The sequence below is a fragment of the Galleria mellonella genome, unplaced genomic scaffold, assembly GCF_026898425.1.
Source record: "Galleria mellonella isolate WM207_F2 unplaced genomic scaffold, CSIRO_AGI_GalMel_v1 utg65, whole genome shotgun sequence".
Lineage (NCBI taxonomy): Eukaryota > Metazoa > Arthropoda > Insecta > Lepidoptera > Pyralidae > Galleria > Galleria mellonella.
Genome location: NW_026442138.1, coordinates 2571026 through 2715204, shown reverse-complemented (window position 1 = coordinate 2715204; position 144179 = coordinate 2571026). Strand labels below are relative to the sequence as shown.

The window sequence follows — 144179 nt, the reverse complement described above, 5'->3', positions numbered from 1 at the left end:
ACAGTTCTGCGATTGTATCTACTATTTGTCATTTTCAATTACAAAGTTATATAGCAACATAACAGTAAATTGACTTTAAGTATCATATCGAAAATTATCATAGATACTTTATTTTATATACTTTTAATAGTTAACCGGGCAAGTGTTGTTTTACCCTACCGCCATCTACCGGATCCATTTTTTCTTATCGGGATAATAACCATCCTATCTCTCAAATTGTATCAAATAATACATATTTATAAAATTTGTTTAAAATCTATTGAACGAGTTCGTAGATTAGCGTAAATGCACATCTGGACACATGGTTTTTATATAATAATATTTCTGTTCCGCTCATCTCTCGTGCCTTGTACCAACTCACTTACATAAACCCAGTCTTTCAACAGTTGAGTTAATCTGCGCGTGCGTCATGTTACTCGCATGTTTGTGAAACTTTACCCGCGCGAGGTGACGATATTTCGGAATTAGCATGCTCAGGAATGGAGCATGTGTTCCAGATATGCTGTGTCAACAATACTTGACAATTTGTTGGAAACTTCTGTTGCTTCGTGAGCAAGAACAAGAGGCGTCAGATGGATGCCTGGGGCATCGTTGTACTTTGTTACAATTGTGTTAGTTCTAGAAATACATGCCACTGATTGGTTTCGGATTCGATTTTCGCATAATACAAATAGTTGTATTCATAAGTACATCTGCTTGTATTGGTATGACTGTATTCTGGCCTTACTAATATTATAACCGCGAAAATGAGTTTGTTTATTACCTCATAGCTCCTTAATGGTTTAACCAATCACTTGATAAAGTTTAGTATAGACGTACTATATGTATTTATATCACGTAATACATATATATATATATATCTGACTGTTATTTTGTTCACGCACGTTTTGCAACACGTGTTTCATCTCTAAATGTGACATCTTCAGGCAAATTGTTAGATTGCTGCTCAGAGTCGTTTGGGGTTTTTGCAATTTGTGTGCCGATTGAATGACATGAAATTGATGGCTAATATGGTAAGTTGTGAAATTTCTAGTAGCAATAATTATAGTAAATCTTAGAGTGTTGGCAGTCGCACACATACTAATAGTAGCGGAATTAAACAAAATAATACTAATCAAATAGCCACAGGGAGACTTTGTACAAAAGTCGATTGCTTGGATACCTCTGTCCTATTCGTGTTTCAACCGTGAAGCAGTTGTGTCTGAATGGTGGGATATGGCGTGAATTTACAGGGTACAGAGAAATAACACCTGAGTCTTCAGGAATGGAAACACATGGGGGGTATCATGAGCGAAACAGTATAATCTGTTATGTCCATGGTACTGCTCATGTCTATAAGCGACGGTTACCATTTTCCATCAAGTGGGCCGTCAGCTTGTTTGCCATTCTAAGTTGTATAAAAAAAAACTACAAAAATCGTTTGCTTAGGTACCTCTGTCCCACTCGTGTTTCTACCGTGAAGCAGTTATCTTTGCTTGGCTGTGTTTTGGTTTGAATAGTGGGATATGGCAGTGAATGTACAGGGTACAGAGGAATAACACCTGAGACCTCAGGAATGACAAAGCATGGGGAGTATCATGAGCGAAACACTATACTCTGTCAAGTCCATGGTACTGTTCATGTCTACAGGTAACAGTTACCACTTTCCATAATGTAAACTGTCAGTTCGTTTGCTATTCTAAGTTGCATACAAATGGAAAATACAAATTAATTAATTCAGTTCACACAGAAATAAACCTCAAAATCTATAATAGAGAAATTTTATGGCAACCCTATCGAACGCGAGTTAAACTTTTAGCGCTTAAGCGCAATAGTTTAAGAATTTTAGTGGATTATAAAACTGTACCGTTTTACGACTGCTCTTTAAATTCGGATGCACTCGCAAAATTACAAAGTTGTAAATCGAGAATTGTGTTAGCACTGGCAACATCTTTAACACTGACACCAAACTATAAAGTTGAATATGAAAAATGTAAGGAACGAGACACGAAAGCAATAGATGGACCTGGCTGGCACGAGTGGATTTTATTTATTTATTAAACTTTAATACACCTAGATAGTGTAAATGGTGGACTTAACATCATATGGCGTTATCTACGAGTACCAGTCGACCGTAGACAGGAATAATAGAAAATGTAAGTGATATGGCAACGTAATGATTTATTATATTCAATTTAAACAGTAGAACATACGCGGTTATTTTATACCAAACAAGCACACGCCCCACCTGATGGTAAGCGGTTATCGTAGCCTATGAACGCCTGCAATACAAGGGGTATTACGCGCGCGTAGCCGACCCTGAAGGAACCTCTTTACCCCCCTTTTGAAGAACCCCATGCTGTAATCTCTTGAGAAGACTTCGGCAGGGAGCTCATTCCATAACCTAAGTGTATGTTAGTTAGACATGATAGTACTATTATCGCGTTACAAAATTTTGTTTCCTCTCAAATATCTTCAAAAATAGGGAGATTCTAAATTCGGTTGTATTTTTTTTTATGTTTATTACCTTAACACCGTCAGTTGTGAACCAAAAGTGTGTGGAAAATTCTCTTTTTGTCTGCAAAGATATACTTACAGATTAGTCCCGTGGAAATTTTATCAAAATCGGTTCAGTAATTTAATTTTTAGACTAATAAGCTGGTTTTGTTACAATTGAAGTCTTTTTTGGGACAATCTTTATTTTATGCATTTTATGGGCTAATAGCAAACAAGCTGATCTACTTAATAAAAAGTGATGACTGTCGTCTGTAGACGTGAACAGCATCACAAATATCACAGAATTGTCTGGGTAATCCTCCTCTTGGATACTTCGTCTTTTTAAAACAAAAATAAAAACATGTACACATAGGCAATGATATATACATATATAATCTATATAATAAAAAATAATCTATATAATCTTAAATACTTGTAGTTAAGTCTATTTGAATAAAAATGAATTTGAACTAATTATTAAGAAATATCTATACTAAGATTCTAAAAATAATGAAATTGTCTAACACAAATTAAATAATTATCTTTTATCACTATGTTACGAGGCAACTGAGGAACTATGGTCTGGAAAGTAATAACATACAGTAAACATCTTTCACAAGGATTACACAACACACATTCACACATACTCCTTAACATTTCCACATTCATTTATTCAACTTCGTTTCTCTTAAGGGCATATATTATCAGTATCTTATAATTGCTTGTGTATTTATATTGTTGATTTTTTTTTACTTTTTTCAATATTTCAATTTTTTATTTCTTTTTTAATTAATACCCGCCCACTATGTACTTTTTATTATAACATTGTGATTTGTTAATATTTGTCGGGTGCCCACGATACAGGTTCGCCTAGTGTGGGGCCCATTGTATTTTGTATTTGTAACTTTGTGTTTTTGTCAAATAATAATATATATAAGTCTATGCGGTTTGAAATTGTAAAAGTTGATATTTACAAAAAAAATATATTACATCCCGCATCCCACGTTTGCATGCAATTTAAAATTTAATATTTGGTCTTGGCCCATGTACTCTCTGTCTCTGTAACAGTCCATGGCTCATGCCCTACTTTGAAATACCTTGGCCACATTGATGTAATATTACAATACAGGAAGGCTTTCAGCAAACAACTTTTTTCTTATGGAATAATAACAATAAATAATTCTTGTGCTTCTATTACTTGCATACACCCACTCTAACTTGCCTGCCTCGCTTTGGAATTATAATTTTTGTTTGTATAAATAAAATCCGTTATTGGCTGTATTCATAAGAGACTTAGCATGTAAGTTATTTAAGAGCTGTGGATTTTTGTATAAAATAAAACAAAAAAAAATTATAGCCACATGTGAAAATTTAAAAAGGTGGAACGTAAAAAAAAAAATGTTACACTTTTTAATACAATAAATATATAGAGGCATAGATCATAATCGTATACAGCCATGGGTGTGAGAGTGTAGCCTATCTTAGGTTTAAACACATATAATAAATACTTTAAACATTTTACTATGACTTGGAGATATTTATACTGTAGAAGCGTTCCAGATTCCTCCAACATAGTATTCTGCTGATTACCTCAATTCGTATTCAGAAACTCTTCGCATTTTTATAGTTCCAAGGTATCTAACGTAGTAAGCGTTTCACTTGATTTATTCGAATAGCTTCTTAGTTAGTGAAATCTACTTTGATACTAAGAAAAGAATAGAAGAAATGCACAGTACAGCGCTTAAGATTTACGTACGTCAATTTAGCAACTGTCACAGAAGAGCGCTAGGTTGCTAGATGCAATTTTCAATTTATTTTCAAATAAATTTACTTCAAATCGATACAAATTTATTTATTGTAATGAAGGTGGTAAAAAAAATATTTTTTTTATATTTATAATATATCACCAGAGGGAGATTTTGTACAAAAGTCATTCGCATTCGTAAAGCAGTTGTTTGCATGGCTGTGTTTCGGTTTGAAAGGTGGGATATGGCGTGAATTTACAGGGTACAGAGGAATAACACCTGAGTCCTCAGGAATGGCAACGCATGGGGGGTATCATGGGCAACACAGTATACTCTGTTATGTCCATGGTACTGATCATGTCTATAGGCGACGGTTACCACTTTCCATCAGGTGGGCCGTCAGCTTGTTTGCTATTCTAAGTTGTATAAAAAAATATTGTACTTAATTATCACTGTACGGTTTGCATATACCAAGACTTTAAAAAATACCTAAATCTCTTCCAGCTCATTTAATTTTTTAATAAATCTTTCTCAAAGAATTTAGTTTCCTTAAAACTTCACGAACAGAGTAATAGTTACTCAAAATTGTTTAAAAAATAACCAATCTGGCAACATCATGAGATCCGAGATTTTAATCACAATCCACTAATACTTTTTTTTATACCACTGAGATGGCAAACAAGCATACGGCCCACCTGATGGTAAGCGGTTACCGTAGCCTATGAACGCCTGCAATACCAGAAATATTACGCGCGCGTTGCCGACTCTGAAGAAACCTCTTTAGCCCCCTTTTGAAGAATCCCTTGAAAAAACCTCGTCAGAGAACTCATTCAATAACCTGAGTGTTCGTGGAAGAAACTAACTTCGTGTGACATTGCCATTGAATAAGTCCTAAAGTCATAATAATAGAGTATCTTTCAAAATAATAGATAATTCGACATTTAATATCTAAGCAATAGACAAGAAGTTAGATGAAGGATATTCCACAGAGATGAATTATAAGAGATGATATGGCAATGTATAATTTATTTGAAGAAAAAAATAGCTAAAATTATCTAGCTTTTTTTTTTATTTAAACAGACTTGAACTGTATTTTAAAATAAGACCAAAAAATTGTTATACTATTTATTTTCCATAAATAATAATTATTACACAACAACGCTAAGAATAGCGTAAAAAGAAAGACTAGAACTTAGAAAGACTAACTCAAAAATTCATGGTTGATTTATTATGTATATATATATATATATATATATATATATATATATATATATATATATATATATATATATATATACAATGCATAGAATAGGCCACCCTTTCCTTACCCGTAAGTGTCGTAAGAGGCAACTAAGGAGGCTGAGGGATGGGCAACAGCATCTCGCTTGCGTGGCAACTACTAACCCCCCAAGGGAAAGACTTATGTTCAGCAGTGGATAGTTAAAGGCAGATATAATAATATATAATATAAAAATATTCTATAATATATTATATAATTTGTCATTTACATAACATAGAGATATCAGCTCTATTTTTTCAACCCCATGGTATAGTCTTGGGACTGGCTGTCTCAAGTTGGGAGCGGTCACGGGATTATCCCGTTAAGTTTCCCGTCCAATTTCTATGAAGGTGTACATTGATCGATACAATCCCATGGGATATTTGCCAGTTAATCGACTAATAATAGCGTGGCTTAATACTTTTATAACTATTTTTGTAAATAGATTGCTAATAATAAATTTTGTTTCGCATATAATCCTTATAATACACCTATAGGAGCTCCCAATAACTACATACTACGAATGGATAATATATACCAATATCTATATATCTATTGTAATTATAATTATAATATCTATATAATAACGGATCTATTAAGTACCAGTTATTTACCAGAGGGAGACTTTGTACAAAAGTTGATTACTTGGGTACCTCTGTCCCATTCGTGTTTCAACCGTGAAGCAGCTGTGTTTGCATGACTGTGTTTCGGTTTGAAAGGTGGGATATGGCGTGAATTTACTGGGTATAGAGGAATAACACCTGAGTCCTCAGGAATGGCAACGCATGGGGGGTATCATGGGCGAAACAGTATACTCAGTTATGTCCATGGTACTGCTCATGTCTATAGGCGACGGTTACCACTTTCCGTCAAGTGGGCCGTCAGCTTGTTTGCCATTCTAAGTTGTATAAAATAATAATAATAATAATAATAGCGTGGCATAATACTTTTATAATTATTATTGTAAATATATTGCTAATAATAAATTTTGTTTCGCACATAATCCTTACAATAATATAACTATAGAAGCACCCAATAACTACGTACGAGCACTAAGGATAGGTACTATATAGCAGTATCTTGCAGTATCAGATCAGTATCAGCAATATATTGTAATTTTAATATCTATATGTTTACTCAATAATAGATGTATTAAATACCAGTTATCCAGTATATAATATCAAAATAATAAAACCCAATCAAAATGGATATAGATATCTGACTGGTATGGGCGATATTGAAAAGGGTGATGACGCTTTTCCACCATAAAAGTCGGAAGGAAGTCAATATATAAATATCGTAGCGGTACCGATATTACTCATAGCTAGCGAGCACATAAACGACATTTATTTAATGTTCCGTTAAGAAGAACACAGGTTTTTTTTATGAGTAAGAATGCAATGGTAACCCTACTTGCTGATAGGCTAACTAACCTGATTTTTCAACCCATTAGCGCAAGCGGGGTTATCATTCCATCAACATCGATTAAATATAATATATATTTATTAGATATTTACTAGATATTATATATAGTATCAATAATCATCTGCTCTCGATTATTTGGTTTGGTTTATTGTGGAAACTTTACTGATTTATGTTATGGTTGTGTATACTATTTTATATGTCTTAAGGATTGTATGTTTCCCTTTCAAAGTAAAATTAAGTAAAAACATATAACATAAACAAACAAACTTACTTTCACATTATAATATTAGTAAGGATCGCCAGTAGTATAAAAAACTGTACGCGAAGTTGTTGACAGGATATTGGTATGCAAAACATACCCATCTCCAGACAGTAACTTCCTGTATGAAGTCAAAAAAAACTATGAGCGTGTAAATCAGACACACTAATGTTCAATTTCGCTTAAAACTACCCTTATAACTCAAACGGGATTGGGTTCTTGGGCAGTGACAAAAACTGTCCCGAAGTGGAATGCGGATAGAGCGATAAATCTGCGAGCCGGATTGATTTTCTTATTGTAATAGAATGTTCCCGGGTCATAGGAAATTATTCATTTGGGCCCAAATTCTTGCGAAGGTTTTCGGTGAGAAATCTTAGAGAGAGATATTCATAGAAGTGTTCTTAGATATATATAAGATAATATAGGTGTTTATTATTAGGTAATTGGTATAAAAAACAAGAGTGTTCTTTCTTTCCTCCTGTAGTAATCTAACCGGTTCTGAAGTATGGATACATCGGAATGTATGTATGTATCGGCCCTAGCCTCAGCCTCAGATATTTTAATATTGTTGTATATGTGGGTAGTGTTAAATATGTACGGATGGCGACGTCCACCTTTATAAGTCATTTGACCTTGTCTATTAAACCAGTGTGTAACCGACCGCTGTGTTTACTTGTCCCGTACCCAACTTCGCAATATACAATAGTGGCGACGAGGATGGGATTCGAACCCACGCGTTCAAAGCACATTGGATTGGTGTCACAAACGAGAACAGGCGTCCATCAAGAGAGGCATCAGGTTTTAGCGAAACAGAGAAAGAAGAGGAAGTAACGAGTCCAGTTGTTCTAGTGGAGCGCATGCCTTCCCAGTCCGCCCAAGATAATATGGAGTCGGTTCCAAGAAACACAAGATCAAGACAACCCCGTAACGTTGTTAATTATAAGAACTTTTTTGAAAATTTATTAAACATATATGTTCAATATGAGGAGAAGGGATGTTGTATATGTGGGTAGTATTAAATATGTACGGGTGGCTACGTCCACCTTTATAAGTCATTTGACCTTGTCTATTAAACCAGTCTGTAACCGACATCTGTGTTCACTTGTCCCGTACCCAACTTCGCAATATACAATAAATATGAATTAATAGAAGATATTTTAACATTAGTAGAGAGCTTTAAAAAAAACTGAACAGTAGTAACTATTTTGAAATCTCTGTTAATATCTTGTGTATTTATTTAAATGTCTAACACTCGAATAAAACCTTGGTCATTTAAAAATCATGTGGAACTACTATGAAACACAAAACACTATGCAATATTAAAGAACTGACAAATTTAATAGGTAATGCTGAGGTAAATGGGATATCAGACGATACGGAAAAACCAGCAATTAACTACTGTAGACATATTTTAAATACGCAACCGGGACTTAACGCGATGAAAAAGTTTTTACAAGTAAATAGTACTTTCATACCTGCTTCTTTATTGCCAACGTTTGTGTATTTAAATTATGTGTAAACAACGCAAAAATTTAAAATTACCTATTTTAATGTCATCATTTGCAACTGGGATTACCAAATTAGTTTTTTTTTTTTTTTATGGGTGAAAATGGTATGGTAACCCCGCCTGCGCTAATGGGATACGCTGGCGGAGCACCAGTGAAAGGTGATAGATGAGAATGAAAACAGGCCAGTTAGCCCATCATGATGAATTCATCAGGAATTAACCATGATAGTTTCCAGGGGGAACCGCGAGGAGGTCGACCTGGTTGGGTATATTGCTAGCAATGGGATTCTTAGTCTCCATTATTAACATTCGTGTTTCAACCGTGAAGCAGTTGTGTTTGCATAACTGTGTTTCGGTTTGAAGGATGGGATATGGCGTGAATTTACTGGGTACAGAGGAATAACACCTGAGTCCTCAGGAATGGCAACGCATGGGGGGTATCATGGGCGAAACAGTATACTCTATTATGTCCATGGTACTGCTCATGTCTATAGGCGACGGTTACTACTTTCCATCAGGTGGGCCGTCAGCTTGTTTGCCATTCTAAGTAGTATAAAAAAAAAAAAAAAAAAAAAAATAACAATCCCTTTCCCCCCCAGTAGTGAAGGGTTTTTTTTTAATGGATAATAATGGAATGGTAACCCCACCCGCGCTATCGGTATACACCGGCGGGGCACTAGTGAAGGATGATAAGTGAGGATGAAGTAGGCCAGTTAGCCCATCGTCACGAATTCAACAAGAATTGTTCACGATGGTTTCCAGGGGGAACCACGTGGAGGTCGACCTAATAAGGCATATTGCTAGCAATGGGGCTGTCAAACTCCATTACTAACAATCCCTTTCCCCCCGATAGTGAAGGGTTATATGTGAAGATAAAGTTATGTCAATTAGCACATAGTAACGAACTTACTGGGAATTAACTACAGTGGTAACCACGTGAAGGTCAATCTGATAGGATATATTGGGAATACTAGACCTCATTGCTAACACTCTTCTCCCCCTTTGGACTAAGGATGTCAGTGCTTCCATACTAGTTATTTCACTAACGTATGTCACTCATCAAAATTATAACCATGCAGGCATAGCCGTTTCACGTCTTGATAGAAGACTTCATGATATCCATGTGAGAAATTAAATACTCTACCACTGGATAAAAATGCACTCTATTGCATTGTAATAAGGCATAATAGTTTTGAAATGTTTCAACCACATCGTGCTAGTTGCACTTGCATTTTTATGTTGTGATCTTATACAACTTGAAGTCCCAGATATGAAGTTGTATAGATGACCCAGCAGCATTCACAATTGATTAATGCACCGCCTACTTATTTCTCAGTTTGTCCAATGGTTGACTGGTAAAGAACAACATCCGGTGTTAAGACAACTAAATGAACATAGAATTTTACCGTGTATTAAAGTTTAAATAAATAAATAATTTCACTAAAGCGACTGAACTTCAATTCTGAACACATCTAATGCTCTGTCAAAACTATAAATTTATTTAGAAGAATAACTGTTGAGTTTTTTGCGGATTCTTTATAGCGAATAACAACATTCTATACTCACGAGTAAAATCATAAAATATGAAAATTTAAAAGAGCTTATGAACAAGCTTGTAAAAGAACAAAATTTGAATTTGACATCCATGATGCTGTTCATGTCTATAGACGACGGTTGTCGCTTTCCATTAGGCGACTGTCAGCTTCCATGTCATTCTAAGCTACATAAAAAAAAAGTAATTTCTTTGAACAAAGTTTAATACGAATTGAGTTACATACGTCATCTAACACCATCTGAGTCTGTGGCAGGGCCGTATATTATTCATAGTTGCAATAATCTTGAGTGCATCTCGTGGAATGGCCTCAAGGGATTTGAGAACGTGTGCAACTAATATTTCATATACTTTCATAATTGAATTCAAAGTTGCTAATGAAATAGATTTTGCTCTGCAAAACAATGAAAAGCATTCATTTCAAATGCTTGATGCAAAGCAAAAGTTGAGTGTTTTGCTCCGCAAAGTAAAACATCAGCTTTGAACGTCACAAAACTAAAATGGGACTAGCATGTTTTTTTATTTATATCACTGAGGTGGCAAACAAGCATACAGCCCACCTGATTGTAAGCGGTTACCATAGCCTATGAACGTCTGCAATACCAGAGGTATTACGCGCGCGTTGCCGACCCTGAGGATACCTCTTTAGCCCCCTTTTGAAGAACCCCATGCTGTAGTCTCTTGGGTAAACCTCGGTTTTTTTTATGAATGTTTATACTAGATTTTACCCGCGACTTCGTCCTTGGACAAGGATATGTTCACTGGCCAAGAAAAGTTACTAATATACTTTTCCATCACCTATAGTTCGTGCATACCAAACTTCATGATGATTTGTTAAGCCGTTAAGACACCAAGATGTAACAAACTATCTTACTTTTACGTTTATAATAACAGAATCGTAACGAAGTCAAAACTGAATATTTAATCCTTACTAACAATATAAATGTGAAATTGAATTTGTTTGTTACATCTTAAGACCTTAACGACTAAACCAATCTTAACAAATAATTAAAAAAGGTTGGTCTACCTTTGACAAAACCTTTATACTTGTATTTATAGTGAAATATTCCGACTAGATGCTATTAATCCAGATTAACGAAATAAAGTTATTCCATCTCATATTGTCTTAATCCTTATTGATTATTTAATACAGCGGACGGCGAGTAATTCGTGAAAAAGCAAAATTTCCGCTCCCAACTGCATCCCTATTCCAGACGGATCCCACGAAAGCCCCGATAAAAGCGTCTGAAACAATTTTCTTGTTCATCTCTTTTGTCTACAGCTTGAAAGTTTCGAACATCCGTGAGAATCTTACGGCCAAATTGTTGGACGTTCTTGTTTCGACTTAGTGACGGGAGTGCAGTTATCGAGGCCAGAGATGCTTCGAAAGAAGTTTTATGCCCTATTTAGGGCGTAAAGCGTAAAATATAGGTTGTTTTTGTGTAGCAGCTGTGCTTAGATGGTGGATTAATCATCATCATGCATCATCATTACAGCCGTTTGTCCACTGCTGAATATAGGCCTCCCCCTATTGGGGCCAAGTGCAGTTAGGTTTTGGTGACGTTTTAAAAGAGATGCTGGTACCTATCCCTTGACAATTAAATTCACTTAGTGGCCTTCTACGACTTTTTAAAATTGTAGTCTCAAATTTGTTTTACATATCAAAACATTCATTACCTACTGTTTAGCTATAAAACATATTTTTTTACTATTATGGTGACAAACAAGCATACGGCCCGTGAACGGAATTACCATAGCCTATAGACGCCTGTAACACTAGGGATGTCATAGGCGCGTATTTACTTATATATACATACAAAAACAATAAATTATTTTTTACAACTTAAACATATTCCATCTACGTCCTACAAGCCATCTAACAAGTTCCTATGTAGTGGCAAACCCTGTATTCGCAATTTATTATAATCTTTATTAGAAAATCCGGTTTTTCCGGTTGAACGATAGAGTTATTTTTTCATCATACCGAGTGGATAGTCGGCTTAACCCGGTCGTGGTTAATTCTTCGGAAAATTGAATTCGGTTATGTCGTTACGTCAAAGTGTATTAAGATGATTATGTTTGGCTCCATTTAATAAATAACATAAAGTGAACATCTTCACTAACGACTAAAATAAAATATATACTGTAATAATATCTTTGATAATCTAGAATACAGTTGTCTGTCTGTTACATTGCTAAAAGTCTAAGATCTTGCCACTGATTTCTGCAAATATAAGACATTTAAAAAAACTTTATTATTATTACAGCGCGACATGTGACCACGCAATTCTGAGCCAACACAGGGACAGTATGGTCAATGAATATTACGAAAAAATTCATGCTCTCTTATAGACACATTACGATAATAGTAGCTAGTCATCATATTACATATTTTCCTTATCTGTTTATAATGTTATTAATAGTCTGGTTAACCGATGGGGAAGAAAGGTACTTAAGTGGCGACCCTCTATGGACACACGCAGTGTACTACGACCCTCTTCCCCCTCTATTAGATGGAGTGACAACCTCAAATGCATTGCAGGGAGTCAGTGGATGCAGGTGGTTTAGGACTGTTCCTTATGGCAGTCTATAGAGGAGGCCTATGTTTAGCAGTGGACGGATAATGGCTAAGATGATGATTATAATGAATGATTCCTAGAGAAGATGTGGTTTGACCTATTATGTTAAGTTATATTATTAGAAATAAGCTTTTAGACCTCCATTACTAACAATCCCTTTCCCCCAGCCTCTACTAACTTATTACTGGTAATTGATGTGCCTGGTTAGAATGAGAATTGGAAATTGTTTTATCATTATTTAAGCCATATTTACTTTGTGGGGAAAAGTTTAGTAGTTTAATTAACATATAACATACCAGGTTGACTTCGAAACCCTTATTCCGATAATGATTTTGATTCTTTCTTTATGTATCTATTTCATCATACATGACTGCATTCATCCCTTTTTTTTTATTATTAAGGGCTTTTCTTACCTCTTTACCTTCTTCAGATTTATCAGCCTTATCGTACCCTGAACTGATTTGTCAAATAAAGTTTTATCTACTTTTCCTAGATACGGTAAAAGAGGAATTAATGGGCATCAATAATTTACCGTGATGTTAAAAATTTTCTGATTTGGGTTCAGCTAATATGGATTGAATAAGACAAATATTAAATATATTTAAGATTCTTATCTATCATCTCATTGGAGCCATATCATTATCATACATAAAAAAATCATTATTACTTTTAAAATGTTCAATTTGATCGATGTAATGAAGTGCCTTACAATTCGTAATAAATTAACTAAAATCTCCATTTCTTTCCATACAGTCCCGAAACTTCAATAACGATGCCTCAAATGGACGTAAAAAAAAAAAAGAATCAACATTTCCGGCCGCAAATTAATTTGGACTAACTTCACGCAAATTGAAACTTCCTGACTTTGAGGGGAAAAAATGAGCAATGAGACTTATAAAATTAATTATGGATTAATTAATTCAGAGGCAAACTCCACTGGTATAGTTAATTAAATTGTAAATGGGAGGTGGTAGGAAGTCTGCCTGTGACAAGTTTGATTGGTTGGATGATAATTAGCCAGTTGCGACTCTTTGCATTAGCTATATAAGATTGAATATTTATTTGTGAGTTTCTAAAATATGAAATCCTTATCAGTACCTAAGCCACCAAATGGGGGGAAAGGCAGTACATAGTAGTTTTACTATTGGCAACCCTGTAGATTGATCTTTGCGTGGATCCCTAAAAATATCGCAATCAGATTTGTGACCTTGATGAATTTATCACGACGATCCAACTGATGTTTATCTTCATTATTCCATTCTGTTATTATTCATTAAAAATTCATTCATCAGGTTGACCTCCACGTGTATCTAACTGACCTGCATTTTCATTCTCACCTATCACCTCTCACTGGTATCCCGCCAGAGTATACCGATTACTATGCCAGGATATACAGGCGGATTACTATGCCATTTTCACTTATTAAAAAATCTTACCAACTACTAACAATAATTTGGTAATGATAATGTTTTTCTTATAATTTTTCCACTTCCTTCCCGTGGTTGTCATAAGAAGTAACTAAGAGAACTTAATGCTCGAGAGTCAGGCAGCAGTGTCCCTCTTAAAATATCTTTAAAACTTAACCACGGTAGCCAACCCGCCTGCCAAGCACAGCAGCTACTGGCAAAAGCTCCCGTATCAATCATAGGTGGAGGCCTATATTCTGCAGTGGACAGTAATCGGCTGATATCGTAATGATGAATATTTTTCAAATTTAGAATAGTTTTAGATGTTATTGGCCCATTTTTTATGTAAAATAAAGGGGTGTTCGAAATTTTTTTAATTATACGTAGGATATATAAATAATCATCGTCATTTCAATCATAATTCGTCCACTGCTGGACTTAGGCCTCCCGCATAGACATAAGGAACAGTCCTGAGCCATTTGCATCCATTAACTCCATGCAACGCAGTTGAGATCGTCACTCCATCTGGTGCGTTTAGAGAGATTCTTTAGTGGCGTCCCGTAAGGGGACGCCACTAAAGAATCTCTCTCTCTTACTTATCTTTCGGGCTATGTCGGTTACTTTCGTTCTTTTGCGGATATCCTCGTTTCGGATTCTATCACATAAAGAAACTCCAAGCATAACCGTCTCCATAGCCCGCGGAGTAATTTGAAACTTTAGCATACGGGCAATCGTGTAGGACCACGTTTCAGTTCCATAAGTATGTATATTTATGAAAATATATTAGCGTATATTTCTATTACCAATATAAATTATTTTTGACAGCTTCACACACGATAAACTTTCAACAGTTACAAGACGAAACGGTGTACAAGCAACCGTACTTAATTCAAAACCTTACATTTTCTGCAGTATTAATCCTAACCCCTGTGCAAATACTTGTTTTCAACGAGTCCAAGTGTAAAGCGATAGAGAAACTTTAATAGAACCGCGATTTAAAAAACTAATTTTTAGTAATTATTTAGTTATATTATAATGAGATAGTGTATGGGTAATGTGATATGGTATACATGGTACTGCTCATGTCTACGAGTATAGGCGATGGTTACCACTTTCCATCAGGTGGGCCGTCAGTTTGTTTGCCATTCTAAGTTGTATAAAAAAAAGGATTTTGTAATAGATTATTATTCTTTTTACGTTCTATTCTTATAGACCTAATTGTGAAAAAAAAAATACCATACTCCTCTTGTTAGCGAAGTTTATGAAGCGAAAGTATATTTACAATTTATATTTATATTTTCACTGATGATACGTGAACATTACTGGAAATATAAAGTTATAGTATGTAACTACTTTTGAATCTAATTACTGGTTGTATATACCTACATAATTTGATAATTGTTTTTTTCTTATATTTTATGCAAAAGATAAGGTTCGCTCTTGTGTTCTGTTAATCCAAAAAGTATTAAGTTTTTTTTTAAAGCAATCTTACTTTCATCTATTGTTAGAGTAGAACATAAATAATTTTTACACAAATATTTTATTATGCAATTAAGAATGGCAAACAAACTGACGGCCCACCTGATGAAAAGTAGTAACCGTCACCTATAGACATGAGAGGTATCATGGATATAACAGAGTATACTGTTATATTTCGCCCATGATACACCCCATGCGTTGCCATTCCTGAGGACACAGGTATTGTTCCTCTGTACCCTGTAAATTCACTGCCATATCCCACCCTTCAAACCGAAACACAGCCATGCAAACAACACAACTGCTTCACGGTAGAAACACGAATGGGACAGAGGTGCTCAAGCAAACGACTTTTGTACACTCTCCCTCTGGTATTTAAAGTAAAATTTTACAATCCGTCATAAGTGGTAAATATGAAGTGACTAATCTGCACAAGCAGCATTCGTTCACGAGTATGACGGATGAGTATGACATCGTTACGCTCGATCCAGCTAACCAATTTAATTATTATAAATCTTCACAGAATTCGCATCAACATTTATTTCTTGTTTAATCTCATAACACCAATTTAAGCCGTCTCCTTAAGACACAATTGATTGTCCAATCGAAATGTCCTTATAAATCAAAACTACGCTGAATTCAATCATAGCGCGACAGATGGCTCGGCTCGATTACACCAAATCCGAAAATACATCTCGAACCCACTGTCTTATTACAATCACAATTAGGTCGATAATCACTTAGCATTTACTCTTAAATATCTTTGGCAGTCTTTGTGGTAACGGATGAATGATCAATCGTAAAATATTATTGATTGTGTAATTTGTCTATTTGTACGTCATTACTTACAATACACGTTTTTAGGGAGACTTTGTACAAAAGTCGATTGCTTGGGTACCTCTGTCCCATTCGTGTTTCTACCGTGAAGCAGTTGTGTTTGCATGGCTGTGTTTCGGTTTGAAGGGTGGGATATGGCGTGAATTTACTGGGTACAGAGGAATAACACCTGAGTCCTCTGGAATGGCAACGCATGGGGGGTATCATAGGCGAAACAGTATACTCTGTTATGTCCATGGTACTGCTCATGTCTATAGGCAACGGTTACCACTTTCCATCAGGTGGGCCGTCAGCTTATTCGCCATTCTAAATTGTATAAAAAAAAATCTATAGTTTAACGAGTTAATCCAACGAATGTTAGACATTCCAGTAAATATCTTTCTAAACTTAATTTTATGAGATAAAACTCGATTTATATATAGAATTAAATTCTAAATTATATCCCAGTCAATTTACACATCTTAGACACGCGGAAAAATGTGCAGATTAAGACTAATCTGCAGATAAATTTAATATGAAAGTCCAACATAAAACAGTTCCCACTTTATTTTCCATATGCTTATTCCGCACCTGAGAGGTCAGAGGCACAAACAGGACGTGGCACCTCTTATTTCCCTCGAGGCCGCACTCATAAGTCTGCGCGACTGTTTACACTAAGCTTCCTTCGCGCGTTATAAAACGCGCTCGCGCGTACACGAATGAGGTTTGTGGTGGCTACGAACTCTTTTTATTCTCTCTAAATATTTTCTTGCGTGTCTGTGGTGCTGTTGCATTGCGTTCTTTATTTAAAAATTTCCGCGAAATTATACAGTCGCACTGGCATGTGTGAATATTTTATATTGTTCTATTTTTAATTTTGAGCTCGTTTCCTTTATTTTAAAAGAGCTAGGTTTTAATTAAATACTTTTGTAACAGTTGCTTGATTTCGACTATGCTAAGCGATTTTGTTCAGAAAAATTATTTAATAAAAGACTCTTATTATTAAAAACACACAAAGTATTATAAAGTAATCTTATCCAAACAATAAATCTTCCTTAGGAAATAAAGAAAAATAGTGAAGAATTATGTATTTTACTACAAGAGTTAAAATAGCTATCTAATTAAATTAGCTTATTAAATACATATTTAATTTAAATAATTATTAATTACAGATTATAATTAATTAAATTAATTATAATTATTTTATTGTTAATTTAACTTGATAAATGAAATGTATTATTTTAATTATTTATTTATTTAGTTAGGAATTCTTGTGGCAATTGGCTAGTCACATAGCTCGAAGAACCGATAAACAATGGAGAAGAAAAATTATTGAGTGGCGACCTCGCACAAGCAAACGTATTGTAGGACTATCCCACTAGACGGAGAGACGATCTCAAATGCATTGCAGAGAGCCAATAGATGCAGGTGGCTTGAAACCGTTCCTTATGGCAGTCTATGGGAGAGCCATATGTTCAACAGTGGACAAATAATGACTCATATGATGATTATCACCTATTTTCTTATGTATATATTGAAATAAATAAATAATTTAATAAACTTCTGAAGATAACGCCTATAAATAATTACTTAAGTCTTTTTATTTATTTATTTTTTAAAGGTACATCAACAGTGTAAATACAGACATTAATTTTAATTGATACACAGGGCTTGCATCTTGCATTTACACCAATTACAGATGTACACAACATTCTCTTAAGTCATCGATTACATATTAACAAAACTGACACCAACAAAACAATAAAAAACACACAGAATGATAATATAAGAATACTTAAAATATATAATTATTAAAATTATTAGAACAGTGCACACAGAATTGAAATTATTGGTTGTGGAAAAATTATTGCAATATAACGAGAGAACTTTTAAAATTTTATTCTTGGATGACTTGGGATGGTCGCGAAATATGTCACGATTGAGGGACTCGTTACAGGAATTGTATCTATGCTTTGTAGCTAATTGTATAAAAAAAAAAACAATGACATTAAATCTCATTATACTAAAAACATTACGTGACCCGTACACGGTGAAAGGAAAACGCACTCTGTCCAGTCGATACATGAAAGGAAAACGAAACGGGCTAATTAATTGAATAGTGTTAATTGGAGAAAACACTTATCACGAAAAGAAACGGAAAACCATATTCTTTTATATGCGGAAAAGTGAAATAAAGGAAAACTATAGAAACAGACCTCTCCACACAACACATACGGAAAAAGGAATTTAAAAGACATTCACTAAAGTACAAGAGTGCTACAAATGGATACGGTATTGTTATAAAACCATAATACACTGTTTATCTTTTTACGATTTCTTTTTTTATACCACATAGGTAGCAAATAAGCACACAGCTAGTTTGATGATACTAAACGGTCACTGTAGTCTATGGACGCAATCCCTAGAGATTACAGTAAGGGGTACTTCAAAAAGGTTTCTTGTTAAAGTTTCTTCAGGGTCGAAGACGCGCACGTGACATCCTTAGTGTTGCAGGTGTCCATAGGCTACAGTGACCGTTTACCATCAGACGGGCTGTATGCTTATTTGCCACCTTTGTGGTATAAAAAAATCTTGCTTCGCAAAAAAATTGGTTTTTGCTCCACAATGATAAAGTTTTTCTTCTTATGGACGCAAATCTACAATACTAGGGGTGTCACGTGCGCGTTGTCGACTCTGAACAAACATTAACATACCCTTTTTTTAAAGATCTCCGCACTGTAATCTTACCAGACCAGTCATAATTTTACTAGAGGAGAAAATAAAACAAATGTAAAAAAAAATTATGATAAACTTTCAAAAACAGAACAATAAAAAAAGATTCAACTTGGTGCAGTAGTTTTACGTGATGTCGGAAGAGACGTATACACAAATAAAAAATATAAAAATGATTGTTTTGACTTCTATTGCTCTTACTATGATCCCACATATTTTTTTCTTAAATTAGCTTCAATTGTGAATATTTTAAAAGTGTTTAAAGTATACAAATATGGATCACAGGTCAAATTAAGTACATCAGTTAAATAGTATCTCCATGTCTTGCTATATAAGCGTACAATATATATAGCATCCTGACATCCCGATCTATTCTTCTAATTATGCTTGAGCGCGTCGAACGGATTTTTTCTATATTCTGTTGAGAAAAATAGAGCTATCAAAACAGACAGGTGCCAAGAAGTAACAAACAAACAGACTCAATTTTAGATTTATAAAAAAGGACAATAATATAATAACTCAGCCAAAAAAAAAATACCGTATCAGTATTTTTGTAGATCCATGTACAAACCTCAAAGAAATACTTCGCGAAATGAAAGGAGTCGACCGTCGCGTGACAAGTTTTCAAGTTGGGAATTAATTTACATACTTTATATCAAACTGACATACGTCTTATTCTTGTTTATATATATATATATATATATATATATATATATATATATATATATATATATATATATATATATATATATATATATATACAACTTAGAATGGCAAACAAGCTGACGACCCACCTGATGGAAAGTGGTAACCGTCGCCTATAGACATGAGCAGTACCATGGACATAACGGAGTATACTGTTTCGCCCATTATACCCCCCATGCGTTGCCATTCCTGAGGACACAGGTGTTATTCCTCTGTACCCAGTAAATTCACGCCATATCCCACCCTTCAAACCGAAACACAGCCATACAAACACAACTGCTTCACGGTTGAAACATGAATGGGACAGAGGTACCCAAGCAATCGACTTTTGTACAAAGTCTCCCTCTGGATATAGATAAATGCATTATATTCTTTTTTGACAGATTCTAAAAAGAGAAAGAATCTCAATTTTGTTATATTATCTTTATATTTATTACCTCATAACTCCGTCTTTTTTTTCTCTAGTCAGAATTCTTTTTCTCTATAGGATATACTTTTATCAAAATCGGTTCAGTAATTTAGTTTTAAAATCTGGTCTAACTAGTTTTACCAAAGAAAAAAAAAGGAAAGAAATTTAACGTTTATATCATCATCATCATATCAACCATTAACTGACCACTATTAAACATAAACCTACCCCTTGGGAGGTTTTTTCCAGTAGTTGCCAAACTTGGCAAGCGGGTTGGCAACCGCAAATAGGCTTTGCTGATGTTTTAAGAGGGACGCTGCAACCCATTCTTCGACCATTAAATATTATTATTACTATTTATTCAGTGACATTACCGTTTTCATCAGACATTGTTTATAGTGTGTGACGCACCATATCTATACATGATCCTGACTGGAATATAATTATAAAACTATTTAGCATAATATCGGATACCGGATGTCGGTATTGATATGCAAAATTCAACGCCAATGTGAGTTTAAATTGACAAGGTTATGTAAATGGAGTTGCCAAATTCATTGTTTACGTAGTTGCTTCGTAAATTTAATAAAACAAAATGCGTGTAGATAAATAGATTATTATTTCAACCGTTAACTGTCCACTGCTGGACATAAGCCTGTCCCATAAGGGGAGTTTTGTCAGTAGTCGCCACGCTTGACAGACGGGTTGGCAACCGCAGTTAGGCCTTTGAGGATGTTTTAAGAGGGACGCTGCTGCTCATCTCACGCCCTCCCTTAGTCGCCTCTTACGATGCTTGCGGGAAAGGAAGGGATAGCCCATTTTATGCCAAGGCACACATGACGAAGATAGATAGATGGATATTCTTTATTGTTTCTTCCAAAAGATTACAACAGCAAACTTATTATAGATACAAACAATGTGTTTATTGTCTGTTTCTACGTACTCTAATGGGAGACAGACGAGATCGATATGTATGTATATTCGAACAAATACGTTAAAACGTTCAAGAAAAGTGAATACTCCTTTTTAAAAGGCCGGTAACATATCTGCAATTTATCTGATGTGGCAAGTGCCTCTAGACAGCGGTTATCGCTTACCATCAAGTAAGTCACATGATCGTTTGCCTTCTATATTATAAAAAAAAAAATTTTAAGATAGACGTTTATATAATATTGCCCCACTGCTAACAACAATTGGCGTGAATTTACAGGGTACAGAGAAATAACACCTGAATCCTCAGGAATCGCAACGCATGGGGGGTATCATGGGCGAAACAGTATACTTTGTTATGTCCATGGTACTGCTCATGTCTATAGGCGACGGTTATCACTTTCCATCGGATGGGCTGTCAGCTTGTTTGCCATTCTAAGTTGTATAAAAAAAGGATCTATGATAGATATATAATATATAATAGATTCTAAGTTATATAAAAAAAAACCAGGTTACTATGGAAACCGTGGTATTTAATTATTAGTGAATTTTTTTGCAACTTAAAATGGCATACAAGCTGACGGGCCACCTGACGGGCTACGGTAACAGTAACCGTCGCCTATAGACATGAACAGAGCCATGGGCATATGATCACCCATTGGATCGACTTCCATACGACCCATCCTCGAAACGATCCCGGTAAATACATCACAATGGGTCAACTAACCTGACTTTATACTCACTTATACCACTCACCACCCTGCCAGCGTATACCAAAAGCATAGATGAATACATCATTCTATTTTAATCTATTAAAAAAAAAAACTCTCTGTCTCTCTTTCTCTCTCTCTATAAAAAAATCTCTGTTTATTTATTTTGCACCTAGAATTTACCCTGCAGGTGCACAATATCTAATAAATACTGTGTACCCATCAAAAAAGTCACATCTAATTAACAAATAATATGTTTCCATTAAAATATTATACATGTTTTAATGTTTCCGCCTAATAAAGACGCGCCGTAACGAGTTGCAGCCATTTAAAATATTCAAAAAGCAAAATGGCCGCCGTAAACTGAGTGAACAATGAGGGAATAGAGCCGGCGGCGTGTAGCCGAGTACCTCTTAAAAATTGCATTAAAATTTTAAGCACCGTCCCCCTTGTTACCACTCTATGGAAGCACCGAAAATAATCGACCCCTGTAAACATTATACGAGTATGACACTGATAAAACTGTTATATGACACAGATTGCTTTGAATGTCACATACACTATTGTACATAGTTTTACGGAAGCAATTTTAATTGCTTTAAACAGATTTTTGTCGCAATCTTCTTAAGAGATTAAGATGAACAGTGTATATTGGCAAGAAACTAGTGAAGAAGAATAGGTGAGATCATTGCTTTTCTAGTGAATTTAATGAATATGGCGTGATCAGATCGTACCTACACCATATTAAAACAAGTACCATGAACATCATAGAATACACTATTGTTGGTATTCCTCGTCCAGAGGGAGACTTTGTACAAAAGTCGATTGCTTGGGTACCTCTGTCCCAATCGTGTTTCAACCCTGAAGCAGTTGTATTTGCATGGCTGTGTTTCGGTTTGAAGGGTGTGATATGGCAGTGGGTACAGAGGAATAACACCTGAGTCCTCAGGAATGGCAACGCATGGGGGGTATCATGGGCGAAACAATATACTCTGTTATGTCCATGGTACTGCTCATGTCTATAGGCGACGGTTACCACTTTCCATCAGGTGGGCAGTCAGCTTGTTTGCCATTCTAAGTTGTATAAAAAAAATTAAGGGAAAGAAAAACTGGGTATTATAAAAATATCAACCACCTACTTAATATTTTTTAAGCTCATTCAAATGAATATAACCAAAGAATAGCTATGATTTGACAATTGAAATTTTGTCAGACGTCCGACTCGGCGTAAATGTGGCCGTGCGAAAGGGCCAGATGTTATTCCTTTTTTAAATTATGATTTCGAATCCTCGCTGCCATGATTGATGACGTATTTGCGAAGGCCTGTGATTGGCTGATTTGATTTTCGAAAAAGCGTTACATTCTTAAATTGAGTGCCGCATTGATTCTGATTTGTGAGTGGGAGATTCATTAGGTCTTTTATATTGGCAAAACGGAATTTGTTATTCTTTCCTTTAACCATTTTACCTTTTTTTTTTGTAACTGAAAAAAGAATTCGAGTGTCACATTTATTAAGATTTGTAATTCAAAATCTTCAATTTTATGTAGGCAGCGAGAAAATTATTTGTGAAATACGTAATAAGAATGTTATTTTAACTTCTAGACAGTGATTTATTAAAGTTAGAAGCTATTATTATTAGCGAGTATGTCATTCAAAACTATGTTTGATGGCGGCGGTCCCAAGTTCCATTAAAAATAATCTAAAATACACCAATGTTAAACATATTGATTTTATTAACAAAGTATATTTATGAACAGACATAATGATTTTAAAAAAATCACTAAATGCCCCAACAATATTTAGGCAACTCCGATAGCATTTAGTTATCGGCTCCATTTAACGAAAGCCGATACTGTTTTGCTAATTGGACCAACTTGAAGGTGCGGTAGTGTTCCCGTCAAGTGCGAATTTTAGCCGCTTTTGCTAAATGAATTTCTCAATCTCCAAATTAAATTATTATAAAATTATATTAGAATAAAATAAAAATCATTAGCGTCTAAATAAAGATGGGTTCTACTTTTGAATTGAGTTTTTTTTTAAAAACATGCGTCAACGAAAACTTCAGCCTCCAAAAGCATAATCTTTAGCCATAATTTAAACAAAAATTTTATGATTTGTAAAATATGGTTATTAACACAATAATTTAGGTAAAATATGATAATTTGCCTGAATTAACTCGATGTTACAGTGAAAGTCTAAAAGATAATATAAAAAAGTCTGTTATGCTAGTAGGACTTAAAGAATACTAATGATTTCAATATTATTTTGTAAAATTACGAAGGTATTTAAATTTAAATTTATATAATGAAAACCAAATCACAGACATAATTTCTTCAGCAAAATAAGAGAATAATATTAAGAATTAAGAGTTAAAGTTAAATAAGAAGATAAATGCATTTTATATACACAAAAATACTAGTTTTTACTCACGACTTCATCCGCGTGACTGTAATATTTTTATTGATCAGGATCAATAGTAGCCTATATCCTTCTCCATTCCGTATAGTAACGTGTGTACCAAATTTCAAACAAACTGAAAAAACTCACTTTCATATTTATAATATTAATAAGGATTACACCCAAAAACTTTTATGTAATACGTATACGTGTTCAAAGAAATTAAATAAAAAAAGACTTGGCGTTATTTTCATTGTAACTGTTTTTGATCCAAACCAAATATTCCCAATCATTCTGTTTGAATTTGCATGGTGCTACGACTTGCTACAGTTCAACAACATCGATTATGTTCTAAAATAGATATGTATGTGTGAGTAATACATAGGAACAATAGGTTGTCCTGGGAACTTATTAGGAGTATTTATTATTTGACAGTTCTACAGGAAAATTGCCACTCAAAACATAGACAGAAGAGAAACCACATTGTAGTCACGTGACTTTAAACCTTTAAAAGTTTGTATAAGCTCCCTGCGCCTGTTTAGGACGTGATTCTGAATAAAATTTAAAAGTACTTTTATATAGTGAATATTTGGCAACAAAACATAAACCAGAAGATAAATAACTAGAGAACTAACCCGGCTTCGCACGAGTGGATAGTTAAAAGGTATTATATTGTCTATCTTACATTGTCTATCTTTAATTTTTATATTATTATAATATCCGTATTCGTAGAAAATATTTTAATTTATAACACGTAATAGTGTATTTCTTGTAAAATGAATTAAAAAAATCAGTTCAGAATTGTTAACATGATATACCTACCTCAAAAGCTTATTTTTTTAAGTCCCTTAAAAAACAAATATTTCCTCTACGAAATTATGAAAAAATATTAATAGGAAATAACTGTGACCAAATTTACAAAGACACCCTCCCCCCATTAACACCATCAGTCTCCCCTTGATATATGGTCTTAAGCTTATTCTGCTTACTGGAGACACCTACCCCTTTCAATTCCCGTCACACATCAACTTTTCAAGACTCAAAGATGGAAACCTGTAAATATCTTCTCGTTCATAAAACATACGGTTTGCTAATTTGTACATAATTGCGACGATTTTATGACTCTATATTTTCTTTATAAGAAAACTTAATGGTGGAGGCATAACGAAAAACATGGGCTAACTGCGTTACCAACTCGCCTGCCAAGCATGGCAACTATAGCCAATGGTCCCCCCCCATTTTTGGGGAGGCCTATGTTCAGCAGTAAAGAATTAACGTCTGATATGATGATATTTTATTAAGACATAATTGGACAATTGCGATGCCGCGTCCATATGTAGTAGCATAGAATATTTTGCTTGCTCTGCTATATATTAATTAATCTGTTTCTGAGATCAAATAGTTTAGAAAACAAATGTTTTTCAGATATTTGGTAGTTTCTAGATATTGTACATCATTTTCATATCTGGCTTTCATAGTAGATACCTAAATACCTATTCTATATTATACTCATGATTAATTCATAAAACAGTTAATATTATTAATACTATTATTGATAAGTTATGTTCTCTCTCTTCAACAATCATTTAGAAATTACGATATATACGATATATTTACGTAGCTTGTTCATTTTCATTTGTATCTAGGAGGTATATTTTATGTTACTTCAAGATTCATTGTAATATTTCTATTGAAGAATAGGTTTGCCATTTCAAATTTCATAAAAAAGGAGTCTTTACATAAGACAGCATATTTTCATATCTTAAATTTATTTGAGTGATTTTTAGTAAATATTATACAATTTCTGTTCAAAAACTACACTCGTAAAATGAAAGACTTATTATAGAAAGGGAGTTCAATCTACCATGTTCGACTTCGGTGAACATTTCAACTGTGTTCCAACTTGAAGTACCCAGAAAAGCTGATGTCCTCAAATTATAGGTAATTAATTATTTTGATGCTAGTGGCCCAGGCTCGTTCCTTATGGCAGTCTATGGGAGAAGCCTATGTTTAGCAAAGGACACATAATAACTGAGATGATAATGATGATTAGTCATTTTATAAAATACTTCCCAGAGATATTTATCTGTAGACAACTTTTCTGAGGACTTGAAACTAAAAAAGTTCACCGAAATTAGTAATCGCACTTTTTGAAAAACGCGACGTCTACGGACGCAATTAAGTTCCATATGTTTTACAATGGGAGGCTGTTTGATTTGACAAATTGCATCCTTTGTTGGCATCAAACTGCCGATAACCCCATGCTATTTGTCGTCCCATTCTAGTTAAACGGTTTGATTCTTTGCGCCTTCTCAATAGAATACAGTTTTTGTACTTACCCTCAGATGAAAAAGTGACAATATTATTAATATAATAAAATTGCGACTAAACGTTGTCTGTGCCTGGGAAATATATAAGAAAAATTAATATAAAATAATATAATATAATATATAAGATATCAAAAAATATTTTTTAGAAATTTTGTCTGTATGTTTGTTCCGATATCAGACAAAAACTATTGCACGAAATTGGATATATATATATATATATATATATATATATTCACAATTGTATTCTTAAAGGCCTAACTTAAAATCTGACATATATTTTATCGTAATATATCATCTAAAAGTGAACTACTTAGGGTTTTTTAAAGTGGGATCTATGAACCTGTTAGGGTTCCGTAGCATGTGTATCAGGGGTTCACAGTTTTTAATGGGTGATAATGGAATGGTAACCCCACCAGCACTATCGGTATACACCGGCGAGGCACCAGTGAAGGATGATAGGTGAGGATGAAGCAGGTTAGTTAGCCCATCATGACGAGTTCAACAAGAATTGTTCACGATGGTTTCCAGGGGGAACCACGCGGAGGTCGACCTAACAGGGCATATTGCTAGCAATGGGGCTGTCAAACTCCATTGCTAACAATCCCTTTCCCCCAGCTTCGAATTCGTCAGGATGGGTTAACTGACCTGTTTTCGTCCTCACCTATCATCTCCCACTAACGCCCCGCCAGTGTATACCGATAGCACAGGCGGGGTTATCATATCAATTAAATGAAATTTAATTCTGTAAAAAAATGTAAAATTATTTAAAATAAAAATAAAATTGTATGCATGGAATAAAAGGCTTTTATTTTGCACAAATACACATGACATATATTCACAAATGTATATAATTATACACATACATATTTATTTATTTATTTCATTTATTAGGCGCACATAACAGAAGTTTATAAATACAAACTTAAATTATAACATGCAAGTACTACAATTAATGTATTGATCAGGTAAACTTGCCACAACATGTGCACACAGCATGTTCCAATAATAAATGCGAATGCAACAAAGTCAAACATATAATGGACTACTGCCTATTCCATTACTTGTTTTTATGAAGACTCAATAGCTGATTGTTCATAACATTCTTCTTGAAGGCAAACTCCATTATATCATCATCATCACATCGGACTTTAACTGTCCATTGCTGAACATAAGGGATGGGGTGATGCGATGATAACATCGCATGGGGGGTGTACTATATACCAGAGCGAGACTTTGTACAAAAGTCGTTTGCTTGGGCACCTCTGACCCATTCGTGTTTCTACCGTGAATCAGTTATTTTCATGGCTGTGTTTCATGTGTGTGTGGGTATGGTAGTGAATTTACAGGGTACAAAGAAATTAAAACCTGAGTCCTCAGGAATCGCAACGCATGGGAGGTATCATGAGTGAAACAGTATACTCTGTTATGTCAATGGTACTGCTCATGTCTTTAGGCGACAGTTACGACTTTCCATCAGGCGGGTCGTCAACTTATTTGCCATTCTAAGTTGCATAAAAAAATATAAGGGAATGCTAAAGAATATACCGCCCAAGGGGCAGTGGTACGTACGTGTACAGAAGGAAACTATAAACTAATGTATTTTACAGCAACATTTAAAAAACCAATTTCTCAACACACGAACAAGACTACATTTCAGTAAACAATTCAATCTTAACAATGGCATCTGAGGAACGTATAAAAACAATTTCGCAGCACTCTCGTATGTTTCGCTAAATCCTCACTTCGGTGGAATTGTCAATTCATTTAGCCTGGCTGTTTGCTTTGAAAGTGTAGCCTTCAGGGAATAAATACGAGTAGTGATATTTCCTTTGTTGTTGTTATATCCATTGGTAATGCACCGAGAGAGTTAATACACGAGTAGTTGGTAGATAATTTTCTTTATTTTCCAATACAGATAATGGTACTGGTACATTTTATGATAACAACAAGAGAGACTGTAGACTTGAAAAATTGAGAAACATTGATTTAGAAGATTACTGAGTGCGTGATATTATTCCTGCTTTCAAAACATTTACATCAAATACCACTTTAGGTAATTTGTTTCTATCTATCTATCTATATATATATATATATATATATATATATATATATATATATATATATATATATATATATATATATATATATATATATATATAGAAATTTATTTCCGTTCAGTTCCATTTTTTCTAATCCAGAATAAAATTTTCCTATTTCTCAAGTTGGAGCAAATATACATTTTCAAAAGTACGAATGAATATCATTTAAAAATATATATATGTGCAGGTGTATTCATCACGATGGGCTAACTGGCCTGCTTTTTCATTCTCACCTATCATTCCTCACTGATGCCCCACTAGCGTACACCATTAATGCGGGCGGGGTTACCATTTCCATAATCACCCATTTTTTTCAATTTGTTTCTATATATATATATATATATTATATATATATATATATATATAATTATTAAATGATATTCATTCGTACTTTTGAAAATGTATATTTGCTCCAACTTGAGAAATAGGAAAATTTTATTCTGGATTAGAAAAAAATGAAACCGGTAGGTGGCTATAGAAACAAAACTCTCTTTTCCAGGTCACCAAGAATCTCTATAAAATTATGTAACGGAATCATCATATCAGCCGTGGATTGTTCACTGTTGAACATGAGCCTTCCCCATAAAGAAAGAAAAGGGAGGTTTTACAGTACAGTATGGGGTTCTTCAAAAAGAGTATATTAAGGTTTCTTCAGGGTCAGCAATGCGCACGTGACACTCCTGCTGTTGCAGGCGTCCAGAGGCCACAGTGACTGTTTACCATCAGACGAGCTGAATGCTTGTTTGCCACCTTTGTGGTATAAAAGAAAAATTTGATATCCCTACGATTTTTTTTATACAACTTAGAATGGCAAACAAGCAGACGACCCACCTGATGGAAAGTGGTAACCGTCGCCTATATACATGAGCAGTACCATGGACATAACAGAGTATACTGTTTCACCCACGATACCCCCCATGCGTTGCCACTCCTGAGGACTCAGGTGTTATTCCTCTGTACCCAGTACATTCACGTCATATCCCACCTTTCATACCGAAACACAGCCATGCAAACTGCTTCACGGTTGAAACACGAATGGGACAGAGGTACCCAAGCAATTTTGAACAAAGTTTTGAAAACTTTTGAACAAAGTCTCCCTCTGGTAAAATTACAATAATATAATCCGAAGTGCTAAGTATTTGACTATTAAAGTAAATATAAAATACTAATTTATTTTCTAACTAACATATTGTTAAAAGTTTCGTAAGCATATTTTATATTTTAATGTTATAACTACCGGTTTAACTTACGTGTAAGTAGATCGAGAAAGCTCGATTGGTTCCGGGATCAATTCGTGATCCTTAATCATGAGCAACTGTAAAGAGAGCGCGAGTCTGATCTGTGGGTCCATCTATCAACCCATGTGAATCGCTTCGGAAAATAAACTGTTTAAATAATCTTATAATCTTAGTTCGCGACGTGGCAACATACCTTAAGATTCTAAACAGAGACCCTGACAGAACCTACCGGTACGGATGGGGGCCGATTTGTAGTTCCACCTAGTAATCTTCCTAGAGCAGTAATAGCATTATTACGGCAAGTTGCCATTATTAAATTCAATAACCACTGTGGACTGGATGCCAATTATATAAGTTTTGGTAGTTACAAACAACTCGCGCTTTCCGTACCACGGTATTCCCGTTAATGACTTATTTTTAGAACTTATACTCGTGCCTGTGGTGTGCCACGAGAACAGTGTTTAGAGGGAACTGTAACATCATCTTTTGTTAACCGGGATTATATATTTTTAGACCCTTTTCTATATAAAAAAATAAACCGAGTTACAAACATATATATAGAATCTCGCTACAATTGTATATATAAAGTTATGAAATATTTAAAAACCATTTATTTTACCACAGGGAGACTTTGTACAAAAGTCAATTGTTTGGGTACCTCTGTCCCATTCGTGTTTCTACCATGAAGCAGTTGTGTTTACATGGCTGTGTTTCGGTTTGAAGGGTTGGATATGGCGTGAATTTACTTGGTACAGAGGAATAACATCCGAGTCCTCAGGAATGGCAACGCATGGGGTATCATGAGCGAATCTATATATATAGTTAGTTCCATGGTACTGCTCATGTGTATAGGCGACGGTTACCACTTTCCATCAGGTGAGCCGTCAGCTTGTTTGCCAATCCAATGCCATGTAGTATAAAAAAAAACTCAATATTATGAAGATTCTGAAAAACAATACAGTGAGTTCATCTTGTACATTACGTTTGTACTTGGAATTATATACCTGATTTTTATAATATTATGCCTTTTATACTATAATTTTTTTTTTTACTTCTATAATTTCTTATACGTATTATGGTTTATGGTGGGGACCAGAATACCGTAACACAGAGTATCCTAGTACAGATTCTGTCCACTTCTAATGACAATCTAAGTATATTCTAATTTGTAAAATGTATAAATAAAGTGTCATTGTAATAGAAATAAAAAATATTTACAAAATTGATATTAAGTCACCTGGGGGAAAGGAAGAGGTGGCCCATTCTATGCCGGAACCACACGGCAGCATTTCAGCTCTTTAAAAAAAAGGTTCAAGTTCTAATTTTTCCCGTAACTTTAGTACCTCTTTTAGGTAACTTATCAAGTTTCATCGAATTCGGAAATATTTAGCTGTACGGTTTTTACCTTTGAACATTCTATGGTTTTTTATCAGCTTCACATAGGTTAACTGTAAAAGATTATATGAGATTAATTCGCCGGGATAGTTATGTAAAAAAATATTCTCATTTTAAATTTGCTTAAACATATTACACATTTATTAAAATAGAACCATTAATAAATAAACCCTATTCATCTTACAAGGCATAGAAACTTAACACCATAACAGGAGATGTCCCTTTGGGACGTAAGTCGGACTGTACCTCGGAACGATCTACGCAGGTGTGCGCTCGGAGGAGCTCCCACGATCACATTATTAATTAGAAGGGCACGAAGGACCATAGTTGACGTTTAATTATGTTGAACTTAAGGTAATTTCATCAGAGGACTATATGTGCTTACGTAATACACTACAAACTATAAAGTTATATAATAGTTAATTATAAACTTTCAAGTTGTTTACACATAGTTAAATTTATGTGTAAATGAACGTAGGAAAAAATAAATGGAAACAAGGGCAACGTTTTTCACCTATTGAAAGTCACTTAAAAGAATCAATAGTGATTATTGTTATTATAGAGAGAAAGACTTTTTCAGGTAGAAAAACCTGTAAAACTGCGACCTGTCTATGACCTTTTGTGCTTGCCCTTTTTTAAAAATCGCTGCTAATCATTATCAGTGTTAGAAATTTTAAGATGTTATTTGTAGCGATGTTGCATGTAATGTGGCATGTACAATACAAAAAAATATGGAGAAGGCTTTGCTCGAAGGAGGAGTTAAATAGTCAATTAAATTTAATTATACTGTAGAGAGAGTTTAGAAGTTTCTTTGCGTAATAAAATCCGAAACGAGGATATCCGCAAAAGAATCAAAGTAACCGACACAGCTAGAAGAATAAGCAAGCTGAAGTAGTAATGGCCTGGTCATATAGCTCGAAGAACCGACAAGTGATGGGGAAAAAGGTTCTTTAGTGGCAACCCTGTATGAACAAGCGCAGTGTAGGAAAACCCCCACTAGATGGAGTGACGACCTCAAATGCATACAGGGAATCAGTGGATGCCGGTAGCTCAGGAGTGTTCCGTATGGCAGTCTGTGGGGGAGGCCTGTGTTCAGCAGTGAACAGATAATAGCTGATTATGATGATGATGATGATGAAAATATGTCCATCCGATTACAACAACAATTTAAAATTTTCTTATCAGCAAAGAACTTATAAATACGAAATAAGAGGCGCGTACAATAATTTATGGTATATTTATTATTATATTTCCAAGCTCCTTATAAGACTTGAATCAGCGCTAAGTAACGATTAATATAAATCATCGTCAACGTCTATTCAGCCACAGAAATTCAAGAATATCCTATGAAGGGCCTTCTTTCAATTCCAATGGCCCATTTTCGTGTCCGTAAAAAAAGGGCGCGCAAAAAAGAGTGCTACACAAAAAGTATTTGAGTTTTATCTCGTTTGTTTACCATTTCATGTTTACGAGATGTCATAAAGTTAATACCACCTTTTGTCCTTTCGTCTCCAAAGGGAAAGGGGACAGAGAAGGGAGCCGGGGCAAAGTGTGTCGCGCAAACACTGTGTGGGTTCGAATTATTTGCTCATATATTTCATCTGAAACTTTTTGTCAACAAACCAACGAAAGGGTTTTGTTGCTTTCTGATCTGTAACAAAATCCCTTTATTGCCCTTTTGTCTTATTTTGAGGTGCTTTTAAATTTTCCCTTCGAAAGGTAAGTTTGAGGTCGATACTGGCTAGTCGTCGTTCAAAGCCGCCCACGCACAAAATGGTACTCTATGTATGAAGCTATATTGATTAATTTTAATAAACATGATAATAACATATTAACATTTCACGTCTGGATTTAGACCTTTCCCTTAAAAAAGATAAAGTGGTAGTAACTGGTGATTAGTGTATAAGGTTTTTGATTCGTTCTCTGTAAGGATTTATTTTACTTTTTCGAATTCGAAGTCTCATTTAAAAGGAAATTTAACATAAAGTCCTAGATATGAAAGATCGAATTTACTCAACACAGTTGGTGAGCGCGTTGCTATTCTGAAATGAAGTCCTAGATTTGATTCTCAGTCGGCCAATATAAAAAATAAGATTATATAAATCGACTCGAATCTGGATGTCCTGTACGTTTCCCGAGATATTCATCACCTAATACTCTTAATGAGTATTAGGTGATGAACAAGATTGATTAACTAGATTATTTTATTTTGATAATGCACAATTTGGTAACATATTTCCCAAATGCGGGTTTTATAATATTTAATTTTTTTTAAATAATATGAAGGCTCGTGATGTAACTTTTCAGTTTAATTTTTTAATTTTTAGTCTTTTAGTGATTCTTATTAGTCTTTTAAATACGAAATTTCATTTCAAATAAAACTCAACTTAAAGTGTTTGAAGTCACAGTTCAATTTTAGATATCAATGAAACCGTGAACTTCGTATTTTGAGCAAATTACGCGAGGCAAGCATTCTGTACCGCCAAACAGTTTCTACAAAATCTTTCTCCTGAGGAACTCTAACTAGAGAAGGAAATATACACAATAGCGACATCTCTAACCAAGGATTCCTCGGCTTTAGCCGCGTGTTTTATAAAAGTACACTGCAAATTACCGTGTCAGCCAATTTTAAAGAAAATTGTTGTGGTGTAATGGAATCTTTTACTTTAAATCAATGTAACTATATTAATATTATAAAGAGGAAAGATTTTAATTTTTTGTATACATTTTTTTTGTTTGTTTGTTTATAATGGTTTATCTCAATAACCACTCGACCGATTTTTGAAATTATTTTACTTATAGAAAGTTATATTACTATCGAGTATTATAGATATATATCGTATAATACTGTACATAGTCGTAGAATACTGACGGATCTTTATACGTAATATTTGTCAGATCCGTCAGTATTCTACGACTATGACGATATGTATGGAGGAAAAAATAAAGAGTATCTATCTATACATATTATTTAATAAAAAATTAAAGAGCCCTCCACAAATTGCAATAACGCAATGGAAATTGTCCAATATTTGCTATATAAATACTAATAAAAATACTAATTTATCTAACCATGCAAAGGCAGAGCGAATCATTAGTACATTATATAAAAGGTATTAGTATATAATAGGTAATAGTATATAATACAATATTTTATTCTTAAAAATATCAATTTAATTCACATGAAAAGGTTTGCTGGAAGAAATCTCTTATTAGTGATAAACTCGCCTTTGTACATTATGTTTAAAATAATTGTTTTAAACATTACGTTTATGTACAATAAAGGAAAAAGAAAGAAAAAAAGAATATATCATATATTTTTTAATGTAAATTGGAATGCTAAAATTTTGAAACGGCGATTAAAAGTGTTAACCGTCTGAGTATACTAAAATAGTAAATAGTAAATGTTATTTATTATAATTTATTAATTATATATTAAATCAAAGTGGCATTAATTTATTTATAAATTAAACTGACATTTTGATCAATATTTTAGTTTTTTTACTTTCCCTATAAAGGTTGCTAACCAACTAATGTATTTAAGTATAAATTAAAAAAATTCTTAATCGATAAATGTTATTACAATGTATGTGAATTTTTAATGATAAAATTTGACAAAACGAATATTTATTTATATTTATTAACATTACTGCGACATCGTTCTTTTATTCTTGCCTGACAATTATTATTTATTTAAATGTATTTAAATTTGGAATGTGATGACGATTAATGGTATAAAATGGACTTGATGTATAATGTGAACAATCTGTGTTACTACATACGTTTGTATGCCGTACAGGCTAAACATGTCGAACGACATTATATTGTCAACATCTGCATGTATTTATACGCATGTTTTACAAATAAATAAATCTTGAATCTTGAATCCCCTTTTTTGCTTTGTGGAATAAAAGAATAACTACACATAGAGTTTACTTTACTGAACCCTAAAAAAGATGATGAAGAATATAATAACAGAAAGGAAAGAAATAAAAAGCTAATATAATTATTAATTTTCCCTCTTAAATTTGAATGATTTTTTTTTTATTAAAATTAAAGCGGACATACCTATATATGTATATGAGCCAAGAATTAATAAATTACTCTACCTAATTGAATTAAACATGAATAAGAAAGCAGTAAAAAAATTGGATAAATAAAATTATTATTGTCTATTGTGTCTACAAGACGACATGAAAAATTAGGGTTGTCATCTTACGAATAGGATTTAACATGCAGTTCTGATTTATAGTCGTTAAGTTTAATAAGTTATTTTTAATTATTAGATATTTTCTTCGTGAATCCAGAGTTGTTCACTGCTAAACATAGAATTCTCTCAAAGTGCGCCACGTTCTATACTTCTGTGCTTTACACATATTATCGCTATCAATAATTTTGTAAAATCTTAATAGGGGGTAACCCATATTACTCTGGGGGGAAAGGTATTGTTAGCAATGGAGTTCGACATTGCTAGCAATATGCCCTATTAGGTCGACCTCCACGTGGTTACCCCTGGAAACCATCGTGAACAATTCTTGTTGAATTTGTTACGATGGGCTAACTAATTTGCTTCATCCTCACCTATCATCCCTCACTGGTGCCCCGCTAGTGTATACCAATAGCGCGGGTGGGGTTACCATTCCATTATCACCCATTAAAAAAAAATAAAAAAAAAACCATATTACACTAGGAGGAATGATATTGTTAGTAATAGGGACCAATAGGCCCCATTGCTAGCAATATACTCTCCACGTGACTCTCCTTGGAAAACCATCGTACTAAATTCTTGTTGCATTGGTTACGATAGGTTACCTGACTTGTTTTTGTTGTTATGTACACCTAAACCGAAAGGGCGGGGGGAAGGGATCATTAGTAATGCGGGTTACCAGTCCCATTGCTAGCAATATACCCTGTCAGGTCGACCTCCACGCGGTTTCCCCTGAAAACCATCGTGCTGAATTCCATATGTATTCATCACTATGGACTGACTGACCTTTCTTTTTTCATTATTTACCTATCACCTCTCACTGGTGCCCCGCCAGCGTATACCGATAGCGCAGGCGGGGTTACCATTGCATTAATCATCCATTAAAAAAAACCGTAAGGGCACCAGCTTATACCGAAAGGGCAGGCGAGGTTATAATTTTATTTTCATCCTATAAAAAACCCATATTTTACTTACCCTGAGGTAATCTCCACTCTTTGCCTTACTTGTCTTTCAATCGTGAAACTATGCTTGCATAGCCGTATTCTAGTTTGAAAGGAAATTTTCGAAATGTAAACATATAGATAGATAGAAACTCTTTATTGTTTCCTCCAAAAGATTACAATAGTAAACTTATTATAAATATAAACAATTACAAGAAATAATCACAATGAAAAAACAACGGGCGACCTTATCGCTAAAAGCGATCTCTTCATATAATACCATTATCCTCAGGAATGACAACGCGTAAGGGCAACCATGCATCACAGTGTATTCTATGATGTTCGTGGTACTGTTCATGTTTATAAGTGACGGTTACTACTTTCCATCAGGCGGGTCATCTATTTATTTACCATCCTATATGTCAAGTTTTGTTACGCAATTAAGAATGGCAAACAAGTTGACGGGCCATCTGATGGAAAGTGGTAACTGACCCCTTTAAACACGAACAATACCAATGGGCATAACAGTGTATACGGTGTCACCCATGACATTATGTATTGCCATTCCTGAGGACTAAGATGTTATACCTCTTTACACTGTAGTTTCATCGCCATACCACCCTTCAAACTGAAACACAGCCATGCAAACTTCTGTTTCACGAACGGAACAGAGGTTCCCCAATAGATTTTATTTATTTATTTATTTAGGTTTACCAACAATTGTCTCCACAAAATAATGTAAATATATATATACAATTATGGAGCTTAAAACTAAGTATAACAATTTTTTATAGGCAAACACAGCATATATTGATACATGTATAACAATAAGTACGGAGAAATATATATAGCTTACAACTATTATTAAATGCTTAACAAATAACAAGTAAAGCCACCATATCCATAAGCAGATCCAGCAGCACGACTCGTTTTATATATTTATAGATATTTCGTACAAAAACAATTGGAGTATCAAGATTACTATCGACCTGGTCACTGCAGCTATTTATAATTCTACAAAACCTTACTATTGGAGAACCAGAACAGTTCTTCTAAATGGAGATGTCTTATGTAAGTCTCCTTTTAGTTTAAAAACCCTAGTGGATTTTTTAAGCTACATTAGTTACTGAACCTAATTTATAAATTACATAGGTGACAACCCTATATTAAATGGCCCCTTTTCCTAATAACAATATGGGTTATATCGTAAAGGACACAGTCTCGACCTAATATCTCTAAGCAGCCGGCTATAAAAGGGGTATAGCCGCTTTATCTTAACATGTGACGTCATATGACATTAACTGCAAATGTTTTTAGTCATCGATTAAGAAATAGGTCTTTAGAGCTTATGAATCATCAGATCAGCCATTACCTGTCCATTGCTCAATATAGGCCTCCTTCTATTGAGAGGTTTACTACTAAACTTAAACCTCCCCCACAAGGGGGAGTTTTGTCAGTGGGAGTTGCCACGCTTGACAGGCGAGTTAGCAACCGCAGTTAGGCCTTGGAGATGTTTTAAGAGAAACACTGCTACGCATCCCTCGACCACTAAGTTCCCTCAGTCGCCTCTTACGAGACCCACTGGAAAAAAAGTTGTGGCCTATTCTATCCGGGACCACACAGCAGTAAATGACTATTTTACTATTAATGCACGAATAGTACAACAATGTTTTTTTTTTTATACAACATAGAATGACAAACAAGCTGACGGCCCAACAACGACGAACAAACAACGGCCCACCTGATGGAAAGTGGTAACTGTCGCCTATAGATATGAGCAGTACCATAGACATAACAGAGTATACTGTTTCGCCCATGATAACCCCATGCCTTGCCATTCCTGAGAACTCAGGTGTTATTCCTCTGTACCCAGTAAATTCACGCCAAAACATTGTAACAAATTTTTCCTACATTTATGATGTAATCTAAATTATGTATTCAGATATTTTACAAATTTTAAATGCATCATTTTTTAACTTAAGATTTTAACTAATATATTATAATATAAAAAATAATTATATTTTTGGTTCAACCTTGTTATACAGCAGAATATTCAATTCAATTCAATTTATTTATTGTTTCTACAATATTATTATAAAAAATGTTAATAATTGATATAGTACATTGTAGACCCTGTCGGGCGCAGGAGGCGAAGGAGGGCGTCGATCCTTAAATTTTCATAAAGATTTCAATAATTAAATAATTAAATTTCAATTTCATCAATGTAAATAATTTTTAATTAAAATCCAAATTAATTTAATGATTTTAACGAATTTTTTGTTTCCATATGTGCTCACACGAGCCGAAGAGGTTTGAGTGGTACCAAAAATTGGTTTTTAATATGTATATTATACAATAATTAAATAAAAAAAAAGTAAACACAGAAGAGTTCAAAAAATGAAACCTACTTCAAACGAGACAAAAACCAGTTATTTTGATTTATACACTAAACAACTGAATCGATTTCGATGAAATTTTAACAGAATCGATGAATAAAACGAATCTGAAAGTAAGATCAGATAAAAAAAGAATTTTCCATACATACAAAAATACTCTCTCTCTCTCTCTATATATATATATATATATATATATATATATATATATATATATATATATATATATATATATATATATATATATACAGTAAAATACTACATAATGTCAGGGAGATATTTCTTCAACAACTAATCAAGAAGAATAAATAAAAAATCATTATATTATAGTAACATTTAATAAAATTAAACCCGTACTATATGGTCACCCATCCAATTTATAAACATACTAAACGTTGCTTAACCTCGTTGATCGTTACCGTCGCGTCGATGTGCGCAATCGAAAAATGAACGCTTTATTTGTTGCGCATAATGAATTTTATTTATTCACTTTGTATTTATTATAAGGAAAACTGCTAATGAATGCATACCGGCGGCTCAGTATATCGTTTATTGCCGGCGGTGTTTAGTTATTCCCCTATCTCGCTCAGACTGGTATAAAAAGGTTTGTCCTATTAAGAGAAAAACATATAAAGTGTGTATCTTCAAGCTAAAAAGACGTGTAGATTATTCGACAAAATGCATCCAAGTATTGTATTTTTATTTGCGACAGCAGTGGTGTTTGTGAATGGTCAGGGTATACCAATAAGTGAGTACTGTTAGTTACTTCTTAGGTAAAATTACCAGAGGGAGACTTTGTGCAAAAGTCGATTGCTTGGGTACCTCTGTCCCATTCGTGTCTCAACCGTGAAACAGTTGTGTTCGCATGGCTGTGTTTCGGTTTAAAGGGTGGGATATAGCGTGAATTTACTGGGTACAGAGGAATAACATCTGAGTCCTCAGGAATGGCAATGCGTGAGGGGTATCATGGGCGAAACAATATACTCTGTTATGTCCATGGTACTGCTTATGTCTATAGGCGACGGTTACCACTTTCCATCAGGTGGGCAGTCAGCTTGTTTGCCATTCTAAGTTGTATAATAAAAAAAAAATGCAAAAAATATTTGACATCGATAACTCTTTTTTATTCAACTTATTTTTTTTTTTAAAACAGGAAGTTTTCGATTTGTAATGTTTTATATGTTTATTTATTTTTTTATCATTTATACTTTTGTACACATATATCTGGGTGGAGTTAATACCTGATGGCATTTTTTACCATATGTTATGGTATCATAATCGTCGTCATATCAACCGTTAACTGCTGAACATAAGACTCCCTCATAAAGGTGAGTTTTGCCAGTAGTTACCACGTTTGGCAATCGGGTTGACAACAGCAGTTAGGCTTTGGTGATGTTTTAAGAGGGACGCTGCTGTACATTCCTCGACAATTTAGTTCCCTTTTTCGCCTATCACAACACCTACAGGAAAGAAAAGAGCCGCCCATTCTATACAAGGACCACATGGCGACTTAGTTACAGGGTACTTACTTACATACAGAGGACCTACCATGAAATTTTTTCCGAAATTTCGGAGCCAAACGGAACAAAAATTTGATGTTAAAATTACATAATACATGCCGTTTGGAAATATTAAAAATGTTAAAATATTGTTCCTTTGTACTTTTATGATAGGATGTATGACGAACGAAATGTTAAACTCCATTTATTGGTCCGATTTTGGTATAAAGAAAAACACGAAATTGTGTCCGAAATTTCGGAATTTCATTTCATAGTAGACCTGCAGATCCTAAATAAAGCCAATAAACAACCTGTAAATGAATTAATTTCTAATAGATTTTTATTATAAAACTCGTGTTCTTCTATTATATCATAACATAATATATATTATATACGTAATATATATTATATATATACATAATATATATTATATCATAACATAATATATATTATATATTATGTTCTTCTATTATATCCTTTTTTTTTATGCAACTTAGAATGGCAAACAAGCTGACTGTGCACCTAATGGAAAGTGGTAACCGTCGCCTACAGACATGAGCAGTACCATGGACATAACAAAGTATACTATTTCGCCCATGATACCTCCCATGCGTTGCCATTCCTGAGGACTCAAGTGTTAATTCCTCTGTGCCCTGTAAATTCACTGCCATATCCCATACAAACTGAAACACAACCACGAAAACAACTGATTCACGATAGAAATACGAATGGGACAGAGGTACCCACGCAAACGATTTTTGTATAAAGTCTCGCTCTGGTATATAGTACATAGCATATATACAGTAAATAGCCGTTTGTATTTTCTTATAGAAACATGCCCTCCTGGCGAACACTCTGTGCTGTACTGCCCACGCGTGGAGGAACCATCATGTGTCAATTCTGACGTTAACAACTTGCCTACAACATTGGGAGCGTGTGACATCCCCGACTGTTTCTGCGATGTGCCTACAGTTCGAAATTTGAAAACAGGAAAATGTATACCTGTATCTGAATGTTGATAATTTGAATCGATTTAATAATAATTCGACATTCGATATTCAAAAACATTTTTTTTTCCTTTTAATTGAACCTGTTTTTGTCATAGTGCACACTCAAATACGTCATACAAAATAAAGAAAACAAAATGTAAATATTACAACAGATGTATCGGTGTATTCTTGAGTCTGAATCATTAACAAAAAAAATGTTAAAGTATTTTTTAAATGATAATTATATATGTAGTTAAACCCAACATTTAATGTATCAACGGCATTTCAGCCATGATCCATAACATAACAACATACAAAAGTCCTAGAAAAAATAGTATAGTTACACAATATTATTGTATTATACGTGTTACTTATAATCTAAAGTATTACTACTATTATATTAACATTTTTAGGGTTCCGTAGCTCCAAAAGAAAAAAAACGGAACCCTTATAGGATCACTTCCTTGTCCTTCCTTCTGTCAAGACCCTTTTTCTTAGAAATGCGTAGAGGTATCAAGTTAAAATTAATATTGTATACTCAAGTCTGCAATTTCATAAAGCAGTGAAAAAATCAAGCGTCTAAATTGACGAAATTAAAAGATACGGCCGTTTATATTCCATTTATATCGCAAATTTTGACATTCGCAGAGGGAATCAAAACCTACCTAGGTAGATAGGTAGGTACCTAACATGAAATTTAGCAGAAAGAGCAATGTCGTGTAGCATAGGTAAAGGGAAAAATTTAAAAACCGTAAATTTGTAGTTATTTCGCAAGAAAAATTAAACTTGATAATTTTGTACGGAACTCTCGTTGCGTTAGTCCGACTCGCACTTGACCGGAATTTTTTTAAAGGGTGATAACATAATGGAAACCTGCTCGCACTATCGGTATATAATAAGCTGATAAGGCACTAGTGAGGGATGATAGGTGAGAACGATAGCAATCCATCGTGCTGAATTCCACGAGAATAAATCCTAATAATGTTTCAAGGAAACCGCGTGGAGATCGATGTCATAGGGTATATTGCTAGCAATGGGAATATTAAATCCCTATTACCAACAGACTCTAGCCTCACATCCTATATTATATATTGTAACATTAGTTAAGTGAAAAATTCTATTCGAGAAATACACAAAACAAACTAAGTTTCACTCATCACCATCATCATATCAAATTTTAACTATTCATTGCTGAATATAGGCCCTCTCCTATTGGGGAGTTTTGTCAGTAGTTACCATACTTGGCAAGCGGGTTGGCAGTTAGGCTTTAGAGGCAGTTACACTTTGGTGATATTTTAAAAGAAACGCTGCCACCTATTCCACCACCTTTAAGTTTTTTTATACAACTTAGAATGGCAAACAAGCTGGTCCATCTGATGGAGTGGTAACCGTCACCTATAGATATGAGCAGTACCATGGACATAACAGAGTATACTGTTTCGCCCATGATACATCCCATGTATTGCCATTCTCAATGGACTCAGGTGTTATTCCTCTGTACCCTGTAAATTCACTGCCATATCCCACCCTTTAAATTGGAACGCAGTTGTGCAAATACAACTGTTTCACGGTTGAAACATGAATGGGACAGAGGTACCCAAGCAAACGACTTTTATACAAAGTCTCTTCACTTCTGGTGAATTCCCTTAGTCACCTCTTAAGACGCCCACTATTAAGGAAAAGCCATTCTTTGCCAAGAACACGTGGAAAATTTTACACATTTTATCTTAGTTCATGCAAGCAAAGCTACGAATTAAAACTAGTATTAATAACAATACAAGGAAATACCTTTGACGTTTGAATTAATTTAAAATATGGTTTAATTTAATTTGAATTTTTCAATCTGCCATTTTTAATATAGTATTAAATTGAGTTCGCCTCTCGGGATTTAATATGTATTTAATTAAAATTCAAATATGAACCTAAAATAAGATTATAAGCGACAAATTAATTCGATTAATTTCCCTTGTGGTGTCATGTAGGTTTATATAATTAAATATTTTATGTGAAAAGTTTAATTTACGTTTCCGTTTATTTTACAGAATATCTTACCATCTAATTGTACTACCTACTAATAATATTTACAAAGATAACTCTCTGGTTATTTATTTTATTTCTCCTCATTTAAGAGTTTCCTCTTGTCGGTGCAACTAATTAATGCATCTTCTTCCAGCCAGCTCTATCCCAGGCCATATCCTTGGCCTCTCTATACGACATAACAGACAGTGTTTGCTTTATCTGCCCCGCGTAGTTATTCCTCGATCTTCCCCTTCCTTTGCCTTGCCTTTGCCTTTGCCTTCTATTTTTCTTTCTACTATATTCTTTCAAAAATCGTCGTGTCGTATAAAATGGTCCAGCATTTTGCCTCCTCTATTCTCTATTTTTTATAGGATATAAAAAAAATAACCAGTAAGTTATAGCTTTTACCCACGACTTCGTCCGCAGGATGTGCTCCTACATCCAATGTATACAAATTTCATAGTAGTTAATTAAATCATTCAGATGCTAACAGGTACAAACAAAAAGACTTTCACATTTATAATATTAGTAAGGATTTAATGTAGTAATTTAGTAATGGAAACTAGACGTCCCATTGCTAGCAATACTGGTCGATCTCCACGCGGTTTCCCCTGGAATCCATCATTATTTATTCTTAATAAATTAATCACTATGGGCCAACTGACCTGCTTTTAACCTCACCTATCGACCCACACTTATACCCTACCAGCGTACCCCGATAGCGCAGGCAGGCATACTATTCCATTCCTTTATAATCTTTTTCTTTTTTTACAACTTAGAATGGCAAACAAGCTGACGACCCACCTGATGGAAAGTGGTAACTGTCTCCTATAGTTATGAGCAGTATCATGGACATAACAGAGTATACTGTTTCGCCCTGATACCCCCCATGCTTTGCCATTCCTAAGGAGTCAAGTGTTATTCCTCTGTACCCAGTAAATTCACGCCATATCCCACTTTTCAAACCGAAACACAGTTATGCAAACACAACTGTTTCACGGTTGAAATACGAATGGAAGGTACTCAAGCAACCGACTTTTGTACAAAGACTCCCTCTGGTAAAAAAAAACACTTCTTCTATAATAATTCCCACCCCCCCATCTCTCTGATTACGATTATGTCTCACCACAACGGCAACAGACATATCCTGACTGCCCAATTAGGTTTTGTAGTCGTGAGCGTACTTTTTTATTTCGATCAAAACGGGGGATAAAAATCGACTACAAACCTTTGTCAATGACAGTCGTGTAATTGAAATATTTCAAGTGTTATTCCATTCTTTGTGCCCTCCATCAAAACCTCTTGTTGGACAAGTGATATTTAATTTAGCTATCGCATTGTGTTGTTAATTTTCTTTTTGTCAACTGTGATTAGATATTGTGCTTTTTGACTGTGAAATTTGGTTTGGGGACTTCATTCTTTTGAAATCGAGTTTTTTGCTGGGGACAGTATTAATTAATTATTTGGTGGCCTAGCGGATTTTATATTTAACTTTATCCTGGTAATTGTTAGATTTGTTTGGCCTATTTGGAGCTTTTTTGGTGGATTGTTTTTTTTTCTTTTCTACCAACCAGTTTTGATCCACTATTGCATATGAGTCTAATAGTATTTTCAACCAATTTAAAAAAAGAAGGAGATCATCAAATCGGTTGTATTTCTTTTTATGTTTGTTACCTCAGTACTCCGTCATTTGTAAACCGATTTGGAAAATTATTTCTTTATCTAAAAGGTTATACTTTCAAGCTGATACTATAGATATTATATCAAGATCGTTTAAGTACTTTAGTTTTTAAACTAAATTAACTGATTTTGCTAGGAAAGTAGTCCACGTTTTTTTTTGTGGAGCTCTAAATTGTGGGAAAAGGTCTTTTCACCTATATTGATATCGCCCATATCAGTTGGATATTTATTTACGAATATGTTAAAAGTCTGTTATCCAATATTATTTTTTAGATAACAAATTTTAATACATTCCTTTTTGGACCAATATATAGATATTGTAACTAAAATATATAGCTATATATTACCCATCCCTAGTTATTACCAGATGGAGAGTCTGTGCAAAAGTCGATTGCTTGGGTACCTCTGTCCCATTAGTGTTTCAACCGTGAAGCAGTTGTGTTTGCATGGCTGTGTTTCGGTTTGAAGGGTGGGATATGGCGTGAATTTACAGGGTACAGAGGAATAACACCTGAGTCCTCAGGAAAGGCAACGCATGGGGGGTATCATGGGCGAAAAGTATACTCTGTTATGTCCATGGTACTGCTCATGTCTATAGGTGACGGTTACCACTTTCCATCAGGTGGACCGTCAGCTTGTTTGCCTTTCTAAGCTGTGTAAAAAAAACATCTTAATCAGATGAGCCGTCAGTTTGTTTATCAGTTTTTATTGAATAAAAGTTAACATTAAAAAACTGATTTCGCATAAAATGTTTAAACAGTTAAAAATACCTATTTATCTTCTTATCTCCGTTGTGCTGTTTTTCAAACAACATTAAGCAGTGTTTATCCGATGTCGCCAACATTAGGGCGTGGAGATTACAAAACTGAGGGCAGATTAAAAAACTGCCAAGTGTGAAACGCATACGCCGTAATAGAGTTCCATAGTTATACTCATAATAATCAGGTTTCTAAAGTCTGAGGATCTACATTTAAATTTTTTTTTATGTAACTATTTTATGCTACTGGCCGGCAATTTTGAATCGATTTTGATACATATTTTTGCAATAGATAAGACCGTTTTTGGTCTCATATTAACTATATGACGGTCGAAACTGTAAAAAGGTATTAAAAATTAAAATAGGCATTAAAGGTTAAGGCTTAAGAAAGGTATTAAGAATGAATGTGAATGGCTATAAGAGCAGAGGAAGACCTGAAATACTATATACTAGAGAGGATATACCAGGAGACTTTGTACAAAAGACGTTTGCTTGGGCACCTCTATCCCATTCGTGTTTCAACCGTGAAGCAGCTGTGTTTGCTTGGCTGTATTTCAGTTTGAAGGGTGGGACATAGTAGTGAATTTACAGAGTACAGAGGAATAACACCTGAGTCTTCAGGAATGCCAACGCATGGGGAGTATTATAGACAAAACAGTATACTCCGTTATGTACATAGTACTGTTCATATCTATAGGTGACGGTTGCCACTTTCCGTCAGATTGTTTGTTATTCAAAGTTACATATATTTTACATATTTTTTTTTAAGTAAAATATAAGTGGCGCAAAGTGCCGTAAGCTTCCTGAATGAGACCTCCGGATGGAATCTAAACAATTGTCGAAAACGACAGACATAGTAATAAAATTCCCCTTATACAACATTTTAAAAAATAACATAGTTTTTAAAAATAAAATATACTATTCTTGTCAATTGACCGCGGAATCCAGAAAACGTCCCTACTAGTGCAAAAGCACTCAAGTGGACATCCCCCCTAAGATATTTTTAATATCATTGTACCTAGTTATTAATGATGGTAGATTTGCTGACGAATCGTCGAATTGCTATTCATTACTTGGAGTGTAAGATTTTTTTCTGGTTACTCTACAGATGTGCCTCCCTAGACAAGTGGCAAACCAATCTATCGATAGAATCGTTTTCGCTAGCACGATTTTAATATAGAACGAGACGGTAACATTCGATGTCTTGTTTTTTCTCATGCGAGCGCTAACCGAAAAGACTTGACTTACTTAATTACCACTTTTCTAGGAGCGCCACATAGACATGTGACCTCTCTCTCTGAATCCCTGGACTTTCGGGTCCAATTTTACATTTAGATAATTTTGACTTTATCAATCACATATAACACAAAAAACGATAACCGAAGAGGAAAATAAATTCTCGAGTGGCTGGTTATCTCTTACATGCAAACGCAGTGTGGGACGACCACCCAATGATAAGAGTAACGACTTAAAATATTTTCTAAAGAGTTACTGTTTGACCACTGTCTCACCGGAGTTTCCCCCAGTTGTGTTTACATAGCTATGTTTCAATGTTCATCCCAATATCTTAGAACCTAGATGGTCAAGTACAATACGATTTCAGAGGTGTTTCCTCCCATAAACGCTCAGATTATGGAGTGAGCTCCCTGTCGAAATTTTTCCCTATATATAAGAGGATAGAGAGGTTTCTACAGGATCGGCAAGGCGCGTGTAATGCCCCTGGTATTGCAAGCGTTCATAAGCTACAGTAACTGTTTATCATCAGGTGGACTGATTGCTTGTTTTCCACCTTAGTGGTGTAAAAAAAGTTACATAATATGGTGGCATAAGAACATTATCCACGGGAATAGCAGCAAATGAAGTACCATCGACGTCACAGTGCATTTTGTAATGTCCGTAAATCAAAACTATAAAAGTCGGTTACCATTTTATTTTATTATAGCACGACATGTCGTCATAGTTGTAGAATACTGACGGATCTGACAAAGATTACATATAAAGATCCGTCGGTATTCTAGGACTATGACGACGTGACCACACCATCCTCAGCGAATACTGAGACGGCATGGTCCATAAATACGATGAACCGAAAAGAGAATGATTTACTTTCAACAGTTTCAATGATTAACCGCACTATGCCGGCCCACTAAGTGCTTTTACAATGCTACGTTTGAAGGATCTGAGGTTATAGGATAAAGGAAACATGTCTCGGGAAAGACCATATCATACCATCACTGTATGGTTCACGTAAGAGTTGGCAAACTTCTTACACGAGCGTGTTAGATATTTTTTTAATTATATTAGTTTTCTAAACTTAAGAAATAAGGGAAACTAAGTCTTATAGATATTGTGCTGTAATATATTATGTACTTCGAGAGCGAAGTACATTTCAGAAAGGCTGTATTGATATTTATTTTCTTAAACATCAAAATATAAATTAGTGTTTTATATATATTACAAGAACAATTCATTACAACATTTGGTATAATAACAATTTTAATATTTTATTTAAAGTAATTAGTCTGATTTTTATTAATAAATGTACATACACATTTTGACAGAAAATGTTTAAGAAAATTAATATCTAACAAGCGCAAGGAGTCAACCATGTACGGATGTAATCGTTGGCCCATTCTTATGGTACGATATCGAAAATGAGAAGATGGATTAAGAGAATAAAGTTCTTCTAAGCACTACCCCATGGAATAGGCGGTAGAAAATACTGAGGGAGGCTACATCGCCACGTCTTGTCATCAGGTAAACCGTTACCTTTGCCATTCTAGTGTCATAAAAAAATTTCAAATGATAATCCGATTATTTTTGCCAACGCTACAACATAAGGGGCGATCCCGGATCGAAGGTGTCATGGGGGTGTTTTAATAAACGGAAAACTGATTTATAGCTCTGAAATAGGAATTTTCCGAGGGCGCGGTTGCCCTGTAGCCGAGATATTGGTAATTGCACAGTCATCCGACTAGGAAATTTGGAGGACAAAAAGCCGACGGAATTCTTTGCGGATTCACGTCGAGATTTTAAAACTCTCGTTGAACAAAGTTTGGGACAGCATAAAGATTGCTTTTTGATTTGTTGTTTTTCTTTTTTAATTTTCGATGTCGCATGATCAAGAGATTTCATGATATCATTAACGCTACACAAAAACTTACTAATATTATAAATGGTAAAGTAAGTTTGTTACCTATCTATTTTTTTTTAATGGGTGATAATGGAATGGTAACTCAGCCTGTGTTATCGGTATATGCTGGCGGAGTACCAGTGAGGGATGATAGGTGACGATGAAAGTAGGTCAGTTCCACGTGACGAATTTCACTAGAATTAATCACGATGGTTTCCAGGGGGAACGTGGAGGTCGACCTAATAGGGTGTATTGCTGGCAATGGGTCAGTTAGACCTCATTACTAACAATCCCTTTCCCCCCGTTATCTATTATTATTACCTATTGTTATTACCTACACCTCTTTACCATTTACAAAGAAGTGTGACCAATCATCACGAAATACCATTTAGGGAAGGGGGGAAAGGGATTGTTAGTAATGGAGACTAAAAAACCCATTGCTAGCAATATACCCAATCAGGTTGACCTCCTCGTGGTTCCCCCTGGAAACTATCATGGTTAATTCCTGATGAATTCATCATGATGGGCTAACTGACTGGCCTGTTTTCATTCTCATCGATCACCCTTCACTGGTGCTCCGCCAGCGTATCCTGTTAGCGCAGGCGGGGTTACTATTCCATTTTCATCCACCAAAAAAAAAAATACCATTTAAGACTAGCTTTTTACCCGCTGCTTCGTACACGTAAGTTTCAGAAGTAAAAACATATTACAATACTTTTACATGTATCACTTTTTAAATTACATTTTCAGGAACAGAACTGCAAAAACCGTATTTGATTTCGTACAATTACACAAAAAACAAAGATAATAATAGTACACGTGCTTGGTTTAATGGTTTCTATTATATATATATATATATATATATATATATATATATATATATATATATATATATATATATATATATATATATATATATATATATATATATATATATATATATATATATATATATATATAGAATCGAAATTGAAAATTTAAACTACTACTACTTTTAAAATCACTCATTTCAAAATCTAGGTTATGTAAAAAAAATTTAGGTTATGTATTTTTACAGCAGTATTATATATAAATTCAAAAACAAAAACACTGCATTTGTGATAATAACTAAAATGTATTTATATAGAGTACTCACTCATTTTCTTTCACTATTTTTTCATTACTTTCTTCATTAATAAATGCACTTTGTTTATTCATATTTAATATTAAAACACTTTATACACAAATTTTACGCGTACTTCAGCTCGTAGCTCCATTTCCGTTACGGAATTTTTACATTCGGTCTCTGCGATAAAGGATCAAGGCCCGCGATAAAAGCTATACAATAGCTTAAAATATTTGGCTTATTAAGTCCTCTGATATCCATTAGTAAATTGCAGAAGGATATAGGCTACTTTTTATGCCGGTATATCAATATATTCCGGTCACGGAAGTAGTGGGTAAAGACTATTATAGAAGTAAATACTGCTGTATTTTTTTTATAAGTTTAAAAATCTAATTATCAATCTAACCTTTACATGCGGTTTTAAACAAAAAATTCGCGCTTTCAGTGTTGCAAGTAATTAGATTAAAAATTTGCCAGATCAGGTCTATTTTTAAAAAAATATTTGACTTAGGAACTATTTTTCTAATATAATATAAATATAAATACAAATATATATAATATAAGTATAAATATATTAATAAAAACAGCGGCTATTTGCAATGATTCAAAAACGAAAACATATTTTCTATATTTTTTCAGATATAAATTAAATTATTCAGTTTGACTAGTTCTTTCAAATATATATTAATTATGTTATATATTTTTCAAATATGTAATTTATGTTATAAATTTTAAAATATACCTCTGTCCCATTCGTGTTTCAACCGTGAAGCAGTTGTATTTGCATGGCTGTGTTTCGGTTTGAAGGGTGGGATATGGTACAGAGAAATAACACCTGAGTCCTCAGGAATGGCAACACATGGGGGGGTATCATGGACGAAACAGTATACTCTGTTATGTCCATGGTACTGCTCATGTCTATAGGCGACAATTACCACTTTCCATCGGGTGGGCCGTCAGCTTGTTTGCCATTCTAAGTTGTATAAAAAAATATATAATTGTTTTGCAATTTTTAAGTATTTTAATACACTACGTACCAGCAAATCGACGTGTAGTCCCAACATAGAAGGGGTCACTCCTTGCTTTTCCGTATAATTATTGTTTTGGAATTTTCTCGTTATGCTTCTAATTCTTATTTTCCTCCCATATTATTTTTTGTTAAATACCTCTCACGTACAACTATCGTCAAAATATTATGTTATTATAATTATTATTATTTTGTTGTAATTTTAGAGACAGGATGAGACAAATACCAAGAGATATTTCACGAAATAACAATTCAAATTGAATGCCTGCTCACGCAATCTATTCGCATAGCGCATAACTTTACGTTCTAAAACAGGATGTTCCAATAGTTAACTAAAAATGCCTCTTTCTTTTGAGTGACTGTGTATTTACTCGAGCAATGTCAACACTGCCCGAAATCTGACGAATTCAGTTTGCATAGCATACATAGAATGCGTCTGATGCTACAGGATGTTTCAATTGGCTTTGTGTTTTTATTTCTACAAAACTCTTGTATAAATTCAAGAAAAGCTTTTTTAATATTGTTTACATTAAAATTCTCTTTTTGCTCTCCTTTTACACATTACCTACCTAGACATACATAGGCAGAGTGTAAAATAAACAAAATTTCATATATTACTTAAAAGTTTTAGGTATTTTGTACACTGGTTATTTGATATTATTATTTTGTTTAATTCTAAATGTAATTTTGTTCACGCATATTTTGCTTTCACAAAGTGGCAGTCGAAGATTAAAAGCTGATTTGGAAGGTTATGGAACATCTCGTAGTAATGTTGTGGTCACTCTTCGAGTATTGGCAGTCACACACATACTTAACGGTAGCGGAATTAAACAAAATAATTATAAACAAATAACCAGTGATATGAATTTCTGCAAGATAACACCTAGTTCAGTAAAATATTTTGTATATTGTCTAGCAATCGTACAGAATGCAATTCTACAAATAGCTGGGGAAATATAAAAAATCTGCGAATATACAATTTTTGAAATATCAAATAACATATAATAAAAAAATAAAATAAAATAAAATAAAATAAAAAAGCCTTTTATTTCCCATTATAAAGAAAAGAAAAAAAATATTACATGCAATTTCATTCAATAATAATTATTTTCTTAATAATATAAACTTTTAAAAAAATTATTCATTGATTACATAAATTATTCATTCCTTTTTTTATATTATTTAATATAATATATTAATAAAAAAATAAAATAAAAAATAACATATACTGTAGTATAATTTAATAAATTTCTCTATCAACTGTCATATATCCAGCAAGGAATGTTTACACATCGAAATTTACAATCAATCGGATAGCCTTTGCTTTATGGAGCGCCATCTCCTATCACTTATAAATGTATGACATCACATTAACCCACTTCTAAAAGAATGAGATACTTAATTACATTATACAGTTCTGAATCGTTTTTAATATAACATTTTCAATTAAATATATTTTTTTAATGGTCGAGGGATGAGCAGCAGCGTCTCTCTTTAAACCTACCCAAGGCCTAACTGCGGTTCCCAATCCGTCTGCCAAGCATGGCGACTATTAACGAACCCCCTCCAATAAATAGAGACTTATGTTCAGCGATGGACTGTTAACAGCTATTATGGTATTTTTTTATTATAGCCCGACACGTGACCACACCTTCCTGGAAACAGAAATGACATGGTCCACGAATACGACCAACCGAAAAGGGAACGGTCCGCTGTCGGTCAACAATGTACATAAAAATATACAATGACAATTAATAAATTCGATTGAAATAATAATAAAAATAATAAATCTCTTTATTTTCAGGTAGATATATACCCATAGTTTACATTTTTATATTATTAATTAAATAAACTATTATTATTATTTTTAAAATATATTTTTGAAATGCAGTAGCATTAAGTACAGATACAAAAATATAGGTACATAAAGATAAAGTGGTCTTATCGCTAGAGTTAAAGAAGAATAGATAGAAATAGCGCAAGAGTGAATTAATATTTTTTACGTGTATAAAATACAAAAACCTATATTAAACAAAAATTTCAAATACATATTATTTTTTAAACTACTTACTATAAGATATATCATACATATACATAAGTAAATACATAACACACAGAAGGAAATAACATAATTGTTACTGTACTTTGTGAAACAACCTGTATATACGATCTTGCCTGCAGGCATGCACTTCTCATCGATACCAAATTCCGCGCGCCTCCAGGACAAAATGGCGGACGCCAGACATTCCCGAAAATTGGCAACCGTTGCAGTGCAACTGATTATTAATTGAGTGATGTTTAAGATTGACTCTGTGGATCTCTACTCCTTTATACGTTAATTAATACAATGCTGGCGGTTTTTAATTAGAGCGCAAAGATTTATTTATTTTTATTTATACTTTTGTACACATTAATATATATATATGTCTACAGGGCGGACTTAATACCTAATGGCATTCTCTACCAGTCAATCGATTATTTGTTTTCTAAGAAAATTGTAATCAATATTTCTATATAGATATACATACCAGATATATATACCAAAGGGAGACTTTGTACAAAAGTCGATGGCTTGGGTACCTCTGTCCCATTCGTGTTTCTACCGTGAAGCAGTTGTGTTTGCTTGGCTGTGTTTCGGTTTGAAGAGTGGGACATGGCTTGAATTTACTGGGTACAGAGGAATAACACCTGAGTCCTCAGGAATGGCAACACATGGAGGGTATCATGGACGAAACAGTATACTCTGTTATGTCCATGGTACTGCTCACGTCTATAGGTGACGGTTACCACTTTCCATCAGGTGGGCCGTCAGCTTGTTTGCCATTCTAAGTTGTATAAAAAGAAATCAACAAACAGATCTAGCAGATCACTCACATTGTAGTAATGTCTGCTTCAGACAATATCTGTGTCTAGACAAAAGGCTAGACTATTAATAAAATTTATCCATTTTATTGCTGCAATAAATAAACTCCCATAAAAGAAGAAAATTTGACATATGACCTTTTAGTGCAACAATCTCCTTTAACTTGATTCATACACTTAATCGCTATGTCGGTCCCAGCATAGATTAACCCCCCTTTCTTTCCCGTGGGTGTCGTTAGAGGCGACTAAGGGATCTTATGGTAAAAGGATGGACAGCATGTCATGTAACTGCTGTTGTCAACCCGCCTGCCAAACGTGGCAACTACTGACAAAACTTCTCTTATGGGGAAGATTTACGTTCAGCAGTGGACAGTTGACAGACAGACGGCTGAAATAATAATAATTTTTTTTTTTTTTTTATATACCACTGAGGTGGCAAACATGCATACAGCGGTTACCGTAGCCTATGAACGCCTGCAATACCAGAGGTATTACGCCCGCTTTACCGACCCTGAAGAAACCTTTTTCCCCTATCCCCCCCCCCCCTTTGAAGAACCCTATGCAGTCTCTTGGAAAAACCTCCGCAGGGAGTTCATTCCATAACCTGAGTGTTCGTGGGATACTCTTACTATTATTATAAATGTATGTACCTTTGTTACCTCTTAACTCCGTAATCTCTTAACTAATCGTTATAACAGCTTGTGCATTCTTACTAATATTGTAAATAAGAAAGTGAGTTTATTTGTTACCTGTTAGCGCCTTAACATCTTAACCAATTACTATAAAATGTTGAATACATAGATAGATAAACACTTTATTTGAGTCATTTATGATGCACGTAAAGTAACAAACTGAATTCATACAATTAAATGAATTACATAATTATAAAAATAAAAGTTAAAATACAAAAATATGTTTTCGCCATGTGTGTCGCAGTGACCTCAAATAGGCTACAGCTCAGTGATAGTTTTGCTTAAAAGCAAAGCACAGATTTTCAGCTGCAGCCTGAAGTTAGGCTATACGGATACATGCAACGAACCTATAGTGTAGTCTTAGGGGGGAGGGGAGAATTGTTAGTATTGTGAACTACCAGTCGCATTGCCAGTAATATACCCAGTTAGGTCGACCTCCACATGGTCCCCCCTGGAAACTATCGTGCTGAATTCCAGGTGTATTCATTACGATAGGCTAACTGACCTGCCTTTTCATTCACACCTGTCACTTCTCACTGGTGCCCCACCAGCGTATACCGTTAGCGCGGGCGGGGTTACCATTCCATTATCATCCATTAAAAAAAAACCTAGAGTGTATGACCAGACTAATACACAAAAATAAAATTGTATTATGTAGATACAAGTTCAACATATACTCTACAAGAATGTAATGGAAGAATACCAGAGGGAAACTTTGTACAAAAGTCGTTGGTTTGGACACCTCTGTCCTATTCGTGTTACTACCGTGAAGCAGTTGTGTTTGAATGGCTGTTTGAAGGGTGGGATATGGCAGTGAATTTACAGGGTACAGAGAAATAACACCTGAGTCCTCAGGAATGGCAAGCCATGGGGAGGAGGCATGTCAAGGGTGAAACAGTATACTCTGTTATTTCCATAGTACCGCTTATGTTTATAGGTGACGGTTACCACTTTCTATCAGGTGGACCGTCAGCTTGTTTGCTATTCTAAGTTACATAAAAACAATGAAATATTATGGTTAGTAAACCTGTTCCGGTCACGCGGACGAAGTTACGGGTAAAAGCATGTATATTTGAGATTTTTTTATTGATATATACATAGGGTATTTTTAATGCAGGCCAATCAACGTCGACGAAATCGTAATTAAAAAATTGTCCATTGATAAAATTATTTCTGATTAAAATAAAATTCTTTTACGGCACGAAAAATATTTATATAAAGAATTTGAAATATTGGAAATAAAAAAAAAATTGGTATATTTTAACAGCATCGCGTGCATCATTTAGAGGCGTTTAAAAATATTTACCGGATGTAAGGGGGCGCTCTTGTTTGAAGGTGTCAGTCACAGGACAAGTTTGGTACAGAGGACAAACTTATAGCGGCGTGTAGGCCGGACCAGATTAAATAGAGCTCTCTAAAATATGGGTGAACACGGTTAACGTGATACTCGTGATCGCGTACTAAAAGAACGGATCTGTTTTCTTAAGTATTCTTAAGTAAATAGTTTGTGCATACAGTATTGTGGAGAATGAATAAATGTTTTGAATTTGAATTTTGAATTTTCTAGAGATAACTGATTACGAAATTTCAGTTTAAATAATATAGGTATGTAAATAAGATTATAATTCTGCTATTTGCGGGCTTAAAGAAGAATAAGAAAGTGATCATTTAAAACGGCTTAAAAAATAAGTTCATTTAAAAAAAAAGTTTTATTTTTTTTTATTTATTTATTATTCATTAGCACAAATATGTGTACATGACGGACTTAATGCTAAAAGCATTCTCTCCTAGTCAACCATAGGGAAATGTCAGAATACTCGAATGCGGTACTATTAATTATTGATATACATACACAATAAAATTACATATATAAATGAATAAATATATATGAATAACAAATATATTTACACATATACGATATATACTATATTATACACGAAATTGAGAATAATATAAAGCACTTACACTACTTACTTACTTATTACATGTTAATCGTGAATTATTTTTATTTAATTAACATCTGTATATAAATTTTAATTTATATACGCATTTTAGTGAATTAACAATTTTATTTAACAATTCCTTATTATTTATAAGTTGTTACTAGTAATTTTGTCTGCGTGACAGGTAGCCTATGTCATTTTCCATCCTATAGAGTACATATATTTTTTTATGCAACTTAGAATGGCAAACAAGCTGACGGCCCACCAGATGGAAAGTGGTAACCGTCGCCTATAGACATGAGCAGTACCATGTATACCAAATCACATTACCCATACACTATCTCATTATAATATAACTAGATCATATATTAATTACCAAAAAATAGTTTTTTAAAATGCGGTTTTATTAAAGTTTATCAATCGCTTTACACTTGGACTCGTTGTAAACAAGTATTTGCACAGAGGTTAGGATTAATACTACAGAAAATGTAAGGTTTTGAATTTTTCAATAAGGACGCATCGATTCCAGGGGTCCTTCACCCGTCAGATAATTTGGGGAGGTGGCAAAAAAACGCTCCATTCCATGATTTTATAAACATTATGCTTTCTTCATTTTCCCCTATTTTTTTTTTTTTTTTACATTCATCGAGATTCTTTGCTGCAATAAAAATAGCACTAAAAATTACTCTATCTTATTAGAGATTATAGTCGTTAAACTATTTATTTTTTTACTCTGATCTTCAATACCAGAAGCATCTCGGACGCGTGATATTGAGTCACAGTAGGCAATTTCTTAAACCAACTGTTTTTTTTAGTAACGTACGTAGATTCCTTTTTTGGTCTTTTATAAATATACACTTCATCATATCTTGATTTATCTTACCATTTTATTTTTAGAATAAAATAGAATAGAAATATTTTTTATTCAAATAAACTTGTTTAGGAGCTCTTTTAAATTGTCACTTTTATGATTCTAATGCTGGGATTCGGAATGTTGTTACTGCTCAGAACAAACCGCAAAAAAACCATTTTCAATATACTTATGTACGAGTATTTCAGCCGTTTCAGCCACTGCTGGACATAAGCCTTCCCCACAAGGGGAGTTTTGCCAGCAATTGCCACGCTTGGCAGGCGAAGTGGCAACCGCAGTTAGGCTTTTGGTGATGTTTTAAGAGGAACATTGCTGCCCAACCCTCGATCATTAAGTTCTCTTAGTCGCCTTTTACAACGCCCACTGGAAAGGAAAGAGTTGCCCATTCTGTGGCAAAACTACACGACAATTTCATGGAAAAGAATTTCACACTAATAGTTAATAGAAACAAATTTTTCGCAAATTTGACTTAAATATAGTAATAATTGGATTTTAATAAAAGCTTGTAAAGAGTTTGTACTTCAACTATAATCCCCGTCAGATACATTAATACCTCCTGATCCAAACATCCACAATGGAAGTGTCAAATTTTAAACCATAAATAAGCCTAAACTTCAAAGGGGTTGGTTGACAGGAAATCGTTGTAAAATATTCTCCCTCTATTTGAAGGGAGAGCTGCATTCGTATCCTTTATCGCTGTACTGTATATTGTATAATTTGACCAAACTTAATTGGTCCTTATCATCCACGAGCTCCCTTCAACTGTCCTCATTGAACACTCTTTGTGCAGCTCAACTTACACTGGTTGCTGGAAAGATAAGGTCGAAAATTGAGTGACTAACACTTGTTGCGGAGAGGTGATTGTATTTGCGTTCCACCCTTCGCAGGTGACAATGTTCCTGATAAAGCGGCAACGATTTATAAGTGTCAAAGTCACCAATTCTGAAGAAGAATTGTGTTTTGATTGAAGTTTTCACTTTTCTATCGGTCATGTGTTTGATAGTACAGAAAAAAGAGTGTAGGATATCAGAAGGAAAATAATAATATAAAAAAAATCAAAAAAGAACAATAAACTATCTGATCCTCAAGTTAAATTGTCTTGTGTAATGAAACAGACAGTTAAGAGAACTTTAAGTTTCAAGAGAACATCGGGGAGCAAGGCCCAGGATACCCGAGCCAAGTCAGAAAAATCATTTTTTTTAAATACCACAGAGGTGGCATACAAGCATACGACCCATCTGATGGTAAGCGGTTACCGTAGCCTGTGAACGCCTGCAATACCAGAAGTATTACGCGCGCGTTGCTGACCCTGAAGAAACCTCTTTACCCTCCTTTTTAAGAACCCCATGCTGTAGTCTCTTGGGAAAACCTCGGCAGGGAGCTCATTCTATGTGTTCTGAGTGTTCGTGGGAGAAAACATCTCTGATACCGCGTTGTACGCGACCATTTAGGTTGTAGGGTATGATGTAGGGTGAACTCCCTGTCGACGGCGAGCGGTACGATGATAGAAAGTCCCTGTTTCATAAATTGTCCCTGTTGGGAATCTAATCCTGGACTTCACCTACACAAAGTGAATTCACCTAAACAAACGTATTCATCATTGCACCACGGAAATCGTTTATATTTGTTTATGTAACCTTCATGAACATAATATTAGCTGTTGACAATCCACTGCTCCTTCTATTGGGGGTGTGAGCGACAAAGGAAACCAGGAATGGAAAATGGAAATATATGTATATTAGTCAAAGGAACTTAGAAGACTAGGAGCGTGAAGCAAGCCAAAAGGAAACAATAGAGAAGCGTGTCAATTTCGAATTTGGTAAATAATAATATAAAAATTATAATTAATATATGTGGCCTGTACTCCACAGGGGGGTTTGCCAGTGGTTGCCACGTTTGACAGCCGAGTTGGTTACCGCATTTAAGTCCTTGGTCCGCGTTCCTTGGTCGCCTCTAACGACACCTATGGGAAAGGAAGAAAAAAATCTCGTTCTATGCCTGAACTACACAGACTATTTAACCTTGTATGAGTGAAAACAATATCTGTATGTATCCATTCCTGTGGATATACTTAATATATTGCAGAAGTGAAACTAGACATATGTATGAATATAAAATTATTAATCACTACATAGTATAAAACAAAATCGCTGTCGCTGTCTGTCCGTCTCTATGTATACTTAAATCTTTAAAACTACGCAACGGATTTTGAACGGATTTTTTTTAATAGACAGAGTGATTCCAGAGGAAGGATTATATGTACAATACATGCATAATATAATAGAGAAATACTGATAATTTTAGAGGTTTACATGCGAAGCTAGGGCAGGTTGCTAGTTTTAAAATAAAATATGAACATTTCGAATTAAATAAAAATGGTCTAACTTTTATATTAAAATTTATTTTTTTACTCTTCCTAATAAGTGATATTCTGGATTATTCAGTTTCGTTTCTCCGGTGATGATGGATTCCAGTAATGCTTTTCATAAACTTTGTTCCAAAATTCATAACTATTCGCCAACAAATCTCTCTTCATTTCTAATCTATCATTAACAGACAAATAATTGGGCTGCTCATTTGAATATTTCAACCATTTGATGTCGATTAGAGAACTTTCATAGGCAGTCGGGTCTCTGAAAGTAAATTATTCAATATTAATTTAGCCTAAAAGGTTCATACAATAGTTTTAATAATAAACTGTACTCATGTAAAAAAAAAAATAAGTAAAAATATAAAAAAATATAGAAGACTAACTTTGTCTAGTCTTCGTGACCGGAATATGGTCACTGATCGGGATAAAAAGTAGCCTATGTCCTTCTCCATCCTATATAGTAATAGTATACCAAATTTCATAGTTATAAGGATGGGATTATTGGTAATTCGAACTACCAAACTCAAAACTAAACTACTGAACCAATTTTGATAAAATTTCTATGGGACTAGTCTGGAGGTACTCGTTTAGATAAAAAAATAATTTTCTATATCAGTTTATAATGGAGTTTTGAGGTAAAAATAAAAAATACTAATTGAGTTCTTGACATCTTTTTGAAGACCGTTGGAAAAGAAATAGTTTATGAATTGCATAAAGAAATGCAATCTTATATAATTAAACTAAGTTGTATTACTGATTAATAATAGGTTCAAATATACTTACTCGTATTTAACAAAATCAGTCCACATAAATGTGAGTCTGTCTCGAGTGATCATATCGTCAACCCTTTGTGTGGATGAGAAAAAGTCCAAAATATATGCTGTTTGATCCCTGTGACTAGCTCCCAGTATTCTGTCTGCATAATTATGTCTCATATTCAACCCTCCAATATAGGAAAACTCATATAAATACACAGATCTTTTACTTTTTGCTGCATGAAGTTTGGCTGATTTCAAAATCGAGTATTTAAACATAGAATCCGAGAAATAATCTACGTAACCTTGCAGATTATCAGGAGACACTTCTTTGTTTTTGAAATAATATTCTTTTATTTCATTTATAAAGTCATCTCTTAATTTATTATCTTTAAACACTAAATCCGCTGGTAGAAACGGATTGAAATCTTTATTCATCATTTCACTCCATTCTTCAAATTTAGATACTCTAGAAAGACCTTCCATGTTGGCGAAACCTGTTAAAACTGATATATCGTGGGAATTTTTGCTCAATATATCTAACGGTGACTCCGTAAGAAACGGTTCATTATTCTCAAAAACATTTTCGATGCATGGCGCAAATCCGAATGTACTATTTGTAAGGAAGAAATTTAGACTTTTTGCAGTTATATTAGCCACTGGTGCATTTAGAAAGAATTCATTCAATTCTCTCAAGTTTCCATTATCTTTGTAACCTAATGATATGGCTACATTCTTCACAGTGCTAATTGGATCTCTGTTTATCGCAAAAGGTGATAATGCTGACCCACTTTCTAGAATAATCTTATCGATTAAACCATCTGTAGTTTTGGATAGAGCCAACAGCTCGGCCATTGTTGCACCCACACTGAAACCAGCAACTGTGACTTTTGTAGGATCACCTCCAAATTTCTTAATATTCTTATTAATCCATCTTAAAGCTGCCACTTGATCTTTTAAACCAGCATTACCTGGGATTTCTTCTGTACCCAAACAAGCAAAACCTATAGCACCTATTCTATAGTTAAAAGTGATAATAATGACATCATGCCTGGATAAGTATGGGGTTCTCATCATATTCCCATTTCCTCCGGCAAACGCGCCACTATGTATGTAAACTAACACTGGTACCAAGTTGTTTTCATTTGCAACAGTCGGCACCATTATGTTCATTTTAAGACAGTCCTCTTCACCATAAAGCATAATTTCTTCATCTTCATCACCAGTGTAGTATACTTGTTGGCAAATTATGTTTTTGGCACTCGCATGCAATGGCGTTTTTCGCGGTTCAACTGGTAAAGGTGCCTGGAATTTTGTAAATGTTTATTTTCAACTTTAAAAAGAATAAAAATATATATTACTTATATACGTAACTATACTGAACCGAATCATATTTCAAAGCATTGTTATTTTAGAACAAAATCTTAAATAAACTATCATATTTATTTCATAGGTTTTTCCAAGAGACTACAACATGGAGTTCGTCAAAAAAGAAGTTAAGAGGTTTCTTCAGGGTCGGCAACGCGCGCGTAATACTCCTGGTATTGCAGGCTTTCATAAACTATGATAACCGTTTGCCATAAGGTAGGACGTATGCTTGTTTGCCATTCCAGTATAGAAAACAAATTATAAATACAATTTACTTTTTTAATAAAAAAACATATGCTCACGATTTCATTTCTGATAAATTATTCATAAAATTATTATAACAGTGATCGATTACCTATTACTACTGTAATACTCGATTCGCCCACACTGTTCCGAGCATTATATCCAACGTAGCAGCAGACAAGCCTACCACCATCACTCATCACACAAAATCATTTTAAAACTATTCGTACCTTAAACTTATCCCTTCCAGACGGCGCAGTCGCGTACGGAACACCGTAAAATTCGAAATAATCGCCATTCCAATACTTTTCACCAACAACAGGCCCTTCGTCCAATTCTACAACTCTCGAATGCTCCTCGGCTCTTATATTTATTATTAACACACAAAAAATAATAAATCGAAACATGTCTGTTACTTATTGTAAAATAAATCAATATTGATAATGATTTATCAGCCCGGCGAGTGACTGATAATGATTTAGATAATTTTTGTTAGTTTACACGTAATTATTTGTCATTGGATTATTAGCTAGATATAATTAAGAAATTAAACCTGAAGGGGATTAGAACAGAAAATTTATCATAAAAATTTAGCCATGTTTAACCGTAATAATTGCACCGGTAAAGTTGTGGTAATGAATTGTCGGTGTCGAAGTCTAGGTTATCTGATTTAAATGTACAATAAAACTGTAACTAGACTACAGTTGTATATTAAAAAAAAATACTAAACAACTTTTGAAGAAATTATTAATTAATTATAGCTGCCTAATTCAATAAATTCCTTTTCAACGGCAATATATCTTATTCGCATGGGAAAAAGTAAAAATTATTATCGCCACGCTGCGTGCATAGATGGCTAGCTAGAAAATTAATGAATTAATTAAATTAATTCATTAATTCATGACAGGACTTTTTCTTTATTTTAAATGAAGTTTAATGTGTGTGTTTTTTTTTATATATTTTAATATACTACGAGTATACATTTATATTTGTGTTAATCGATTTTCAAAAATGAAATTAATCTTATCTCATCAGTTTTGAACCGACTTTTATAGATAAATACTATTTATTGTTTCCTCCAAAAACTCACAATAATAAACTTATTATAAATACAAACAATGACAAGAAAAGATTACACTAAGAAAACAAAAGCGACCTCTTCCAAAGCATCCTTTTTGGATTTATAATTCTATTTGTAATTCACTTATACGTTTTAAAATAACAATAATAAAATTCCTATTTTATATTAATTTAATTACTATTGAAACCATTTTTTTTTAATTAATAAGCTTTTATAAATACCATATCTGCTATTAATTATTTTCCACTACTAAACATAAGTCTTCCTCTATTGGAGAATTTTGCTAGTAGTTGCCACGCCTGGCAGGCGGGTTGACAATCGCAGGCCTCGATGATGTTTTAAAAGAGACGCTGTTGCCCATCTCTCGACCATTAATTATACATATATATAAATACTAATCTATTATCTACGTAAAAGCCATTAATCCATTGTAATATAAAATATAAACTAGATTTAGATAGCATAGTAAAAGTAACAGAACACTGTAACCAAAACTAAGTGCGTTCGTGTGTTTTGCCAAACTTTATGGCGACGTTGGCAAAGTAAAATTGGTTTACGTTGGCCTGCGCAAGCTTTGTCTACGTCCTGAATAATTTTCATTTTCAACTACCTTTTGTGTTGTGTAAATAATGTTGAATGAAAGAGCTAAATAGCGAGTACCTAAATAGATGTATCTAAGATATTTAAGGTATATTAGACTAGCTCTATACCGCAGTATTACGTCCGTAAATCAATAAATAAAAATTTTCTATATTCCAAACTGGTATATAATTTATTCATGTAACGATTGTCTACGATAACATGGCACGCCCCTCCAAAATTTAAAGAATTTAAAATGTGTGTATGTAAATATATATACAAGGTTTCGACCATGGACTATAATACTCCTTTGGCTGGATCGGTACTGAAGACTTTTTCACAAATACAAGTAACTTTGTTTGAAAAATGGTAAAGAGAATGGTTATTATGTACCATTCTTTTTTTCACTTTTCACACCCCACACAAGACTAGGAATGTCACACACAGTGATACCACTAGTATTTTAGGCGTCCACAGTAACCAATTACCATCAAACGAGCTATATACTTGTTTGCTACCTTCGTGCTATAAAAAAATTAAGAATATACAGTGTTCTGTAAGTCGTGCTTGTAAATTGACCTTGTGTGTGGTAAAATGTAAGTTAGCTTTTTTAAAAGGCCGGCAGCACACCTGCAATGCCTTTGGTGTTGTGGGTAATCATGGGCGGCGGTAGTCACTTACCATCAGGTGAGCCGCAAGCTCGTTTGCCCCCTGTTGTAAAAAAGTTATAGATTCTGGCAATAGGTAAAAAAATATAAACAAAAATGAAGTAAACCAATTATTACAAAATAGTGGGCATTTTTTTATTTTTCTAAACTTAAATAAAAGAAAATTATCGCGTACAAAATATCCTTAGTGTAGCCAGGGCCTTATTCTAATTCATGCGAACAAAGCAGCGAGATGCAGCACGCAAAAAATATTATTAAACTGAATATGACGTCAAGTTGCTCCCTCAGTCCCAGGACGGGATATCAATGGAATTAATTCCAAATAGGTTCACTGTTGCAGGCTATAATTAAAAAATATCTATGTGAATGTTTGTAGGAAATTTATTCGACTCTGTTCTAATTGGTCGAAACTGTAATTTCCCGTAGGAGTCCAAATGGCAAGTTATAAGCTGAAAGCGGACTTTTGAATATCCTATTATCATTATGATATCAGCCTCAACTGACCACTGTTAAACATAGAGCTCCCTCTATTGGAAATTTTAGCTACTAGTTGTCATGCTTGGCATACTTTGGTGATGTTTAAAAAGGAACGCTGCTACCAATCCGATCTCGAATCTCGATCATTAAGTTCCCTTAGCCGCCTCTTAGACACTCACGGGAAAAGAAAGAGTGCCGAATTCTACATCGGGACTTTTTTTTTAATGGATGATAATGGAATGGTAACTCCACCCGCGCTATCGGTATACACCGGCGGGGCACCAGTGAAGAATGATAAGTGAGGATGAAGTAGGTCAGTTAGCCCATCGTGATGAATTCAACAAGAATTGTTCACGATGGTTTCCAGGGGGAACCACGTGGAGGTCGACCTAATAAGGTATATTGCTAGCAATGGGGCTGTGAAACTCCATAGCTAACAGTCCTTTTCCCCCTCTACATCGAGACTACCCTGCGAATTGAATATGTGTTCTGCATTAATTCAGTCAGCAATTTAACAATTTAATGTTAAAGTCCGAATTAAGGTTAAGATGAGATGAATATAATGATGATGAGAAGATGGATCTAGGATATAATCGAATAGGATTTTAGGATATTTTTTTTATACAACTTAGACTGGCAAACAAACTGACGGCCCACCTGATGTAAAGTGGTAACCGTCGCCTATAGACATGAGCAGTACCATGGACATAACAGAGTATACTGTTTCGCCCATGATACCCCCATGCGTTGCCATTCCTGAGGACTCAGGTGTTATTCCTCTGTACCCTGTAAATTCACGGATATAAGTTTATTTGTATGTTTTAATCGCACACAATATATTACATAGAATCCTTTTGATTCTATGATATATGAAAAACCTCATACAATTGTGTGCCACAAAAATACAAGATAATTGGTTGGTAAGATTTACTTTCGTCTCGAACTCATTGAGGTATACGTATTACATACTACCTCAATGACAGATCCCTTATTAATTTTGTGATAAATAATGTCGCTGTTTTTAGCACTCTATTTGTTTATAACTTATGTAATTTATGATGTTAGGTATCAAAATGTAGTACATTGAAAAAAATATGTGCTCTTACTTTTATGTAATCTTGTTTTATTTCTTCTCATGTAATCTTCTAAATAGAAACAAACAAATAGTTTCATCATCATCATTTCAGCCATTATCTGTCCACTGCTGGACATAGGCCTCCCCCATAGACTGCCGATAAGGAATGGTCCTGAATCACCTACATCCACTGACTCTCTGCAATGCATTTGAGATCGTCGCTCCATCTAGTGAGGGGTCGTCCTACACTGCGTTTGCCCGTATGGGGTCGCCAATCAAGAACCTTTCTTCCCCATCGATTGTCGGTTCTTTGGTTTATGTAACCAGCCCATTGCCACTTCAACAAACACAATAATTTCATTTAAATATAATTTAAAAAAATATTTTCAAATAATATTCATCATCGCTCTCGCCTATCACATGGGCCAACGTTGTAATCTACCCGATGAAATAATTCTCGAACCGGTTGAATTATTCGCTAATGAGTCGAGCTAATGGGGTTACTTTTAATAACGATTAACCCTTTCTTTTCGTCTAATTGCTTTGGAGAATTCGAGAAGGCGTGAAAAGGATTTAACAATGGTGTGAGTCCATCTTCTTGTAGAGTCGAAGTTTTTTTTTTTTCAATTGGTGAATACAGAGTATTTTTTTTCTGTACCAATGGTTTACCATGTAGGTATAGAAATACCAGTGAACTATCATAACGAAGTTTCAGTGCAGTTTTAGAGGAGCTTCCTCCTGCGAACATTCTGGTTGTGGAATGATCTTCCTGCTGAGGCTTTTCTTGAGAGACTTTTTTTTATACAACTTAGAATGGCAAACAAGCTGACGGTCCACCTGATGGAAAGTGGTAACCGTCGCCTATAGACATGAGTAATACCATGGACATAACAGAGTATACTGTTTCGCCCATAATACCCCCATGCGTTGCCATTCCTGAGGACTCAGGTGTTATTCCTCTGTATCCTGTAAATTCACGCCAAAATTCAAATTCAGACTACAGCATAAGGTTATTCTAAAAGGCTTATTAAGGGTCGGCAACGCGCGCGTGACATCCCTGGTGTTAAAGTCCTCAACAAACTACAGAAGGACCGTACGCCTGCTTGCTATCATCATTATATCAGCCTTTACTTGTCAACTGCTGAATATAAGGCTCATCCTTGGAGGATTTTGCCAGTAGTTGCCACGCCTGGCAGGCGAGTTAGCAAACGCAGTTACGCTTTTGGTGATGTTTTAAGACGAACGCTGCTGCCTAACCCTCGGTCATTAAGTTCCCTTAGTCGACTCTTTAACACCTATGGGAAACGAAGGTGTAGGCCATTCTATGCCGAGACGACACGGCAATTAAAATACTATATATTAATTTTATTTAAATTAAAATCTATATATTTTGATGTTTTTTGGTCGACTTGATTGATTCCGTTTTCGGAAACAAGTATAATTATTAAAAAGAAGCTCATAAATAAAGAAAATATTCATCAAAACCATACACCGCGATTCCCAATGCGATCTCTGCCAGTTTTTAATAGCACCAAAACTTCAGTATAGTTAAAAGAAAATAAAATCGCCCCAGACACCCTGTGGAGCCGTCGTCTAGACTGCAGCGACATCTGTTGGCAAACTATTTAAGTATTCTCACTAATGTTACTGTATTTGAACATTGAAATTAAAACTGTATTTTTATACAGAAATCGTACATTCCTTATACGTTAGAGCCTGGATGGTCGCATACAGCACGGTTTGAACGATGTTTCCTCCCACGAACGCTCAGGTTATAGAATAAGCTCCCTGTCAAGGTTTTGAAAAGATACTGCAGCAAGGGCTTCTTCAAAAACGGGTAAAGAGGTTTCTTTAGGGTCGGTAATCCCTAATATTGCAGACGTTCATAGGCTACGATAACCATTTACCATGAGGTAGGTCGTAAGTATGCTTGTTTGCCATCTCGGTCATATAAAAAAAAAAATTTATCGTTAACATCAAAAAGTTAAAATTAAGAGTGAACATTTTACTAAATAAAAAAAAAAAAATTCATTTTCTATACTAATTTTATAGATGGGCGTGCCATTTTCATACAGAAAGCTTAAAACTTTTTTAGTTCGCCAACAAAGAACTTTTTTAATAATCAATCAAAAACATTGAAAAATATTCAATTGTTATTGACCAGAGGGAGACTTTGTACAAAAGTCGTTTGCTTGGGTATCTCTATCCTAATCGTGTTTCTACCGTGAAGCAGTATGTTTGTACGGCTGTGTTTCGGTTTGAAGGATGAAATATGACAATGAATTTACAGGGTATAGAGGAATAACATCTAAATCTTTAGGAATGACAACGCATGGTGGGTATCATGGACGAAACAGTATACTCTATTATGTCCATGGTACTGATCATGTCTATAGGCAACGGATACCACTGTCTATCATTTCGAATATCAATAGTTATGATCACGCTTAATGTAATTAAAGATTATGCCTTACAAAAAAACGACATCATTTATAATAAAACCAGTTATTTAGAATTAAATCAATAAACAAAAAAATACTAAATCGATTTTGATAAAATTTCTAAGAGGCCAATATGCATATTTTTTCAGATAAAAAAATCCAAGTCGGTTTACAACTGACGGAGTTATGAGGTAACAAATATAAAAAACACTACCGAATTTAGTAATTCCTTCTTTTTGGACTCAGTTAAGAATATATCTAAAAATTATCTTGTCAAGCATTGGCGCATTTGATTTATTTTAAACTAAGAATAGTGAAATTATTGTTAATATTTTTGTCTCTCCACACGAGGGACATTGTGATTTACACAAACATATAAATAGGCAACTGACGCCCTTAGATTATATAGATAGAGCACCGAACCTCAAAAACGGGGCAACTTTTTGTCAGCTAATTGTCAAACTAGCTGACTCGTTTTTTTATTAATATTCTATATACTTACGTATAAAATGTATCTTGACGTATTATTTAATAAATAAAATGAGTGTTTACGAATTAAAATGATGCAGATATTATAAGACAAAATAAATACAGAAGTTATAAAGGAGTCACTCATAACTATTTATCACGCAAAATTGTATGGAAAAGCTGATTCGTTTTTCTCGAAGCATTTCTATGGATACACAATTTATATAAACTAAGCTGACGCCATTTTGAAATAGATTAATATGATATTGAAATATATGACCGCAACGGGAATAACAGCGAAACGGCTTCATTCAATAACCAATAAATATTCACAGAATACGACAACTGTACGCTTTTTAATTGAAACGTGACGATTATTCGGTTATTTATCTGTCAGACGGATTTTGGGGTATATCTCATTGAAAACCCATCTCGGTTTTAAGAGATTTCCAAATCCAGTTCGATTGTAATTCTCAACTGACTGCAAAGAGGACAATGTTCTCAATTCGGTTATATATTTTTTTTACATTTTTTTTTTATATTTGTTACCTCATAACTCTCTCATTTATTAACCGATTTGGATAGTTGTTTTCTATTTGAAAGAGTACTCTTCCAGGTTGATTCCATAGAAATTTTATTCACACTCCAAATCGGCTAAGAAGTTCATTTTTAAAGATTTTCCAAGATTGAAGATCGGTTATTCTCTTTTCTTTTCTGTGGAACAAAATCAAAATTATTTTTTGTCTTTCCCAAACAAATAAAAGTCAATGAACTAATATGGCTCGAACAGCTGTTTAGAAATTAGTATAGGGGCCTTAACATTTTACAAAATTTTGTTAATGACAAATTTGTAACTGTGTAGGAAGCCTATTCAAACAGGCGCTTCTTTTTTATTATTATTACGCTGTCCATTTTTATATATATTAGTTCGTGTTTCAACCGTGAAGCAGTTGTGTTTGCATGGCTGTGTTTCAGTTTGAAGGGTGGGATATGGCGTGAATTTACTGGGTATAGAGGAATAACACCTGAGTCCTCAGGAATGGCAACGCATGGGGGGTGTACTCTGTCTCAACAGTATACTCTGTTATGTCCATGGTGCTGCTCGTGTCTATAGGCGACGGCTACCACTTTCCATCAGGTGGGCCGTCAGCTTGTTTGCCATTCTAAGTTGTATAAAAAAAACCGTGTCATCTTGTTACATTGGACTAGGATTAACTAGTTAATTAGCGACTAAGAGAACTTAATGGTCGTGGGATTGGCAACTATCGTCGTATCAGCCTTTAAGCGTCCACTGCTGAACATTTATAATATTTTGTATCTTAATTGGTAGCAATATCCCTTTTAAAACATCAACATAGCCTAATTACAGTTGCCAACCTGTCTACCAAACGTGGCAACTACTGGCAAAACCCCCCTTATGAGAGAGGCTTATGTTCAATGGTGGACTTAATAGCTGATATGATGATTACCATGATTCCTATCTTAGTTCTAGAAAAAATTAGTTATGGAAAGAGCATATTCCTTTTTAAAAGGACGGCAGCACACCTACAACGTCTCTGGTGTTATGGGTGACTATGGGCGGCGGTAGTTGTTTACCATCAGGTAAGCCGCATGTTCGTTTGCCCCCTGTGATATAAAAAAAATCTTTGTTCTGTATTAATATTGAGGTTACCATTTTTCTTTGTAGAGCAACCAACCGCTTGTTGTGAAGAAAAAACAACAAAAAATTATGCGATTCCACATTCTAAATTCAAATATTTAAAACCCGATGAAACGATACATCGTGCATCGTTGTATTTTATTATAATTAAAAATTCCTTTTTTTTTTTTCCTTGCCGGTTACCACTTCTCATCAGGTGGGCAGTCAACTTGTATGCCATAGTCGCATAAAAAAACAATAAACGCATGGTGGCCACATTTGATTCGAAAATGATTTCCGTAAGCGATTGAACTGTACAATTCGATTCCACAGGCAGACGGATCTGCCATAAATATTCATGGTGGTAGCTGCATGCTGCGATTAATTGAACATCTGCAGAGTCGTTCCCTGATTGCATACTGTTTACTCGAGTGGTTGGTTTGGGCTTGTTTTTAGAATTGTCTAGATGTTTCTCGATATTGAAATTAGACAGATGTGACAAGTGAATTCTTCGCAATAAAAGGTATTGATTTAATTATTAATTTATAATTTAAAAATTCACGTACTGGCCGGTAATAATCTGTTCCATTTATTCTTTATATCAGCTTGCTGGCGTATCACTGCATGGTGAATGCGGTGTATTCTTTTAATATTTTTTAAATTCAGTTTGTTATTTTTTTATTATTGTCTTTTTTTTTCCGAATATTCACGTACTGGCCACTAATAATATTGTAAGTACTGGCCGATAACAATCTGTTCCATTTATTCTTTCAATGAATAAATCAATGTTCAACTAACTTGCTTGCATATATCACTACAAATACAGGTTTCAATCGTGACGAAATAAATTATCTATATTACATGTATATGGAAATTCGACAAATCTTATTTAGTATAAACGTATTAAAGTGAACATAAGTTTTAAAAATAATGAAACCAGTTCTATAAAAACTAAACTACTGAAATGATTTTTATGAAATTTCTATTAGACCAATCTAAAAGCATATGCTTTCAAATAAGTTTTCTATATTGGTTTATAAATGACGGAGTTCTGAGATAAGAAACGTGAAAGAATACAACCGAATCGAGAACCTTCTTTTTTTTGAAGTCGGCTAAAATGCACTATACTATATCTCTATATGTATTAAAAAAAAGAACCGAGTTTCATACCTTCGGTCAAACTGTTTCTAATTTATTTATTTTTCTCCATCCAAAGGTTGTTTGGAAGAGATATCTCTTAGCGATAAAGCCACCCATTACTTTCTCAGTGTAATCTTTTCTTGTAATTGTTTGTATTTATAATAAGTTTACTATTGTAATCATATGGAGGAAACAATAAATATCTATTTATTCTTATTTTAAAATGAATGAAATGACTCTAAATAATGATAAGTTCAGTTACAAGGTCAGTATTAGAATTAAAAATTTTAAATTTAGAACGTTCCAACAGACACAAGCATATTTAACTTCACAAACAAACTGTATGTAAATAAATCTGAGAGAATTTTAGTAAGTCTTTCGTAAATCGATAATAAAATTTTCTTTGTATTCGTATTATATTATTTACTAATAAAGCAAGTAAAATTAATGTTAGTAATATATCTATTTTAGCTACTAGTTGTCTTTTAGTAATCCTTTTGTTACCTGACTTCGAAAAGGAGGTTAGCTGATAGACGCTAAGAAGTAACAAACAAAATGACTTTCAAATTTATAATATTAATAAGGATTTCCTTTACTCATTGTTGGTATCTCGTATCTTCTTCGAAAGTAACATGGCATCACAATTAAATACAGTCTTCATTGTTCATTTACATTCACTACTGAAAACATTACATTTAGGAAACTAGTGTGACAGATATATACACACTCTAAGACAACGCGCTGTAACTTTGCATAATGAAAAGAGAAAAGTGATATATGGATCTACTCGCTTACATATATGAGGAAATGAACTCACTATATTGAATTTCTGAGAATATATATATATATATATATATATATATATATATATATATATATATATATATATATATATATATATATATATATATATATATATATGTGTGGTCCCAGAATAGAATGGGCCACTCTTTCCTTTCCCATAGGTGTTGTAAGAGGCGATTAAGGAAACTTAACGGTTGAGGTGTTGGTTGAAACATCACCAAAACACAACTGCGGTTGCCAACCCATTTGCCAATCGTGGCAACTACTGGCAAATCGCCACTTATGGAGGACGCTTATGTTCCGTTAACAACTGCTGATTATAATGATGATGATATAATAAAAAATCTATTTCAAATAATTTAACCGATTTGATAGAAATTTGATGGAATTTAACACTAAGAAGACACAAGTCTGCGCGTTCGCCACAAAAAGACGCCGTTTGACGTATCTCCTCACTTTTAGGGCACTTCCCTCGATAAAAAGTGGAGTCTAGGAGTTGTAAAAAAAAATCATCGTGATTAATTCTTGTGAAATTCGTCACAATGGGCTAATTGACCTATTTTCATACTCACCTATCATCTCTCACTGGTGCCCCGCCAGTGTATACCAATAGCGCAGGCGGAATTACCAATCCATTATCATCCATTAAAACATACATAAACTGCCAAAAACAACACATCCTTTTGGCTTCGCCTAAAAAAGAACATACATCACCTTGTTTTTGTCACGCTCTAGAGAATTCGAACAGCGATTTTAATTTTGGCGCTGAGAGGTTTTAAAATAAAAAAAAAAATGAGGTCAGATTCAAATAAATCACTCCCGAGTTGGGTAGCTTTTGGCACCACTTTTAACTCGCCACGTTGTACACTTGATGCCCATTATAAGTATACATATATTACCAAAAACTTTTATTATAATACAATTTATTATTTAACACATTTATATTATATTTGTATATATTAATTAGTATTTGATTTTACAATTTATAACTTGCTTTGTTTTTATTAATTTTTTTTATGTATTTTATTATTTATATAACTCTTTCTTGCGCCAGAAACATAAATATAAACAAAGACATATAAACAATTTAAGTGAAATACAGTAGCATAAAGTACAGATTAAAATATAATACATAAAGGTACAAAATAGAGTCTTATCACTACGGCAATCTCTTACAGACAACATTTAGTTAAAGGAGAACATACAGAAGTGGGTAGGCGGCGCAAGAGTGAATTAATAATAACTTCAACGTACATAAAATACAAAAAATTATAATGTACAAAAACATCAAAATATAAATTATTTATCAAACTACTTATTATAACAAATAATATATACAACATATACATATAAATATATACATAGAACACACAAGGAAATATTTTAGGAAATAGAATATCAATAGGAAATATACTGTGTAATGTATTTTTTTACACAACTTAGAATGGCAAACAAGCTGACGACTCATCTGATGGAAAGTGGTAACCGTCACCTATAGACATGAGCATTGAGCAGTACCATGGACATAGCAGAGTATACTGTTTCGCCCATGGAACCTTTCATACATATAAACATATACATAGAACACACAAGGAAATATTTTATATGTATTTTTAGTATATATTATAAATAAATAAATAAGTGCATTATTAATTACCCATAATTTTGAAAAATATTATGATATATTAGCTTAGAAAAAATGGCAAAAAACTTAACAATAGTTTTTTATAAAACTTGAATTTTATAAAACGAAACGAACTACATACTTTTGGCCGTATTTGCACTCACTCGTCTAGATTGCCGACGTGGAAATACCCTTAAACCTTATGTTGGAAAGTACTAAATATATACTTTCTATTTCAGTAATTCTCATACCTCTTATTTGTAGCTAAATTTACTGAATGTGTCATTATAAATAAAAAAAGAACTTATTTACATCTGGCTACGGAAACATTAAGCATATGTTTTTTATACCTATTACAAAGGTCGAAGGGAAGAAATTGTTTGTAAAGTGGAAAAATAGGAAGGTTAGTCCTCATTGGTAATGCTAATAATATACCCTATCAGGTCAAAATCCACGCGTTGGGGGGTGGGGGGAAGGGATTGTAAGTAATGAAGACTAGCAGGCCCATTGCTAGCAATATACCCCGTCAGGTTGACCTCCATATAGTCTCCCCCGGAAACCATCGTGCTTAATTCCAAGTGTATTCATCACGATAGGCTAACTGTCCTGCCTTTTCATTCTCACTTATCATTCCTCACTGGTGCCCAGCATATTCCGTTAGCGTAAACGGAGTTACCATTCCATTAAAATCGTAAAAAAACATACAACAAAAAAATCAATTTTACCGGACTTTGTACAAAAGTTGTTTGCATGGGCACCTCTGTCCCATTCGTGTTTCTACCATAAAGCAGTTGTTTGCATGGCTGTGTTTCAGTTTGAAGGGTGAGATATGACAGTGAGTTTACAGGGTACATAGGAATAACACCTAAGTCCTCAAGAATGGCAAGGCATGGGGGGTATCATGGGCGAAACAATATACTCTGTTATGTCCATCGTACTGCTCATGTCTATAGGCGACGGTTACCACTTTCCATCAGGTGGGCTGTCAGCTTGTTTACAATTCTAGGTTGCATAAAAAATAAACTTTTTGTGCAAACAGTCCACTTGTTGCAAAATCGACTTGAATATAAAAAAAAATACAAATAAATTGAGTACTTCCTCCTTTTTGAAGTCGATTCATGCTTTAACACCTTGATGAGTTTTTATATAATTTGGTGCACATATGAACCGAATTCAAAAGCAATATAGCATTGTGCTTTGCAAAAAAAAGTTATATCAATGCTGAGCACATACACACCGACAAACGAAACGAGAGATTTTGTAGACACATTAGACAATTTAAAATCTTTGAATATAGAATGCAGAATTATATGTTTGCAAATGAATTTTCTTTCGTAATATGAATACAAGCAATCGTCACATATTAACTAACAACTGTATTGGTAAATCTGATATGTATATATTATATATATTAGATTTACTAGAAATATGTATATATTATAAATAAATAAATAAACTGCATTGCTAGTAATAGACCTAATAGGGTACTATGGGAGGAAAAGGGATTGTTAGTAATGGAGACTAAAAATCCCATTGCTAGCAATATATCCAACCAGGTCGACCTCCTCGCGGTTCCCCCTGGAAACTATCATGATTAATTCCTGATGAATTTATCATGATGGGGTAACTGGCCTGTTTTCATCCTCATCGATCACCTTTCACTGGTGCCCCGCCAGCGTATCCCATTAGCGCAGGCGAGGTAACCACTCCATTTTCATCCAATAAAAAAAAAATAGGGTACTATCATGTCAACTTCCATATTTTTTCCAGGTTTTTATTTGATTATGTTACAAACAATATAGGGTATATTGTTTGTAAGTCAAGTATTTTTTTATGCAAATTAGAATGACAAACAAGCTAAGGGCCCACCTGATGGAAAGTAGTAACGTCGCCTATAGACATGAATAGTATCATGGACATAACAGAGTATACTGTTTTGCCCATGATACCCCCCCATGCGTTGCCATTCCTGAGGACTCAGGTGTTACTCTGTGTACCCTGTAAATTCACTGCCATATCTCACCCTTCAAACCGAAACACAGTCGTACAAACACAACTGCTTCACAGTAGAAACACGAATGGGACAGAGGTGTCCAAACAAACGACTTTTGTACAAAGTCTTCCTCTAGTAAAGTGTAAAACTGCATCCACAGAACTTTCTTACTATTCAATTTATCTTGTATTAATAAAAAAAAAACAAGTAACAGAGCGTCTACGACTCTAAATGGACGTCACTCTTCAGTCATTTTAACGGAAAATGTCCTTCCCTACGCCGCGCTTTCGAAATGACCAAGGAATGACGTCGTATTTATGTCAAAGTAATAAAAGATTTATTTTTAAAAGAATTTTATTTCTAAAAATAATGAAATCAAACGTTTTACCTCTAAATATGAAACAGAGTCGTAAAACGTAAGTCCTCTCGTGCTGTAGGCATCAATAAGTTCACACTTCACAGTTTTATTTCAGCAATTCGTATTCGATGAAGTTTATTGGGTTTTTTAATGGTCGTAAAAAGAACGGTAAACATGAATACAATGTTAAAGAGCCATATTATTTCCCTTTTTTTTATTGCGAAACGTTTAAATCTTAATGCTTTTATAGTTTTCTGCGCAGCCAACCGTCAGTCCTGTATTCGAGTGTATTTTTTTTTACTATTAAAAGGGTCCCGCAATTGATCACAGTCTCAACTGATGGAAAGCGGTGATGTGGTCTAAGATAAGGCCCACGTATAGCCTATTCACATTTGCCTTAAATTGGTGCAGATTATATTAAAATGGAAAAACATAAGCAAGGAGAGAGTTCCGCTGCTTGGCCGTGCGCATGATGAAGGACCTTCATCTACCGACTTCAAAAAGAGGAGATTTTCCATTCGTTTTTTATTGTTTGTCTTACACTGTTTAATTCTAAATCGTGTGTAATGAGTATTTTTAAAGGATTTGTCTCATCTACTCACTAATATTATTTTTTTTTTCTTCCTTTTATAGAGTAAACTCTTGTGTTACTTTTTGTGTACGGGTTTTATACGATATCTTGGCTAATTCTGATTTTGATGATATTTTTTTTCTCTATTATTTTTATTCTTGTTTTTTTTACTTATAAAAAAATATAGGTCATTGGTAATCGTTGAAGTGATTATATGTATGGTATTGAAAATTAATGATTACCCATTCGAATTATTTGGTATCTATAGATATTTTATTGTCCGGTATCCGTTTAAAATATGTATTCATATTACATTAGTTAATGCCCAATCTGACATTATTAAACCCCTTTAAATTTGAATGGGTTAACACAAAAACTTCATTAGTATGCCAAGAGGTTCAGGTGTCAACCACAAACAGGACGTAAGTAATAAACGGAAGCGATTTTCAAGAGACTTCCAAAAAGAAAAGGCATTGAATTCATTCATATTTTTATAGTCGTGTATAAGTCGTATAAGATCATTAATCTTTCAGAAAGGAACAGTCTCTTATATTTAGTATTCTATACTTACTCCAATTTTTAATTATAAACTTTTGCTCATAAAAATAACAGTAATATATTTTGGCCGTTCTTGTCAGCTGAAATTAGAATTATAAAAAAATAACTATTCAAAACTTATTATAATTAATTTTACTCAAATAAAAATTCTTATTCTTATTTCTTGAAGGTTTCAGTGTTAAATCTGTTCGGGAATACAGCTGGGAGTTGAATCCATTATTTGATTGTACATGAAAGGCAGTATGCAAATAAAAACGCACACAAAAATGCACTTATCGCTAGAACAAAACGTTGAATTAGTATATTTAACATTAATACATTTGCAAATACCAAATAATATATCTTTTATTTTAATAGTTGAAATTACCATACCATATCAACCGTTAACTGTCCACTGCTGAACATAGGCCTTACCCATAATTGTCATGCGAAGAAGACATATTCTCTTTCTCCCTCTCGATTTCTGTTTTAAATTATGTGAATTTTTTTTATACAACTTAGAATGGCAAACAAGCTGATGGCCCACCTGATGGAAAGTGGTGACCGTCGCCTATAGACATGAGCAGTACCATGGACATAACAGAGTATACTGTTTCGCCGATAATACCCCCCATGCGGTGCCATTCCTGAGGACTCAGGTGTTATTCCTCTGTACCCTGTAAATTCACGCCATATCCCAACCTTCAAACCGAAACACAGCCATGCAAACACAACTGCTTCACGGTAGAAACACGAAAGGGACAGAGGTACCCAAGCAATCGACTTTTATACAAAGTCTCCCTCTGGTGAAAATCTGGAATGTATAAAATGTATAAATGAAATAATTAGTAATAGTACTTAAGAAATTGTAAATTAGCTTTAATTTATGTACTGTAATTGTTAATATTAGGTACACTAATGAAATGAATAAATGGCTATTTTTTTTTATTTATTTATTCTGTATTGCACAATAAAACTTTGTACAAGTGGCGAGCTTAATGCCATATGGCATTCTCGACCAGCTAACCATTGGGTAAAAACACTATATATACTAATATATGTGATTGCAACATTTTTTTTTTATCAATTATTTCTAAACTTTTATAGTATCTTCTTTAAAACTACAAATTGTTAACTACAATTAGTTAATGCGCAATAATTCACAGCAAAAACGCCATACGCTTTTCACTAACACCATACAACAATATTCCCCGTATCCTGTCACACAGATCCGAGCTGACAAAGGTCTGTGCAAATCGACAGTTTTTGGCAGGTGTCATGGCGTGTCACAGAGGCAGAGTGGTTTACAAAGTTGTCACGATTGACGCCAACATTAATGTGATTTGGCAATATCATTACAAAATCATTTGTTCAATTTACTAATATAATAAACTAGACGATGTTTGTGCATGGTGATGAGGAATCACCATCATCATTAATCATCAATAAATTATTGTTATTTAGAATGACGTAGCCACTTATCCCTCTACCATTATATTCCCTTAGTCGCCTCTTACAACAGCCACGGGAAAGGAAAGGGTGGCCCAATCTATGTTGGGACCGCACGGCAAAATAAGATGGTGTTTTTATATGGGTGAAGTGGAAAGGTCACCCTGCCTGTGCTATCGGTATACGCTAACGGGGCACCAGTGATGGGTGACAGGTGAGGATAGCAGGTCAGTTGGCCCATAATAACCAATTGAACAAGAAATAACCACTATGGTTTCCAGGGGGAACCGCGTGGAAGTCGACCTGATAGGGTGTATTGCTAGCAATGAGATTGTTAAATCTCATTACTAACAATTTCTTTGTCCCCAAAAGAACTCAGATGTTATTCCTCTGTACCTTATAAATTCACTGCAATATCCCACCCTTTAAACCGAAACACAACCATGCAAACACAACTCACCAGAGGGAGACTTTGTAAAAGTCGATTACTTGGGTAGCTCTGTCACATTCGTGTTTTTTCCGTGAAGCAGTTGTATTGTAGGGTGGGATATGGCGTGAATTTACAAGGTACAGAGGAATAACACCAGAGACCTCAGGAATGGCAACGCATGGGGAGTATTATGGGCGAAACAGTATACTCTGTTATGTCCATGGTACTGCTCATGTCTATAGGCAACAGTTACCACTTTCCATCAGGTGGGCCGTCAGCTTGTTTGCCATTCTAAGTTATATAAAAAAAATGTATATTTCAAATAAAAAACAACATGTATAACCAATTACTGATATACATCATATCTAGTATTTAATTTATCAAAATCAATTGTACATTAGCATAATCATGGTCATTAAATAGATATTGAATCTATATTGTTATTACATGAAAATTCAAAACAATTCAATACAATACGCACAAGATATAACACCTCTATTAATCATGACTAAAATATATTTAGGTTTATTTGCTCTATTGAACTGCGCTGTTTTTCTAAACTGTACATTGACTAGGGGTAAGTTATTATATTTTTTGATTTCTTTGATGATAAATTTGAGTTTATAAGCAAGTAAGATTGATATCTGATAGCATGCCTAACAAGTTAACTCGTAACTGTTATTGGCGCTATAAACTCTATAACTAGTTATAGGGTGAAAAGGTTTCTCCAGGGTCGGCAACGCGCGCGTAATACCCCTGGTATTGCAGACGTTCATAGGCTACGGTAACCGCTCACCATCAGGTGGGCCGTATGCTTGTTTGTCACCTCAGTGGTATAAAAAAATCGATAAATTTTGTCTGTCTGTATATTTGTTCCGGCATCAGATAAAACCTACAGCAGCAAATTGTATATGGCAGTGATTTTGCAATCTGTAAGGTGTGTGTGCCACACGTTGACCACGTGTGGCCCACACACACACAGAGGCATTGTTCGATGTTATAAAGATAGGTTTATTAAAAATAATGATAATTAAAACATTTGTATATTAATACAAATTAACAAAAAAATAAGTAAGGTCGTCGAAATATTATTTCGTACTGGAGGGGGTCATGAAAAAGGTTGAAAAACACTGATACTCGTATATGGTTTTCATAGTTGCATTCGTGTTGGTACTTCTAAAACGTATAAAGTCAAATTTATGTATGGGAGGGAGACTTTGCACAAAAGTCGATTGCTTGGGTACCACTGTCCCATTCGTGTTTCTATCATGAAGCAGTTGTGTTTGCATGGCTGTGTTTCGGTTTGAAGGGTGGAATATGGCGTGAATTTACAAGGTACAGAGGAATAACACCTGAGTCCTCAGGAATGGCAACGAATGGGGGTATCATGGGCGAAACAGTATACTCTGTTATGTCCATGATACTGCTCATGTCTATAGGCGACGGTTACCACTTTCCATCAGGTGGGCCGTCAGCTTGTTTGCCATTCTAAGTTGTATAAAAAAAATGTATAAATGATAAGTTATTATCACTTTATCAATTAAGACACGACCATAAATCTCACAATAAAGTCGAAATATCACGATAAATATTTGTGGGAAGAATTAATTTTATCCTCAACCGACTTTATTGTGAGAAAAAGGAAGTTCTTAATTCGGTTTTATGCGCAGAGATGTGGCATCTCTGTGCATCTTCTACCGAATTTATAATGGGGAGTGTTCTGAGGAATTGTTCGGATTGATACCTGCTGCTGACTTTCACCACCGTACAACCCGCCACAAACTAAAGTTTCATCCCAATCATCTGGACGAGTGGCGGTCTTCCACCGTGCATTTTTCAAGGCACTTTCTTCCATGCACAACCATTCTTTGGAATCAACTTCTCTTAAATCGTATTTCCGAACCGATACGACAACATAATCTTCAAGAAAAGAGTATATTCCTTTTTAAAAGGCCAGCAGCACACCTGCAATGCCGCTGGTGTTGTGGGTGATCATGGGCGGCGGTAGTCACCATCAGGTGAGCCGCATGCTCGTTTGCCCGGTGTATTCATCACAATCGACTAACTGACCTGCCCTTTCATCTCGCCTATCATCCCTCACTGGTGCCCCGTCAGTGTATACCGTTAGCGCAGGCGCTACCATTCCATTGTCGTCCATTCAAAAAAAACTATAGTTAATTACATTGAAAAACATCATGTGTGACTATGAAATGTTTACCAAGAAGAAAATTTTTAATCTTGTATTTTTTTACAGCGAGAAATGTACATCTTGTCGACCACAAAGGGTATATGAGAAGAGTAATTAACGAAGCCATGAGAGATGTGGAGAAGATGGGATGGTGGAATTTAGATATACCTGAATTTTCTATGGTCATAAAGTAAGTTATGTGTATGTATTTATTTATTTACACTTTATTGCACCAAATAAAAAGAGAAATAACAAATACAGTAAGTATTAATGAGAAGTGATACAAAAGGCGGCCTTATCGCTAAGCAATCTCTTCCAGACAACCTTTGGGTAGAGGACATTGAGAAAAAGACACAGGGTAGGTGACGCACTATTATATAAATATTATCATATACAAACATATATACATACATATACACACATAGATACACATTTAAACCAGAGGGAGACTTTGTACAAAAGTCGATTGCTTGGGTACCTCTGTCCTATTCGTGTTTCAACCGTGAAGCAGTTGTGTTTGCATGGCTGTGTTTCGGTTTGAAGGGTGGGATATGGCGTGAATTTACAGGGTACAGAGGAATAACACCTGAGTCCTCAGAAATGGCAACGCATGGGGGGTATCATGGGCGAAACAGTATACTCTGTTATGTCCATGGTACTACCCATGTCTATAGGCGACGGTTATCACTTTCCATCAGGTGGGCCGTCAGTTTGTTTGTCATTCTAAGTTGTATAAAAAAAACATACATATATTATATATACACAATCAAATATATACATAAACATACACATACTTAACAGCACACATACAACAGAAGAAAATGGCGAAGGAAAACGAAGAGAGAATACAGGAAAATAGTATGTATGATCTTTTTAACGCTTGTATTAATAGATTGCCGTGCCTGCAGCGCCATATTGTAATCCCCTCATCGACATCATCATCATATCAGCCCCTAACCGTCCACTGCTTCATGGTTAATTCCAGATGAATTCATCATGATGGGCTAACTGGCCTGTTTTCATTCTCATCTATCACCCTTCACTGGTGCTCCGCCAGCGTATCCCGTTAGCGCAGGCGGGGTTACAATTCCATTTTCACCTATCAAAAAAAATCGTCCACTGCTGAACAAAACCCAAGGGGGAGGCCCTTGGGTTTTGCCAGTAATTGCCACGCTTGGCAGGCGAATTGGCAATTGCATTTTGCCATCTGCCCATCTGCCCATCCCTACCTTCCCATAGTCGTTTCTTGCGTCACCCACGATAAAGGAATGGATGGCATTTTGTATGCCGGAACAATACGGCCATTAAAAATCCTACAATGCCTACATTAAGCCGTGTGGTTCCGACATAGAAGGGACCATTCTTTCCTCTCCCGTAGGTGTAAGAGGCGACTAAGGAAACATAATGGTCTGAGAATGAACTACTGACAAAAACGTCTAAGGCCTACGTTCAGCAGTAGACAGTTAATACTAATATGTTATGTATGAGTATGTAATATAATTTTTTTTTAAATATAATGCATTTTCTTAATATGGTAACTTTTTTTTTTCTTTTAGCGAAGACGTTCTACATTGGCCAGTAGTCGGTACAGTCTACTTCCGTCATGGTTTTACCACATCCATTCAACGGTTGGAAATATCGAATAGTATAAATCAAAATTGGAATTGGAACGTAGATGGCACTGCTGTGGTAAGAGTGACGGGGTCGCTTGTTATGCACGACGTAGTGGTTGGATTCGATGTGGAGTCGCATATAAATAATATTGTTCATCATTCTACTGCAACGTTCAGGCGTGCAACGCTTACTTGTAATATTGCGGTGAGTGATTATTTTTAAATGCCGAATCCAGTATCTCGATATGATGTATCACTAGTCATAAGCTATAAAAATATACGCACCTTCTTTTCTAGAGGCAGAATAACTGTTCCACGCATGTCACATGTCCAGCTAAAAAATGTACCAATTCCTGTAATATAAACATTTAAATACTAAAAATGTTTTTTACCAGAGGGAGACTGTACAAAAGTCGATTGCTTGAGTACCTCTGTCCCGTTCGTGTTTCTACCGTGAAACAGTTACGGTGTGAATTTACAGGGTACAGAGGAATAACACCTGAGTCCTCCAAAATGGCAACACATGGGGGGTATCATGGGCGAAACAGTATACTCTGTTATGTCCATGGCACTGTTCATGTCTATACGCGACGGTTACCACTTTGCATCAGGTGAGCCGTCAGCTTTTTTGCCATTCTAAGTGGTATAAAAAAAAGTTCACATTATTTTTAAATACGTATATAGGAAAATATGAAGCGATGAAAATTAATTCAGATGATAAGCGCTCGTGTTATAAATTTGACGTGTCTGTGTATCTATCTGTGGCGTTACATGTTCTAAACGAAAGGACACTCGCCATCTGCAGGGAATCTATGGGATTCACAACTTGAAACCAGAATGATCACGCACTGTGCAGTCCCGCGAACAATCAGGTTGTGGAATGTTCTTCCTGCCGAGGATTTCCCTAGAGACTGCAGTATGGTGTTTCAAAAATCGTATTAAGGTTTCTTAAGGGTCGGCAACGCGCTCGTGACATCCCTGGAGTTATAAGTATCCATAGGCAACGCTAACTCCGTTTACTATCAGATGGGCCGTATGCTTGTTTGCCACCATAATTAAAAAAACATTGTTAAAAAATTTTGTTTCAGTTATTCAAGAATATGCACACGAACGAAATGCATGTTACTGTGGATGTGTCACACCCAACTAGTTCCAATAGATTGGTATTCATGCCATCAGATAACATAACACAAGTTATAACTGCTTTAGTAAGTATTGTATATACTGTAGCTGTATCTCGTAGCATTACTCTTTACGGTTTTATGGCAGTGAATTTACATGGTACACAGAAATAACACCTGAGTCCTCAGGAATGGCCACGCATGGGGGGTATCATGGGCGAAACAGTATAATACTCTGTTATGTACATGGTACTGCTCATGTCTATAGGCGACAGTTGCCATTTTCCATCAGGTGGGCTGTCAGCTCCTTTGCAATTCTAAGGTGCTTAAAAAATACTCACATGAATACAAAGTGTCTCATGTTTTAATTTTGGATGTAACCTACCCGTGTGATTAATTTCATCCAAATCCATTCAGCCGTTTAAGCGTAATAGAGTAAAAAAATGTCCAAATACTTATACAAACTTTCAAATTTATAATCATCATTATCATGTCACCTCTTCCATTTTTGAAGTCGGATGAAAATAAAAAAATGCTTTCTATTTTCAGTACAACCAAAACAGTACCTTCACTGGCATCACTCAATGGGGACCGCAGATATTTGAACCAATCTTTTTAGACGTCGTTACAAACAAAATCGAGTTTCCGGACGTATGTTACGACTGTCCCGTGTCGTAATTATTTCATTAATAAAACTACATTAAAATAGTTTTTTACCTTTTTTCTTTACTATAAACTTTATCTGTGAACTGATAGAATTTAAAATTTAATATCCTAAATAAATATTCTAACATTAATTTAATTAATTTTTTTAATTAAATTAGAATAACTCCGTATTACTTTTTTAAAAATTGTCACTAATAAAATCTATTTCTAGCACATTTATTGCGGTGCATTCGTAGGAAATGTGCTAGAAATAATATGAATATTGGACTGTAAAATAATTTTGTTAATAAAAATATTTTTATACAGTTTGTTTAATTGTAATTTTGATAGTAGACTAATAGAATTTAAAATTTAAAAAAAAAATAATTCTTCAACTTAAACTTTTAAACAAATGTTTTTTTTTTATATTCTTGGGAATGAAATCAAATTTGTGGACGTTTGTAACGGTTATCCTGTATCGTAAAATTACTTTATTAATTAAAATATTTTTACATGCATTTTTTATTATAACTTTAATAGTACACGAATAGAATTTAAAATTAAAATACCTGCTCCGTTAGTCACAACCTCTAATTAAAAATTAAGTACTTGCAATCCGAACAATGGTTATACCTACTTTCTTTTTTAGACGTTATATGAAATAGCTATCCTGTGTCTTCAATTAATTTCGATAATAATAATTTAAGACAGAATTCCATAAAAAAAACATGACTTAAGTTGTGGCGAAATCAGGTATTTTGATTAGAAAACTAAACTACTTAATCGATTTTGATATAATTTTTATGAGACCAATCTGTAAGTATATCCTTTCAGATAAAATAAGGATTTTCCATATAGACGTATAACTAATAAAGTTATAAGGTGACAAACATAAAAAATACAACCCAATTTAAAACCTAAACTGAGGTACTACACGGTTTTATACCATCAGGTGAGCCGTATGCTCGTTTGTCCCCTGTGTTATAAAAAAAAAGCCCCCGCCTGCACTATCAATGAGCACCAGTAAGGGATGATATGTGACGATGATAGCAGGTCAGTTAGCCTATCGTGACAAAATCCACTACATTTAAACACGATGGTTTCAAGGGGGAACCGCGTGGATGTCGACCTACGTAGGATGTATTGTTAACAATGAGGCGGTTAAACCTTGTTACTAACAATCCCCTTTCCTCACTGTTGGCTGTGGCTGTGTTGGCTCACTGAAGACTTTCTCATGCTGCCTTTGTAGGATCCCAGGATATATGATGAAGAGAACACGTCTCTGAACAGGACTTTCCACACTATTGTCACATTCAATCGATATATCCTTATAATGCAGACAAAGTCACGGATAGAAACTAGTCTATACTAACATTATAAAGAGGAAATATTTGATTATTTGTTTGTTTGTTTATAATAGTCAAACTCGGCTGAGTTTAAAAATACTTTCAGCTATATATTATCAATGAGTAATATAGGCAATTGAAGGATAAGCAAGCTGACGAGGCAATGGGCTGGTCACATAGCTCTTAGAACCGACAACCGATAGGAAAGAAAGGTTTTTGAGTGGCGACCGCGTACAGGCAAACGCAGTGTGAGACCCCCCCCCCCACTAGATGGACTGACGACCTGAAATGCAATGCAGGGATTAGTGGATGCAGGTGGCTCAGTACCATTCTTTATAGCAGTCTATTTTTTTTATACAACTTAGAATGGCAACAAGCTGACGGTCCACCTGATGAAAAGTGGTAACCGTCGCCTATAGACCTGAGCAGTACCATAGACATAACAGAGTACACTGTTTCGCCCATGATACCCCCCCCCCCCATGCGTTGCCATTCCTGAGGACTCAGATGTTATTCCTCCGTACCCAGTAAATTCACGCCAAATCCCACCCTTCAAACCGAAACACAGCCATGCAAACACAGCTGCTTCACGGTTGAAACACGAATGGGACAGAGGTACCCAAGCAATCGACTTTTGTACAAAGTCTCCCTCTGGTCTATGGCGGAGGCTTATGTCCACAGCAGTGGACGGATAATGACTGAAATGATGATGAATATAGGCAGTATATTATTTTTGAAAATACTATCTATCCGTGCGAAGCCTAGCCGGATCGTTAGTATTACGTAAAAGTAATTTAGTATACAGCATACATAATCAGACAATAATAATAAGATGCTCTTTGGATGACATTGATAAGCACTTTCCTTACTGATAACACACAATAGATACTAGATATAAATAATCAAATAACATTTAATTAAAAATAAAAGACCATTCTAAAGAATAATAATAAAGTTTAAAGGAACATACCTGTCTGATATGGTTGTCAACCGTGATAAATTATTTATTTATGTTACCAGAGGGAGACTTTGTACAAAAGTCGATTGCTTGGGTACCTCTGCCCCATTCGTGTTTCTACCGTGAAGCAGTTGTGCTTGCATGGCTGTGTTTCGGTTTGAAGGATGGGATATGGCGTGAATTTACGGAGTACAGAGGAATAACACCTGAGTCCTCAGGAATGGCAACGCATGGGGAGTATCTTGGGCGAAACAGTATACTCTGTTATGTCCATGGTACTGCTCATGTCTATAAGCGACGGTTACCACTTTCCATCAGGTGGGCCGTCAGCTTGTTTGCCATTCTAAGTTGTATAAAAAAAAAAATCACAGCATTATATAAGTATAAATGTTATTATATCAATCTTACTATTACCATTCGCCTTGTGGTCCCGGCATAGAATAGGCCACCACTTACTTACCCGTAAGTGTCGTGAGTAGCGACTAAAGAAGGGCCAAGGATGGGCAGTAACGTCCCTCTTAAAACATTTCCAAAGCCTGACTGCGGTTGCCAATCTGCCTACCAAAAATGGCAACTACTTATTATTAACATATACAATATTAGCCGTTAACTATCCACTGCTGAATATCGGCCTCCCCCATAAAGGGTCGTTTTGCCAGTAATTGCCACGCTTGACAGACGGGTTAACAACCCCAGTTGGGGGAAAGGGATTATTAGTAATGGAGACTGAGAATCCCATTGCTAGCAATATACCTAACCAGGTCGACCTTCTAGCGGTTCCCCCTGGAAACTATCATGGTTAATTCCTGATGAATCCATCATGATGGGCTAACTGGCCTGTTTTCATTCTCATCTATCACCCTTCACTGGTGCTCCGCCAGTGTATCCCGTTTTCACCCAACAAAAAAAACAACAACAGTTATACATTGGCGATGTTTTTTTTTGACATTTTTTTTTTATTTGTCATTGATACTGCTGTCTATATCTTGACTGTTAAGTTCCATTAGTCGCCTTCCAGCACGTGGACGAAAGAGTGGTCCATTTTATGTCAAGACCCTATAACGGTTCAAATTATTATAATGCATTATTATTGGCTCTCTTGGGATTATATTGACACAACAGATACACACATATATACATACATACACATATATATTATATGTTAACATCTAAACAGTTTTCACTTTTCATTGATTGGGTCGTTAGCTTATTAACCACTAGCTTTTAACCACGACTTTATCCACGTGACCGAAATAGAAAGAAAGAAAGAAATATTTAAGTAAACTTAGATTTAAGCATTTTTGAATAGTTACAGGCCATTTTTTTCATTACCGCTTATTCGGAACGCAATTTTAGCAAAGAAGAACAAGCGAGAAATTCAGCTTTTTTTATTTATTTTTTATACAATTTAGAATGGCTAACGAGCTGACGGCCCACCTGATGGAAAGTGGTAATCGTCGCCTATAGACATGAGCAGTACCATGGACATAACAGACTATACTGTTTCGCCCATGATACCCCTCATGCGTTGCCATTCCTGAGGACTCAGGTGTTATTCCTCTGTACCTACTCTGTAAATTCACGCCATATCCCACCCTACAAACCGAAAGACAACCATGCAAACACAACTTTTTTGTTGCTTTGCAAAAGCTGTTGCTTTTTTCAAAAAGTTCAACTACATAAATAATGAATTTGTGTAAATACAAACTACTAAACAGTATCAGATCGTAACAGATATGTTCATTAACCGGAAAAAAACTGCTCGGTACGGATAAATATAAATTCATTTCCATTTACATCTGCTAGAGTGGTGGAATATTTTTTTTATGCAACTTAGAATGGCAAACAAACTGACGGCCCACCTTATGGAAAGTGGTAACCGTCGCCTATAGACATGAGCAGTAACGTGAACATAACAGAGTATACTCTTTCGATTTGAGCACCTCCTTGTTTTGGAAGTCGGTTAAAAGTATAACTTCGATTCGAAATATTATGACATTCGTTCTTAAAGGTTATTAAAGGACAGTCGTCCTTTAATAACCTTGGTGATACAGCGATTATATCATACTGCCGTCTTGTAGGTCGCAGGTTCGATGTCCGCTTAACATCGTTATTAGTCTAGATGTCTTCGTAAGGAACACTGATACCTAGTCCGAGACTAGAGAGAGGGATTGTTAGTAATGCGAACTACCATTCCCATTGCTAGCAATATACTCGTATCCTGTTAGGTCGAGCTCCACGTGGTCCCCCCTGGAAACCATCGTATTGAGTTCCTGGTGTACTCATCACGATAGGCTACCTGACCTGCCTTTTCATCTCACCTATCATCATTCACTGGTGTCTCACACAGCGTACACCGTTCGCGCAGACGGATTACCACAGCATTGTCATTCTTTAAAAAAAAAGTCCGAGACCTTGACACGTCCTGAAGATTATCGTCACCATCATATCAGCCGTTACCTGTCCACTACTAAACATATGCCTCCCCCATAGAAGCTTAAGCCCCATAGAACTCTGCCATAAGAAACTGCCCTAGGCCACCTGCAACCACTGGATATGATTACATGCAATTCGGAACACATTTTTTCCCTTAGTACTTTTTTTTATTTTTGGTGGATGAAAATGGAATGGTAACCCCGCCTGCGCTAATGGGATACGCTGGCGGAGCACCAGTGAAGGGTGTTCGATGAGAATGAAAACAGGCCAGTCAGTCCATCAGGATGAATTCATCAAAAATTAACCATGATAGTTTCCAGGAGGAACCACGAGGAGGTTGACCTGGTTGGGTATATTGCTAGCAATGGGATTTTTAGTCCCCATTACTAACAATCCCTTTCCTTCCTTCTCTTAGTACTGTAATAATTAATACTTATTTTTTCTCTTAAGGATTATAATATACAAAATAATAACACACTGTATACGGAGACAGTATTAATTAGATAAATGATAAAATATTGATTCGAATATGACAGACGAAACCAGCATAATTTTTAGATAGGTTATTTCAGGGTTCCCTAGAAAAAATGACGCCCTCTATAAATGTGTAGCAAGGAGTCACTGGGCAACGGGTATCGTTTTCTGTATCGTTCCTTGCCAGTCTATGGCAGAAGCCTACATTCCACTGTGGAATAAGAATGATTCATCATTTAAATCGATCGAATTATGTATTTTTTATTTTATTTTTTTATGTAACTTAGAATGGCAAACAAGCTGACGGCTCGCCTGATGGAAAGTGGTATCCGTCGCCTATAGACATGAGCAGTATCATGGACCTAACAGAGTATACTGTTTCACCCATGATACCCCACATGTGTTGCCATTCCTGAGAACTCAGCTGTTATGTTGAACTTAATCTGTACCCTGTAAATTCATTGCCATATCCCACCCTTCAAACCGAAACACAGCTATGCAAACACAACTGCTTCGTGGTAGAAACACGAATAGAGTAGAGGTATCCAAGCAAATGACTTTTGTACATAGTCTCCCTCTAATGTGTTGTGGCAAATATGACAAAGACCATCTGTTCTTCTTTAACCAAAGGGTGTCTGTAAGAGATTGCTGTAGCAAAAAGACCGCCTTGTAAATACCAGTGTACTTACTACTACATATATATATATATATTATCTGTGTTACTACTATGTACTAATGTACCTTTTTGTAAATATTTTAGTCTGTGTTTTATATTACTGTATTTCACTTCAATCTTTTAATTGTTATTGTATAAATTTGTTTTGTCTCTAGTGCAATAAAGAGTTTAAATAAAGGAAGTCTCAAAAATTCTGCTGTTAAATTAGTTTTTAACAATTTACAGTCTATAATATTTAGTGGTCCCGTGGACAGTAAATACTGTCATGCATTTAACCGAAATAATCTATTACTAACTATATAGCTACTATGGCGTGAATTTACAGGGTACAGAGCAATAACATCTGAGTTCTCAGAAATGGCAACGCATGGGGGGTATCATGGGCGAAACAGTATGTGTATGTACTGTTATGTCCATGGTACTGCTCATGTCTATAGACGACGGTTACCACTTTCCATCAGGTGGACCGTCAGCTTGTTTGCAATTCTAAGTCATATAAAAAAAATACTAAAACTTTATTACTTATCGTATTATTTTTGCACCATATATGTTATGCTTTATATACCAACCCTATAAATACTTTATCCTTTCAGGTTCTCAAGGTTGACTGGAAGAAATCCCTTTAAGGTACATTTTACCTATACCTTTACCTCCGCCTGTGTACATTTTTGCTATAACCTAATATCTATAATATAAATGAATGTACAAAAGCATATAAATAAATAAATATATAACAATTTTTTAAATCTTTCTAAGAAACACTGCAGGTATTTTTTTAACTGTACTATACTTTTTATAGATTATTTTAAAAAATACTAATATAATGATCAAAAAATGTTGGCAACCCTATTTACTACCGTGGTGTTACCATTTTAATTATGTAACTATCGATATTGTCCATTTTTTTTTAAAGCAAAACCGTCTCATGCAGAAAATTCGTGATCCAATAGGTCGTAGTCTACGAAAATTGTACCCTAATTTAATTATAATAAATACTGATTTTACTTTATCTAATCGAAAACAATCTCAATAATTAAGTGAAAAGCTTACATTTATATATATTTTTTTTATAATTGCGCAGTTAGATAATCTGTACTCAGATAGTCTTAGTTGTTCCATCAAATATCCTTTAGTTCTTAATCAAGTCTTTAATAAGTTAATCAACATGTTCAGAAATCTTTTTTATTTGTTCTTCTTTTTATCGGCATCTGCTGTATATTGTCAAATACAATGGCGTGAGTATAGTTTACATTCATATATGACTTCTGTGTAAAAATAGAAAGGATTTGATTTATTTTTATTAGTTTTTAAAACTCTAAACTTACTTAACCGATTTTAAAACTTTTTTATGCTACTTAGTATGGCAAACAAGCTGACGGCCCACCTGATTGAAAGTGGTTACCGTCGCCTATAGACATGAGCAGTACCATGGACTGTAAATACATATAACAGAGTGTAATGTTACGCCCATGATATCCCCTATGCGTTGCCATTCCTGAGGACTCAGGTGTTATTCCTCTGTACCCTGTAAATTCACGCTATATCGCCCTTCAAACCGAAACACAGCCATGCAAACACAACTGCTTTACGGTTGGGACGAATGGGACAGAGGTACCCAAGCAATCGATTTTTGTACAAAGTCTCCCTCTGGTTTTTTTAGATAGTCGAAGCAGGTTGATGGATTTTGATAAATACTACAGAAATGTAATCCAGGAGACCGTGTACGAAGTGGAAAAAAGAGGATGGTCCAGCCTTAGGTTTAATGACAATATCACACAAACACTTGGGTATGTATGTATATTTTTATTGTTTTTAATTTGAACAGAAAATCTTGTCAATGAATTTACCAATTATGATTTCTCTATAATCTAAAGATTTCTCTACATTGTATGAAACAAAATCTTCCCTCTGTCTATACGCTTAGATCTTTTAAACTACGCAAAGGATTTTAATGCGATTTTCACCAATAGACAGAGTTTACTGTCCACTATTGAACATAAGCCTCCCCCTAGAGAGGTTTTGTCAGTAGTTGCCACGCTTGGCAAGTGGATCAGCAAACTCAGTGAGGCTTGGAAATGTTTTAAAAGGGACGTTGCTGCCCATCCCTCGCCCTCTCTTAGTCGCCTCTTATAACAGCCACGGGAAAGGAAGGGGTGGTCTATTCTATGCCGGGACCATACGACCATTAGCTCATCAGTTTGTTTGCCATTCCATATTGCATAAAAATGTTGTATAAAGTATGTAATACGAGTATTGGGGAGAAGGGATTGTTAGTAATACGAACCATTGCTAGCAATATACCCTGTCAGGTCGACCTCCACGTAGTCATCCCTGGAAATCATCGTGCTGAATTCAGATGTATTCATCACGATGGACTAACTGACCTGCCTTTTCGTTCTCACCTATAATCTCTCACTGGTGCCTCGCCAGCGTATACCATTAGCGCAGGAGGGGTTACCAGTTCATTATCATCCATTAAAAAAAAATACGTGTATTGTACGCATTTTCCAGTGAGGTGCTTTATGATTGGCATTTCAACGGCTCAGTCACCTACACCAATGGTTTCCTCGTTTCCGTTCAACAACTGCAAGTCACGAATACCCAACAGTTTATAAATAACAGGACCTTGCCTGATAACAGTACCGCCTTGTTTGCGGGTGTTCAGGGCCGCTTCTTCATGAGGGACACCAGAGTAGGGTTTGATGTTTATGTCCAATTATTAAACGAAGATAAACCGCAATGGTATACAGGAATTTACAATCATCAAACTGTAGAATTCTCATTAACTGTAAGTACACATTTGTTCAGAGGGAGACTTTGTGCAAAAGTCGTTGGAAGTCTGATGAAGTTGTAAAATTTTGTTCTTTATTGCAGATACAAAAAAATCTACGTACAAACGAAATGTCAACGTCTTCAACACTACAGTCTCTATCGGCTGGTATAGGAAACCGTATGGTATATATGCCAGCGAATAATGTGACTGAAGCATTATCCAGAGTTGTAAGTCATGTTGAACCTCATTATCATCGTCTTTCTATCCTTATCTCAATTATTTGGAGTCAATGAAATATGTTTTCATGCATATTACACAAGATTTTGACTTGTAGTTTTAAGACCAGCCCCCTACCTGTTGTCAACCCTGCTTAGTGGGGGGAAAGGGATTGTTAGTAATAGAGACTAAGAATCCCATTGCTAGCAATATACCCAACCAGGTCGACCTCCTCGCGGTTCCCCCTGGAAACTATCATGATTAATTCCTGATGAATTCATCATGATGGGCTAACTGGCCTGTATTCATTCTCGACTATCACCCTTCACTGGTGCTCCGCCGGCGTATCCCGTTAGCGCAGGCGGGGTTACCATTCCATTTTCACCCATAAAAAAACCCTGCTTAGTAAGGTTGCTTAGAGCTTGTTAATAATGCAAACTACCAGTCCTAAGGTATATTACTAGAAACAGGTCAGGTCGATCTCCACGTAGTTCCCCCTGTAAACCATCGTGCTAAATTCCTGATTCATCACGATAACGCTAACTGACCTGCCTTTTTATCTCACCAATCATTCCTTACTAGTGTCCTGTACCCTATAGGGTATACCATTAGCGCAGGCGGAGTTACCTCTCCATTGCCATCCAAAAAAAAGTAACCTCTCCTTGGTAATGCATTTATTGGTGGTATAAAAAGTAACAACCGTGCAAACCAACAAAAGTAACAGGATAAAAAGTAGCCTATGCCCATCTTCATCACAAATAAGCTATATCAAACTTCATGATGACTACTTGAGCGGTTGAGGCACTAAGAAGTCACAAACTTATTTTCAAAATTATGAAACAAATATGTAATTTTTTTCCAGGAATGAAATATTTATAGCCAGTGCCACTCGGAATAATGTAAAAATTATAACAAAACCCCACCCATTTAAAGTTGGTCAAACTATGTTTTTTCTTTAATGGATGGTAATGGAATGGTAACCCCGCCTGCGCTGTCGGTATACGCTGGCGGGGCACCGGTGGGGGATGATAGATAAGGATGAAGCAAGTCAATTAGCCCATCGTAAAGAGTCTAACAGTAAATCAATCACTATGGTTTCCAGGAGATGCCACGTGGAGGTCGACCTGACAGACCCCATTACTAACAATCCCTGCTCCCCTCTAGTTATACAATAAAGTAACTCATATAGAATCTTAAAAACGTTAGGTATCCTCCTTTTTGAGACAGTCGTGTGTATTTATTGAGGAAGTAAGTGTAAGGACACAGTGTAAAAATTTGACATTTATTTACAGTATGTCCCGAGTAACAATTGGAATGGCATCCGAGACTGGGGCACTGCAGTGTTTGCACCCATTATGCTGGATATTGCTAAAAATCATATAGCATTCCCGAAGTTTTGTCTTGGTTGTTAAATTTATAGAAATGATTAAATTATATTTTTTTTAAAGCCTTCTTGTTTCTTAATCTTTTCTTCACCTACCTGATAAAATACCTTTATATAACCGAATTTATACGTTTATATAAATGTTTATAAGGTACATAATTAAAATATATATATATAGATTGACTACCTTCCACCCACGACTTCGTCAATGTTACAGGAATCTGTTAATTGGGTGGAATAAAGTAGTTTTTTTTTTTTATACAACTTAGAATGGCAAACAAGCTGACGGCCCACCTGATGGAAAGTGGTAACCGTCGCCTATAGACATGAGCAGTACCATGGACATAACGGAGTATACTGTTTCGCCCATGATACCCCCCATGTGTTGCCATTCCTGAGGACTCAGGTGTTATTCCCCTGTACCCAGTAAATTCACGCCATATCCCACCCTTCAAACCGAAACACAGCCATGCAAACACAACTGCTTCACGGTTGAAACACGAATGGGACAGAGGTACCCAAGCAATCGACTTTTGTACAAAGTCTCCCTCTGGTAGTTTATGTAGTTGTAACTTTTCTCAGTGTATGCCAAATTTTATAAAGATTGATTGAGCCGTCAAAGCGCCTAAGAAGTAACAAATAAACAAAATCACTTACATTTATCATTACTAGTAAAGATGTTAAAAAAAAACCTACACCTACGATACAGGCAAATTACAAACCTGTATGAAGTCTCCTAAAAGTGTAATTAGATATGTATCACATAGATTTATGAATCTACAGTTGCACTAAGATTATTAAAGCGAGAGAAATAAATAATATACATACATATTTATATTAATAATAATAATGAATACTCTGTTTCAATAAAACTTAATGAAACTGTAACAAATTTGTTGATTTTTTACTCAGAAATACTCTGTGTTATATTTTTATAGTCTTTTAATAATAGATGATTTATTTAATTATTGCAGATCCTTTATTCATCACTAAGACGGCCATTATTATACAATACTATTAAACAACCAATCAGTGTCCACTTCTAGTGATGTCCCGTAAACACTAGTGATGGATCTTACAACAACTCTGTATGTAATATTTTACTAATTTAGAAACATTCAATGAATTATAGTAGAATCTCAATTATCCGAACATCGATTTTGCAGATTTATTCTTCACAGCTGTATTATTATTTGGGTAAATAGATATTATATAATCCATTATCTTTATAGATCGTAATGTTTTTCTATCGTATTGTCTAAATGACGTATGTAAAACCCTAAGAACAAAGAATTACATAGGAGTGATAAAATTGTCAATTCATAGCAGGCTAGTGTATAGAAAATTTTATGCGGCCGTATAATCCTACCAAATTCAGATACAACCTGTTTGCATACTTTCTACATAAACTGTGTAAAATATATAATCTAGTAATGTAAAATTTGTTATTATCAAATAATTGACATTTTCTATATGCTATGAGTTGAAAAAAATGACATCTGATGGTTTATCTTTCGTCCTCTTTTTACTAATTATATTTGCATAAGAAGAAAGGAGCCATATGATTTACAATTTTTATTTTATCATTCCTTCTATGTAATTCCTTGTTCTTAGGTAAAACCCGTAACATAATAAAAAAATATTAAAGTTTAATTATGTTTGATTTGACTTTAAAGTCGATTATTTTAATTTTCCATTATACGGAATATCCCTGGTTTTTTAGATTCGGATTATCCAAAATTTACTGTAATCTGTTTTTATTGGACATCAACAGCAAATTGAAATAAACTATAGTTAGTACTATTACTTATTCGGTGTATGTGTGGATCGACTGACATATTTCATCTCCACCTATTATCTTTTATTAAAACGCTAACATCTAATCTATCTAAGGATAATCGGCTAATCAGCTAAACTCATTGTCAACCCATTTATAGAAAAGGACCTACAATTTATATCAACAACAATTAAGCAAATATTTTCTATTAAATTTATAGGCTCTTGTTATTCAAAGAAGCGAAAGAAAGCGATACTATTTTAGCCGTTATGCATACTTAATAAACTAAAGGCTGGACCGTTTATGATTCTAATGTTGCAAGTACTTCATGACAAAGGTGCATGAGAAATGTTAATGTCAAAATGACAACAGGAAAATACTCCATTGTCAAACGTCATATCTATCATACAAAATGTAATTGACAGCATTTCGACGAGAAATCACTCTAATCTGTGGACAAGAACGGACTTTTATTTATATTGTGGCGGTATCGATTCTTCAAAATATTGTTTAAAAAGCAAAAATATATCATACAGTTTGTACATAGTTTCATCATTACGGTGTCTTTTATTTGTATTGAGATTATGTTAATTTCATGGAACAATGTGTGACGAAAGCCCAGAAGAGAGACAAAAAGATGAACTTGTATCATTGGAGGTTTGTGATTATTTATAGTTGAGATCTATTTTGAATATTTATCTATTAAAAATCCATTCGGTAATCTTAACCACGTGTTGATCATGCAATGTGAGGAATTTATTAACTCATAACCTTACACATCTTCACTTTATTTATATTTCACTTCGGCACATTTTAAATTATTTTTAAAAGGGTATTTGTGGATAAAGTTTATGTCGTTTTTAACTGATACCTTCACTTGAACGGTCACTCATAAGAACAGTATATTGTAAAAAATCAATTTTAAAAAATCATAGTACCAACAAAAAAAAAATTAAACAATTGCATCCGGCATAGTTATTTGATTTTATCAGTCTTTATGTACAGATCAGCTCATCTCCATGTGGAACCTTCTAAAAACTATTGTGGTTAATTTCTAGTGTTATTCATCACAACCTAAATATTTAACTTAAGTTTAAACTACCCCCTATAAAATGTACAAAAATAACTAAATTTAAGGAGTATTTAATTTACTATGGGGGAAGTCTCACTTTTTTTATGGGTGAAAATGATATGGTAACCCCGCCTGCGCTAAGGGTATACGCTGGTGGAGCACCAGTGAAGGGTGATCAATGAGAATGAAAACAAGCCAGTTAGCCCATCATGATGAATTCATTAGGAATTAACCATGATAGTTTCCAGGGGGAACCGCGAGGAGGTAGACCTGGTTGGGTATATTGCTAGCAATAGGATTCTCAGTCTCCATTGCTAACAATCCCTTTCCCTCTGGGGAAGTCTCATTGATATTGAACAATGACATTGATTGTAAATCAGATATTGACATATTCAATCAGAAATTTTCATTGTATCAAAGCACTTTACATATATTGATAACCTAATAGTTTATAAGCATAGTTTGGTAGTTTGTATTTGATTCTTATTTTGTATGTAGTTTTTATCATTAATTTTTTTTTTGTAATAAAAAATCAACCTATTCTGTTTCATCTCTTTTTTTATACATCTTAGATTGGCAAACATATATATATAACCGTCGCCTATAGACATGAACAGTACCATGGACATAACAAAATATACTGTTTAACCCATAATGTTATTATTGTGGGTGGGTGGGTGTTATTCCTCTGTACCCTGTAAATTCACATCATATTCCACCCTTCAAACCACGAATGGGACAGAGGTATCCCAATAAACGATTTTTGTACAAAGTAAACCCATATTTTGTACAACGAATGTTGATCTAATCTCTGTAAATGTTGAGTACAACTATAATTGGATTGCAAACTTATAATGCTATTATTGTATTCTATTGTTCATAGATTCTGATTTCTCACCGCACAGTCTGCACAGTGTGTCTGAAGATAGATCCAACTTGTATAGTATATGCCTTACTGGCATATTCCCAGTTAGGGCACCCATAATGACTCTTACCTGTTCTCTGCCACTGCTGTAGATGAGTTTATTCCGTCCCTTAGCATTGTCATTTAAAAACTTTTTAGTATGCCTAAGACCTTTTAAAAACCTCCATTCCTGTTGCTTTTTCTTCCTCACATACTTCTCAAGAACAGAGTTAACAACACATGATGCAAGTGCAACATATGACTCATAATATAATATAATACCTGTGGAATGAGCTCTCTGCCGAGGTTTTCCCAAGAGACTACAGCATGGGATTCTAAATTTGTTTATTATAAAATAAATTTATTGAATTTGTTTTTATTTAACAGTCAATATACCCAAATCTGGTACAAGATCTGCGTGCAAATACAGCATGGAACATATGGAGACCGAATGATTTCCTTCTAAAACTACTCCCGTTGCACAACTCTGATGTTGAAGGCATACATTGTTCGGTTACATTACGATTCACTTGCTGCCACAAATATCCAGATAAGTAAGTTCCAATTTTTCTATTATATTTGTTATCTTGCTAATATAATAAAATCTTGCATTTTTTATGCAACTTAAAATGGCAAACGAGCTGATGGAAAGTGGTAACCGTCGCCTATAGACGTGAGCAGTACCATGGACATAACAGAGTATACTATTTCGCCCATGATACCCCTGTGCCTTGCTATTCCTGAGAACTCAGGTGTTATTCCTCTGTACCCTGTAAATTCACTGCCATATCCATCTTCAAACCGAAACACAGTTATACACACACAACTGCTTCACGGTAGAAACACGAAGGGACAGAGGTGCCCAAGCAAACTACTTTTGTACAAAGTCTCCCTCTGGTCGCATTCTCGCTTATCAGCACAGGTAAGTTTATTATTCCATTTTCATTCATTAAAGACCCACCACTGCTAAATTAATATAACAATTCATTATTACATTTATTAAAAAAATTAATAGAGATGATTAAAAAGTCATAATCAAAATCGGTTCAGCCAGTACGTGAGTGTTCTGATTCTAACATACATATATAGGGGAGAGAAGGGATTGTTAGTAATGGGCATTAGTAGCCCTATTGCTAGCAATATAGCTTGTCAGGTCGACCTCCTCGTGGTTCCCCCTGGAAACCATCGTGATTGATTTATTGTTAGATTCGTCACGGTGGGCTAACTGATCTGCTTCATCCTCACCTATCACCACTCACTGGTGTCCCGCCAGTGTATACCGATAGCGCAGATGGGGTTACCATGCCATTATCATCCATTAAAAAAAACATACATATATAATTTACATGATTTTTTCTTACAGACCTCCTACAATAGTAATTCACGAGCACAAAGGGTTGTCAATTGAAAATGCTTCAAAACTACTTGAAGACTTGAACAATTTAGCAAAACAAAAATGTGGAGAAGTCATGATATTTGAATTGGCTGAACATACACGGGTAAGGATATCTACTACAATATAGGGTGTGGATGGTGCCCTCTAGTGGCAAGAGTTTCCGTAACATTTTCATTATATGATCTCTAATGTGGCTTACCAAGTGTCAATAAATGACCCAAACATACCAAATGTTTTTGCTAGGATTCGATCTTAAGATACTGCAACCATAATCAAGCTTTCTCCAAATGATGTGTATAATTTCTTTTCATATGCATACTGTTTTAACATTGTATTAACTAAAAAAAAAAATTTATGGCACAACAATAATATATACATAAACATCAAAGCCTAACTGTGATTGCCAGGGGGGAAAGGGATTGTTAGTAATGGAGACTGAGAATCTCATTGCTAGCAATATATCCAACCAGGTCGAACTCCTCGCAGTTCTCCCTGGAAACTATCATGGTTAATTCCTGATGAATTCATCATGATGGGCTAACTGGTCTGTTTTCATTCTCATCTATCACCCTTCACTGGTGCTCCGCCAGCGTATCCCGTTAGTGCAGGGATTACCATACCATTTTCACCCATAAAAAAAAAAACTGATTGCCAACTTGCGTGCCAAGCATGGCAACTACTGGCAAAACCTCCCTTAAACAGGAGGTCTATATTCAGCAGTGGGCAGTTAATGGCCAATGTCATCATAAACATCGTTTTTAACATATATTAGATACAATAAACTAGATAGCTGACTAATATTGATGAATCAAATATATATTGTCCCAAAATTTTATTTATTTATTTATTTATTATAACAATGTCATTACAGGTCTTGCTTAATTAAATATATTTTACTCTTAAATAAATTAGGCTTTTTTCCAAAAGCTGTTGACAAAATTTCAAATTTTGTCACAATGGGGAAAAAACACTGCAGCACTTTTATATTTTTATAAAAACCATCGCTACAAAAAATATCTTAAAATTCCTATTATTGATAGGAACTATGAGTAGCAGCGAACTTTAAAAAAACGAGAACAAAAGATCGTGGAAAGGTTGCAGTGTCATAGGGTTTTCTACTTGAAAAAGCCCATCGTTCAGTAATAATAATACTTTCAAATCATAGCTTGTAAGATCTTTGTTTATAATCTGATTTTTTGTACTTTCCAGCAATTCCTTCATGAGCACAACAAGCCTACACTGTCCTTCTACGATGAAATGTTGAAACAGAAAAATGAAAAAGAACAATTAATCAGACAAGAAAAACAGGAAGAGGTTAGTTTAGATTTTTTTTTCCATGATCTTTATTCCTATCCTTTATTCTTGCCCTTCCTTTCCCATGGCTGTCGTAAGAGACGACTAAGGGGAGCAGTGTCCCCTCTTAAAACATCACCAAAGCTTAATTGTGGTTGCCAAACACCCGCCAAGCGTGGTAACCTTAGCAAAACTCCCCTTATGTGGGAAACCGTTAATCATCAGCCAGTCTCATTAACTGTCTACTACTGGACATATCCAACTGCTGGATATGTCCAGCAGTGGACAGTTAACGACTGATGTAATAATAAACAATATTTCCTTAACAATGTAACAAGCTGTGTAAAATCTGTTTAGAACTTAATGAAAATGTGATAAAATTATTTTGAATTATCACAAAAAGATTCAATAAATGAAATTATTAACAGATCAAAACATTCAATCAATTGATAAATTTTTTATTTGTACTACTATTGGATGTCAGCATTGTAATATGAAATGGAATTAAATATAATTAAAGATTATGTCAACACACACACATTCACAAGAAAAAAACAACTTTATTTGTGACAAAACCAGTTATTTTGATCTAAAACTGAATTATTGAACCGATTTTGATAAAAATTCTATGCGATCAATCTGTAAGTATATCCTTTTAAATAAAAAAAATAATCCAAATTGGTTTACAACCAACGGAGATATATAAGCTAAAAGTATAAGAGGAACGGTAATCTGACCTGTTATGAAAAACAAAACCCCAAAGGAGACTTGTAAGATGTAGTTGAAACAATTGAAACTACAAAAATAGTAAATTTCTAAAATTCTTTTTACACACACACGCACACGCGCACGCACACGCACGCGCACACACGCATGCACGCACCTATCCATACACACACCCACCCACGCACACATTGTTAAAGAATGAATAATAATTATATATATCTTTACACAACTGCTTCCTTAATTTTTTCGTAAAATTATAAATATTATTATTTTTCAGCGTAAAAAAATCAAGGACGAAATCCAAAAGAGACACGAAATGTATATTGCAGCGAGGCAACAGAGTGCTGGTCGTAAAAGTGGCAGCGGTCTAGATGCAGACAGCAGTGAAGGTACCAAGGACGCTCCTGAGCTCGTGTTGTAAGTTCCTTTTCAATTCATTACATTATAGTTTTTTAACTAATGAACTGACGAACAACAAGTCAACTTTATACATTCCTAATTTAATAAAATTGTAATTAGGCAATATTTGTATAAAAGTGATATGTAAGAAAAATAATATGAAGGGTCTTAAGAAGATCAATAAATGCAATATTTTTTAGAAAATTTCAGGATTTAGAAATTCTGCATATTTGTTCCGACTTGACGCAAAAATTACTGCATCAGTTGAATGGTATTTTTACAGTTGAAGATCTACCTTTTTTTTTATGCAACTTAGAATGGCAAATAAGCTGACGACCCACCTGATGGAAAGTGGTAACCGTCGCCTATAGACATGAGCAGTACCATGGACATAACAGAGTATACTGTTTCGCTCACGATATTCTCCATGCGTTGCCATTCCTGAGGACTCATGTTATTCCTCTGTACCCTATAAATTCACTGCCATATCACACCCTTCAAAACAAAACACAGCCATGCAAACACAACTGCTTCACGGTAGAAAGATGAATGGGACAGAGGTGGTCAAGCAAACGACTTTTGTACAAAGTCTCCCTCTGGTATATAAATAATGAATTTGTGTTAATACAAAGTACTGAGCAGTATCAATTCATAATATTAATTCTTATAATATTAATTTTAGTTACGCGGACAGTTACATGTCCCCCATCAAGAAGGTGCCACGTGACCGCCCTAAATACGTCAGTTGTACCTGCAACTTGGATAATTTGCATACATTAAAAGTCTCGCAGAGGAAAAATAGCAAAGTGTACATTGGGAAATGCTTAGGTAAGTTTTATTATAAACTAACTTGATATTTAAATTTTTTTTTTATAATACACGGGGCAAATGAGCATGCAGCTCACCTGATGGTAAGTGACCATCACCGCCCATGATCACCCGCAACACCAGAGTCATTGCAGGTGTACTGCCGGGCCTTTAAAAAGGAATATGCTATTTTCTTAAAAGTTATAACGTCGAATCGGTTCGGAAATGCTGCTGCTGGAAGTTGATTTCAAAGAGTGGTTGTACGTGGAAGAAAGTGCATTGAAAAACGAACGAATCATGACCAGGATATGTTAACTAACTAAAAATAATCTATATTTTTTTCCATCCCATACAAAATGTATATACCAAATTTAATAGTGATTGGTTTTTTCTTGTTGGATGAAATGGATTGGTAACCCAGCCCGCGTTAACGGGATACGTTGGCAGAGCACTAGTGAAGGGTGATCGATGAGAATGAAAACAGGCCAGTTAGCCTATCATGATGAATTTATCATGAAGAATCAATCATGATAGTTTCCAGGGAGAACCGCGAGGAGGTCAATCTGGTTGGGTATATTGCTAGCAATAGGATTCTCAGTCTCCATTACTAACAATCCCTTTCCCCCCCAATCGCCCATATTAGCCATCAATATCCGACTACCATTTTGTTCACGCACGTTTAGCGACACGTGTTTCACCTCTAAACGAGGCATCTTCAGACAGATCATTAGATTGACGTTCGGAGCCTACTTTTAACCGTTCAGATGAAGATGGATGTATGATTGCTGATGATCATTCTTAAAGGGATGATTTTATTCCACTTTGTATGCATATTAGGGTCCCATGAAACCATGGGGCTCTTAATATGTTAGAGAAGTCTATGATATATGTGTTTTTATCCAGGTCACTCCTCCAACGGAGCTACAACATACTTGGCTATCGAAGACTCTGGTGAATACCTCATCGCCAGGAAATGGTGCTTACCATCAGCTTCTGACTTCCAAACCCGCACTCGACGAATGGACTTACTCCGCCTAGACTTAAAATCAATGTGCCGTTTACAGCATTCCTCGTTAGTGCCATACGTTGCTATAGAAATAAGTAAAGAAAACAAACGGACAGCAACGCAAACAGTTTACATATTTAGAAATTATATTCTAGGCTATTCCTTGAAGTATTTAATAGAGAAGTGTAAATATAGTGATAAATATGAAGTGTTGAAGCTAGTGAGACATATTGGTGTTGGTATTTTCAGTGCATTGACAGAATTGCATAGTGTTAACTTGTTGCACAGAGACGTTAGGTGCGAGAATGTTTACTTGGACGATTTAGGCGTGGTCAAGTTGGTCGGTGCTAGTTTAGATCTGAGGCTAGCGGAGATGCTCGAAGGCGAAAATTACTGTGATAGGTGAGTGGTTTTTTTTTTTAAATATTTTATAACATACTTTCATGAGTCTAGGATGTTGGTATATTATTTTGATTGACGTAGATTGGAACAGGGACATGACAATTGGATTCCCTGGATTTCTGGTAAATAAGAATCAATAGACTCTGTCTGATGCTGGTGTTTCCCTCGTATCTAAGTAGTTTTTTGTTCGACATTATTTATTATAAAATATATTTTGTATTCCCCTGTTGTCCCGGCATAGAATAAGCCACCCCTTCCTTTCCAGTGGGTGTGGTAAGAGGTAACTAAGGAAGGGCGAAAAATGGGCAGCAGTGTTCCTCTTAAAACATCTTCTAAGCCTAACTGCGGTTGCCAATCCGCCTGCCAATTGTGGAATCCAATTATATTTTTTGTTATTCCTGTCTACAGTCGACTGGTAGATAATGCCATACAGTGTTAAGTCCACCATTTACATTTTCTAGGAATATTAAAATTTAATAAATAATAAGCAATTGCTTATGATACTTTTATAATACAAATTTCTTATTGTATTTTGTATATTAATTCATTTACAACGAAAATAGTTATTTATATAATATGTTATTTGTGTATCGAAAGTAAAATTATAATACTTGATCTAACGTGGCAAAATGGAAGCCTGTGCCCTTCAGTGGATTAATGTGGAGTGGTTAGAGAGATAGTAAGACAGAATCTTACCAATTGTTTTATTGTTTATTTTTCTTATCACCCTTTTGTTACTTTGGCATGTGACATGGTGTAATAGTTAAAAATACCAATAGTACCAAAAGTATCTTTGTGCCAATAAACTAATTGTTAAATTTATTTTATTCTATTGCTTCAGTAATACAAATATATATATATATATATATATATATATATATATATATATATATATATATATATATATATATATATATATATATATTATTATTATAGCTTTTTATCCACTTCTGTGGTCCCCAAGGGTAAAAGCCTCCTCCATCTTTTTCCACTTCTCCTTATCTATAGCAATACCCGTCCAGTTCTTTCCTGCTATCTTTATTATGTCATCTGCCCATCTCTTTCTTTGTCTTCCAACATTTCTTTTATATATATATATATATATATATATATATATATATATATATATATATATATATATTTTATTGTGTGAAAATGGAATGATAACCCCGCCTGCGCTATTGGTATACGCTGGCGGGATACCAGTGAGGGGTGATAGGTGAGAATGAAAAGGCAGGTCAGTTAGCCCATCATGACGAATTCAATAAGAAATTAACCACGATGGTTTCTAGGGGGCAGCGCATGGAGGTCAACCTGATATGGTTTATTGCTAGTAGTGAAGCTGTTAGAATCCATTACTAATAATCCCTTCCCCCCCTATTTTTTTGGATTGCTGTACTATGACTGAGCCCTAATTGAGCGATCTTTATACTTAATTTTTTTTTTTTATTGCAGTCAATCTCAAGCGCAAGATATATACACTGCTGCACAGCTGTTGATATCTTTAATAGCACAAGAAAGGAACTCCCACGAAATACCCCCAGAATTGCCCAGCGCTGCCAAAGATTTCTTCTCAAAGTCAGTATTTTATGTTTTTTCCTTTACATCAATCAAATGTAACATTTTGTAGGCATATTTTATTAAACAGGGTACAGTTATATTGATTCAGTTAAAAGTAAAGAGTATAAAATCCTTTGGGATATATTGTTTTTACAATATCTTTTTATTTTTTTTTTAAATGTAATTAATACAGATAAATAAATATCTTTTCTGAAAGAATTTGGCATCTGAAAGAATGGCAAATATACTAACAATTCATCTAATGGAAAGTGGTAACTATTGCCAATAAATATGAACAGCTTTATGATAGCAATGGTATCCCTTATATATTGCCATTCCTAAAGACTGGTATTATAACTCTATATCCTGTAATTTTCCATACTCTATTCTTCTACCCGAAGAACTAGGTAAGTACAGCTGCTTGCCACCATAAACTTTATACTTTATTTGTACCCAAAATTTATATTGTTATAATTTATATAAAATAAAGATATGATTTATATAAAATATCACTATTGGAACATAGACACTCGAGCAGATTATTGTACTTCACCTTTGATCATTTAGTTGTTTTTATACTGCCACACCATATGTGTGGTCCTGGCATAGAATAGGCCACCGTTTCCTTTCCTGTAGGCGTCGTAAAAGGCGACAGAGGGAACTTAATGAATGGTTTATTTTCTCTTCACAAAAGGTAGAATAAAGTGACATCTTGAGGTACAATTAATGAAGACCAATTTTGTGAGAGACTGGTGCTTAGAGACTTAATGGTAGAGGGAAGCGCAGCAGCGTCCCTCGAAAAGCCTAACTGCGGTTATCAACTCGTCTGCCAAATGTGGCAACTACTGGCAAAATTCCCCCTATGGGGGAGGCTTATGTTCAGCAGTGGACAGTTAATGACTGGAGTGATGCTACCATGGTTACATACATACAGTCCACCTGATGGTAAACAATTATCATAATCTACATAATAATAATAAGTAAACTTGGTGTTTCACGTGTGTGTTTTTTTTTTGATGGGTGAAAATGGCATGGTAACCCCGCCTGCGCTAACGGGATACGCTGGCGGAGCACCAGTGAAGGGTGATAGATGAGAATGAAAACAGGCCAGTTAGCCCATCATGACGAATTCATCAGGAATTAACGAAGATAGTTTCCAGGAACCGCGAGGAGCTCGACCTGGTTGGGTATATTGCTAATAATGGGATTCTCAGTCTCCATTACTAACAATCCCTTTTCCCCCATCATGTGTGTGTTGCCGAGCCAAAGTTTAATGTAGGCGTCGACTACTCTATTATTAAAAAAAAAACTACCTAATTATTATTCTTGTCATTTTCCAAATATTCTTTTTATTTTACTGCAGCCAGGAAACTCACTCTCTTTCACCCTCAGATGTTTAACAGAAGATGAGTATTCTCAGTGGTCTGCTGAGAAACTAGTCAGCCATGGGTTCCTGGTCGACGTTCCCGCCAAGCAGCCGAGCAATAAGCAGCCTGGCGATGGTGGTAGCGGATCCGATGTAATAATTTTCAGTAGTGTCATTTAAGTAGATTTAGTAGTAAGAAAGTATATGTTCTTAGATTATAAAGTATATAGTTTGGTAATGTAAAAGAGAGAACATATAATAACTCTTATATGTTAGAGCGAGACAGACAATAGGACAATATATGCTAGAAAATAATTTGCACAATATATGCTCGAAGCTGATTTGGCAGGAGTATGAACAAAATTATGTCTCATTATTTTTACATTCACAATTGAATGTAATTTTTAGAATTTTTTTTTATTATTATTTTTAGAATGGTTGGAAGAAAAAAATATCAAATTTAATCCAAATTAAGTTCCTATTGGCCTCGAATCGAAATTAAAATTATAACGAATATGTCAAGTATATACATTTACAGAACACGCATATTAGAGTAATCATTTTCTTGCCTCGTTTTTGTTATTGTCCAGTCTGTCAATACTACGTCTATGGATTTATTTGTCACTGTGTAATGAAGTGAGAATATGAAGAATAGTTCTCCTGTGACCACTCCGCAATGCGAACGAAGCTTCTTAAAGACATATCTGAGAGTACATGTGCAACTTTTAGAACAGTCCAGAATATTCCTATTAACATTATAAATGCGAAACTTTGTATGGATCGATGAATTTTTGTTACTCTTTCCTGCTAAAATAACTGAATGTATTTGAATGAGATTTGCATAACATAACTTTAAATTTTAATAACGTAGCACAGTGGATACTTTAGATAGATAAATAGATAGATAGATACTCTTTATTGTTTCCTCCAAAAGATTACAATAGTAAACTTATTATAGATACAAACAATTACAAGAAATAATCACAATGAAAAAATAATGGGCGACCTTATCGCTAAAAGCGATCTCTTCCAGGCAACCTTTGGACGGAGAGGAGTATTTATAAACAGTTTGATCGGAGGCACGATGAAAATTCATTTATTTCTAAATATGAAGATGTTTTACATGTAATAATGTAAATATACATGTACTTTATGTACTAATTTAAGCGGCCGGAGCCGCGAGATACAGCTGATCTAAAATACAACTAGGCCGTAATCTTGTTTGCCAATTCATATTGTATTAAAAATGTGTTGTAGGACGATGAAGAGGTTATAAAAATACGCAGCATAATCCCGACCACGAGTGGCCACTCTCGCCTCACAGACGAGTTCGAAGAGCTTGCATGGCTCGGCCAGGGTGCTTTTGGCGATGTCCTGAAGGTAAACATGTACTATTTAATTATTAAATTGTTGTTCTTTTAAAATAATCCATAAGAAAATCTTATAGGTAAGTTTTTTTTTTATACAATTTAGAATGGCAAACAAGCTGAGAAGCTGACGGCCCACCTGATGGAAAGTGGTAACCGTCGCCTATAGACATGAGCAGTACCATGGACATAACAGAGTATACTGTTTCGCTCATGATACCCCTCATGCGTTGCTATTCCTGAGGACTCCCGTGTTATTCCTCTGTACTCAGTAAATTCACGCCATATCCCACCCTTCAACCGAAACACAGTCGTATAAACACAACTGCATCACGGTAGAAACACGAATGGGACAGAGGTACCCAAGCAATCGACTTTTGTACAAAGTCTCCCTCTAGTTATCTACATAGTTACTTTTATCTGACTAATTCCATAAAAGGTCTTGACCCCATTGGTTGGTTGAATAAATGTGCGAGTGCGTACGTACGTGCGTGCGTGCGTGTATGTCTGCGTGCGTTTGTACTTGGTTCATTGGTCGAAAAATGGGCAGCAGCATCCCTTTTTAAACGTCAAACCCTAACTGCGGTTGTGAACCCGCCTGCCATGCGTAGCAATTACTGGTAAACTCCCACCCTACCCTTTGGGGGGGGAGGGGACGGCTATGCAGCATTGGATAGTTAATAAGATAGATGATTGAACTCAGACTTAATACATTCAAATATCTTTTCCATTTATAATATTTTGAGATTAATTTCAAAAACTGCTTATTTGATTAGTAGAATAAAATATATTAAAATAATAAATTCTACCTAATAACATTTCTAGGATTGATTATTTGTCGTCAATCGCCGACCGTTATTCAGTCTACGCACATCTTGCAATATCTGCGTACTAATGGTAGTGGAATTTAACAAATTAATTCAAATCAACTAACCAATGACATGAATTTCAGCGAAATAATACCTGAATTAGTAAAAAAATATACATTTTTTATTTTCAGGTGAAAAATAAACTCGACGGCGGATTCTATGCGTTGAAACGCGTCAAATTGAACCCCGAAAACGTTCAACTGAACAGGAAGATCACGCGGGAGGTGAAACTGCTGTCTCGGTTGAACCACGAGAACGTGGTTCGTTATTACAACGCCTGGATAGAGTCGATCACCGACGTGGATGATGATGATGATGACTCGTCCAGTTGTAGCGTTGCTAAAACACCAACAAGGTATAATAAAAGGGCCTACCATGAAATGTTTTCCGAAATTTCAGAGTCGAACGTAACACAAATTTGTTCTTAAAATTACATAATACTTACTGTTTAAAAACGTTAAAAAGATTTTTTTTTTTGGACTTTTATGGTAGGATTTGTGACGAACGAAATGTTAACCTCCATTTACTGGGCTAATTTATGTATGAACAAAAACACAAAATTGAATCCGAAACTTCAGAATTTCATTTCATGGTAGGCCCTCACGCTGTCAAAATTTAATAATTCTTTGTGTCAAAGGAAATGACCCTGTATATTTATTTGTAAAGGACAGTTTTAGTTTTTGTATGTAAAAAACTTGTATTTATCTTTTTCTCACCCCTCTCTCGCTCTCTCTCTTATCTCCCTTTCTCTCTCTTTCTCCCTCTCCCTCTTTCACCCTCTCTCCCTCTTTCACCCTCTCTCCCTCTTTCTCCCTCTCTCTCTTCCTCTATCTCTCCCTCTCTCTCTCTCCGTCTCTCTCCCTCTCCCTCTCTCCGTCTCTCTCCCTCTCCCTCTCTCCGTCCCTCTCCCTCTCTCCGTCTCTCTCCCTCTCCCTCTCCGTCTCCCTCTCTCCGTCTCTCTCCCTCTCTCTACCTCTCTCTCCATCTCCCTCTCTCTCTCCCCCTCTTTCTCTCTTCCTCTTTCTCTCTTCTCTCTCTCTCTTCCTCTCTCCCTCTCTTCCTCTCTCCATCTCTCTTCCTCTCTCCATCTCTCTCTTCCTCTCCCCCTCCCTTCCTCTCCCCCCTCTCTTCCTCTCTTCCTCCTCTCTCTTCCTCTCTTCCTCCTCTCTCTTCCTCTCTCTTCCCCTCTCTCTTCCTCTCTGCCTCTCTCTCTCTTTCTCTCTCTTCCTCTCTCTTCATCTCTCTTCATCTCTCTTCCTCTCTCTTCATCTCTCTTCCTCTCTCTCTCTCTCTTCCTCTCTCTCTTCCTCTCTCTTCCTCTCTTCCGCTCTCTCTTCCTCTCTCTCTCCCTCTCTCTCTCCCTCTCTCTCTCCCTCTCTCTCTCCCTCTCTCCCTCTCTCCCCCCCCTCTCAATCTCTCTCTCTCTCTTCTGCTTTTATTAAAGGATTAAAGATCTATTTTTGTCACTCATGGTTACATTTTTAATCGCCTTAAATCAGATCCCCATGTTTGGCTATGTATCTAAGCTATATCTCGTGAATCAATACATAAAGTATTTTATGTGCTAAGTTCTAAGTTCAGTGGTTTTGGCGGAAATAGTAACAAACATCCATCCAACTATCTATCGTTACAAACTTTCGCATATATAATATTAATAGGATGTTGTTATTTGTTCTAAGGAAGAAACCTGGTGCTAGTCTCGAGGGTGTCGTCGCTAAATTAGGCCAGGAGGTCAAATTAGAATGGTCCATGTGCGAAGGGACCGGACCCAAACGGAACTCCACGTCCGACAGTGAAGAGGACGTGGATGATGATGAAGCGCTACCACTGTTTAAAATGAGGTAAAACTCTCTTTGTCTAATGATAAAGTAAGTATATGTTATCACTCCTGTTTATCCCCAGGATGTAAGAGGCAATTAAAGAATAACTAAAAGATATTACGATATTCCGCGGTTTAAAATATCTGTAGTCTCTAGTAGTAGGAACGGCTCTGAATAAGCCATTCTTAGTAGACTCATACGCATACTTGCCAACGAATCACAGTAGCACATTAGGTGTTTTATGAATACCTATTCCTCACTGCACAATCTGCACAGTGTGTCTGTAGATAAGTCCATCTCGTGTAGTGTGTGCCAGGGATGACCAACCTTTTTTTTTATCGTGGGGGAAATGCATCGTGCAGGTCCATACGCCCCGAGGGAGAAATATGGCTACTGCCAGACTCCTACCGGCTAAAACCCACCACGGCATCCCTAGAGATGGCCAACTGAATGGCTAATATAGCGAAAGATGCTCAGACGCAATGCTCACACTAAAATAAATAAGTAGTTACTAAGAATAATTTTCGATTTTATATTTTCTCTCTTAATAAAATAAAAAATGCTACAATTCTACATTATGTTGTGTACTGAATTATGTTGTGTCATTTGAGATTTCAAGAAGTATGTAATTGGTAAATCGCATACGGTTTCGTCAGTGAACAGTAGATCGTGCGTCCTGTCAACTCGGTCATCCGACATATGCCTTACTGGCATATGTTCAGTTATGGCACCCATTATAAGTCGTGCTTGTGGCCTGCCTCCACTGTAGATCGTATTTATAAACTATACTTTATTTCCCTAGCCTCTTTCTAATCTCAACCTCTGGCCCCTCAACGTTTAGAAATCCTCGGAACGGTGAGGTCGTTCCGTGAGGCCTTTGAAGATCCCAGGAACTTTTTCTGCTTCTGGGCGGAGCTGGGCTGGCTGTTCTAACCATGATTCATAAGCACAATGGTCCAGCAAAGGTCCAGGTCTTAGCGCAGCAAATAGAGTCCATCTTATATTTACTCTCTATCCTTAATACGTTTTAGCCCTGAAGACGATTCCAGCTGTAGCATAGAATTCGCCGGCGATTCAGACAACAAATCGCAGACCATAGCTTCGGATGCCGTACCTGACACCCCGAAACCGCAGTCCGTACGTTTGAACCAGGTGCTCTATATACAAATGGAGTTCTGCGAGAAACACACACTTCGCCAAGCCATAGACAACTGTTTGTACCAAGAGCACACAAGAGCATGGAGGTTGTTTAGAGAAATAGTGGAAGGGTTAGCTCATGTACACCAAAGAGGCATGATACACAGAGATTTGAAGCCAGTCAATATTTTTTTGGACTCGAATGACCATGTTAAGATTGGAGATTTTGGCCTAGCAACTAAAGCGCTCACAGGGTTGCCAGTTGATGGTAAGTAAAAATTTGTACGTCCTCGAATTTACATCGTGATAAATCTCTATTACTTTTTTTTTAATATTACAATTAGTTTATTGATTTTTTTTTTATTTGAATAAGAGTTTTGTTTCAACCTTTTCCAAAAAGAAGAAGGAAGTCCTCAATTCGGTTATGTTTTTTTTTCTGTCTGTTATTTCCGTAATTCATAAACCGATTTAGACTTTTTTTTTATTTGGAAGTATGTTTTTTCAGATTGTACCCATAGAAATTTTATCAAAATCAATTTAGTAGTTCACTTTTTAAAAGAAAATAATTGTTTCTTTTTTTTTTTTGCGAAACCTAGTCTTAAATAATGTAATGTGAACTTATTAGTCACTTTATTTAATAGAGGAGAACTCTAAAGTTCAACATTGATTTATTTTACAGAAAAAGCGAAACAAGAAGAAATACAAGGTTCCTTGACTGGACAAGTATGTTTCTCTATGATTTTTATAGATTAAAATAATTTTCTTTTTTTTTTTTTTTGTTTATTTAAATATTATTGTATATAAATTAAAACGTCAAATAAATTAGTGACCTAGTCCTTACACTAGGAGTACATTTGTCTTGAAAGACTAGTTACTAACTTCTAAGAGAAAAATCTTTTTTTTTTATGCAAGTTAGAATGGCAAAAGAGCTGACAGCCCACCTGATGGAAAGTGGTAACCGTCGCCTATAGACATGAGCTACTGCTCATGTCTATAACAGTCCATGGACATAACAGAGTATACTGTTTCGCCCATGATACGATAAGGTGTTATTCCTTAATTCTGTACGCTGTAAATTCACTGCCATATCCCACTCTTCAAACCGAAATACAGTCATGCAAACACAACTGCTTCACGGTAGAAACACGAATAGGACAGAGTTGACCAAGCAAACGACTTTAGTACAAAGTCTCTCTCTGGTCTCTGATATTTATTTTAATAAAGATTATTTCTATTCCATTCAAACTAATGATGTAAAACAGTATACCTATATAAAATAGAACAAGTTTTGCTTTCTTTGATCTGTATACTTCCATCATTATAATATGTGTCTGTCTTATGTACCTAATTAGGTAAAACTAAATTTCTAAAACACTGATTCATTCACCAGGTCGGCACAGCTCTCTACTTAGCTCCAGAGCTCCTGCAGTCCACAGGAAAGGTTATATACAACCAGAAAGTCGACATATACTCCCTCGGGATCATCCTATTTGAGATGTTTCATCCCCCACTGAGCACTGGGATGGAAAGGGTGAAAGTGCTCAACAATCTCAGAACCAAAGACATATTGATGCCAAGTGATTTTATAACGGAGGAAAATGCAAAGCAAATATATGTTATTCAGTAAGTTATAAACTAGCTCTTTCTTTTCGCTCTTAGTTTATAATTTGTGAATTTTTTTTTATACCACTGAGGTGGCAAGCAAGCATACGGCCCACCTGATGGTAAGCGGTTACCGTAGCCTATGAACGCCTGCAATACCAGAGGTATTACGCGCGCGTTGCCGACCTTGAAGAAACCTCTTTACCCCCCTTTTGAAGAACCCCATGCTCGGCAGGGAGCTCATTCCATAACCTGAGTGTTCGTAGGAGAAAGCATCTCTGAAACCGCGTTGTACGCGACCATTTAGGCTGTAAGGTATGAGGGTGAACTCCCTGTCGATGACGAGCCGTACGATGATAGAAAGTGGCCGTAGGCATCATATTGAATAATTCCTCTGAGCACAATCCGTTGTATAAGCGGTAGAACACGCAGAGTGAGGCAAAATCTCTCCTAAGTCTTAAGGGTTCGATACCGCTTGCAAGCATGGGATCATCGACAATTCTCATAGCTCGTCGTTGCACTGAGTCGAAGGGTTCAAGCTGGTATCTAGGTGCTCCCGCCCATAAGTGACAGCAATACTCCATATGGGGCCGGATTTGCGATTTGTAAAGCATTAATCGCTGATCCGGCGTGAAGTAATGCTTCGCTCTATTGAGCACACTGAGTTTTTTGGATGCCAGCTTCACCTTATCTTCGAGGTAGCCACGGAACTGTACGTCACTAGAGATGTCGACACCAAGGATCCCAATGCTTTTAGAGAACTGTTGAAATATTCCATACAAGCTGATGCTCGCGACTTTGTCCGTATGGTATCCGGCCATCTGAATTAATTGTTTCAGCTTTTGCCTACCTGATGGTAAGTGGTTACCGCCTATGAACACCTGCAATACCAGAGGTATAAGGCGCATATTGCCGACCCTAAAGAAATGTCTTTACCCCCCTTTTGAAGAAACCCATGCTGTAGTCTCTTAAGAAAATCTCGGTAGGGAGTTCATTCCATAATCTAAGTGTTCGTGGAAGAAAACATCTCTGAAACTGCGCTGTACGCGACCATTTAGCTGTAGGATATAAGGATGAACTCCCTGTCGATGGCGAGTCGTACGATGGTAGAAAGTGGTCGTGGGCATCATATTGAACAATTCCTCTGAACACAATCCATTGTACAAGCGGTGGAACACGCAGAGTGAGGCAAAATCTTTCCTAAGACTTAAGGGTTCGATACCGCTTGCAAGCCTGGGATCATCGACGATTCTCATAGCTCGTCGTTGCACCGAATCGAAGGGTTCAAGCTGGTATTTAGGTGCTCCCGCCCATAAGTGACAGCAATACTCCATATGGGGCCGGATTTGCGATTTGTGGAGCATTAAATGCTGATCCGGCTTGAAGTAATGCTTCGCTCTATTAAGCACACCGAATTTTTGGATGCCAGCTTCAGCTTATTTATTTATTTATTTATTGGAAAACCAACAGCTTACAATTTATAGCTTAAAACAATAACAAATTATCCATATAAAAAGCCAATAACAGGTTTTCACTGACTTAGCGATATAAATTTGTCGTGGCTAGAGTAATTATAAAATTTAGAAGGAAATAAAAATAAAAAATTACACTATAGTATATCATAACAATAGTTACTAGATTGTGTGTGTGTGTGTGTGTGTGTGTGTGTGTGTGTGTGTGTGTGTGTGTGTGTGTGTGCGTGCGTGCGTGCGTGCGTGCGTGCGTGCGTGCGTGCGTGCGTGCGTGCGTGCGTGCGTGCGTGCGTGCGTGCGTGTGTGTGAGCTCTTTAAATGGGTATGTGTATATATATGTTTCAATGGAATTGACAAAATAAAATTAGAGGTTTTGAAGAAATATTTCAGAAAGTTTTTTTTTATAAGTTTGTTTTGAAGAGTATGTAAAGAGATCCACTTCTTTAAAAAACTTATTATAAATTGACATTATACATGCAAATATAGAGTTTCTACCATAATTTGTATTAAAAAAGGGTATTGAAAATAACGGTGTTCCACGCACACGACGGCGAGGAACATAGAATGTGATGGAGTTAAGGATGCGTGGACTATCAATATTCCCTCTGACAATATCATACAGAAATGAGGCATCCAACAGTTTGCGACGTTGGTCCAAAGTGAGAAATTTATAATATTTGCAGCCTTCTTCATAGGTCGGAAATCTATTCTTCCGCTTAAAGTTAAGGTATTTAACGAAACGAGATTGCACCTGTTCTATTCGATCCTTATAGATTTGGTAATGAGGTGACCATATACAACTTGAATATTCCAAAATGCTACGTACATAAGCAAAATATATAGATTTCAAACACTGTATGTTATCAAAATGTTCACAAACACGTTTTATAAAACCTAAGTGTTTGAATGCTTTAGTCACAACAATATTCACATGTTTGTCCATTAAGAATTTGTCATCAAAATATACACCGAGATCACGTACAAGATTGACACGATGGACAGGGACATTATCTATGGTATAATGAAATACAATAGGAGTCCTACGTCTAGTGAAACTAATAACTTGACATTTGTTATGGCTTATAGTTATTTTATTTCTTTTATAGAAATTACTTAGCGAAATCAGGTCATTTTGCAATTTATAACAATCCGAAGTATTTTTTATGACACGGTAAATTTTTTTATCATCGGCATATAATAAATGTTCAGAATTATTAACACATGTGTAAATATCGTAAAGATAGGCATTGTAAAATAAGGGTCCCAGATGTGATCCCTGAGGAACGCCAGAAGGGACATCAACAAAATCCGATCTAAAACCTCCTAATACAACTGCTTGAGATCTATTAGAGAGATAGGAAATTATCCAACGAAGAAGATCACCGTGTATACCCAACTTATTCAATTTTTGTATAAGTATACCATGGTGTACGCGATCAAACGCCTTCTCAAAGTCAGTGTATACCACATCCACTTGTCCCCCGCTTTCCATATTTTTCAAAACGTAGGATGAGAAAATAGCTAAGTTGGTTGTGGTAGATCTAAACCTAAGAAAACCATGTTGATTATCAGTGATGTTGTGACTTACTGTGGGATAGATTACAGTATACACAATTTTTATCTTCGAGATGGTCACGGAACTGTTCATCACTAAAGATATCGACACCAAGGATCCCAATACTTTTAGAGATGTTAAGAGACGTGCCCTGGAACTGTAGAGCCACAGCAAATGTTTTTTTTTTATAAATACCACTAATAGTCTGAGATGGTTTCCAGATATCAGTCAAATAGTCTATTGTGACAAACACGTGTGTGTGACGTGTGTATGTTTTTTTTATACAACTTAGAATGGCAAACAAGCTGACGGTCCATTTGATGGAAAGTGGTAACCGTCGCCTATAGACACGAGCAGTACCATGGACATAACAGAGTATACTGTTTCGCCCATGATACTCCCTATGCGTTGCCATTCCCGAGGACTCGGGTGTTATTCTTCTGTACCCTGTAAATTTACGTCATATCCCTTCAAACCGAAACGCAGCCATACAAACGCAACTGTTATACGGATTTTTTTTTTTGTATGGGTGAAAATGGTATGTTAACCCCGCCTGCGCTAACGGGATACGTTGGCGGGGCACCAGTGAGGGGTGATAGATGAGAATGAAAACAGGCCAGTTAGCCCATCATGATGAATTTAACAGGAATTAACCATGATAGTTTCCAGGGGGAACCGCGAGGAAGGCGACCTGGTTGGGTATATTACTAGCAATGGGATTCTCAGTCTCCATTACTAACAATCCCTCCCCCCCCCCACTGCATTACGGTTGAAACACGAATGGGACGTGCGCAGGTGGCTGCTGCGGCACGACCCGCGCGAGCGGCCCACGTGCGCGGAGCTGCTGGGCAGCGGGCGCGTGCCGCGCGAGGTGGCCGAGGGCGCGCTGGCCGGGCTGCTGGCGCTGGCGCACTGCGGCCGCCGCCGCCCCTACCAGCGGCTCGTGGCCGCCTGCCTGGCGCCGCGGCCCTCGCCCGCCGAGGACTACACCTACCACAACGACATGCGCGCGCGGCCCGACCGCCAGCTCGCCACGCTCGCCCGCACTCTCGTCAAGGTAAGTCGTCTCTTTTTTTGATGGGTACGCTGGCGGAGCACCAGTGAAGGGTGGTATGGTAGCCCCGCCTGTGTTAACAGGATAAGCTGGCGAAGCACCAGTGAAGGGTGATAGATAAGAATGAAAACAAGCCAGTTAGCCCATCATGATGAATTCATCAGGAATTAACCATGTTAATTTCCAGGGAGAACCGCGAGGAGGTCAACCTGGCTGGCTATATTGCTAGCAATGGGATTCTTAGTCTCCATTACTAACAACCCCCCCACCAAGGTAGTTACCTATGTAATAAAATCAACGCTCAATTGTCAATCTACCGACCGAAATAGGTACACTTGTAAAAAGTTCATATCCAATTGGTTGAAAATACTCGACTATGATGCTACAGAGTCTTTACTTATCCCACAGATGTGAGAAAATAACTTAAAAACCTAAAATTGTATATGAATGCGTACATGACAATGACACACAGCGAGAGACACGCATGCACCTACAGATACACGCATATACACACGCGCACACACACACATAACTCCCAGATTAAATTATAAGAAATTGTCTCTTCCTATAAGTTATATTAATTACATTGAATTCGCTTATTATATTACTAGCGACCCGCCCCGGCTTCGCAAGGGTGCGATGCTGCACCGCTATGTCCCTGAATTTGAAATCTGTAATATCTTCGAAAATATTCATTTAAATTATATGCTGTAAAAAGGGCCATATTGATCTATATTAAATGGACAATGTATTTAAGGTACTTGGGTGGTTAATGGGTTATCTTTAAGAGATAGACATTTACCATCGCGGACTTTTTTGTTGACCTTTTTAAGGTGTATAATACTGTAGTACATTATTTTGATTTATCTCGTGGGGTTCAGCTAGCGTTTGCAATGTAAAGTTAAATTTTAAAGATTTAAGCATTATGTATGCTGCACAGACAACGACAGCGACTTTGTTTTATACTATATAATGATGATAAGTACTTATCAAGTAATCCTGCAGAGTGAGGCCCTGGTGACCTGTAATACAGGTATTCTTATACCTATCTCACCAGTCTTTCACAATTATATTTATAATTTGATTACCTTAATATAAGCATGTCTCATTATATTCCACTGTTATGAATTGTGAAGAGAAAATAAATATCTTTAAGGAACCACTGACGAATGATACGTGACAATGAATAGGCAGCTCAGTTAGCCTAACTTTAAAGGATATTCCATGGTCATGTGGAGGTTGGTCTGACAGGGGTATATTGCTAGCAATAGTACTAATAATTTAAATAACTTAGAATAGCAAACAAGCTAACGGCCCACCTGATGTAAAGTGGTAACCGTCGCCTATAGACATGAGCAGTACCATGGACATAACAGAGTTTACTGTTTCGCCCATGATACCCCCCATGCGTTGCCATTCCTGAGGACTGAGGTGTTATTCCTCTGTACCCAGTAAATTCACGCCATATCCCACCCTTCAAACCGAAACACAGTCATGCAAACACAACTGCTTCATGGTTGAAACACGAATGGGACAGAGGTATCTAAGCAATCGACTTTTGTACAAAGTCTCCCTCTGGTAAGAAGTTTAAGTAAGTAAGAATTTAAGTAAGTAAAAGTAAGTAAAGTAATTTATGTAATTAATTTTTTTAATATTATTATGACTAGCTATATTATTTTAGTAATTGTGTAAAGATGCATTTATAGGATGTCAAGGTGAGGATCGCTAACACAGTATAAATTGCTGTAATAGCGACCTTCAACTTTGGACCATATTACTTGCTTACAGCTAGAGTTGAGTCACTTTGACCTACTAAAAAATGTTCTATTAAAACGCTATATCAATATGTTACAGGTGTTCCAGAGTCACGGTGCGGTAGAGTTCACACCACCTCTGCTCACGCCGAAAGCCAAGAGTTGGGAACAACACCCCAAAGCAGTCACTGTGATGACCGCTAGCGGTACCGTCTGCCATTTACCCCACGATCTAAGGCTTCCATTCGCGAGGTTTTTGTTGTGTTTTATTTTGATTTTATATATATTTAATTCTATTGTGTCTATGGTACCTTAATTGTACGAATAAGCTGCTCAGTTTTGGCCTAAATGCTACCAAAATTGCTTTAACATTACGAAAACTGTCGTGTTTGATTTTCTACAATCTGTTATTTTTCTGATTATTTGATTATTTTTATTAGATTGACTACAAAAGTTCAACAATCTTCCCATCAATCACCGATTGCTTTTTCGTCCATGCACGTTTTGTGATACGTGTTTCACCTCTAAACGAGGCGTCTTCAGACAATAAATCGCTGCTCGGAGCCTAATGTTGGCAGTCACAGACATACTTTTAGTAGCGGAACTAAACAAAACAATTATAATCAAATAACCAGTGATATGGGATTCCACAAAGTAATACCTAGTTTAGTAACATCATTTTTTTTTTATTTTCTTCAAACCGGCTTTTATTTTGAAATAATAATTATGTTTCAAATTAAAAAGAGGATTCACTATTAATGGCGCTATTGTCATAAAAAAAAATTTTTGAATGGAGAACAGGCGTGTTTAAAATTCTATTTTCAATATTTCTTTTTTTTTTTTTGCGAATGGCATGGCAAACTGATGGCCAACTTGATGGAAAGTAAATCGTTAACCATCGTCTTTAAATATGGGTATCACAAAATGCATTGAGATCCCCATGGTAACCTTCATGCTATATGAAAAGAGCATATTCCTTTTTAAAAGGCCGGCAGCACACCTGCAATGCCGTAGGTGTTGTGGGTGACCATGGGCGGCGGTAGTCACTTACCATCAGGTGAGCCGCATGCTCGTTTGCCCCCTGTGTTGTAAAAAAAATGTCATTCCTAAGTTATACTTCCGTACTCTGTAATTTTACTGTCATATTCAACTTCAAACCAAAATACATTCATGCAAGTACAGTTGCTTCACGGTAACATAAGTGAATCAAAATCCAAGGTTCATATACAGTTTTCTAGTTTCAGCCATTTGAAATATTAATTTGGACAATTTACAGGCACACCGCATATTCTGGCACGAAATATATGAGACGTTATGTCGTGGACAAGATATATAGAGAGAAACACGTGCCGGGGTTCCATCCACGGGAAATTGTTGAATGCGCATTCGATATCGTCAGCCCTCAGAGCGGTATGCTATCAGTTTTTGACAGTCTATTATGGTTAACTAATAAATTGACCACTGCTAAACACATGCCTTCCCCATAAGGGGAGATTTGCCAGTAATTACCACCCTTGGCAGATGGTAACCTCGCGTGTGCTAATGGTACACGCTGGCGAGGCGCCAGTGAGGGATGATAGGTGAGAATGAAAAGGCAGGTCAGTCTACCGTGATGAATACACCTGGAATTCAGCACAGTAATTTTCCAGGAGGGATCATGTGAAAGTCGATCTTGCTAGCAATAAAACTAGTACTCCGCTACTAACAATTCTTTCCCCTCTAGCAACTGCAGCTACGCTCTTAGAGATGTTTTAAGAGGGACGCTACTGCCCATTTCTCGACCATGAATCCCTTAGTCGCCTTTACGACACCAATGGGAAAGAAAAGGGTGGCTTATTCTATGCCGGGACCACCCGGCGATGTTTAACTATACTAATTTATTTTTACAACCTCAATTCACCCGCATATATAGTCATAATGCATGAGAGAGATAGCTATCGTTTGATTTTTGATGTGCGACTAATTGGAGATATTTAAAAATAAAAGTGTAAGCAAAGCAAGACAAAAAATCTCTGATCTTGTTCACACTTTTATTATAATGGTGTTGTTTGTTACTACCGCTGACACAGTTCTTAATCTATGATTCTTGCCAATTCCTTATTCAAATAATCTATACATTGTTCTAGATTCTCTATGGCCAGACGCGGAACTCCTTGTTGTGGCGAGTAGGGCTGCCTCCGCGTGTAATCTAAAAGTGACGTTACAACTAAACCACGCAGTGCTTCTGCAAACCGTACTTCTCTCTTGTGGGGTACCGCTAGACAAGCATGCAGACATATATCCAGTTCTTGTACAAGTTGGATTGGGTGAGTTAAGAGCATATAAAAGCTCAGAGTTAAGAGCATGTAGAAGCTCAAAGTTAAGTTTACCAGAGGGAGATTTTATACAAAAGTCATTTGCTTGGGTACCTCTGTCCCATTCATCTTTCAACCGTAAAACAGTTGTGTTTGCATTGCTGTGTTTCGGTTTTAAGGGTGGGATATGGCGTGAATTTACAGGGTACAGAGGAATAACACCTGAGTCCTTAGGAATGGCAACGCATGGGGAGTATCATGAGCAAAACAGTATACTCTGTTATGTCCATAGTACTGCTCATGTCTATAGGCGACGGTTACCACTTTCCATCACGTGGGTCGTCAGCTTGTTTGCCATTCTAAGTTGTATAAAAAAAAACTCGCCTTTGTGCATTTGAGTACCTCTGTCATATTTTTATAACTGGTGTGTACAATAAAGAATAAATAAATAAAAAAATAAACTATATAAATATTACAGGACGTATTACAAGATTACAACTGCAGACCCATCTAGAATCGCTTTGTATATCGACGAGGGATAAAACAAACCTCCTCCGCTTAATGGAGACCAATGTGCCCATCCAGGAGGTGAAAGAAATAGTATTTGATAGCAAATTGAGGAGTGCCAAGTGGAGTAAGAAAATCAACCAGGCATTGGACGAGTTGGAAGCTGTATATGTGAATGCCAAAGCTCTTGGCTGCGAGGTAAGTGTTCTATGTATTTCGTCATCAACCTACCTGCCGTTAACTGTCCACTGCTGAACATAGGCCTCTCCCTATTGGAGGGCTTTGCCCGTAGTTACCACGTTTAGCAAGCGAGTTGGCAACCGCAGTTAGGCTTTGGTGATGTTTAAAGAAGGCTATTAAATTCCATTAGTTGCGTCTTATAACTTTCACAGGAAGGAAGGGGGGGTGACCCATTCTATACTAGGACTACACTGCTACTTATATGTAGTCGAACAATGTTCAACTCGTCGTGTGTGTCCCCGGATAGAATCGGCTACCACTTTCTCTCCCATGAGTGTCGTAAAAGGCGACTTAGGGAGGGCGAGGGATGGACAGTAGTATCCCTCTTAAAACGTCTGAAAGCCTAACTGGGTTTTGCTAACCCGCCTGCCAAGCATAGCAACTACTGGCAAAATTCCCCTTATGCGGTAGGCGTATGTCCAGCAGTAGACAATTAATAGCTGAAATAATAATAATAATAAATGTCCAACTGAAATTTCACTGTTGAATTGTCCCAGTGTCCCATGACTGTGGCTCCGTGTTTGGCATACAACGCGAAGCAGCACAACGGTGTATTCTGGCAAATGAGCGTAGCCCGCCATTGGGAACACAAGCCAACCGCTAAACAACTGTCTGGCGACCTCATCGCGGCTGGAGGAAGGTAATGGAGATATTTGCTTGAAAGTTGTATAACAGAAAAAAAAATAGAAAAAAAAAAAGAAAAATGTGAAATAGTAACCCTGTGCACGATTCTGTGGCATCTTGGGTGTGTTTCCGGGCGAGGTACCAGTGTAGATATATCATTCCTAGGTCTATTTCAATTTACCAGAGGGAGAATTTGTACAAAAGTCGATTGCTTGGGTACCTCTGTCCCATTCGTGTTTCAACCGTGAAGAATATTCTGTTCTATTCTTAACTGTCCACTGCTGGACATTGGCCTCCTCCATAAGCCTCCTTATGAAGGAGGCCTATGTCCGGTAGTTTGTCATTAGCTGCCATCAATAGTATTATTTTAAGTGGGTCGCTACAGTCTATCCCTCGACTATTAAGTTTCCTTAGTCGCCATTTACGAAGTCCACGGGAAATTAAGGGGTAGCCCATTCTACGTCAGGACTACACGACCGCCAATACTAATACAAATAAAAAAACTATTTCGATACGTTTCTAATTTCTTTTATAAGTGTGTTTACTTACTTTTGCACTAAGTTTTATCGAAACAGGTGATACGATGGCGACGATGAAGTAAACTTAATAATTATTCACTACAGATACGACGCCCTCGTCGAAGAGTTCTGGGAGGTGGCCAGGACGGAGATGGACCAAAATGAACAGTTGAAGAGCTGCTCTGTCGGCTTCTCCATGTCGCTGGAGAGAATAGTCGCCATATTGAAAAAGATGGAAGTCGATTTACCGCCTACAATGAAAGATAACGACGTAAGAAGTTTTACCGTTATATATATATATATATATATATATATATATATATATATATGCTGATGGAGTAAGCATTGTTTTGCCCCCTACCGCTGCTTACCGGGTACATTTATGATCAAGATAAACTATGTAACAAATAACACATTACAAGATGTTATTTAAATATATTGAGCGGATTCAGACATTAGCCTCAACAAGCATCGTGATACGGTATTTTTATATATTACGAGCAATTTGAGTTTTTAGCCAATTATCAAATGTTGACCTGAATACCCTATGTTACTCGTTGATAATGTAGCTGTCTATAGGTTAAAGAATTCTTCAAAGCGGTTGAGTTCATTACAAACAAACAGTCAGATCTTTATACTTATCACACACACACACACACGCACGCACACACGCACGCACGCACGCACTCACGCACGCACGCACGCACACGCACGCGCACTCACGCACACGCACGCATACGCACGCACACACACGCACATACACGCACACACGCGCACATACACGCACACACACGCACATACACGCACACACATAAAATAAAATCTGTTTTAGTTACACCGTTTATAACTTTAGAACGGTTGGTAGATTTTAATGATCTATGTTTTGTTGGATTCGTCTCCGTGCCGAATGGCAGAATAACTATGGAAATATCAGAAAGATTGACGTAAAAAACTATAGAAAAAAATATATATATATATTTTTTTTTTCTGTAGTTTTTTACAAATTTATCCTTTTACGATCAACGCCTGTTTTTTAGTCGCAATTTTTATATTCCTCAATAGGGTTAATGTATATGGTAAAACAACGTTTGGCGGGTTAGCTAGTATATATATATATATTTTCTATAGTTTTTTACGTCAATCTTTCTGATCTAATATATACGAGGTTTGTCCGGAAAGTACGTATAAAAGTTTTTTAAAAATTTTATTTTACAATTATTCAGGTAAATCAATTTTATCCCCTTCAAAGTACTCCCCCTGTGACATAATGCACTTGTGCCAACGCCGTTTCCACTGTGAGAAGGCTCCTTGAAAGTCCTCTGGTTGTAGGTTTCTCAGCTGCCCCGTCGTAGCTTTTTTTATCTCATTTATGTCCCCCAAATGCCGCCCCCGAAGTACCAATTTGGTTTTTGGGAACAAGAAGAAGTCACACGGGGCCAAATCCGGCGAATAGGGGGGGTGTTCGGTCACCGTAATGGAATTTTTACTCAAAAACTCACGGACAACAAGAGAGGTGTGGGCAGGGGCATTGTCGTGGTGAAGAATCCAACGCCCCTCTCGCGCCAATTCTGGACGAACTCGTGCCACACGAGCTTTGAGGCGTCTGAGCACATCGACGTAGAATTTTCCATCAACTGTCTGGCCTGGAGGGACGAATTCTTGATGGACAATCCCCCGAACATCGAAAAAAACAATCAACATTGTCTTGACATTTGAGCGGGATTTTCTTGATTTTTTTGTTCGTGGTTCCCCGGATGTCTTATCGAATTAGATCGGCAAAAATTTCACGGCCATTCTTGCCGAGTTTCGAGAGAAACTTGATTACGACGCGCTGCTCTTCAACGGAAGCGGGCTCCATGCCGACGGGGTTTCGTTAAGAGGTAACTTCACAGATGGCGTGACAAGCCAGTTCGCACCGCACGGCGGTCAGACCAGAACTGAAGCATTGTTAGGGACATAAGGAAGGGGTCCTGCGCTTACCTGGCCTCCCCACTCCTCTTTCTCGCATTCCAGAACACTTTTATACGAACTTTCCGGACAGACCTCGTATATATATATATATATATATATATATATATATATATATACAGGTAATAATTGATTAGTCCGCAATATTGTATTGGCAGTCATCGCTCATATGCGTGTACGTGTCGGGCAAAGCGGGCAACGACAAGGAGGGCCAGGCGGCGGCGCTGTGCGCGGGCGTGGCGCGCGAGCTGTGGGCGGCGGGCCGGCGCTGCGCGGGCTGGCCGGCCGGCGACGCGCGCGACCTGGCGCGCGCCGCGCTCGTGCTGCGGCCCGCCGGCGCCTGCCTGCGCGCCACCTGCTGGGCCAGCCGGTAAACTCGCGCTTCTCCTTACACGTATACATACACGATCAATGGAGTTGTTTTTTGTTTACAACACGGGGCAAACGGACATGCGGCTCACTTGATAGTTTTTTTTTTTTTTTACAACACGGGGGCAACGGGCATGCGGCTCACCTGATGGTAAGTGACTACCGCAGCTCATGATCACCCGCAACACCAGCGGCATTGCAGGTGCTGCCGGCCTTTTAAAAGGGAATATACTCTTTTCTTGAAGGTTATGTTGTCGTATCAGTAAATGCTGGTATTTGGGGTGGGAGAGACCTGGTTCGAGCTGATAACTGCTTTGCGCGCCATCTGTTGAGCGAACGAGTGAACTGATATTTATTTATAATTTATTACAAGCAACACGAAATTAATGCCGCAGATATAGACGACGACACAAACAGAATATTCTGTCGTTTTTAATTATTATAGAAAAAAGATTCAACAGTTTTTACCCACAGCCCTAGTCTGTGCGTTGCGGTATAATTTTAATACGAAGAATAACTTTGTTTTTTTTTTATATTTCATAGAATTTCTCCATAAAATATTATGACATATTACACAATTTCAAATGAAAAAAAGGAGGAAAATATTTAAAGATCCGGGATGAATTTCCATTGGTTGTAGTTCAGAATAATAGTCTGAATTCACTGTTTTAGTTTTTACCATCCTGCCCCTTACACCCTATATATATATATATATATATATATATATATATATATATATATATATATATATATATATATATATATATATATATATATATATATATATATATATATATATATATGTTTTTATTTATTTGTAACATAACATACTTATTCATACGTTTAAATAAATAACTGTGTATGTCTTGAAATAGATTTATTTATTACTAGCGGCCCGTCCCGACATTTTTAACATTTCCCTTCACTGCTCTGCTCCTATTGATCGTAGCGTGATGAAAAGTATACTATAACCTGCCCAGGAGTATGAAGAATAATTGTACCAAGTTTCGTTAAAATCCGTCGAGTAGTTTTTGTTTCTATAACGAACATACAGACAGACAGACAAAAATTTTACTGATTGCATTTTTGGCATCAGTATCGATCACTAATCACCCTTCGATAGTTATTTTGGAAATATATTTCATGTACAGAATTGACTTCTCTACAGATTTATTATAAGTATAGATAAATCTGTAAATGTTGATCCGTCAGTATTGTACATTTTAATACGCTTACAGAATCCTATTTTATTAGACGTTTAAAATTGTGTCTTGTTTGCAGCGTGATAGAGGCCAAATTAGCACCTTGCGAGGTAATTGACTTCGTGAAACAAAACCTCAGCCCTACTATTCCACGAACACCAGAGGGTAAGTGATATTTTACAGCTAATTCCCACTGACAAGAGAGTTCACTCTCATTTCTTAGAGCCCGAAGCTATACGCGACCAGCGTATAGCACTGTTTCAAAGATGCTTCCTCCCTCGAACGCTCAGGTTATGGAATGAGCTCTCCATCGAGGTTTTCCCAAGAGATAATTACATGGGTATGACGACATGATGTGCTTTAAAAAAGGGATAAAGAGGTAACTTCAGAGTCGACAATGCGCGTGTAATGCCCCTGGTATTGCAGGCGTTCATAGGCTACGGTAACCGCTGACCATCAGCTGGGCTGTATGCTTGTTTATCACTCCAGTGATATTAAAAAAATACTTAGGTTATTTTGCGGACATCCTAATTTTGGATTCTATCTCGCAAAAAAACTCCGGCCGTAGCAGCCCGACCAAGTAACCGACATAACCCGAAGGATAAGCAAGCTGAAGCGGCAATGGGCTGGTCACATAGCTCGAAGAACCGACAACCGATGGGGAAGAAAGGTTCTTGAGTGGCGACCCCGTACGTGCAAACGCAGTGTACGACGACTACCGCACTAGATGGAGTGACGACCTCAAATGCATCGCAAGATGACTCAGGACCGTTCCTTATGACGGTCTATGGGGACGCCTTTGCCCAGCAGTGGACGGATAATGGTTGAAATAATAATGATGAAGATACTCAAACGATTTCAAAAATACTTTCTCCTATAGAAAAGCTACATTATCAACGAGCTATATAAGCGATGTGTTATACGAGACCATGCATTAGCCGCATTATAAAAAGAAGTACTGAACATCTCATGTCATTTTTTTTTTTTTATACAACATAGAATGGCAAACAAGCTGACGGCCCATCTGATGGAAAGTGGTGACCGTCGCCTATAGACATGAGCAGTACCATGGACATAACAGAGTATACAGTTTCGCTCATGATACCCCCCATGCGTTGCCATTCCTGAGGACTCAGGTGTTATTCCTCTGTACCCAGTAAATTCACGCCATATCCCACCCTTCAAACCGAAACACAGCCATGCAAACACTACTGCTTCACGGTTGAAACACGAATGGGACAGAGGTACCCAAGCAATCGACTTTTGTACAAAGTCTCCCTCTGGTCAATTTTAATACACTTGTAATATACATTACATATATGCCAAATCGTCCGCCATTAGATATAGGCAATAAATATAAAAATAGGGGAGAAAATATATAATTTTTTTTATAATCGAATCACAGAATAATATATTGTGGCCCTCACAACAAACAGCCTTTGACTAACAGACCTAAACGACCAAACATTTATAATTAAAATAAAGTTATTTACAACGAATATATTGCACTGTTTATATTTATATATGTTAGCATTAATACTACAATTATACCATCATTTAAATATGGAATTTTTAGAAGTCCCAAAATTCTGTCTAGTCGTGCGAAGCCGGCCCTGGTCGCTAGTTGTAATATTTTTTTTTTTCTGTTTCAGGATCAAGCAGCAGGTCAATGAGTTTGAGCGACATAGAGAAACCAAGTAACGTCACGTGTTCTATCATGTATATCACGTCGAAGGATGACTCCATGAATAGAAACACGAGAAGATTATTGGAAAACCAGGTTTGTTTCGGTTTTTTTTTAGAGTTTTATCAATTTTTCTGTGTGTATTTTTTTTTTTGTGTACTTTGTTTATTGTTTTAAAACTGTACGTAGTCCGTCCATGTACTCGCTGTGTGGCTTTCACAGAATAGCAATGCTATATGGCAGTAAATAAACTGCCATGGCATAACGCTGAATGTTGGTGGAAAGGGATTGTTAGCAATGGAGTTTGACAGCCCCATTGCTAGCAATATGCCTTATTAGGTCGACCTCCACGTGGGTCCCCCTGGAAACCATCGTGAACAATTCTCGTTGAATTCGTCACGATGGGCTAACTGACCTGCTTCATCCTCACCTATCATCCTTCACTGGTGCCCCGTCGGTGTATACCGATAGCGCGGGTGGGGTTACCATTTCATTATCATCCATTAAAAAAAAATGCTGAATGCTGGCTACGTTGACAACTAGTTGTATCAAGATTTAAATTTGTTGTCTCTATTCTGTTAATTCAATTTGTTGTCATTAAAGCTTTTTATTTCTTTCTTTCTTGTTTTTTCAATTGACTTCAAAAAGAAGAAGGTTCCCAATTCAGTTGAATGTTTCTTATTATGTTTGTTACCTCATAACTTTGTCAGTTGTAAACCGATTTGAAAGTTCTTTTTCTCTTTTTATCTGACAGGATATACTTACAAATAAGTGCCATATATATATATATATATATATATATATATATATATATATATATATATATATATATATATATATATATATATATATATATATATATATATATATTATTATTACAAACATCGTACATTACAACTAAAATTGGTAACCAGATCCACACGGCGGTGACGTCGCTGGCGTCCTCGCTAGGGGTGGCGGGACGGGCTCGGGCGCGGGTGCTGGCGCTGGGCTGCGACGCGGCCGCGCTGCGGGCCCTCGCCGCGCACACCGAGCTGGCCGCGCTGCGGGCCCCGCGCCCACACACGCCGCCGTCAGTACCCGCCCGGCATCACCTCACCTCAATAACACCCCATTACTAACTATCCCTTTCCCCACCCCATTACTAACAATACATCCTATCAGGTCGACTTCCATGCGGTTCCCCCTGGAAACCATCGTGGTTAATTCTGATGGAATTCGTCACGATAGGCTGACTGACCTGCTTTCCATGTCACCCATCATCACTCACTGGTGCCGATAGCGCAGGCGGTGTTACCATTCCATTATCACCAATAAAAAAAGCATGTACCTTACAACTATTATCCTTCACTGGTGTCCCAGTAACGTTCACCAGTGAGACATGAAAAGTGAGGTAGAAGACAAGTCAGTTAATCCACCCTGATGAATTTAACAAGAATTAATTTACAGTGATTTGTAGCATATGGAACCTCGTGGAGGTCAGCCTGATAGGGTATACATAGCATGATAATCTAGTAAAACAATGGGGCTACTAAATCCCATTACAAACAATCCGTTTCCCTTCACGCTATGACGTTATTCCTAAGTATCTAGTAATTTCACTGCCATGTTCCACCCTTGAATTCAAAATAATGTAAAAAGATAGAAAAAAAGATGCAGACTATCTCTGTCTAGAAACTAATCTCTGGACATAAGTAATTTAACTTATCGATTAGTCATTTTTATTCAAAATTTGCCATGCAAAAAACGAGATAATGAACGGACATCTGCACAAAACTATCTTTTGTCTGCTTCTTCGTACGCATGGATTCCAGATGGTAGTGAAACTACGAAATACAGAGTCATTGTTATACCAGCTTAGTTCACAGGAGTGGCAACGCGTGACGGATATCATGTGCGACACAGTGTACTCTATTATGGCCGCCACATCTTTCATGGATACAGGCTTGACCGTTGCCTATATACATGAACGGTACGGTGGACATAAAATATTTTTTCATCAGGTGTACCATCAGATTGTTTGCTGTTCTTTTAATCACATATGATTTAAGAAAACCAATAAAACATGCCACTTTTAGGTGGCGTAAAATGAAACATACACTAGATTTTAAATTAGACCTTTAGTACTGCGTCCATTCGTCACGTACTTCATGTTTATCTACGCATGACACACGCACGCACACACGCACGCACACACGCACATACTCACGCACGCACTAACACGCACCCACGCACGCACGCATCGACACATACCTACACATTGTTTTTATAGTCGTTTTCTTTGATTTAATTTTTAGTTATTATTATTACTTACTACAAACTGTACAGTGTGTCCGAGTTGGTGGCCTGGATTCCTGAGATGCAGATTTTCGATCTATTTTAGTGTTCAGTCTCCCACAAGTTTTACAGTGTCGTATATGCATTTATACATATATTAACTATATATTTTTTTCTTGCCTGTTTTCTGTAAAATTTGTGAAGATAAATCTTATCTAATTATATTATACTCTTCTCCATCCTAAGATTGCCTGGAAGAGATCGCTCTTAGCAATATGGTCGCTAATTAATAAAGATTATCTATCTATATTTATATGCATTAATATTTACTATTACAGATTCATCAAAAACAATAATGTTCTAGAAGAAGCATTAGAAGAGTTGACAATCATTGCCAACCAGACAAACTCGAATCGGTCCACGGAGGAGACCCAGCTCATCATCCTGTACTCCATACACGATTCCATATGTAAAATAGTAACTTAATAGCAAATATTGTAATGCAAACAGTGGCAACACAACGCGACGTGATTTCGAGTAAAATTTATGTATTTATAACCAACACGGCAGTTTAAAATTAAACATTACAAATTTGATAGATAATTCTGGTGTTGCCACATTTCTGTATGAATCAACATACCTCCTAAACACTTCACTGGTTTTTTTTTTTATATTTACCAATAGTACTTTTCTTACTGTTACATATACAGTATATATATTTTTATTTTAATAAAATGACAATTAATTGATAATCCTGCTTGGTGGGACACCAGTGAGGGATAGGAGATGAGAATGGAAGCGAGTCAGTTGGTCAATACCATCATGTCGTATTCATTAGAGATTATGGAATGGTTTCTAAAAATAACTACGTAGAGATCGACCTCAGTATATTTGTTAGTATGGAATATATATGTATAATCTATAATAGCAATGGGTTGCCCCTTTAATCAACCACGTCATTCCATTTTTAACATTATGTTCAACTTATAAAGTTGTTATTTAGTTGTACATTAAAAATTATTAGTTGTAAAATAATTGCTGGTAATGGAGGAACATTATAAGCAATTTGAAAACTCGAAAGAACTGGAACAGAGAAAGAGATTTGTACTAAATGTTTTGCCTTTTTCTTTCACAATTATAACGTAATCAAAAGGAGACAACTCACTTTTTTAATAATTATTTGACGTTTTTATGAATTAGAAAGTTGCAGCCCTAATTATAAAAATTGAACATATAAACTTATTTTATCCATTAATGTTTTGTCACTTTCGTTCATATTCAAAATTCAGCGGAAAAGAAAAAGACAAATCAATAGCTAAAATAGTTTTTATTGGATATCTTACTTTTTTATGTATTAGGAAGTTAAACTTTTATTTTATTTAGGATTATTGAGTACAAATAAAATTAGTTGTGTAGTTACTAACGTCTTGTTGTTGACGCATTGAACTATAAATCGTTAATTTTACAATTGCTATTGTATTTTTTTAATCGAATAATTTTACTAGACTTTTACAAATGTAGTTACGTCTAATTTTAAGACTATTATCGATATATGGAATGCCTAATTTTAAATGTTGCCATGACAAAAAAAAAAGTATTTTAATTAAATAGCGTCTATGCTACTTCGTTATATTTGACTTTATTTTATGCCAATTAGCATTTACCAAATTTAGATTAATATTTTGTTACTAGTTAGAGTATGACCATAAACAGTTTTTTAAAATTATATTATAAATTCACAAATAAGTTTATAGATCTATTGTTGTGATAAAAAAAAAAGATAACGCATTTAAAAACTTTTGGTGTTTAGTCATTTATTTAAAGGATATGTTAGGCATTTTTGCATGTCTTACAATTTTTATGATACACACAATGTATTCAAGTATTATTTAGGATAATTCTAAATACAAAACTGACAGTTTTTATTTTTTTTTTTATGATAATATTCTCTTTATTTTAAATGTTATGTACAAAGTTCTTAGTGCAAAATATGCTAATCCCATAATACAAAAGAGCATTAATGCTCGTTTTAGAATATGCTGTCATATTCGTAAACTAAAGAGAGATTGAATTGGTAGATTATTTGACATTTCCTATGATATAAAAAAACGTGTCAATAATTTTATCAATAAGTCACGATATCTTCATCCATAATTCATTAACTTCTTTATATGGAAGTTTTGTAGTCTTATAATGATAAATTGTTATGAACCCAATGTGTCCCATAGAAAATAATTCACTTTTGATGGCCTTAATAACTATCTAAATAAATATGTTTATTTCAAAAGATAGACATTACGTCATAAAATTTTCAAACAGCTTCATGACTGATCATTCTCATCACTGAAATTCTGAAATCTATTATCTCTTTTGAGCATAATTATGCTTGCTCTTATAATCTGCTTTCGGCATAACTTTTGAAATAATTATATTTAATTAAAAAATGTAAAATATTATGTTTATACTTAAATAAATTGTCGACCGTTACATTTGAATTTGTTTCTATGGATGTATTTCTTGAATAATATTTTTTAACAGTAATAATAAGTGTAACATTTGAAATATAAATTTTATACAAAATATTTTGTAATATGTTTAAAAAATTATAAAACGATAATACATATTTTCTTAAATTCTTTATTGTCTTATTTTCAGACTTACCATCATCATCATTTCAACCAGTATCCGTCCATTTTCAGTCTTATGTGGTTAATTACTTTATGTTATTACTTAGACAATAATTATTCTTTTATAACATATATTTATCTTAGGCATTTAATTTATAATATAATTTTTTGTTAATCTCGAATCTTTTTCTAACAATATGGTAATTCCTAGTTGAATTAACGCTAACACAAAACCCCCCCTTTACAAAAACCATAATAGAATTCTTTTCTTATAATTCGTACAAGATTATGAGTTCGACTGTAAAATTAATCGTATTACGATTCAAGTAAAGTAGATTTTCTAACAAAACTTCCCATTGTGACAGGCAAATACTTCTCTTAATATTTTGTTAACTATACAATATTATTTCTTACAAGGTGTACATAGCATCGTCAGTCAGTGTTCTTCCTTGAGATATTAATGGCGCAAACGTCATATGAACTGGAGGTACGGCCAGCGCTGGGCCCATATTGTTAGTAAATGAGTTACACTTTGGTGCCGTGACCAGGATACAAACAATGGTTGAGAGAAACATGGCAATTATTGCCCAGAACATAAGGATTAGGAGGAATCTCGCTCGGCGCCAATTTACATCGTGTCTTGCTTGTAGAACCTCTTCATAAGTTAATGGCCTGAAAAAAGTAAATATTTACAATATTGCCTTATTGTGTTTCCCAAGAAATACTTTTCATGAATTTACGTATCGTAAGGATAAATTTTCTAACTAACATATTCTATAGAAACTTTGCGAATGACACTACTCTGCAATTCGCGATACCTGTTACAGGTGTTTCACCACTAGGCGGGGCGTATGCTTATTAGCTACTTATGTAGGATAAAAAGAAAATGATAATAGAAAAAAAATATTAGAATTTTTATTATGTCACGTATAAATATTTTACAAAAAAATAGTATTAATTATTGAATATGAAATTGAACTGATAACAATGGTCTTGAAAGAGGAAAAATAAGAACCAACCCAATATTTTTTTAGAATTTTGTCTATATGTATTTACCAGAAGGAGACTTTGTACAAATGTTGTTTGCCTGGGCACCTCTGTCCCATTCGTGTTTTTACCGTGAAACAGTTGTGGTTGCATGGCTGTGTTTCGGTTGGAAGGGTGATATATGGCAGTGAATTTACAGGGTACAGAGGAATAACACCCGAGTCCACAGGAATAGTAACGCATAGGTGTATCATGTGCGAAACAGTATACTCTGTTATGTCCATGATACTGCTCATGTGTATAAGCGACGATTATCACTTGCCATCAGGTGGGCCTTCAGCTTGTTTGCTGTTTCTTATTATGCTGTATATACTGTTGTATTAAAAAAAAAAATGTTTAGAAATTTAATGCCTTTTTCATAGATATGTTCCTGCAAGTTTAACTAAAAATGTTTTCTATGTTTTATCTACGAAGTTGCGAGCCAGTTTGTATAGAATAAAATAAATACTACTGTTTTTGCATTTGACCTATATGAATAAATTTCTCTCTTTATTGGATAGTTAGCTGTATCCCGCGGCATTACTTGCATGAATCAGTATATTAAGTATCCTAAGCGCTAAATTAGATTGAGACCTACTATATTTGATATTCGAATATTTAATACTTTATATGGGAAAGCTTAAGTGCCAATTGGCCGGCTATATAGCTCGAGCTCCGGATAGTTATGAAGCAGTTGTGTTTGCATGGCTATGATTCGGTTTGAAGGGTGGGACATGGCGTGAATTTACTGGGTACAGAGGAATAACACCTCAGGAATGGCAACGCATGGGCACTACAAGGAGAATTGTATTATAAAAACTTTATTGTACATTATTTATATTGTTGTAGAGTTGCTGGATAGAAAAGAGTCAGGGACCTACTTTGTGTTTTTTTTTTCAAGCTGTAATTGCTGTTGGTTGTAGATAGTCTTGTCAGCTTCACCGGACGTGATCGTGCTTTGTGGTATATTATGTTCAACAGTGGCAATGTATATATTATAATGATAATATCTATATGATAACTGCTTCACGGTTGAAATACGAATGGGACAGAGGTTGGGTACCTCTGTAATCGACTTTTGTACACTTAATAAAGTAAAATATTTAAAAAATCTTTACTTAAGATCTTTTAGATGGCTTAATTTTAAAGGACAGCCACTAACCATCTCTGTTTGCCCCATGGTTGACTGCTTAGATTACTGTAATACGTTATACTAAATTATACGGTTGATTGGTAGAGAACGCTTGTAAGTGTTATGTCCACGATGTGTAGGTACCTTTGTTATGTAGGTACATGAAGTAAATAAGTAAATGAAATGATAATTTGTCTATTCTTGCTTCCTTTATCGTATTTACATATTTATATATACTCTGTATTATTTCCTCCAAAATATTACAATAGTAAACTTATTATAAATATAAACAATTACAAGAAATAATCAAGAAATAATGTGAAAACAATAGGCGACTTTATCGCTAAAAGCGATCTCTTCCAGGCAACCTTTGGATGGAGAGGAGTAATTATACAATATATATATATATATATATATATATATATATATATATATATATATATATGTGTGTATATATACATATATAAAGATTGTAACGATGGACAGATGAATATTCGATTAGAATTAATTACTTTGTTAATTCCGCTACCATTAGTATGTGTGTGACTGCCAACACTCGAAGATTAACCACCACTATTACCTTAAACCATGTGGTCCCGGCATAGAATAAGCCACTCCTTCCTTTCCCGTGGGTGTCATAACAGTTGACTAAAGGAGGGCGAGGTATAGGCAGCTGCGTCTCTCTTAAAACATCTCCTAAGCTTAACTACGGTTACCAATCCGCCTGCCAAGAGTGGCAACTACTCGCAAAACCCCCCATTGGAAAAGGCTTATGTTCAGCAATGGACAGTTAAAGGCTGATAGAATGATGATGACTACTTTAAGAAATTCCACAATCATTAATATTAGCCATAATCATTAATTTCATATTAACAATCTCCGACTGCCATTTAGTTCACGCACGTTTTACGACACGTGTTTCACCTCGAAACGAGGAATCTTTAGACAAAATATTAGATCACTCCTCGAAGCCTAGTGTTAACCGTTCAATGTACAGATGTATGTTTGTTACTCTTTCACGCGAAAACTACTGAACAGATTTGAACGAAATTTGGTACACGAGTAGGTTATATCCTAATTTAGTAGATAGGATACTTTATATATAATAGTTAAAAAGTTATTATATACTGAAGGAATTTTTTTAGTGAGAAAATTTAATTGTATTTGTACCTATTTGTTTTATTTTAATGTAATAATGTTTTATTTATTTTGTGTTAATCGACTATGCGTGTATAATATAAAATGTAGTTATGTATTTTATGTAATATTTATTAATGTGATTGCTGTGCCATATAGGGTTCATGTTGATTTTGCACCATTAAGATCTATATGTACATGAAATAGCAATAAATGATTGAATTGAATTGAATATACTGATTTATGCAGGAGACGCCTAGAAATAGAGCTAGTATCTAATAATTATGTATGTATGTGCACTTACAATGCCTAACTATGCGTGGAGACCTATTATAGACTATTTGTTTCTTAATATAATTTATATTTACTTTTAATGTTGGAAAAGCTGTTGGTCTTTCAAATATACAAATTGTTATTGTTTACTTGAGCACCTCTGTTCCATTCGTGTTTCTACCATAAAGCAGTTGTGTTTGCATAACTGTGTTTCGGTTTGAAGGATGGGATATGGCAGTGAATTTATAGGGTATAGAGGAATAACATCTGAATCCTGAGGAAAGGCAATACATGGGGCGTATTATGGGCGAAACAGTATACTCTGTTATGTCCATGGTACTGCTCATGTTTTTTTTTTTTTTTTTATGCAACTTAGAATGACAAACAAGCTGACGGCCCACCTGATGGAAAGTGGTAACCGTCGCCTATAGACATGAGCAGTACCATGGACGTAGCAGAGTATACTGTTTCACCCATGATACCCCCCATGCGTTGCCATTCCTGAGGACTCAGGTGTTATTCCTCTGTACCCAGTAAATTCACGCCATATCCCACCCTTCAAACCGAAACACAGTTATGCAAACACAACTGCTTCACGGTTGAAACACGAATGGGACAGAGGTACCCAAGCAATCGACTTTTGTACAAAGTCTCCCTCTGGCTAAAGTCTATAGGCGACGGTTACCACTTTCCATCAGGTGGGCCGTCAGCTTGATTGCCATACTAAGTTGCATAAAAATAAATACATAAATAAATAAATACCTGAAAACACCGTTTATAGTCATATTCCTGACTGAACTGAGCAACGGCTGTTTCTCTGCGTCCATATTGTTATATTTTGCTGTTCAAATCCACTACACTTTATAATATAAAATTATTTTATTATCCACTTATACAATCATAATAGGTATAATTAGTCGTGTGCTTGATAGAGCATCGTCTCGGCAACTGGACATGAACTCATAATTATCAAGGAAATTAACTATATTAATAGATTGTACTGCTTACTAATTTACCTTCATAAACAAAGTAGATACTTATACAGATAATATAATACTACGTTATACTTATATATACATATATTATACTAATACACACAGATAATGATAGGCGGCGCCATTCGATTTCTTAATTTAAATTATATTTTTTTATTTTATTTTACAAATCGACTTCGAACGTGATATGACCAGTTATTTTCATTTAAAATTCAAACTACTCAACCGTATTGATAAAATTTCTATATCCCATAGAATTTAAAAAGAAATTCTAAATAAAACCAAAAAATAAAATAATCTAAAAATATATTTTACTTACAGATAAAAAAGTAATTTTCCAAATTAGTTTATAAGTATTTAATTATGAAGTAACAAATGTAAATAATTAAAAATTGTGTCCCACGAGATAACCGACTTCAGTTGTGACAATACAAGTTAATTTGATTTAAAAACGAAACTAGTAAACCGATTTTGATAAAATTTCTACGAGACCAAACTTTAAGTATATCCTTTCAGATAAAAAAAAAAACAATTTTCTAAATCGATTTACAACTGCCGTAGTATTGAGGTAACAAACAAAAAAAATACGACCAAATTAAGAAGCTATTTCTTTTTGAAGTCGGTTGGGTAAAAGAATACAGCCAAATTAAAAAAAATCTTTTGTGAAAGTTACTTGAAAAACTAGGCCTGTTGGTCATTGCTATACAAGTCATAACATCCCGTATAATTAGTTACGCTTAAAACTGTCCTGAATATTAATTGAAGATCAATCCTATTATGGTAAAATAATTTTCATTTTTAATAAAGGTTTTTTTTTATCCAACTTAGAATGACAAACAAGCTGACGACCCACCTGATAGAAAGTGGTAACCGTCGCCTATAGACATGAGCAGTACCATGGACATATCAGAGTATACTGTTTCGCCCATGATACCCCCCCCCCCCCCCATGCTGTGTAATATATAGCAATATCTAGATATTTTAGTTACAAATTAAATATACTGGTCTAATATCGAATATATTAACAAAAGTCCAAAAAATAATATTGGATAACAAACTTTAAATATTTGAAAATACGGTCATACGATCGATTTGGGTGATATCAAAATGGGTGATGACCTTTTTCCGCTATCAATGTCTGGAAGAATACAATATATATATATATATATATATATATATATATATATATATATATATATATATATATATATATATATATATATATATATCCAATATCGAATCCATATTACCCATGCCTAATCTTAATATCTGTTTCCACGCAGTTGTGACATCTTGCATTCATATGCAATGAATCGGTTATAATTCGTTATTCGGCCTTGGTGCTTACCATAAAAACTATAAGCGTGGACTACTTGCAGGGTCAAGGTGTTGTAATGGGACCGTAATGTTGTAATTAAAAACTGAATCTCCTTCGAATTAATCTTTATTTTAAATACATACGATACAAAGAAAAATATGCACTTCTAACAACGTTGATTGACAGATCATGTGTTGTGATGTTCCCATGTGTAAAAAATTATTCTATACATTTTATAAATTATTATTTATATTACTAACAGACCTAATCGACTATTTTCATCCTTAGATTATATAGACAGAGCACCAGGAAGAGCCTTTGTACAAAGTTGTTTGCTTGGGTACCTTTGTCTCATTCGTGTTTCTACTGTGAAGCAGTTGTGTTTGCATGGCTGTTTTTCGGTATGAAGGGTGGGATATAGCAGTGAATTTAAAGCGTACAGAGGAATAACACCTAAGTCCTCAGGAATGGCAACGCATGGGGGGTAACTTGGGCGAAATAGTATACTCTGTTGTGTCCATGGTACTGCTCATGTCTATAGGCGACGGTTACCACTTTCCATCAGGTAGACCGTCAGCTTGTTTGCCATTCTAAAATACATAATAAAAAATAGAGCACGGAGTCTCAAAAACGGTTCAGCTCGTCAGCTAATTTTCAAATTAGCTGACTCGTTTTTTTATCAGTATTCTATATATTTACACACATAATGGATGTTGACGTATTTATATTTAATTATTTAATAAATAAAGTAAATTTTTAAGCATTAAAAATTACGAAAATTGTATTATAATTACGAAAAAACAAAATAAATATAGAAGTTCGAAACACTCACAACTATTTATCACGCAAAATTGTATGAAAAAGTTGACCCGCTTTTCTCGAAGCATTTGTATGGAGACATTATTTATATAATCTATATAATTTTCATCCTATTCGGCTGAATACCGAATACTTATTTGTTGTTATATGTTTTGTCATAGATAGATAATTTGTAACATGAAAATATTAATTTATTTCAATACATTTTTCTTCAATTACTTACAGGTACATAATCAAATTTTGTATTACAAAAATTAAAAAATAAATAATGAAATAAATGTCTTTGTGTTTGAATTACCATATTTTAAAATATAAAAATTTTAGATTACTTTTTTATGCAACTTGGAATGGCAAACAAACATACTGCCCGTCTGCCGATTAAAATCAGCTCAACAATTTCAAAGCTTATCTACCGATAAACAAACACAACTAATAACTTTTCACTATACATAATACAACTAGAGATAACGCATCATGCCACAGGGAGGCTGAGGTCAAAAGTAAGTTTATTATTAACCGCGCTGATCGTGATTACTAGAAATTTCGATAACACTCCCAGTACAATAACGTTATCGTCGACCGACATAACTGCTTGTTGTTTGATCGTAATTATGCCATTATAATCAAGCCTTTTCAGCCAACTTCAAACGATAGAGGTGCTGGTCAATTCAGTGGTATTGTTTTTGTCTTTGTTACGTCAAAACCCCCTTTTATATCCCCCATTTTTTTTTAAATGGATGATAATGGAATGGTAACCCCACCCGCGCCATCGGTATACACCGGCGGGGCACCAGTGAAGGGTGATAGGTGAGGATGAAGTAGGCCAGTTAGCCCATCGTGACGAATTCAACAAGAATTATTCACGATGATTTCCAGGAGGAATCACGTGGAGGTTGACCTAATAGGGCATATTGCTAGCAATGGGGCTGTCAAACTCCATTGCTAACAATCCCTTTCCCCCCACAAAATCAGTTATTATGATCTGAAAACTAAACAGCTGAACCGATTTTGGTGAATTTACTATGGGATCAACCTATAGGTAGATCCTTTCAGGTAAAAGAAAAAAATTCCAAATCGGTTTAGAACTGACGCAGTTATGAGATAATGAGTAACAAACATAGAAAAAAAACTACAGTCGAATTGAAAATATGTTTTTTTTTATTTGAAAGTCGATTAAAAAACGGAAAGTATGTTACCCACTACATCACATGTCGTCGCATACCTAACGACCTTAAGTTAACAAAAATAAACAACATTGGGCCTCCATTAAGTTTTCCCTCATATTCAACAACTTTCAAGTATATTAATAAACAGTTACCTAAACATACGGGCTGATAAACTTTTCACTCGACTTTCCCCGCTGAATTATGTACAATCCACACAAAATAACTTCAATGCATATACGTCTAGTTTCCACATGCGACTTCGTCCCCGTGACCGAGATACGTTGATTGACCGATATAAAAGGTGCCCCATGTCCTTTCCAATCCCAAACTCAATATGTATGTGTAATTAAAGTTTCATGGCTACTGGCTGAGCAGTTAAGGTGCCAGAAGGTAACAAACAAACTCAATTTCATATTTATAAAATTCCCATGGACTCTTGAATTTTATAAATGTGACAGAATCCATGGGAAAATAATTATTATTTAATACAAATTTTTTGTGGTCGTGTAGTCCTGCCATAGAAAAGGCCATCCCTTCTTTTCCCGTGGATGTCGTAAGAAGCAACTTCTCGTGGCGAGGTGTCGTAAGAGCTTATAGTCGAGGGATGGGCAGCAGCGTCCCTCTTAAAGCATCTCTAAAGCCTAACTGTGGTTGCCAATCTGCCTGCCAAGCGTGGCAACTACGGCAAATCCCCTCAAGGGGGAGGCTTATGTTTAGCAATGGAGAGTTAACGGCTGATATGATGATGATGACTAGCTTCTTGCCCGCTATGAAAATCACTTACTCACTTACCATCAGGTGAGCCGTATGCTCGTTTGCCCCCTGTGTTGTAAAAAAAAACAATATAACAAACCGGTTCTAGATGGCGTATCAAGATCCTACCTTCAGAAGTTGAACTATAAAAACCGCATTCAAATCGGTGCAGTACATTTCACGCGATGCATACAGAAGACGAACACTTTCTAACGAATTTCTAAAAATTAATGTATTGGCATCTTTTCTCTTAGAAAAATGCTATTATTGAATATTTAAATGACAAAAAATGTATTAAAAGATGTAAATGTATTAAAAGTTACTTGACAATTTTATATGATAATTTGACATAAATAATATTGTATTTAGGAAAATAAATAAATAAATATATACGGACAAATCACACAGATTGAGCTAGCCCCAAAGT

At 35.4% G+C, this 144179-nt stretch overlaps 6 protein-coding genes across 8 annotated transcripts; 4 read left to right on the top strand and 2 right to left on the bottom strand.

Moving 5' to 3' along the window:
- The first annotated feature begins 39594 nt into the window (after positions 1 to 39594).
- LOC128201951 (uncharacterized) lies at positions 39595 to 41571 on the top strand. The gene is made up of 2 exons (XM_052900465.1): positions 39595 to 39755; positions 41338 to 41571. The coding sequence occupies exons 1-2, from the start codon at positions 39686 to 39688 to the stop codon at positions 41523 to 41525; spliced, it is 258 nt and encodes an 85-aa protein (XP_052756425.1). The 5' UTR covers positions 39595 to 39685; the 3' UTR covers positions 41526 to 41571.
- An 18394-nt stretch (positions 41572 to 59965) lies between these two features.
- LOC113517749 (esterase FE4-like) lies at positions 59966 to 62756 on the bottom strand. The gene is made up of 3 exons (XM_026902494.2): positions 62552 to 62756; positions 60739 to 62015; positions 59966 to 60217 (listed from the first exon to the last, which is right to left on the bottom strand). The coding sequence occupies exons 1-3, from the start codon at positions 62726 to 62728 to the stop codon at positions 60025 to 60027; spliced, it is 1647 nt and encodes a 548-aa protein (XP_026758295.2). The 5' UTR covers positions 62729 to 62756; the 3' UTR covers positions 59966 to 60024.
- On the top strand, positions 62170 to 85288 carry LOC113514819 (uncharacterized). Of its 2 annotated transcripts, none has more exons than XM_052900464.1 (5): positions 62170 to 62251; positions 81910 to 82033; positions 83400 to 83661; positions 84545 to 84664; positions 85127 to 85288. In XM_052900464.1, exons 1-5 carry the CDS (start codon positions 62185 to 62187, stop codon positions 85253 to 85255), a joined length of 702 nt encoding a protein of 233 aa, XP_052756424.1. In that variant the 5' UTR covers positions 62170 to 62184; the 3' UTR covers positions 85256 to 85288. The 2 variants fall into 2 exon arrangements, with proteins under 2 accessions (XP_052756424.1, XP_026754711.2); XM_026898910.3 differs by lacking the exon at positions 62170 to 62251 and adding an exon at positions 80074 to 80232.
- A 6899-nt stretch (positions 85289 to 92187) lies between these two features.
- Positions 92188 to 95553, top strand: LOC113513701 (uncharacterized). The gene is made up of 5 exons (XM_026897689.3): positions 92188 to 92347; positions 92773 to 92899; positions 93624 to 93900; positions 93987 to 94112; positions 95394 to 95553. Exons 1-5 carry the CDS (start codon positions 92278 to 92280, stop codon positions 95511 to 95513), a joined length of 720 nt encoding a protein of 239 aa, XP_026753490.1. The 5' UTR covers positions 92188 to 92277; the 3' UTR covers positions 95514 to 95553.
- A 1728-nt stretch (positions 95554 to 97281) lies between these two features.
- On the top strand, positions 97282 to 135142 carry LOC113511351 (eIF-2-alpha kinase GCN2). Of its 2 annotated transcripts, XM_052900459.1 has the most exons (27): positions 97282 to 97919; positions 99626 to 99792; positions 100602 to 100737; positions 101844 to 101948; positions 102931 to 103070; positions 103735 to 103880; positions 104763 to 105267; positions 106723 to 106845; positions 108220 to 108346; positions 109451 to 109573; positions 110561 to 110784; positions 112109 to 112270; positions 113281 to 113654; positions 114066 to 114109; positions 114777 to 115009; positions 118811 to 119072; positions 120924 to 121075; positions 122100 to 122233; positions 122950 to 123129; positions 123596 to 123822; positions 124362 to 124504; positions 125112 to 125277; positions 127133 to 127344; positions 128625 to 128710; positions 130198 to 130325; positions 131144 to 131301; positions 132845 to 135142. In XM_052900459.1, the coding sequence occupies exons 1-27, from the start codon at positions 97866 to 97868 to the stop codon at positions 132990 to 132992; spliced, it is 4659 nt and encodes a 1552-aa protein (XP_052756419.1). In that variant the 5' UTR covers positions 97282 to 97865; the 3' UTR covers positions 132993 to 135142. The 2 variants fall into 2 exon arrangements, with proteins under 2 accessions (XP_052756419.1, XP_052756420.1); XM_052900460.1 differs by lacking the exon at positions 131144 to 131301.
- On the bottom strand, positions 134305 to 139660 carry LOC113509442 (uncharacterized). The gene is made up of 2 exons (XM_026892784.3): positions 139464 to 139660; positions 134305 to 135805 (listed from the first exon to the last, which is right to left on the bottom strand). Exons 1-2 carry the CDS (start codon positions 139526 to 139528, stop codon positions 135544 to 135546), a joined length of 327 nt encoding a protein of 108 aa, XP_026748585.1. The 5' UTR covers positions 139529 to 139660; the 3' UTR covers positions 134305 to 135543.
- Between the last annotated feature and the right edge of the window lie 4519 nt (positions 139661 to 144179).

Coding starts and splice junctions, on each gene's coding strand:
- LOC128201951 (XM_052900465.1), top strand. CDS start 39,686: ATGCATCCAAGTATTGTATTTTTATTTGCGACAGCAGTGGTGTTTGTG. Junction 39,756..41,337: donor TGGTCAGGGTATACCAATAA/GTGAGTACTGTT, acceptor ATTTTCTTATAG/AAACATGCCCTCCTGGCGAA.
- LOC113517749 (XM_026902494.2), bottom strand. CDS start 62,728: ATGTTTCGATTTATTATTTTTTGTGTGTTAATAATAAATATAAGAGCC. Junction 62,016..62,551: donor CTGGAAGGGATAAGTTTAAG/GTACGAATAGTT, acceptor ACAAAATTCCAG/GCACCTTTACCAGTTGAACC. Junction 60,218..60,738: donor ACTGATTTTGTTAAATACGA/GTAAGTATATTT, acceptor ATTTACTTTCAG/AGACCCGACTGCCTATGAAA.
- LOC113514819 (XM_026898910.3), top strand. CDS start 80,103: ATGAAAATTCAAAACAATTCAATACAATACGCACAAGATATAACACCT. Junction 80,233..81,909: donor AAACTGTACATTGACTAGGG/GTAAGTTATTAT, acceptor ATTTTTTTACAG/CGAGAAATGTACATCTTGTC. Junction 83,662..84,544: donor CGCTTACTTGTAATATTGCG/GTGAGTGATTAT, acceptor ATTTTGTTTCAG/TTATTCAAGAATATGCACAC.
- LOC113513701 (XM_026897689.3), top strand. CDS start 92,278: ATGTTCAGAAATCTTTTTTATTTGTTCTTCTTTTTATCGGCATCTGCT. Junction 92,348..92,772: donor ATATTGTCAAATACAATGGC/GTGAGTATAGTT, acceptor TGGTTTTTTTAG/ATAGTCGAAGCAGGTTGATG. Junction 92,900..93,623: donor AATATCACACAAACACTTGG/GTATGTATGTAT, acceptor CGCATTTTCCAG/TGAGGTGCTTTATGATTGGC.
- LOC113511351 (XM_052900459.1), top strand. CDS start 97,866: ATGTGTGACGAAAGCCCAGAAGAGAGACAAAAAGATGAACTTGTATCA. Junction 97,920..99,625: donor ATGAACTTGTATCATTGGAG/GTTTGTGATTAT, acceptor TTTATTTAACAG/TCAATATACCCAAATCTGGT. Junction 123,130..123,595: donor TCTTGTACAAGTTGGATTGG/GTGAGTTAAGAG, acceptor TAAATATTACAG/GACGTATTACAAGATTACAA.
- LOC113509442 (XM_026892784.3), bottom strand. CDS start 139,528: ATGGACGCAGAGAAACAGCCGTTGCTCAGTTCAGTCAGGAATATGACT. Junction 135,806..139,463: donor ACTATAAACGGTGTTTTCAG/GTATTTATTTAT, acceptor TACTTTTTTCAG/GCCATTAACTTATGAAGAGG.